Below are 144179 nucleotides of genomic sequence, written 5' to 3'. Positions count from 1 at the left end.
AAACAGACTTGAGGCTCCAGATGAGCAGATCAGTAGACAATAAACTATAACAGGCTTTAACACATGCTGTATTATTTTCAGATATTTATCTGCTGTGCATCAACTTTTAGCATTTGTCCACACATATAGATAGGATTTTTTTTGTCTTCTTTTGTGTGTTTTACCTCTTAGAAGATGTTTTTTTTTTTTTTAAATTAAAAATAGACTATGTAATTTCATAAACCCCTTAACTTCTGGTCATGTTTAAAACTTGTTGCACATCCAAAACATAATACACACATGAGTTTAGGAATACTGTGGTAGACTGAAGTTCAACAACATATTTTAACCATAACTGACTAAAATATTGATCCAATCTATTAGAGAATGAAGTAAAAATCCTCACCTATTTCATGTGTTTTACTGAAGGCGATAAATGCACATGTTGTAAATATCTAAGGGGATGAATCCTATGCATGTCTTCTCATCTGTTTTCCTGTAATTTGTGACAGATCTGGTGGAGCAGAGTCACAGACACAAACCCAACAATGTACTCCAGCTGTGAATTTTAGACTACAAACAAATGAAATAAAAAAACGTGCACCAAGTAAAAAACACAGAACATTAAAAAAATATGTCAGGAAAACTAACTTCAAGAGTAGCAACTGAATATGGCAGTGAGGTTATTGTAAGCAACATAGTTGAATTTGATTGTTTACTGCTCTGACAACATTTAGCTTTATATCCTGTTTGATTCAACAGCAGAATTAAACAACAGGAAAACAGGATGGAAGTATCTTGTTTGTCAATATAATATATGTATTTGGTCCTGTAGTTAAGTCTGTATATAATAAGTCTGTACAAAATGTCTAAAAAATGCTGCGACTCGTCATCTGTATATTAGCTGAAATGCACTTTCTTTGTTGTTATTTAATTTGTGTCATATCTTGTATCAGATTATAAATTATGCTACTGTATGAGGAATTATTTATGCAGGTAATTCCACTTTATGAATAATCAATATTTACTTTAATTAAAAAACAACATTATATACAATAATAATATGGCAATGTCTACTGCCACAGTACTGTGGCACAAAATATGGGTTTGTCTATTGCCACAGATCAATCAAATGTTAGCATTTGTACAGGAGCCAATCAGGGATACAGTTACATGAACTCATTCACCTCTTGTTTTTTTTTTTTTTTTTTTTTTCCGTATTCTCCTCTTGTTGCCACAGTACTGTGGTGATGTATGGCGTATACTCCAGTGCATTCTTTTGTGGATTTTGCTACCACAGTGTTGTGGCAACTAATGGAAGAAATGACAAATTAGCAATAATATATAGTATAGAATAGGAATTAAAGTTCTAAATACTCAATATGTTGTTTCATGGTGTTCTTTGCTCTGGAGGCTGGAGAAGGGGGGTGGAGCTACATGTTAGATAGACGCAGTAGTGTGCAGTGTGACTTCTCAGTTCTATTTGAAAATCTTTAGAAAAAAAAAAAAAAAAGAAAAGTTATTCCAAACAGGAACTGAACCCAGGTCTTCCACACTGTAGTCCCGTACATTACCATGTGAGCTGAACAGCCGCCACATCTTGGGCAGACCTATCCACCATATGACTGCCTTGGTACTTTCTGGGACGTACGTGACAGTCTAGACATGATATAACGAGGGCGCTAACTGGCTCTGTGGTAATAGACACACTGATATTTCGTGCCACAGTACTGTGTCAATAGCCACTTTGTAATAATCTAGCTGTATATGATTATAAATAAAATATCATGTTTGTGTGTGAGTGTGTAAGAGTATTTATTAGACTCTTTACCTGTTAGGATTGTAATAGAATCCAAACTAAAGGTGGTGAAGCAGCGTTGAACAGTCCTGTTTCATGACACCGTTCAAACATCACTCTTTTCTTTTAACAGTGACTGAACCATAAAACTTGCGGTCTCTTCTTTCCTATTTTCATTTTGGATCATTAATTGAGTGTTTGACTCACTTTTACTTACGTTATATGAATGTTTGTACTTTAAATAAACTGTAAGCATTATTGTATTTTATTGTTAGCAAATTATACAAATAAACTTGCCCTGCTTTTCTTTCTTTCTTCCTTTCTTCCTTCCTTTCTTTCTTTCTTTCTTTCTTTTGTACAAGTACTGTCTGGACATGTAGAGACAACTTCTGTTAAATCTGCTTTACTGGAAGTTTTATCAGGGTTAGTCATGCTGACATTTTCTATCCACCGCTTTCTTGGTTGGACTGGTTCGGGCTCCTCTGCCAGAAGCTGGCCAGATAAGGGGGACATTTCAGAGCGCTGTCCCCCAGAGAGTCCTGTTGACTGACAACCTGTATGCAGAAGGACGTCCCTGAGCTCCCTGAGCTGAAATGCTGGGTGACTTCATAACGGAGGCCGCAGTTATCTGCGATGGTGGAAGGAAAGCTGTGCTGATGCAGTGCGCTGGTAGTCGGGGTGGTGGATTTGACTTCCAGGAGTCCTGCTGCAGACAGATCCACAGGCACCACCACAAAAGCATGTTCAAACCTTTCTCCCACGTTGCATTTAATGTCAGTAGACCAGCAGTATTCCCCAAGGTCTCCTGGAGAGAGGGATTGACACAACCAAATTGAATTCACTGGAAATACCTGCTTCAAACTGTCAGTATCTATATTATATCTAAACATATTTAAAGGCAAACAAATGTTAATCAACTCATACAAATGCAGTATTCAGTCCAGTTTCATGTTTTGCTTTGTGAAATGGGAGAAACTGGTTTATATGTAGTTTGGGGCGTTCATATTATATCCTGTGTAGTTTAGTCTCTATTTGTTTATGTTTATTTCTGGCAGAATGGTTGCACAGTGGTGATACAACCAATGAAAAAGTGCTCTAACTGGTTATTCCTTGTTCTCTAATTTAATGTGATAAATAGCCAATGAAGGAATTATATTTGGTTATGAATTTGACACTGAAAGTAAGGACGGGGCAGGACTAGATAAGCCTTTGCTTCTTTCTGTCTCTTCTCAAACTGTGTTTATGCATTGATTCATGCTCACTTATGTTACATTTATCGTATTTCGTTACTTTTTCTGTGATTAATGGCCATTGAGGGGTGCATATATAATTGACTTCTCGATTTTATTGTTTTTTCTTTTTTCTTTCAAAGTTTGAGACAGATAAAGAAATTAAATAAATAAAAGCCAAGTGACCTCTGTGTGTGTGCATGTATGTGTGTCTGCTTCAAAACTGAAAAACTGGACAGATCTAGCCTTTGCCTTTTGGAGTACGAAAGCATTTTGGGCAAAGGAACACACAGGTGAAAAGTGCTTATTGATACCACCAATACTTTTGGAATTATTAGTTGTTTTTAAAATTACAGTGGTATTACAGGCGGCCTGTGGACGAGTCCATGGTCCATGTTGGTGTCAATGCAAAACAAAATGAGGGTGGTGCTATCTCTCCCTAATCCACTGGTTCCCAACCTTTTTTTGGCTCCTGACCCCATTTTAGCATCGCAAATTTCTAGCGACCCCAGACATTCAAAATAGAGACATCTTTCTCTTAGATGTCTTAGCGGGACCAGGCAGGCGAAGAACTCTGTCCATTCTCTGTTGGGTTCAGTTTTCTGACTGCGACTGTTTCCACGCAGGTTGAAGCGAAGCAACGCATACGGTCACATGATCAGGTCAATCCAGACATGTCCTCTCACTTATTATATCCTGTATTTTATATGAACTGGATTTTTAGTAGGAAAAATGTGTGGTATTTTAATTATAATGAAAAATATATTCAGGTGACCCCATTTGAATTCCAGGCGACCCCACGTGGGGTCCCGACCCCAAGGTTGAAAAACACTGCCCTAATCTGTGTGTTCCACCAGTAAGATTAGTTAAGTCAAGTAATGTGATGTGATGAAGTCATACAGTAATGATGTAAAGCCCTTCCAAACACACACATATGTAAGGTAACTATGAATACATTCATTTCTGTTCCTTTTCATTTCAATACAAAACAAAATGAGGGCCGTTGTGTTTTTCCTCATCTGTGTGTTCCACCAGTAAGCTTAGCTCAGCTCCACATTTGATCAACTCTTCTGCTTCTAGAACCTGTGGATTCCCACGGGTCAACGCACCAGTTACCTCCACCAAGGAGCTTCTGTTTTCATCGAGGTTTGTCTGAGTGTTTGTTTGTTTGTTTGTTTGTTTGTTTCTGTGCAAGATAACTGAAAAAGTTATGGCCGGATTTTAATGAAATTTTCAGGAAATGTTGATACTAGTACAAGGAACAAATGATTAAATTTTAGTGGTGATCGGGGGGGGGGGGGACAACTGATCTGCGTGCTTTTCCAGTTTTATATATTACCATATATTTGCTCTCTTATTTGCACACAATATTGCACACAACTGCGTCCTAACAGCACGTACTGTTTACTGCACTGGACTGTACATATGTTTACATTTCTTTTCTATATATAATGTATATAGTCTTGATATACGTATTCTGTAGTGTTTTTATATTGATGTACATATTCTTGAGTGTTTTTATATTTTATTTTTTTAATCTAGCTGAGGACTACTTCTAAAAAAATCTTGTTATGTGCACATAATGACAATAAACATTCTTAAATCTTGAATTATTTTTACAAAAGCAACACAAAGTCATAGCCTTACCTTCTGTGGAGTCTTGAAACCGTATATTCCGCCGGTCCTGCAGTTGCATTTTGTTGATATATGTCATTGCAGTGCACTCCATTAAACAGTCTGTCTGTTGTCTGCCAGTGTTGGGGATCGGCCTCACCACTGCCTCCTTCTCTGTGCATTCATATGCCCCTACAGCCAGCAACAGGGGGGACCAGGACAACATACCAAAACAGATCCACACAGTGAAAAATCCTGACATCTTTCCAGAATCAATGAAGCTTCAAATTGCCAGCAGTGTTGAACTCTAAGGACAGATCTTCGTATCTCGTTCTGTTCTTCTTGTCGTAGCCCAGGATTAATATCTTCCTTGCACAGCTTTAAAATCATAAGTTAAAGAAAAATTCACAAATCTCCAGGTAAAATGCATGTGAAAGTACAATGAAAATGTTCAAGCCTCTGAAGTGCGCAACATGTTGCTCTTCCCCTAGAGCTGTACCAGGTTTCTGAAAAACAGTGCCAACTTTTCTTCCCCTGCTATTTTCCTCCCCCTAAAAGAATTATGTCTCACACGCTGGACTTCCTAAAAGGCTGGCACAAGACGCAGCTTTAAAGGAATACAGAGGAAAAGAGAGGGTGCTTACAATCAACTTTATTCATACATTTATCAGCAACAAATCAAAGTAATGGTACAAATGATCAGAATGGAATGGCAAGAGTTGCATTAGATATTTGATATTAGTCATTGATCAGTCACATATTAATATAATAAGCAGTGGTCTGTTTGTGGAAAAAATTATCAAAAAGTGAAATGTGAGGTAACTTTAACATCAAACTTTAAAGTGTGTAAAAAAAATGAACTATTACCCAGCATGAGAAATGGACATTTAAAGGAAACAAACACACATTGACTGTCTATATGTTACTAATTGAATAAAATGAGCTCCATTTCCATAAGAGGAGAAGGTTGTAATAGAGAGGAGACAGCTGGCCTGGAGAGCCTTTGGCTCTGGACACCGACACATTTTTGTGGAGGAACACTCAGTAACAGTTCGTAACCTAAAATAGCACTCTGACATAAGATTTATTTCAAGATAACCTAGCAGCAAGAGTGTCAGCTGCACTTGTTTACTACAGCACATTCACATGTTATTTAGAGAAATGCATCATCTACGCAATGAAAAAAGAAAACACAGAGGAACCCGGATTAGAGAAGAATCGGAAAAGAACAACTGATCAGTTTTTTGACTCAAAAATTTGTCGTGGTTCCCACAGTCTGTGTTGGCTACACAGTGTAATGAGCAAAGACAGGGGTGTCAAACATTTGGTCCGGGGGCCAAATTCGGCCCACCAAAGGTTCCAATCCAGCCCACAGCATGAATTTGCAAAATGGAAAAATTACATTGCAAATATTAACAGTCAAGGGTGTCAAATTGCATTATGAAAACAATTACTATTCTCACAATAAAATATGAATAACCTGAAATGTTTTAAGAAAAAAAAAAAAGTTAAATTTTAACAAAATACAGTCATAGAAAATAATTATTAGACCACCCCTTGTTTTCTTCATTTTCTTGTTAATTTTAATGCCTGGTCCACTGCAAAAATCTAAACCTTACCAAGTGAATTTTTCTCATTTCTAGTCCAAATCTCTCATCACACTTAAAATCACACATAATCACTGAAAGAGGAACTTTTCAGTGAGATAGAAGAACTGATTTATAGACAACAGATCTGGAAAATCTGATTTCAACAAATCTGAACATTTGTTCCATTGGCAGATTTATGTTGCTTGAATTAAGCAAAAAATAAAAAAAAAAATAAAAAAATCTTGAATTAAGTTTAAAAAAATCTGATATAAGACCTGATATTTAGCCTTTTTTTTTTTTTTTGGATAATAACCAAAATCACTTAGTTATGTCATTGTACTGACAAAAACAGTGCTTTTATTCATTCCATGTTTTCTTTTCTGTCTGTTTTAGTCACATGATGCACACAGGAGTTAGGACTGGATTGCAGAACCATTGTCTTTGATGACTTTTGATGGTTTAATAATTTTGTCAGTGACTATAATAGATTCACTGCGATCTTTAAGTTGTGTTAATAACAAGCTGAGACATAATATTCTTGAAATTGCACTTATTTTTCTTAATAAAAGTCAGGTTTACATGGTTGTTGAGGTTATTCATATTTTCATAATGCAATCGGACTTTATTCACACCAAAATGAAGTGAAAATGTGGATTGTTAGGTTTGTAAAAGTTATTAGGGCTATTATTTTATTTGAGATCACGTGATGCTGTATGTGGACTCCTGAACTAAAATGAGTTTAACACCCATGATCTGAGATAAGACCCACAATGACAAACAGTGTGTAAAAGCAGGAGTAGTGGCGGTGCAGTTTCAGCGTGTACCAGGTGCTTCACAGACGCTTCATCCACAGGACTGGACTGTCTTTACTGCTGGGGGGGGGGCGGCTCACAGCCACAGCTCTGGGTCATCTGCACCGACGACATGACAACGGTGCCCAGTTCATCCATGTAGACGATGGGCACGGTGGTCTGAGAGGTGGGCTGACAACACAGCGCCTGGGGGGGGGGAGGAGCAGTGACGTGACATGGATGTTGTTGTGTTTAAGTGGAATTTCCCACAATCACCTCATCACATGTTCTAACCCATAAAAACCCAAACCACTAAAACCATCTACTGATCGAAACTGTTTAATACCTGCTGATCCGTTCATCCTGTCAATACATGTCAATAACTGCTGTCAAATACAGTTTGTCATCCTTTCATGGTCATCAGATATGACCCATTTGGACGTTCAGAGGCTCCGCAGTTTGATTGACTGATGTATTTATTTTGAATATGAACGCCAAAACAGAAGAAAATAAATAAACAAAACCCTTCAACATCAGACACATAATACAGATTCAAAAAGCAGTGAGAGGAAGCACAGTTTATAAACTCCAGCCCTTCTGCTTATAGAATTCAGAACAGTAATAATCCTCCTGGTCTGAGCAGGTCTAGACTATATACTGTAATATGACTGATACTTATTATCAGATCATTTGGTTTCTGGCTTTATATTATAATGAACAAATATAATGGGATTTACATAAACAGAATACAATTACACATATATGTAAATACATATTCGTACACAGATCTATGCACACACACACACACACACACACCTACACACACACCTACACACACACACACACCTACACACACACACACACACCTACACACACACACACACACACACACACACACACACACACACACACACACACACACACACACACACACACACACACACACATACTTGTCCATCCTTTTAATACTCAGTGATACCCAACACCTCCCTCATCCCTGTACCTCTGAAACATTGTGTCTTTGTAGTTACCATGGAAACACCGTCATCTTCTACAACATTGATTCTCCAGTCAAACCCATGGAGTTGGATCAATGACAGTGGATGGACACACTGGGGTTATGTTCAGTTAATGAGAGATTTTGCTAAAAAAAAGTCACCTTTTCTTCAATTTTCTCTGTTTCTCATATAATATCCCTCAGTTTTATTCTGAGTTTTATGGACATCTACATGGTCAGTGAATGAAATATAGACAAATACCTGATTTTTACTGTTAAAAATACAAAATACAGAGGATAATATTATAAAAAAAATGGTGATAAATCATTTAAGAAAAGTTAAACATAGAGAAAAAAATATTTTGACACTGCCGCATAAGTAGGACCAGGTTTTTATGGGTTAATTTAAATTAGTTTCAAACATTTATTTTCACTTATGTTTTGGTTCATAAACCCCAAAATGTCAGCCAGTGCAACTGTCCATGGAAATAAAAAAAAAAAAAAATGAAAGAAAAATGTTAAAAACTGTATTTTAGTTACATTAATTTGAACCAATATTAATATTTACACATGCAAATAATTTTAACTCTCTTGAGGCATTGAACCAAATGAAGCCCAACCCCAGTAAACTGTAATGACCAAGTGACAAAGGCTGTAGAGCTCCCTCAGATATTCATAAAAATAGGTGGATTCATTGGCCACATTCCTAGGTCAGGCAGTAAAACCAACATTAAAGTAGAAAATGTTTATTTTGACATAAAAGTCTTTATTTTATTTTAAAGTTATTTGTATGAACTTGCAAAGGCAAAAACTAATTTACTGGCTTTTGCATGTGTCTGTTTAAATTGAAATTAATTCCAAAAGTCAAAAAGTTCATAGTTATTAAAGGTGCAAAAACAAACCAAATGTATTTCAGTTTCTGTCAAAAGATATGTTGCATGATGTACTTGGAAAGCACTATAAAATGTGCAAAAAATTGCTTATTAATAATGTTTTAAAGTATTTAAGAATCCTCAGTGAACTATGAATCGTCTCAGTGTTAATAGATTGTATATGAATTCCACAAGGATTTTGGTTCTGTGTTATCGACGCTACTTTAGCTGCATTTAAAGCAGGATAGTCTGCTGTTTCCATCATTTGTTGCTGTCGGCTACAGATTTCTGACACCAGAATGCATTCCTTCCTGACTTAATTTGGGGAGAGTTTTGGCTCATGTGGTAAGGCACATTTATGTTGGCGCTGTTGTGCTGAAACAGGCTTATCTATTGGCAGCTGCTTCCTTTCATAGCACACTGATGGCTTTGTTTGGAGCACCAACACATGAAACAAACTCACAAATTCTCACCAACCCAGTGGAATTTTCCATCTAAACTCAGGGACATGTCATAGACACGCACACATTTTTTTTTAAATGAAAGGATCAGCAGTAAATATGAATGAATGAAAATAAATCAGTGCTAAAATATAAATAGGTTTTGGAGACATGTAATCAGTAAGCGGAGTGCGTTGGACCTTGTACCTGCGTTGCGTCCTGGGTGTTGGTGTGGCTCCGTGGACACTGCACAGCGTTCCCCACAGAGCTGCACCCTGCACACTGGACCAGGGTCAGACTGTCAGGATGGATCACCCAGGTGTCCCAGCCCAGATCTGTCCAACCCACAACGGACACAGAGTGACTTACTGCCAGCACTGGGAGTAACAAGTTACAAAAGTAATCTATTACAGTAATGGATTACCCTTTGCTGTAACGCAGTAGTGTAAAGCATTACTAATCAATATTCAGTAATATTTTACTCAGTACATGTTCAATAGCACTTATGTTACAACACACTTTTTGCCCTTAAGTTAACCGCTCAAATGAAAAAACAAAAACAGCAAAACCGTCAGACCGTAAACCAGGGCTGTCAAACTGTTCTTCCACATTCAGCCCAATTTAATCTGAAGTGATCCAGACCAGCACAAAAATAACCAAAAAATAATGACAAGTGCACATTGTTTTAGAGCAAAGAATAACATTCAATTATGGCAATATTTACATTTACAAACTATCCAAACAAAAAGGATGTGAATAACCTGAAAAAATGAATACTATTTTATCAATATTCTGCCTTGATTTAATATTTCTACATATGCATTACAGATCAGATCTACAAAGGCACAAAACATTTAGTAACAGGCAGAATATTGTTCAAATTGAGCTTAATTTTCTTTAGACATTTCAGGTTGTTCATATTTGTTCAGGTTATTCACATTTTATTGTTAAAGGATAGTTTGTTAATGTAAATATTTTCATATTGTGGTGTCAAACGCATGTTTGGGACTTAAGGAATCATAAATGCATGTGTACAGTTCTATTTCCTGTTGGTGTTCATCCAGTGGGTGCAGACGGCAGAGGACAGTCCACTGTCCACATGGACGTATGTTCAGTACCAACACTAACCCTGCTTTAAGAAGACAGTTAGCATGTTAGCAGGATCCCTGTGATCAGCAAAGACAAGCTAAGCTAACGTTTCTGTGACTGGTTAGAATTTTCTACCCTTGTCCTCGGAGCCACGCCCCCTGTTTGAACATGTCAAATGTTGAAAAAAAAAACAAAAACAAATAAATCAGTACAGTGTTACATATTGAGCTGTCCATCCACATGTACTACAGCGCGCAAATTTCTCCTATCTCTTGTATGGGGGGGGGGGGTCTGTTTGAAACACATTACAATTCTGAAACAGTAATATTGTAAGGTAAGGAATTACTTTTAAATAACAGTAACTAGTAATCTGTAATGGGTTACAGTTTGGAAGTAACTTGTACAACACTAGTTACTGTTCATTATCTTCCAAAAACAAGTCTACAAACACACAGTCGTAGTTGAGTACCTGTCATGAAGACCTCAGAGTTCATGGAGCAGCACTGGAGCTGGTTTCCATCATCAGAGGAGCTGGAGTGACCAGAGGAGCCGGAGTGACCAGTGGAGCTGGAGTGACCAGTAGAGCTGGAGTGACCAGTGGAGCTGGAGTGACCAGTGGAGCTGGAGTGACCAGAGGCTGTTCCAGGAACATCTGGAACATCTGGAACGGTCACAACATGGACAACAGGGATGTGAGCAGGGGCTGACATTTGGACATCAGACTGGATCATGAACCGGGCCCATTTGAAATGATGGCTCGGACTTGTCACTTGTACCTGCAGCGTCGTGGCTCTGTTCGACCGCAGCCCTGAAGGCGCTCTTCCACTGCTTCCTGACACCGTCCAGTGCACCGCTGGGCAGCTGGGGCTCAGTCTGTAAGCTGAGGTCCCTGAGGAGGCGCTTTCTGACGGACTGCAAAGACTCCCCCTGGCACCTGGAGCACAGGACTCAGGTCACTTCAAAATATCCAAGTCATAATGACATCAGCACACACTTAGAATAGAATAGAATAGAATAGAACAGAACAGAACAGAACAGAATGGAATAGAATAGAATAGAAGAGAATAGTATAGAATAAAATAGAATAGAATGTGCTTTGTTGTTATTGCTAAATACCATTGTACAGTGCAACAAAATTTGGTTTTACGTTCTGTAAGGTGCTCAAATAAAATACACACATCAATTATACAGTCAAGAATAAATATATAAGTATAAAACAGTCAAATACAGAACAGCACACACACACACACACACACACAAAAGTGTCAAATATGCAGAATATGCAGGTGGCAGTAATGACTTTTTATGTGAAGTCTTTTTAATTAAAGTGGGTGGTGCAATACCCTGAGTGTGGGCAGTAGATGAGAAAGCTGCATTTGAGTAGAGTTTGTATTCAGAAGTTCAGATCTGCACTGTTTCTTTTAAGCTTTTTTGACTGTTTCTGTTTGTCTAATTATCTGCTGTTTTTGTTTTTCTCATGCCTATACTTTTTATTGCCTCCCTGCTGTAATGTTTTTAATGTTTTATGTAAAGCAGTTTGAATGGTCTTGTACATGAAATGTGCTGTAGAAATAAATCTGCCTTGCTTTGCCTAAAGTGACGTAAGTGGCGTGTCCACATTTACTGAAATCTGGCTTGGCCGTGGTAGTGTTTGGTTGCACTTGTAATGATTTAATGACTAAAACAGAAAGCTGTGTTCCGTGTATGCACGCTGACGGCCACAGGTCAACATGACCAGTGTCCGTTTCAGTTTTCGCCCCCTCGTCCATGTGCTAAGGCCCCACACACGTTAACCGAAGCACCCAAATCCAAAAGCACGCTGAGACTCAACAAACTTAAGATAACTGAAGACAGTTTGTTCTAAATGTCTCGTAATTACAAAAAAAAGGCAATAGTTACAGAATAAGAACATTGCATTATAACATTTAAGGCAAAAATTCCCACACATTCTGTCCGTACAGGCTTTTGCATGTGCAATACTAACCTGTGATGGGACACAGCAGAGATAACAGACGCTGCAGATTCTTGTTTGGGTGGCTGCAGCACAAAAGCAATCACCGCTGAAGAGCCCAGAAGCATCATAGTGACCACGAATGCACAGGACATGGTGGATCTATAGGTGTGCGCCGAGTCCGGTCAGGTAGCAGACGAAGGCTTGGGTGGGCGCCGTGGGTCTGGGCTGGAGCAACAGCGACCACAGACGCTGATGTTGTGGTGGGTATTGTTTGTCAGGGCCTGGGAACCTGAGTTTTTATCTTGGCGTACCCCAGCGTGGCCTTGAGATACTTCACATTGTTGTCTTGTCCCCTGTTCTGTGTGAAAGAGAACAAGGAGGATGTTCCAGTGGAGAAAGAGAGAGAGAGAGAGAGAGAGAGAGAGAGAGAGAGAGAGAGAGAGAGAGAGAGAGAGAGAGAGAGATGGAAAGACAGAGGACAAATGTATATGAGTTATGGACTGAAATAAAACCATAAAACACCAAGAGGACAAATGTACACAAACATATAAACTGTACCTTGTACAGCTTTACTGCACACGCTCAGATAACTGACAGAGAAATTATAATAGTAGCAAGTAAAACACTGAAAGTATGATACTTTCTTATAAGATGTGTTGGAGTAGAAATACACAAGTGCAGGAAATGGAAACCCATAAGTACAAGAAATGTGTACGTGAGGACAGTATGAAGGGATTCCCTTCTATTCCAACACTGTCCTCTGCAGTTTTTCATTTCCTTATTTAAAGGGGTTGGTTCAACAAAGACAGAAGTTCCCATTTTGAACGCCCCTAAACTCTAGCTCAGGCCTGTCTCTATAGCATCTGTCTATAGCTCCTCTGCTCAGAAAACAAAAGGAACATTTTGAAATCAACTGAACTAATCATTAATTTTTTAACATTTCTATAGGCCTAAATCTATTCTAACTGTGTCCATCTGTAGAAATGCACAGGCTTTACACGGAATAAAATAATTTCTTTGACAGCATAAAAACTAAAAAGGATTATTTTCTTGCCAAATTCAATTCAAGATGCTCAGTTTGCATTTGTTCATAGTTTGTAAGTAAGCCACTATACATGAAAGTTGCACCTTTTCTCCATTACACAACATAATTATATTTTGGAAATAGTCTCCATCATTAAAAAAAATTTACAATTGTTGAATGTTTTCTTTCTTGTAGTTGTATAATTTCACAAATGCACCACACATTGCATTATTGTAATGGAAATACAAAGTTAAATAGTAAACCAATCAGAAATAGGCTACAGCAGAGCAGCCACCTCAGACTAAAATGAAAATGAGTTTAAAAAAAATTTCATGGCTCCAGACAGATTTCTTTCTTTTCTTCCAGACGAAAATGGCTCTTTAGATTGTAAAGGTTGCTGATCCCTGCTCTAGCTATTATTGCATAACAATAAAAACATTAATAACTATTAATATCCATATATCTATTTTCTGAATTTTATTTTTATTACATAGTTAGTGTCCCAAAAAACTAAAAATTTCTAAAACTAAAAACAAACAAAACCCAAAATGCAAGTGATTTTTTTTTTCAGAACAGTGGCCTTCATTTCCACAAAAATGTTAGAAGTGCATGATTTCCCATGAGTGAAAATACACTGAACAAATATATAAACACAGAACTGTTGGTTTCAGGCTGAAATCAAATATATGAAACTTCTTCTCTTCCTACCACAGTCTTATTCCACTCAAATTCTGTTAAAAACATTTGTTTACATTTGTTCCTGAGTACTTCTGCTTTGCTGAGATAAATGACAGTATCATTATTGCACAGGTGTGCCTAGGCTGATGATAATAAAAGGACACTCTAGGTTGGACAGATGTTACCTTGAGTAAAACATTCATGTTGAAGTGTGCGATAGTTTTTGAGGGACAGATGCAGACAGACCTGATTACAGAACCTCGGAGGGTGAGGGTGGTCAGAGCAGCTGTGAGGTCTAGTCTGGAACTGGTAAACACAGGTGTCAAACCTGCGTCCCAGGGTCCAAAACCGCTCCGCCAAAGGGTCCAATCTGACCCACCACATGAATTTACAAAGTGCCGGTTAGGGCATCAAAGTCAAAAATAATATCATAATAACCTATAAAAAATGACAACACCATTTTTTTCTCTTTGATTTAATGCAAAAAACATTAAATTATGAAAATGTTTATCTTAACAAACTATCCTTTAACAATAAAATGTGAATAACCGGAACAAATATGAACAACCTGAAATGTCTAAAGAAAATTCAGTGCAATTTGAACAATATTCTTCCTTTTACTAAATGTTTAGTGCCTTTGTAGATCTGATCTGTAATGCATATGTAGAAATGATACGTCCAGGCAGAATATTGATAAAAATGTACTTATATTTGTTAACAAATGGCATTTTTTTCAGGTTATTCTCATCCTTTTTGTTTGGATAGTTTTTAAACGTAAGTATTGGCAGAATTGAATGTTATTTTTTTTGCACTAAAACAGTTTGTAGTTGTCATTATTTACTGGCTGTCATGTTATTCTTGTACTGGTCCGGCCCACTGCAGATGAAATTGGGCTGAATGTGGCCCCAGAAGAAAATGAGTTGGACAGCCCAGTTGTAGCTGAAGCTGAGGCCCAGGCCCAGGCCCAGGCCCAGGCCCAGGCCCAGGCCCAGGCCCAGGCCCAGGCCCAGCAAATATTACAGGCCAACATGATCCTGGAGCCTGTTCAGCTGGGTTTAGGCTTAGGTTTAGGCTTAGGTTTAGTGTTAGGCTTAGGTTTAGGTTTAGGCTTAGGCTTAGGTTTAGGCTTAGGCTTAGGTTTAGGCTTAGGCTTAGGTTTAGGTTTAGGGTTAGGCTTAGGTTTAGGCTTAGGCTTAGGCTTAGGCTTAGGTTTAGGCTTAGGTTTAGGTTTAGGTTTAGGCTTAGGTTTAGGTTTAGGTTTAGGTTTAGGCTTAGGGTTAGGCTTAGGTTTAGGCTTAGGGTTAGGGTTAGGGCAGGTCTAAGAGGCCTTTAGGGTTAGGGTAAGGGTTAGGTTTAGGCTTAGGCTTAGGGCAGGTCTAAGAGGCCTTTAGGGTTAGGCTTAGGCTTAGGTTTAGGCTTAGGTTTAGGGCAGGTCTAAGAGGCCTTTAGGGTTAGGCTTAGGTTTAGGTTTAGGCTTAGGGCAGGTCTAAGAGGCCTTTAGGGTTAGGCTTAGGTTTAGGCTTAGGTTTAGGGCAGGTCTAAGAGGCCTTTAGGGTTAGGCTTAGGTTTAGGCTTAGGGCAGGTCTAAGAGGCCTTTAGGGTTAGGCTTAGGTTTAGGCTTAGGCTTAGGGCAGGTCTAAGAGGCCTTTAGGGTTAGGCTTAGGTTTAGGCTTAGGTTTAGGGCAGGTCTAAGAGGCCTTTAGGGTTAGGCTTAGGTTTAGGCTTAGGCTTAGGGCAGGTCTAAGAGGCCTTTAGGGTTCACTGATGGGTCTGAACAGAGAGGAGGAGGCAGAGGCTGAACACTTCGACTCTAGTCTAGACCACAGGTGTCAAACATTTGGCCCGGGGGCCAAATCCGGCCCACCCAAGGGTCCAGTCTGGGTCTAGTTGGGATGAATTTGTGAAATGCAACAATTACACTAAGATAATAACAATCCTTTTAGTTCAGGTTCCACATTCAGACCAATTCAATCTGAAGTAGGTCAAACCAGTCCAATACTATCAGAATAATCTAGAAATACTCACAACTCCAAATTTTTCTCTTTGTAAATGTAAATGTTTTCATGCATTTACACTAAAAACAAAGTATAATTTCATAAAAAATGTGAATAACCTGAACAAATATGAACAACTTGAAATGTTTTAAGAGAAGTCAGTGCAATTTTAACAATATTCTGTCTGTTATTAAATGTTTTGTGTGTTTGTAGATCCACTGTGATCTGTACATTCTAATGTACATGTGGAAATGAGAAACTAAAGCAGAATAGTGTTCAAATTACACAGATTTTTTCAGTTTGTTCGTGTTATTCACATCTTTTGAAAGGATAGTTTGTAGATGGAAACATTTTCATTGTTTAATTTGACTTTTTTTACTCTAAAACATAGAGAAAAGTTTGGAGTTGACATTATCTGAACTAACAGGAGTCTGACAGCCCTGGTCTGGGGGGTTAAGGTAAGGCAAGTTTATTTATATAGCACAGTTCAGCAACAAGGCAATTCCAGGTGCTTCACACAGGACATTAAAATACAACGACAAGGAAAAAGAAACACATTTAAAACATTATAAAAGAAACATGTAAAAGGTGATTAAAAACAGCAGTAAGAAAACAACACATAAAACCCACAAACATAAACACACACATATTAAAGTTAGAGTCAGTGCAGAGTTTGGAAGGAGAATATAAAATGTAAAAAGTAGAAATCCTTTTAGTCAAAGGCAGCAGTGAACAGGGGAGTCTGGAACCTGGACTGAGAAGAACTCAGACTGTCAGCAGACCTGATGCTTAAGGATGTTGACCTTTGACCCTTTATCAGCCAAGTGACTATTTTTGATCATCTCCACATACATTACAAGGTCATGACAGCAACAGTTCCAGTGAGAACAGTAAGTCACCAACCTCAGGTCCGATGTGGTCTCCAGGGTCTGTCAGGTCCAGTGTGGTCTCCAGGGTCTGTCAGGTCCGATGTGGTCTCCAGGGTCTGTTAGGTCCGATGTGGTCTCCAGGGTCTGTCAGGTCCAATGTGGTCTCCAGGGTCTGTCAGGTCCAATGTGGTCTCCAGGGTCTGTCAGGTCCAATGTGGTCTCCAGGGTCTGTCAGGTCCAATGTGGTCTCCAGGGTCTGTCAGGTCCAATGTGGTCTCCAGGGTCTGTCAGGTCCACCTGTGCATGAACAGTGAGTGTAACTACGGTAAGATAAGAAATGTAACAGTTTACAACAGCAATATGCAACACCCCAGTGCAAAAGAAAAGGCAGGTAGAAACAAACGTTCTTAAAAGTATAAAAATTAAAGTATAAGATTTTAAACTGCTTTAATAAGTACCATGAAGTAATGGTATTAATGTAAGTAAGTAAGACAGGGGTCTGGATCGGTTGTAATGTTCTAAAAATGATGTTCTAATGTTCTGAAATACATGTTCCTTTCACCTTATATGTGTTTTTCTTGGATTTTTTTTTTAAATTTTCTTATTTATTTTTTGCCACTTACAGGTAAGGAACCCAATGTGGCAACTTCATTGATCTTGATTTTCTACATAATAATGACACGCTCCAATGACACACATAGGTTAAAATTTAGAATTCCAATGTATTTCCGCATATTTCAGAGTATATATGAGTGCCCTATAAAGCAGGGTTCTCAAACTCCTGTTCTTTCAGGTTCCATGTTCAGCCTGATTCAATCTGTAGTGGGCCGGACCAGTCAAAGAAGAACAGAAGAACCTAGAAATAATGACAACTACACATTTTTGTTTTCTTGTTTGAGTGCAAAAACCCCCATTAAATTATGAAAATACTGACTTTTATAAACTATCCAAACAAAAAAGATGTGAATGACCTGAAAAAACGGACATTTCTTCAGATAAATCAATGTAATTTTCTCAGTCTTCTTCCTCCACTTCTCATTAGTCAATGTGCATTCTGGATCAGATCTACAAAGACACTAAACACTGAGGAACAGAAGAAAAGAGTTCAAACTGGACTGAATTTAATACAGACATTTCAGGTTGGACACATTTGTTCAGGTTAGTCACATTTTATTGGTACAGGAGAGTTTGGAAATGGAAAGAGTTTCACAATTTAATGGGATTTTTTTCACTAAAACAAAGACAAACATTGGCAGTTGTCATTATTTACAGACATAATGTCATATTATTTGTTCCATCAAACCCAGTAGTAAATCTGCAGTGGTTCTTCTGTGTGGGTTCTTCTGCTGTTATTATTGGACTGTAGATCAGATTGGTCTGGATGTGGAACCCACACAAACATGAGTTCCACAGCCTGGACTGTGGAGTTTATGCACTTTGGAAATTCATCCCAGGAGTCGGACTGGAACCTTTTGGGGGGGGGGGCACGCATTTGGGCCCCGGGACGCATGTTTGACAGCCCTGCTATAAAGGGTTAATCCGATCTCTCTCTTTCCTCCTGTTTGTCAGTGAAATAATTTTATTATGGAACCTACTGGAAAAATCTCCAAAAGACAGATTGTGTTTGAAAGCAGAGCTGCTGATGTGCATGGATACTGTAAGAACCTTTACTTCACAGTGATCCTGTCATGTGTAGTGTGCATCTCCAGCTTCGAGTAAAAGCAAAAGAAGAGATTGCAAATATGTATCAGCTTGTGCTCGGCATTCCTGTGTCACTGGTGATGATTTGTGGTTTGAAAAAGGCTGCAGCGGATCAACAGACTGACGGCTTCATGGGAAAGTTTGGCTTAGTGGAGGCCTCGTGAGCAGAGGGTATTTCAGGACACCCATTTGCCATTCCACACATGTCTCCGACTCCCGCTGGCGCACACAACTGTCAAAGCTGCCAAGCTTTTCCCTCTGTGCTTTCACATATCACCTGCACTCTGCTCTGTGTTACAATACTGCTCTGCACATCCTGTCCTTGAATGACAACCGCAGGGGAATAATATTGTTATTATGTTTATCAGCTGAAATTTCTGTCTTTCATTTTAGGCCAAAAAATGGGAGATGTACGAGAGACACATGTACAAGAATGAATGAATGGGTGGTTTGTGTTTTGTAGCAAACAGTAGTCCTGTGATCCACTATTGCAACGGTGCATTGTGCTAATACGTTTTACCTGTTGGTTTGTTTATACCGAACCAGCAGTGGTGTCAGTTAGGATGACTATAATTCATGAATTATTTGTGTTAACCCATAAAAACCCAAACAGCCACTGGTGACCAAAATCATCTCCTGATCTGAAGTGAACCGCTAAACCTATGAATCCATGGAAATAACTGGTGTAAAATACGGTTCTTCATCTTTTCACAGTCATCAGATATGACCCATTTGGATGTTCAGAGGCTCCGTAGTTACCATGGAAACACCGTCATCTTCTTCAACAGGGCTATCAAACATTGGGCCTGGGGGCCAAATGCGGCCCACCAAAGGTTCCAGTCTGGCCTGTGGCATGAATTTGTGAAATACAAAAATTACACTTAAGATATTTACAAAAATTTTAGTTCAGGTTCCACATACAGACCAGGAAAAATATTATTATAATAACACTGGGTTACAAAAACATGTTTTTTGTAAGTTGTCTTGGATTTTTCAACTGAATTCGGACCATTTTGCACCACTAAATCCAAAAATGACATCTGTTTTTCTCAATCAGGTCAGATTTTTTTGCTAATTTGATTTTGAAAAATTTGATCTTCTCACAAAATTTATTACATTTTTGTGACTTTATCAGTTGATTTTTTTTATATAGTTCTCACCCAAAATAGGTTTTAAGAGAAAAAAAAATCATTTTCTAACAGGATTCCTGTTAGGTACAATGGTGTACTCACCGCAGATGTAGCAGAATACGTCAGGCTTATTTTTGCAAGATCTTCTAGTTGAAGCCATTTCATTCACCTGTAATATTAAAAAAAACATTAATCATAAATTGGCAAAAGTAAAATCTTCAGAACTCGTTTATTGCAAAAAATATGAACGAATTTTGTATCATATGATGTGAAAATGCCCATAAATGTAAGCAAAAATGTTCAAAAGCCAATATGTAGCATAGTTCAGAAAGTTGACCTGATTGAGCAAAATTAATGTGATTTTTGGATTCAGCACCAAAATGATCCTAAATCAGCTCAAAAAACTGAAACAATACATTTGTTGTTGACCAGTGTAATCTATGAATACTTACAACCCCAAATTTTTCTCTTGTAAATGTAAATATTTTCATGTAATGTTTCTGTATTCACACTAAAACAAACTATCATTTCACAAAAAATTAAATATCCTGAACATATATGAATAACCTGAAATGTCAAGAGAAGTAAGTGTAATTTTACCAATATTCTGTCTGTTATTAAATGTTTTGTGTATTTGTAGATCCACTGTGATCTGTAAGTAGTAATGAACATGTGGAAATGATAAACTGAGACAGAATATTGGTAAAAAAAAAAAAAAAAAAGCTAATTTTAGGTTGTTCATGTTCTTCACATTATTTTAAAGGATAGTTTGTAGATGTAAACATTTTCATCATGTAAGGAAAGTTTGGAGCTGACATTATTTATATATATTTATGTTATTATTTTACTGGGCCGGCCCACTTCACACCAAATTTGGCTGAATTTGGCCCTTGAACTAAAGTGAGTTTGACACCCATGTTCTGCAACATTGATTCCCCAGTCAAACCCATGGAGTTGGATCAGTGACAGTGGATGGACACACTGGGGTTATGTTCAGTTAATGGTAGATTTGACTGAAAAAGTCACTTTTTCATCTTTTTTTTTTTTTTGTTTCTGACATAATAACCCACAACTTCAATCAGACTTTTATGAACATCTACGTGATCAGTAAGTCAAATATAGAAAAATACTTGATTTTCACTGAAGAAATGCAAAAAAAAAGAGGACAATACTACAACAAACTGATAAATCACTTAAGAAAGGGGTCATATAGATATAGATATCCCTTGGTGCAGTAATCTACACCTGGATTTACCACCTCTGTCCACAATAATAGACATTATATAGACTAAATGTCCTCTAAAATTAATGTTTATTGCAACATAGTATAGCAAACTATTACATGATCAAAAACAAATTAATTTTAGCAAAAAAAAAAAAAAAAAAGTCTCTGTTTTGAATGTCTGGGGTCACCAGAAATGTGTGATGTTAAAATGGGGTCAGGAGTAAAAAAAGGTTGGAAACCACTGCACTGATTGCATTGTGGGAAATGTAGGACTGATGTCTGTCGTTCAAAGTGTCCTTAAATGAACATATCAAATATATCCTGATAGTGTTTGTCTTCATTCAGTTCATTCATAAACTTAATGCACTGGGTCCTCAGTAACAACTTTTTTCGCTTCCACAACACAAACAGACAAATGATGTAGGAGCCTCTGCAAGTCTCAACAACGCAGTTCAGAACTCAGTCTGAGGTTTTACATCCACTGTCAGGTCTGTACTGCTCAGAGCTGGAAGAAACACAAATGATGAAAGATCACAACCCAACACACAGGTGACAAGTACAAACAGTCTTCACTCAAAAAGAAATACGGACATACCTGCTTGGAACAAAGTTCAACTTCTTTAGTGCAGTAAAACTAAGACCAGGACCTGAAACATTCGTGTAAAGCAGTTCTGTCAAACTCATTTTAGTTCAGTTCCATATTCAGCCCAGTTTGATCTGCAGTGGGCCAGACCACTAAAATAATGACTTAATAATCTATAAATAATGACAAATCACCGTTTTTCATTTTGTTTTAGTACAAAAAAACCTCAGTTAAATTATGAAAATATTTACATTTTACAAAAAAGATGTGAATAACCTGAAAAAAAACACAGAAGTTTCATTTGAAAAATTAGTGCAAGTTGAACACTATTCTGCCTGGACTTCTTATTTCTACATGTCCATTTACACACAGTGTTCCATAAACATCTGGGAACAGGCAGAATATTGTTCAAATGTTGGAGTTTGAACTAAAATGTGAACAGTTTCTCCAATATTCCATCTGTTATTCTGAACACAACTGCAGATCCCAGTGGATCCATAAATGCACCAAACATTTAGGAACAGACAGAATATTGTTCAAACTGCAATTTCAGGTTGTTCATCTGTGTTTATATTTATGTATTTATTTGCATTTTATTGTAAAGAATAGTTTTGTAAATGTTAATATTTTCAGAGTGTCATGTGATTTTTTGCACTTAAATTTTTTTCCAAGAAAATCTGCAGTTGTCATTATTTCTGGGTTATTGTGTTGTTCTTTTGACTGTAGATCACATTGGTCTGTATGTGGAACCTGAACCAAAAGGATTTGTTCAACCAGGACTGTTCAGGTTCATTTATGCACTTTCATTCTGCAGGGCCGGAATGGAACCTTTTGGGGGAGGGGGGGTGGGGGGGCGCATATTTGGCCCCCAGGACGCATGTTTGACACCTGTGATATAAAGCATAAAAAAGGCTGTTCAAGAATATTACTATATATAATATATTAACCCATAAGGACTCAGTGTGACATTTGTGGCAGTTCCCAAATGATTTTTTCTCTATATTTAAGTGTCCTTAAGTGATTTAGTTTATAGTTTATTAGTTTATTGTATCGTGGACAATCCTATTTAATTAAGTGTATCAATAACAGTAAAAAGGGGCAGCTTTAGCCAATAGGCACCCTAAAAAACAATATATTACAGCATTAAAAAGGGAGAGTTAAGACAGCTAAGAGACAAGATAAACCAATAAAGATAAAAAAGATATGAGAACAGTGAAACATCAGTCCAATCATACAGAGACAGCACATATAATCCAAACCGTCCAAAGCAGCACATACAATAGAATCACACAGAAAACATCAGCACAGAATGACAGACAGGGATGTAAACAGACATCACATATGGACACACTGCATCCACCATCATGACACATTTATTACCATTTATTGCAATACTATCTTCAGTATTTTGTTTTTCGGTGAAAATCTGGTATTTTCCTGTATTTAATTCACTGATCATGTAGATGTTCATAAAAGCTCAGATTGAAGTTGAGGGTTATTCTATCAGAAACAGAGAACACCTAAGGACAAGTTAGTTTTTCAGTCAAATCTGTCATTAACTGAACATAACCCCAGTGTGTCCATCCACTGGCACTGATCCAACTCCATGAGTTTGACTGGAGAATCAATGTTGTAGAAGATGACGGTGTTTCCATGGTAACTATGGAACCTGTGAACGTCCAAATGGGTCATATCTGATGACCATGAAAAGATGAAGAACTGTATTTGACACCAGTTATTGACATGGATTAGAGGATCATGAGTTCAGGAGTCTTTTTGGAAAACACAAGACATTACAGGTATTTGTGTTAAAATGAAGGAAGTAAAAGAACTAATGAAATATTCGCACCTTGTTACTTCCACCTGTTTTCCATTTATGTTTGACTGGGATATGCACAGAGACTGAGCAGAGGTCATTGTGACACACTGTCGTTTTCTGCCTCCTGAAACACTGAAGGAAAAGAGTGAAGTCCTTGAGTGTCAGACATGTCTACAGAGAAGCCGATGGGAGTCACACTACCGGCAGCTGCTGCTGGATGAGATCACAAAGACGCTTTATATGCACATGACAGACGGCAGAGGGGGAATGATAGTCTTGTCTTGAGATAGGTTTCAGCGGGTAAAAGATAAAAAGTTTTTTAAAAATGGAATGGGAAAATGTGTGGGATTATTAAAAATGTAACTTTTTTACAACACTGACAGAGCCTTGGCTGTGGGATATTATTGATATGAACAGAATTAGTAACGTTTAGAGGGAAATATAGTAAGAAAACCTGTAACAAAGTAAAACAAGACAAAAGCATTCACTGTTGTGAATGTGAGGAGGTTTAATCGTCTCCCTCAACAGAAAATGCTGTTTTCACACACACGCTGCCAGCTGCCAGTGTGGGGTGGTAATACCAGCCTGAAGCACCCACAGGTTCATCACATATAGAAGAAACACTCATCTGTCAGATTCCACAATGGTCACATTCATTAGATTAGATTAGATTAGATTAGATTAGATTAGTTTGGATTAGATTAGATGGAACTTTATTGATCCTTGGACAAAACCCTCAGGAAATTGAGATTCCAAATAGCAAAAGGCAACTGCACATTGTAAAGTACTATATATGAATAATAATAATAATTAAAGCCACAAGCGGCATTGAAAGGCCCTCGCCAAGGGCATGTCCAGTACAAGTATGTCCATCATCCAGCAGGTGGCACTCTAGCGCCAAATTTTATCGTCTTCTGATGAATGGGTGTAGGCCTGGGAGATTAACAACAGATTCAAATTTATGCCAAATCGGTGTTCATATGTCTGAACTGATGCAATTTTCCTAAAGGTAAATTTGTAGGAGGTGCTATAGTGCAAAATTTAAATTTTTCCAATGAAAGGATGTAGACCTGGGAGACAGACGTCAGAGGGAAATTTGAGCCAAATCAGTGTTTTAATGTCTGAGGTGAAGCAATTTTTGTAAAGGTAAAACTTCTAAAAAAAAACTCCGAAAAATTTGCTGAGTTTTCGTAAATGTTCAGGGGGTCAAATTTGAGCTCAAAGGGTAGGAGAAAGAAAAAAAACATATATTTTTTTAAAGTTATAAAAATATTGATAATCTGAGCAGGAACAATATATCCATTTCCATGGTAACCACGTATTTGGCTTTATTTGAAAGCTCTCAAGCTCCCCCACATGTCTGTGGGGTCAGAGGTCACATGTCGTGCACTTACACACACATGACTGACCCCGAGTGGGCGTGTCCCATTGACTCCCATTCATTCCAAGCAGGTGTAAATATGTGGGCGTGTCCATGTCCTGTACATGTTCTTAAATATGTGGGCGTGTCCATGTCCTGTACATGTTCTTAAATATGTGGGCGTGTCCATGTCCTGTACATGTTCTTAAATATGTGGGCGTGTCCATGTCCTGTACATGTTCTTAAACAATAATAATAATAATAATTAAAGCTGCAAGCAGCATTGGTCGGGACCTCGCGCTCTGGCTGGGTTCCCCCTCCCATGCTACCACCTGTTACCGGTCACACCTCATTCTTGTTTTTTTTGGCAGATTTATGTTTTTTTTCCCGATTTATAATAAGACTTTTATTCTGAAAGACCTTACTGTGTGTGTGTGTGTGTGTAAGAGAGAGAGACAGAGACAGAGAGACAGAGAGAAGCAGTTATAATCTTTTTTTTTTTTAATTATGCAAGTTAGATCAGTAATACTAGTAGTAGTAATAGCAGTAGTAATAGAAGTATAATAGCAGTAGTTGTAGTAGTACTAGTAGTAATAGCAGTACTAGTTTTAGTAATAGCAGTAGTAGTATTAGTATAAATAGCAGTAGTAGTATTAGTATAAATAGCAGTAGTAGTAGTAATCTCAGACACATGGTTGCTATGGACTCTACAGTGTGTGTGTGTGTGTGTGTGTGTGTGTGTGTGTGTGTGTGTGTGTGTGTGTGAGAATGAGAGGGAGAGAATCAGTCATAATCAGTTTTTAATATTCTCCAGGTTGGATCAGTAATAGTAGTAGCAGTAGTCTCTCTCTCTCTCTCTCACTCACTCACTCACTCACTCACTCAGTTGCTATGGACTCTCCATGGTTGCTATGGGAGCATAAACATGGCAGGTGCACCTGATCAACACTAATGACTTAGAGGAGACACTGGAGTTTCAGAGAAATGAACTAAAAACCACCTGTCAGACAAACTGACGTCAGTCCAGAACAGTAGCTCCTATCTGAAAAATTCTGTCATGTCAGACTTCTGGAAGGTTGGAGCAACATTTGAATGTATAATGTGATGAAACAAAGTCAGAAGTGAATCAGCAGTGAGTGTACGAAGGTGGAGTTAGTCAAACATGTGAGTGAGACAAATGGAACACAGGAGGGAAGGAGGGAAAAAGCAGCAGTTGTTGTGTTTGGAGGCCCACAGATCCAAAACTAAACACTTTAACATTCAAATGTCAACAGTCTGGGAAAGAAAAGACATTTTCCTACATTTGGATGTAGAATTTGTTCCTGTAACCCCAGAAATATGAGAGTTATGATGAGTTGTTTCTAGACTTTCAAACCAAAACAGCCTCTGCACTGTTTGAGCAGCAAGATTTCAGCCAATCAGCTGTCAGCATGTGTGTGCATGCGCACGTTCACCTCACATGGCTCCTGTAGATCAGACATGTGACTCAATACAGTTAATACTGCAGTTCACTCACACACCATTTCTCACATAAATTGTTGTAATTCGAAAACCGTATGTTATATCGCAAAAATTTTTTCACAGGAGTCTTCTGCTGTCTTTTGTGGTCGCTTCAATAATATGTGGGGGAAAAGTCCAAATTGAATTTTCAGTTTCAGACTTCGCAACTTTCAGGGCTTCTAAAAAAAACCCCCCACAGTTATCACAAAAGCGCGAGATCACTTTTTTGAAAAGGGTTCACTCTATCTTCTGGCACTATGTAGAAGACGATACGACAAATGGTGTGATCGGAGTTAGTTTTAGAAATTTTATTTTGAAATGCAAATTGCGAACTTCCTGTTGGAGCTAGCTCATAGGTGTCAGCATGTGATTTGTTGGGCTCTATTAAACGAAAGTTTTGGCGTTGGTTTCGTGTCTCTACGACATTCCTACTAAAAGTTTGCATTTTAGCATTTTTTTTTTAAATGCATATTGCGAACTTCCTGTTGGAGTTAGGTCATGAGTGTCAGCACGTGATTTGTCGGGCTCAATGAGACAAAAATTTTGGCGTTTGTTTCATGTTTCTACGACATTCCTACTGGCTGCTAGGGCTTTTTTGTGATTCTAGGGGGCGCTAGAGAGCTCATTTTGGTTAATTTTTACATTTTATCAAATTTTTCGCCAGACCTGACATGCGTGCCAAATTTGGTGAGTTTTTGAGCATGTTTAGGGGGTCAAATTCCAGGTTAAAGTGGCGAGAGAATAATAATATAAAAACCAACGAAAAACAAAAACAGCAAAGGCCCTCTCCCTCATTGTGTGAGAGAGAGGGCCTCTCCCCGTCAGGGCTCGGTTCCTAATAATAATAATAATAATAATAATAATAATAATAATAATCTTTATTTATGTAACACTTTTCATACATTAAAAACTGTAGCACAAAGTGCTTTACACAAAAATATGTGGGCGTGTCCACGTCCTGTACATGTTCTTAAATATGTGGGCGTGTCCACGTCCTGTACTTGTTCTTAAAGGTCTCAGTGTTGTGAATGTGAATATGTGTGAGAGTGGCGTCAGTGGCGAAAGGCGACCGCGTCACAGGTGATTTCGTCCTCATGCGCCCACTGCAGACTCAATAGGCCCTGCGCCGGCTTCACTCGGCTCGGGCCTAATTAACAAAAATGAACAAAAGTGAATAGAAAATGTATAAAATAAGAAATAATGAGAAAATAAGCAATGAAATGAATAAACCATGTAAAACATTTATTGAAACCCATGCAGTTGGATCAGTGACAGTGGATGGACACACTGGGTTCATGTTCAGTTAATGAGAGATTTGTCTGAAAAAGTCCCTTTTTCTTCAGTTTTCTATTTTAATGTAATAACCTTTGAATTTAGTCTGAGCTTTAATGAACATTTACATGATCAGTGAATTAAATAAAGGAAAATACAGGATTTACACTTAAAAATGAAAAATACAGAGGACAAACATGATGATAAATCATTTATGAAAGGTTAAACAGAAGTCGCTTTTCCGTTGACCCTCAAATTGCACAAAAATATAACTTGCACATAAAAATTTCCCTAATGGAAAAATGACCATTTCACCAAAACTCTTGTTTTTTGATGAAAACTTTTTGCACTTGCATGAGGTGTTTTTTTTGGGCAAAGAGGAATTGGTATATTATGCAAAACTGCAACGGAAAGACCTTTTTGTGTAACTACAGTCGCATGAACAAAAAAAACAAAAAAAAACAAAAAAACGCATGTTGATGGATGTTACAACAACTGAAGAAGAAGAGTTTTAAAACAAACGTGTGGACACATGAGGAAACTGAATCATTTTAGTGGTAACAAGCATTCTAGATTCAAGACAACTGAGATTTGCGAGCATTTTCCCAGATTTAGAGGGTGGTCTGAGAGAAATATGAATATGTCTATAAATCAACATGATATTTATGTTTGTCGCCATGTTTATGGAATGACTTCATATTTGTGATTGAATTTGTGATGTAATGAAAAAACTGACATTACTCACCTCTTTTTAAATTAGTGATACAGTTAAAGTGACAGTGGAAAGAAAAATACAAATAAACCAAAGACAAATCAAACAAATAAACAAAGAAAAATAATGACAAACAACAACAATGACAGTATCATATTAGAATGAAAAAGATATTAAACCTAAAGAGCAACTAAGCAATATAGACTGATTAGGAACAATAGGGAAAAGGTAAGGGGGGGGGGGGGGGGGGGGGGGGAGTGAGAAAAGAAGACAGAGGAGGGAGAGAGAAAAAGTGAGAGAGCTAATAATTATTATAATAATGATAATAATAACAATATATAGTGATAATGCTAATAGTGTTGTTGTTAGTATTACTGTGGTGGCAGCAACAATAATAGTGAAATGGGTTAAATAATTACATATTTATATCAATATACATTTTTTTCATCTTATATCAATTTGAATTTATATCATTTAATTTAAATTAATATGGCTATGGGGTGGGGGTGGGGGGGCAGACACATTACGCACTTCTGATTTTCTAACATTTAGTAAATACTGGTAAAGTTTTGTGCATATGGAAAAGTGACTGGAGAGAACTATTCCTATGTGCAGTGACACAGAAGTATCTGTGGGTATTATTGGGTTAATTCCTCTTTCAGCTCTTCGTAGAAAATATTTAATCTTGTCCATATGGGAAATGCCTCTGAGAATCATACACGTGTTTCATATGTAGACTGATCCTGAAACAACCAGGTGGTGCGTAAGGGATCATTCCAGTCATCCACTGAATCATGTTTATGAAGGAAGTGTTGAGCCGCAGTCAACACAACCTACTTTCCGAACCCTTGCTGCCCTTTATCAGAGCCCTCATCCGTTTATTCAGCGTAGATATCAGCCGTAGTAAGGTTTAATCCTAATCCACTTGTATCTTGTTTTGTGTAAGTGGTCACAGTGCCTCGTCTGAGAAGCTCTGCTATGCCCAGAGTGAGAGTGTGTGACGGCTCAAACTATAACCTGGGAATGAAACAGCCTGAGATAACACATAACTTTTATTTTTTATTTTTGGCTGGAAATTGTAACAGCGGCTATTAAGGTTGAAGGAAAAATCTTTTTTTTTTTTTTTTTTAAATACCAAAGAAGTGAAGGGACTAATGAAAGAGAGGTAACACAGCCAGGTAAGGATCATTTTGCATCAATTAATGTTCATTCTAACAGTATTAACCTATTAGTAATTAACCCTTTAACCCCTGATGTGTCTGTGCTGAGTGTTCTGAATGTATGATTTATTTTAAATATTCAGAAAACTTTAACTGTTTGCTCAATAGGAAACATTTCTAAATGTGCTGATAGAATACATCTTGTCTGTTCTGTCAGACATCTGAGCATGCTCAGTGCACCCACTGCCGCCTGTGGAATGGGGGGGCTTGTTCTTTCCCCCTCCCACCTCAAAGTGAAAATAGACTGTTGGGCTTTTATTGTTACCTCCACCAGGAGGTACTGTGATCACTTTGCTTTGTGTTTGTGTGTTTGTTTGTTTGTTTGTTTGTTTGTTTGTTCTCATCTTTAGTGTAAAACTCTTCCACCCATCTTTCCCAGATCTTCCCCACAGATAGGCCTAGGCCCTGGGACCAACCCAGTCCATTTTGGTCCCAGTAGGACAAAGTTCAAGGTCACAGCAAGGTCACAACATCTACAGTTTTCCATCTGTCATCATTGAGACATTTTCCAAAATTCATCCAAAATTCCAAACGACTCCGATTCTCCTCCAGTTGGATCCACCTGTAGCTTAGAACAGTCTCTTGTATGTGGAACTAAATTGTCCACATCCACTGTGGAATGTGGACTCTGTGGACATTTACACTGAACACTGAAAATCCCATTTCCCACACATTTAAAATTAGAACTCAACTAATATTGATGTGAATTGAATCTAATTGGACAGACACATGACTGGGACCAGATTCAACTGTTTCTGTGTATGGAACAACCTGGAAACTGTTGGATTTACACAGACAGAGTGGATCCACACATGCACAGCGTTCAGGGTGAAGGAGGAGCTCTGAGTTCTGAACACTGGGTTTTTATTTATTTACACCGTTTACTGGTCATTTTTTCTTTTTACTGTTGTTTACAGTGTTGGAGGGATTTTCCTTTATTTATTTATTTATTTATTTTTACTGTGTTTTTACTGAGTTCTGTCTGTGTAACTGCTTTGTGGAGTTCAACCAGGTGCCAAAAAGCAGCTGGACTGATTTAGAAAAAAAACAAAAAAAACAAAGAGCCCCGAAACTAAAACTGCTGGGCCAAAATTCAAATCCTTGTTGTTGAGTCCGTTCCAGTTCACAGTTCATGTTCAACATCTTAAAGGGCTCATATTTGTCTAAACCCACTGTTATTAGTCTGTGCTTCATTTCTTTGTGTATTTGGACCCTAATAGTTCAGTTTGAATTTGAACCCTCCAGCTGCTGCAAAACTATCTTTATATTCATTCCAGCAAAAATCCAGTGGATTTCTACAACCTGTTTGAATTCCTGCTTAATTTTTTTTTGAAGTGTCTCCTGTGCATTTAAAGGGCCAGCGCTCCAAACCCCCTTTGTGGTGTCATTAGTCAGAAATAGTGTTGCAGATGGACCTGTGGAGTTGAATGAATGAAGAATTCAGAGCCAAGCAGAGCATTTACAGTTTATGGAGACCACAGGGGAATGAGGGAAAAGGAAGAATTCCATTTAAAAAAAAAGAAAAAATAAAAATTACTCCTTTAAATCTCTTATTGATGTACATTCTGAGTGTCTTATTTAGTAAAAACATGTCAAACTTGAATTCCTCTCTTTGTCCGTTTCTGTTATTACCCCTTACCCCCCAAAAGGGAGGCAAGGGCTATTGTTTTCAGTTTGGTTTGTTTCTTTGTTTGTTTGTTTACACGTTTGCAGCAAAACTATTATTTGAATTCAGACCTAATTGGGTTTCTAGACTGTCAGTGACCCAGAATAGATGTGGTTACATTTTGGGAAAAATGGGTCAAAGTTCAGATTTTTTATGAATTTTTAAATCTTTTTTCCCCCCGTTAACTTATAATATAATTGTCTATGTTGACATCAACACACGCACAGACATGACGACATCAGACATTTGGATCGATGCCAAAATAAGCTAAATTATGTGTGAGGGGCGGGGCTTATTGTACCTGGAACCACTTGTTCCACCTGTTTTGAGCCTAAAACACACAGTAAAGCAGGGCTGTCAAACGCATGTTAGTTCAGTTCCACATTTAGCTGAATCTGATCTGCAGTGGACCAGACCAGTCCAATAATAACAGAATAATATAGAAATAATGTCAACTCCAAACTTTCCTCTATGTTTTACAGTGAAAAAAAGTAAATTTACATTATGAACAGGTTTCCATCTACAAACTATCATTTCAAAAGATGTGAATAACATGAACAAACTGAAAAAATCAGTGTAATTTGAACACTATTCTGCCTCAGTTTCTCATTTCCACATGTACATTAGAACTGACAGATCACAGTGGATCTACAAACACACAAAACATTTAATAACAGACAGAATATTGTTCAAATTGCACTTACTTCTCTTAAGACATTTCAGGTTGTTCATATTTGTTCAGGTTATTCACTTTTTTTTTTTTGCAAAATTATACTTTGTTTGAGTGTAAATACATGAAAATATTTACATTTACAAGGAGAAAAAATTGCATTTGTCATTATTTCTCAGTTATTCTGATAGTATTTGACTGGTCCTGTCCACTGCAGATTGAATTGGTCTGAATGTGGAACCTGAACTAAGAGGATTGTTATTATCAGTGTAATTTTTGCATTTCACAAATTCATCGCAGAGGCCGGACTGGACCCTTTGGTGGGCCGGGTTTGGCCCCTGGGCCGCATGTTTGACACCTATGTAGTAAAACAAAACCACTGAAGAAAAGGAACACGAACACATGCTCACAGCAGCTTTAATGATCCTGAAACAGACGCAGTTTCACAGCAGCACGTTTTCCTGGAATAATGTGTCAGGGGTTAAAGGGTTAAATGTGCTCAAATTTCCTTATGACAAGATTTATTTTACTGTATTAATGCAGTAGATAATACAATACTGCCTCCAACTGCTATTTTGTGATCATTTTGTGTCTACATCTCACCAGTAAAAGTGTATTTGTCTTTGACAGGAAAAACAGCAAAGAGTCATGGGATGTGGCATGAGAAAATCAGAACCGAAGCTGAAGAAATGTGACAGAGGTGCAACCTTTAGCAGCACCATTTAATCCAACAGTCACAGTATTATTCTCCTTTCAAACGTATGACTCTAACATGTCATTTTGTGTCATTTCTAGTGAGCATCTCAGTTCCAGGTAAACATGAATATTAATAATGATTAGGGCTGTGTATTGGCAAGAATCTGGTGATACAATACTAGTATCACGATACGATATATCACGATATATCATAATACCGTTAAAAAGGCAATTTTTTGTTTGTTTCTTTTTTAAAATGATTATTTTCTTGAAGAATTGAATTCCAGCAGAAATCTGCCCAAATCCTAAACACATTTGTATTTGATCCCAACAGGATCTAATGTTCTATCACCAAATGTTCAAACTGTGTTCAAACTGAAATTGTGTTTTCCAGACATTCCAGTTTCAGATCCTGTTCAAATGTTCAGATTCTATTAGTTCACAACTAACATCAGAACAGGATTTGAGTTCAATCCAAACAAAGGAACCAACATTATTGAATAAAAGAGTGTGAAATAAAATATAAACAAAAAAGAAAACCAAAAAGCTAAAATGAACCTCCACAATATCTGCATTTGAATAAATACCTACAAATATCCATACAGTACTTTTTAATATCGATACAGTACTGTGAAATGATATATCGTGCTATATTGCAGAACCGATATTTCCTTACAGCCCTAATAATGATAGTTTCTTTACACAGTTTGAGTTCAAAAGCATCTGTGTTTAACTATTTCCATCCCATCTACTCTAACTTTATGGAACCTGAAGCTGCAACAGGTAATTCCGTCTACCTGTGACACAGTGGTTGAATGTACTGGAGGTGTCGGGCAGAGGGGTTACTGACTACTGTGGTCTGTTTGGTTTGGTTCCGCAGCCATTCGAGCTGCTCTGCTGATCCAGCGCTGGTACCGTCAGTATGTGGCCAGGCTGGAGATGAGGCGCAGGTGCACCTGGAACATCTTCCAGTCCATCGAATACGCAGGACAACAAGACCAGATCAAGGTAGACAGAGAGAGAGAGGGGGAGAGAGAGAGAGAGAGAGAGTGAGAGAATTTTAATGAAGAAATTAAATTGTATTAAATACTTCTGTATTGAGTAAAGCAAAATATGTGTTGGATTATAAAGCAATGAGGATGTGATATAGTTGACTTATTCTGCCATATTTGAGTTCTTGTATTGAAGTTTGGACCAACACATACATGAGGAACACAAAGCCATTGTTTTTATGACAGAACAGAGCAAAAAGAATCATGTCTAATGTTAATTTTAGGGAACATACAAATGAGTTGTTTATTAAATCAGGATTGTTTCAGTTTACAGAGTTAGCTGAGTTAAGGACATTGTTGATTGTGTTTAGAGCGAGAAACAGATTTTTGCAAATCTGCAGAGATGATTTGTTTTAGTATGACAGGATGAAGAACACAGAAGGAGGTTTAATTTCAAACAGTAAAGGGTTCAAACTAATGTGAAGAAAATGTGTTTGTGTTGTGGGTGTCAGAGTGTGGAAGAGAAGAGCTGTACAAGTATTTTATAGCTTAAGAAGTTGAATAAGGAAAGAATAGAGGAGATTTATCAAAACATGTAATGAAATAATTTTACTTATGGATTTTGGATTTGTTTTATTTGCATTGACAATCATGTAATCTTTTGTTTACTGTAATAACTGTAATCAATCAATCAATCAATCAATCAATCAACCAACCTTTATTTATAAAGCGCTTTTCATGCACAGATGCAACACAAAGTGCTTTACAGAATTAAAACAATTACACAATAAAAACAGAAAAACAATTACAAAGAAAACCCCTCCCTCCCACCCTCCATACTAGACACACACACACACACACACACACACACACACACACACACACACACACACACACCCACACACTTACACACACACACGCACACACACACGCCCACACACTTACACACGCACACACATGCACACACACACACACGCACACACACACGCCCACACACTTACACATGCACACACACGCACACAACAGGGAGACATGGGATGGCACTGAGGATCAAGGAAACGCCCCCTTTGGGGCCGTCCACACTGGGAGGAGCCACAGGCCGTGCCATCGGGGGGACCGGCGGCCGGGCCAAAGGGACCCGAGGACAGTACCCCCACTAGCAGAGCAGACACAGCTCCCAGTGTGGAGGACCCCCCTGAGGAAACACTGGTGTTAAAAGCTAAAGACTAAAAGCAGAACATAGGACTAAGAATAAATAGAATAAATACAGTACCAAGAGTAAAATACGTACGATTATAAATAGAATAGAATAGATAAAATATCAGTGATAAATAAAACAAAATAAGAACAAGAAGAGTTTAAAAAATTAGTTAAAAGCCTTATTAAAAGGTGTGTCTTTAATCTCCTTTTAAAAATACCAACAGTCTGTGCAGTCCTGAGGCTCTCCGGCAGGCTGTTCCACAGGTGGGGGCCATAGTGGCTAAATGCTGCCTCACCCTGGGTTTTTGTTCTGGGTTTTGGTATGGTTAAAAGGCCAGTGCCGGAGGACCCCAGGGTCCGTGAGGGTTGATATGGTAAAAGCAGATCAGATAAACAGGAGGGCGCAAGGCCGTTAAGACATTTAAAAACCAGCAAGAGAACCTTAAAATCGATCCTGAAGCGTACGGGGAGCCAATGCAGCGACTCTAAAACCGGTGTAATGTGCTCCCGCCCTCTGGTCCTTGTCAGCACGCGTGCGCTGAGTTTTGTAGTAATTGGAGTTTTAAAATACTCTTTTTGGGAAGACCAGAGAGCAGGGCATTACAGTAATCTAAGCGACAAGAAATAAAAGCATGCATTAGCACCTCTGTACTGGCCTGAGAGAGAAACGGGCGGACTCTGGCTATGTTCTTAAGGTGATAAAAACCTGTTTTTGTTATATTTTTGATATGTGGGATAAAATTCAGCTCAGAGTCAAAACTCACACCCAGATTTTTTACTAATTGTGTTGGTTTAAGATCTTTTAGTTTTGGTAAAAGTTTCTCTCTCTGGCCTTCAGGACCTATAACTAAAACCTCAGTTTTGTCCTGGTTGAGCTGTAGGAAATTCTCTGCCATCCATGACTTGATGTCTACAATGCAGTTAAAAAGGGCATCAACTGGCCCTGTGTCATCAGGAGACACGGCGATGTATAGCTGTGTATCATCAGCATAACTATGGAAGCTGATGCCGTGTCTCCTGATGACGTCCCCAAGGGGAAGCATGTACAGATTAAAAAGAAGTGGACCTAAAATTGAACCTTGGGGAACCCCACATCCAATTTCATGTGTTCTTGAGGAACATGTATCCATACTTACATAAAAGCATCGGTCTGTGAGATAAGAACAAAACCAGTTAAAAACAGTACCGGAGAAGCCGACTAGGTGTCTGAGTCTATTTAATAAAACGAGATGGTCTACCGTATCAAAAGCGGCGCTTAGATCCAGTAGAACCAACACTGTGAGCTTTTTATTATCAAAATTCCACCTGATGTTATTTAAAATCTTTAAAAGTGCTGTCTCGGTACTGTGGTTCCTCCTAAAACCAGACTGATGTTTCTCTAAAATGTTATTTCTGATTAAAAAGTCGTTAACTTGGTTAAAAACCAGTTTTTCTAAAATTGTACTTAAAAACGGTAAGTTGGATACAGGTCGGTAATTATTAAGAATGTTGGGGTCTGAGTTGCTCTTCTTCAGAAGGGGCTTCACCACCGCCGTTTTAAAGGCGGTGGGGAAGACACCCGTCTGAAGAGAGCAATTCATGATGTTTAAAATGTGTTCCTCAAAGAAGCCATAAAATGTCTTTAAAAGTGATGTAGGAATTGGATCTAAAAGGCAGGTTGTTGGGTTTACTTGGGAGAAAACTCGACCAAGTGTCCTCGCATCAACCAGGGCAAAACTCTCCAGTGTTTCCTCAGGCAAGGACAACAGTCCAGGTGTGTTAACAGACAAAACTTTCTGGGATAAAAGGCTGGATCTGATGTCCTTGATTTTAGTTCTGAAGTGGTCTGCAAAGTTTTCACAAATATCATCTGTTGGTGTCTTAATATCTTTATTAAAATCAGTGCCTGTTAAAATATTAAAAGTGGAGAAGAGGAACCGGGGGTTGTCTCTATGGTTGGTGATGAGTTGTGAGAAATGGGAAATTCGTGCCCAAATTCGTGGAAATTCGTAATGGCAACATATCTGATGGAAGCAGATGTTTGAAGAAAGGGGCAGGTAGTAGAAGTGTTCTTCATCCTGCTCCTTTCCAATCATTTAGACTGGAGTAAATGAATAAAATGAAAAAATAAAGTTAAAGTAAAGAAATTAAAATAGAGAAAAAAATCATTTGGGAAGTGCTACAAAAAAGAAATTAAAGAAAAAGACAACAATTGATGACATCCCATCAGTAACTTATTACTGTCGTACTCTCGTTCATTGGTTCTATGTCTCTGGAAAATGAGGTTTTCCTAAATCTTTTTAAATTTGAATTGAACTTAAACAGAATGTGCTCTTTCTTTGTGACATACATATATGTGCTGTGACACTGTTGTTTTTCGATCTACTCAGCTCTACAGTTTCTTTGGCCACTTGATGGACCACTTCACTCCTGCATGCAGTGAAAGTAAGACGTGTTTGATTTACTGACTTGTAGTTTTTACTGCAGTGCTGTGGAAAGTCCTCCTACTGTGTTAGCTTTATTGTTTCTGCAAGGAGTTCTACAAGGAGTGTAAATATTTACTTCTCGGTCACTTTATAAAGACACAATAAGATAAAAACTATAGAAGATAGAATAACAGGACAAGATCTAATGTTCTGTCACAAAATGTTTCTAATTCTCCTAGTTTCCAAAGGAACTCCCATCTGCCTCAGACAGAAAAAAGTGATTTTAGGAGGATTCAAAGAACCATTATTTAATAAAACAGTGTTCAATAATGATAAATAAAATATAAACAATTAAGAAAAACAAAAAAACAAAAAGGAACCTCCGCCATATCTGCATTTGAATAAATACCTAAAAATATCGATACAGCACTTTTTAATATCGATACAGTATTGTGAAATGAAATATTGCAATATATTGGAGAACCAATATTTTCGAACACCCCTACTTGTAATGTGTGCTGAAATGACCAAAAATAGTCACTTGCCCGATAAAGGGTTCATCTTTCCTGATCTGCTTCCGTCTGTAGGAAATCTAATATCTCACATCTTCCGTGAGAATGAAATATGCCGTGACATTGAATGGGAGAGATACTTCTGCTACAAAAGTGTGGAGGTAGCGGACAGCTACAGCGGTCCTCATCTGACCTTCCCCATGACCTTCTGCGGGGTGTCCAAGCTGGTGGAGGCTTTCAAGCACAAGCAAGTAGGTTCTCAGGCACCTCCATCACATCAGTGACACCAAAGGTACACATCTGACACGAAAATGCAAGGGATGATCCATTTCTCCTCACATTTGTTTTTTCCCAGTAGCAGCTCCATGCTCGATATGTTCTGCAGCTTCTTGGAGAAACTTGGAGACTTCTACGAATTCTTCCCAACATTAACCATGTCTCCACCTGTCATACCAAAGAGATTACCATATGCGGTATAAAACACCAGGCTTTGTCACATCTCCCTGTCGTGTGTCTCAATAAAACCTTAAGATATTATTTGTGTCTTTTATAGGAGATTTACACGGGCACCTGGAGGATCTGCTGTTGATATTCTATAAGGTACAAACAATACGCAAATTCAACATCACATCACAAATAGTCACTCAGGGGCATTTACTGTGTACAGCAGGGGTGTCAAACTCATTTTCTTTAAGGGGCCACATTCACCCCAATTTGATCTCAAGTAAAATAATAACATAATATCTTATAAATAATGATAACTACAAATTTTTTCTCTTTGTTGTCATGCAAAAAAGGTTATTAAATTACGAAAATATTAACAAACTATCTGAAGAAAAAAGATGTGAATAACTGTAAAAAAAAAAAAAAAAAAAAAAAAGTGCAATGTTATCTTATCATTTATACATTTATAGATTATGGATCGGATCTACAAAAGTGAAAAACATTTAGTAAAAGGCAGAATATTGTAAAATCGCACTTAATTTTCTTTAGACGTTTCTAGTTGTTCATATTTGTTCAAGTTATTTACATTTTATTGTTAAAGGACAGTTTGATAATGTAAATATTTTCATAATTTAATATTATTTTTTGCAATAAAACAGAGAAAAATTTGGAGTTGTCATTATTTATAGGAATAGTCTATATTTTTTTTCACATTAAGCAACAAGTACATTTGGAGTCATTATTTATAGGTTGTTATTCAATTATTTGACTGTAGATCATATTGGTCCGTGTGTGGAACTTGAACTAAAACCAGTTCAACACCCTTGAATGTTAATATCTTCAGTGTCATTTTTACACTTTGCAAATTCATCCCATGGGTCGGACTGGACCCGTTAGAGGGCTGCTTTTGGCCCATGGGCCACGTGTTTGACACCTGTAATGTATACTAATTCTAACCTGTTTAGAATGGACTGCCATCGTTGGAGAAACCGTATGTCTTTAACGGAGACTACGTGGATCGTGGGAAAAACTCCCTAGAGATCCTCCTCATCCTGTTTGGCTTCCTGCTCTTATACCCCAACGACATCCTCCTGAACAGAGGAAACCATGAAGATCACATTGTTAACTTGAGGTAGGCACAACAAAATGACATCATGATCACATTTAGACTTAGACCTAGACTAAGGCTACGTTCAGACTGCAGGCAAATGTGGCCCAAATCTGATTTTTTTGCCCATATGTGACCTGTATCTGATCTGTTAAAGACAGTTTGAACAGCACTAATCTGATTTTTTTAAAAACCGACCCAGTCCACTTTCATACGTGCTCCTAAATCTGATACGTATCTGATAGCTTACAATGCGACTTCAGTCTGAACGCCCAGGTCGCATTTATACAACCTCTACGTCATTGAAATACGACAAATGTCACAATTCTGCATCCCAGGAGGAGGAGCGGCGAGAAGAACATACTTATACTAGCTACTAAATACTAGTAATAAAGCAAAAAAAAAAAAAGAAAAAAGGGAAGTGAAACTACATTCAGACAGCAGGTCTTAATGCAAAATTCAGATTTTTTGGTGAAATCTGATTTTTTTGTGTGCTCGTTCATATTCCACATTAAATGCGACTTCTATCCGTTTTGAGTCTGAACTGAATGTGACCCTGAAGTGACCCACATGGACTAAAGCGGTCCTGAAGTGACCCACATGCACTAAAGAGGTCCTGAAGTGACCCACATGCACTAAAGAGGTCCTGAAGTGACCCACATGCAATAAAGAGGTCCTGAAGTGACCCACATGCACTAAAGAGGTCCTGATGTGTCTGATGTATCCTGTACATATCCACTCACTGTATAAATACTTCAATTTACACTTTCTGTACATATTACAATGTAAATCCCACTGTAAATAATATAAACATATATTTTTAATAGACCTGATCCACACATCCACTCACTGTATAAGAACTCCAGTTTACACTTTCTGTACATGTTATAAATCCACTGTAACTCTGAACCCATTGTTGTGTCTGTCTCCAGTGGACTGGTTGTCTATATTGTGTCCAGGTCCGTAAAGGTCGGATAAATGCGACCTGGCTGTTCAGACTGAAGTCACATTATAAAATATCAGAAAGACATCAAATTTAGGACCACATATGAAAGTGGTCTAGGTCACATTTAGGACCACATATGAAAGTGGTCTGGGTCACATTTAGGACCACATATGAAAGTGGTCTGGGTCACATTTAGGACCACATATGAAAGTGGTCTGGGTCGGGTTTGAAAAAATCAGATTAGTGCTGTTCAAACGGTCTTTAACAGATCAGATACAGGTCACATATGGACAAAAAAATCGGATTTGGGCCACATTTGTCTGCAGTCTGAACGAAGCCTAGGTGTGAAAAGATAAAGTAATAAATAATATAAACAGAATACAGTAATAAAGCAGAAAAATACAAGATTTGTACATGTACAAATCTATAGGAAATGGAATTAAAATATACACTCTATACATACACTAATGAAGCAGAAAAAAAAAAAAAAAAAAAACAAGATTTGGGCACTTTACATTCTGGAAAAGTCAGGATTGTGTTTTTTGTTGTCATTTTTACACTTCCATCACAGTAAACCCATGTATGACATGTATGTACAATAACATCGTATCTCATAAATAATGATAACTACAAATATTTCTCTTTGTTTCAGTGCAAAAAAGCCTGTTAAATTATGAAAATATTAACAAACTATCTGAAGAAAAAAGATGTGAATAACTGTTAAAAAAAAAAGGGGAATTTCTCAGGATTGTGTTTTTTGTTGTTGTCATTTTTTCCACTCCCATCCCAGTAAACCCACGTGTATGTCCAGTTCAGGTGTGACTGCATTCATTCCTCATGTTGTGTCCACTTAACGGCATATTCATTGTCTGTTTATTGCAGATATGGTTTCACTAAAGAAGTTCTGGGAAAATACAGGGTAGGTGTATCACTACTAATATTAGTTTGTGAAAATACCGCTCTGTGATTACATTTTTGCCATGCCTGAGACACCCTGCTATTTTGTATCACCTCATGGGTAAAAGTAACCTTCAGATAGTAACGGTTTCAGCTCCAGAACCTCGGGTGTTTACACTGTGGGCTTTCATAAAAATACTTTCCTTTCTTCCTGAGAGCAGAACATTGATACACCATGTCTGACTCCCAGGACAGAAGAATGGTCCTAGTCCAAGTCAACTGCTGCAAAACATTTTGAAGCGGAAAAACTTCCTTTGAGAGACAGACCATGACCTGATCTTACACTGAGCAGAAATACATTTTTAATAGCATTAAGTGTTGCATAATATTTTAACCCATATAGACCCAAACAGACACTGGTGATTAAAACCGACCAGAATAAATGTATTAATATAGAGTGGGAACTGTAGAACTGCATGGACTGAATGTTAAATATCTTTGAGTTGCCACAGAAAACATAAAGTTGTCAAACATGACATTTTATCTTACAATTACATTTATGCATTTGGCAGATGCTTTTTTCCAAAGCAACTTACACTGAAAAACTCAAAATGAAAGACAAATACAAGAATAGATTAAACACATAAAACAGCTGGGGGGGGCAGTTGTCAGTCAGGGAATTCCCTGGACTGGACCTGGAACTGCTGCAGGGGATCGGTCAAACAGGTCATTTACTTTACGTTCATTAAAATGTAATCAGAGTAAAACAAAAATCACATATATTCTACAGAAAGGATAAGTGAACAGCTGCTTTAATACAGTCTTTGCTTAGGAATCAAATTTTTGCCAATAATCCATGCGCAAATATATTGTGTATTTTTTCACCCACTAGGCTAAAGGAAACTTTACATTTATTTATTCCAAACATAGTTCTTCTATCAAAGGAAGCCATGCATATTAGACCTTCTGGAATATTTGTTCATCAGTGCTAAATGACCTGTTTGACCAATCTTGTGCTGAATGCTTCTATGACAGGATGGATGGTTGTTTGCTTCAAAATATTTTAATTAATAAAAGTTATAATGTGAAAGAATACAATGAATGTGCACTTATCGCTACTGTTCATGTGAATATATTCAGCCTGTTCGTTTCCTCCGCTTCGTACTAGCTGCCATTCTGACAGATACACAATGCGTAGATGAGATCTAGAACATGACGACCATATTCAGTACGTGCAGCTGACGTCACTGGTCATGTGATTATTGTTTACACCGCCTTATTGGTAGGCACGCTATCTGGATCCAGAAAGTCACAACTGTTGCTTTATCTGGTGTTTTTCTTTGGACTGATGTTTGCATGTTTTGTCATTTGTGAGTATGTCTGCTTGTGATAAAGGCACCAGAGATGAGTTTACATGTTTATGAACAACAGTGATGCATTCAACTGGAAGGTAAAACCAGTGTTCCCAGTTCCAACCGGCTCACATCAGCCATACACCTGCAGGCTCTGAACTGGAACTGGTGAACGAGCCCATATGTTAGCAGTAAAATGGTCCCATATGTTAGCTGTAAAACGGTCCCATATAATAATAGTAATAATAATAATAAACTTTATTTGTATAGCACCTTTCATACAGAAATTGTAGCCCAAAGTGCTTCACATTGATTGAAAAAATACAATATTAAAATACATTAAGATTTGATTATACATCAAGAAATAAAATGAAATTTGAGAGAAATACAATTAAATAAAAATAAAAACAGCGCACATTAAAATATTTGATTATGCAAAGAATTTTTGAAGAGCAAGAAATAAGATGAAATTTGAGAGAAATACAATAAAATAAAAATAAAAACAGCGCACATTAAAATATTTGATTATGCATAGAATTTTTGAAGTGCAAGAAATAAGATGAAATTTGAAATACAATAAAATAAAAAATAAAAACAGAAATACAATAAAATAAAATAAAAATAAAAACCGCACATTCCTGGTTCCTGAATTGTGACCCCATTTTTATCTCCTTTCAAAGGCTAATGAGAATAAAAATGTTTTTAATTTGGTTTTAAATATATTCAGTGAACTGGCTTCTCTAATGTCTTTTGGAATTGTATTCCATAACTTTGGTGCATAGTTAGTAAAGGCTGCGTCCCCCATTTTCTTTGTAATATTTCTGGGAGTTGCTAGTAACCCTGCGTTTGATGACCTCAGTGTTCTAGTTTGTACATAACTGATCAGTGAGTTTGCAATGTAACTTGGTCCGGTTCCATTTAGAGCTTTATACGTGAGGAGTAGTATCTTAAAATCAGTTCTGTAGGTTACCGGTAGCCAGTGCAGGGAAACCAACACTGGAGTAATGTGCTCTCTCTTCTTGGTTTTGGTTCATAACCTAGCTGCAGAGTTCTGAATCAGCTGAAGTCTGTCTGTGGTGCTTTTTGGGAGACCTGTAAGGAGTGCATTACAGTAGTCCAGTCTGCTGGAGATAAAAGCATGGACCAGTTTTTCAGCATCCTTTCCATTTATAACCGGCATTACTTTGGCTATGTTTCTGAGGTGGAAGAATGACGTTTTACTGACTTTCTTTATGTGGGACTTAAAGTTTAAGTCTGAGTCTATAATGACTCCCAGACTTGTCACTTCTGGTTTGATCCAGGAAGTGAGTTTGCCCATCCTACTCATCAGCATTTCCCTTTTTGCTTTTGGGCCAACAAGCAGGATTTCAGTTTTTTCCTCATTCAGTCTCAGAAAGTTCCTGCACATCCATTGATTCATTGCTGTGAGGCAGTTTGTAATGGAATGGATGGCTGTCACGTCATTGGGTTCTGCGGAGATGTATATTTGTGTGTCGTCCGCGTAGCTATGGAAGCTAACATTATGTTTTCTGATGATATCTCCAAGTGGTAGCATATATAAGGAGAACAGTAGTGGACCCAGGCAGCTCCCTTGTGGAACCCCATAGCATGTATCATGTGTGTTTGACACGTGATCTCCAAGCCTGACGTAGTACTGTCTTCCCTTAATATACGTTTTGAACCACTGTAGTACACTGTCAGAAAAACCTACGAGCTTTTCCAGCCGATTAATCAGGATGTCATGATCAATTGTATCAAATGCAGCACTTAGGTCAAGGAGGACCAGGACTGAGACCTTGTTGGCATCAGAGTTGAGCCTGAGGTCACTGATTATTTTGGTGAGGGCGGTCTCAGTGCTATGACCAGCCCTGAAGCCTGATTGGAATTCCTCTAAGATGTTATTCTCTTTGAGATAGTGATTTATTTGAGCAGAGACTATCTTTTCCAGTACTTTGCCTATGAACGGGAGATTAGATATAGGACGAAAACTGGTCATAGCGTTACTGTCAAGGTTAGGTTTCTTTAGTAAGGGTTTGATAACAGCTGTTTTGAAGGCATCTGGAAAGATACCAGTATGAAGAGATGCATATGTTAGCAGTAAAATGGTCCCATATGTTAGCTGTAAACGGTCCCATATGTTAGCAGTAAAACGGTCCCATATGTTAGCTGTAAACGGTCCCATATGTTAGCTGTAAAACGGTCCCATATGTTAGCAGTAAAACGGTCCCATATGTTAGCTGTAAACGGTCCCATATGTTAGCAGTAAAACGGTCCCATATGTTCACTGTAAAACAGTCCCATATGTTAGCTGTAAAACGGTCCCATATGTTAGCTGTAAAACGGTCCCATATGTTAGCTGTAAAACAGTCCGATATGTTAGCTGTAAAACGGTCCCATATGTTAGCAGTAAAACGGTCCCATATGTTCACTGTAAAACAGTCCGATATGTTAGCTGTAAAACGGTCCCATATGTTAGCTGTAAAACGGTCCCATATGTTAGCTGTAAAACAGTCCGATATGTTAGCTGTAAAACGGTCCCATATGTTAGCAGTAAAACGGTCCCATATGTTCGCTGTAAAACAGTCCCATATGTTAGCTGTAAAACGGTCCCATATGTTAGCTGTAAAACGGTCCCATATGTTAGCAGTAAAACTGTCCCATATGTTCGCTGTAAAACAGTCCGATATGTTAGCTGTAAAACGGTTCCATATGTTAGCAGTAAAACAGTCCCATATGTTAGCAGTAAGACAGTCCGATATGTTAGCTGTAAAACGGTCCCATATATTAGCAGTAAAACTGTTCCATATGTTAGCTGTAAACGGTCCCATATGTTCGCTGTGAAACGGTCCCACATGTTAGCTGTAAACGGTCCCATATGTTTGCTGTAAACGGTCCCATATGTTCGCTGTGAACGGTCCCATATGTTCGCTGTAAACGGTCCCATATGTTAGCTGTAAACGGTCCCATATGTTAGCTGTAAAACGGTCCCATATGTTAGCTGTAAAACGGTCCCATATGTTCACTGTAAAACGGTCCCACATGTTCGCTGTAAAACGGTCCCACATGTTCGCTGTAAAACGGTCCCATATGTTCACTGTAAAACGGTCCCATATGTTCGCTGTAAAACGGTCCCACATGTTCGCTGTAAAACGGTCCCATATGTTTGCTGTAAAACGGTCCCACATGTTCACTGTAAAACGGTCCCACATGTTCGCTGTAAAACGGTCCCATATGTTCGCTGTAAAACGGTCCCATATGTTAGCTGTAAACGGCCCCACATGTTCGCTGTAAACGGTCCCATATGTTCGCTGTAAAACGGTCCCATATGTTAGCTGTAAGCGGTCCCACATGTTCGCTGTAAACGGTCCCATATGTTAGCTGTAAAACGGTCCCATATGTTCACTGTAAAACGGTCCCACATGTTCGCTGTAAAACGGTCCCATATGTTCACTGTAAAACGGTCCCACATGTTCGCTGTAAAACGGTCCCATATGTTCACTGTAAAACGGTCCCACATGTTCGCTGTAAAACGGTCCCATATGTTCACTGTAAAACGGTCCCATATGTTCGCTGTAAAACGGTCCCATATGTTAGCTGTAAGCGGTCCCACATGTTCGCTGTAAACGGTCCCATATGTTAGCTGTAAAACGGTCCCATATGTTCACTGTAAAACGGTCCTACATGTTCGCTGTAAAACAGTCCCATATGTTCACTGTAAAACGGTCCCACATGTTCGCTGTAAACGGTCCCATATGTTCGCTGTAAAACGGTCCCATATGTTAGCTGTAAAACGGTCCCATATGTTCGCTGTAAAACGGTCCCATATGTTCGCTGTAAAACGGTCCCATATGTTCGCTGTAAAACGGTCCCATATGTTCGCTGTAAAACGGTCCCATATGTTAGCTGTAAGCGGTCCCACATGTTCGCTGTAAACGGTCCCATATGTTCGCTGTAAAACGGTCCCATATGTTAGCTGTAAAACGGTCCCATATGTTCACTGTAAAACGGTCCCATATGTTCGCTGTAAAACGGTCCCATATGTTCACTGTAAAACGGTCCCATATGTTCACTGTAAAACGGTCTCATATGTTAGTTTTAAAACAGTCCCATATGTTAGCTGTAAAACGGTCCCATATGTTCACTGTAAAACGGTCCCATATGTTCGCTGTAAAACAGTCTCATATGTTCGCTGTAAAACGGTCCCATATGTTCACTGTAAAACGGTCCCATATGTTCACTGTAAAACGGTCCCACATGTTTGCTGTAAAACAGTCCCATATGTTCGCTGTAAAACGGTCTCATATGTTAGTTTTAAAACAGTTCCATATGTTAAACGGTCCCATATGTTAAATGGTCCCACATGTTCGCTGTAAAACGGTCTTATATGTTCACTGTAAACGCTCCATGAACTGTCTGTGTCCTAAAGCCCCTCCCATCTTCATCATGTGACTGGACCTCATGTGGAAGGCTGTCCCATAGTTAAAGCAGACCGGCACAGACGGGGGGGCAGTATTGTCTGCAGCTCCAGCTGAACTCAGCGGTGTCGCCCGCTGTAGCTCCGCCCACTTCCATCTGCCTCACCCGGCTGAGGAAACTCAAAGGGAGCAGGTAGATCCACAGCCACTGTGTCTGTAGGTGATGGTCCAGGGGAAGTCCTCTTGGAGGTTTAAAGGGTCTGCAGCACCGGACCACATGAGGACTATTCTGTTTTTACACACCGCTAAGGCAACAGGCACACAGGCTAACTATACTGAGAAGCTAGGCTAACTATACTGAGAAGCTAGGCTAACTATACTGAGGAGCTAGGCTAACCGCGGTAATAACTCTAAACAGAACCAGCGCTGCCACCAGTGGAACCCAGCGGTCTGTATGCAGAACTGATACTGGTGAAAAAGAAGGAATAAATGGCACACAGGAGTTTAGCAGGTCCATCCTTTAACAGGAGTTTAGCAGGTCCATCCTTTAACAGGAGTTTAGCGGGTCCATCCTTTAACAGGAGTTTAGCGGGTCCATCCTTTAACAGGGGTTTAGCGGGTCCATCCTTTAACAGGAGTTTAGCGGGTCCGTCCTTTAACAGGGGTTTAGAGGGTCCATCCTTTAACAGGAGTTTAGCGGGTCCATCCTTTAACAGGGGTTTAGCGGGTCCATCCTTTAACAGGAGTTTAGCGGGTCCATCCTTTAACAGGAGTTTAGCGGGTCCATCCTTTAACAGGAGTTTAGCGGGTCCATCCTTTAACAGGAGTTTAGCGGGTCCATCCTTTAACAGGAGTTTAGCGGGTCCATCCTTTAACAGGAGTTTAGCGGGTCCATCCTTTAACAGGAGTTTAGCAGGTCCATCCTTTAACAGGAGTTTAGCAGGTCCATCCTTTAACAGGAATTTAGCAGGTCCATCCTTTAACAGGGGTTTAGCAGGTCCATCCTTTAACAGGGGTTTAGCAGGTCCATCCTTTAACAGGAGTTTAGCAGGTCCATCCTTTAACAGGAGTTTAGCGGGTCCATCCTTTAACAGGAGTTTAGCGGGTCCATCCTTTAACAGGAGTTTAGCGGGTCCATCCTTTAACAGGAGTTTAGCGGGTCCATCCTTTAACAGGAGTTTAGCAGGTCCATCCTTTAACAGGAGTTTAGCAGGTCCATCCTTTAACAGGAGTTTAGCAGGTCCATCCTTTAACACGCTACAAACTCGGCGTGACTTCCTCCTCCCAGACTGAATGTGTGCATACGTCACATGAAACTCATCTATTGCAACCAACTGCAACACATGTGGTTACCATGGTAACCCTGCTTCAAGCGTTATGTTATTGTAGATCTACACAGGAGAAAAAGAAACATCACCAACAATGGACAACTGGACGATCCAAGGAAAGCTTTCCTACCAATATGGCGTCGTAAACAGAAAACCACATGATCATGTGACGTATGTGCAGAACCTCAATAGGAAAGGGCCAGCTGAGGCTCCAACCCTAGACCCCCTCCCCCACTCCCCCACCCTCACCCTCCTTTTCCATTTCTTCTAAATCCCCCTCTGTGTCCACATGAATAAGCTCAAGGCTCCATATGTAAGGCTACAGTTCTGAACTTGTCTGCAGGTGCATGGTAAGAAGATCCTCAAGCTTTTGCAGAAGATTTTCAGCTGGCTGCCTCTGGCCACCGTGATCGATCAGAAGGTGCTGGTTGTGCACGGAGGGATTTCTGACACCACAGATCTGGACGTCATCTCCAGAGTGGACAGACACAGAGTAAGAAGATACATCTGAGAGTTCCTGACATATTTCAAACATCTTAAATATATATATATACATGGGTATTTTCTGTGTGCTCATCTTTTTGTATCCTATGTGTGCAGTATGTGTCAGCCCTCAGGCCTCCAAAGCGAAGTCTGACAGTCAACGGTGACAAAAACCAGACAATAAATGAGGAGGTTTTTGGACAAATGGAGGGCCGGCGCCGAGTGTGTTCACTGACCTACCAGAGTCCAGTTCAGAAGTTCAACATCCCACAGCGGCGCTCGCTGCACAACCTGCCCATCAGCAGTCAGCTGAACTGGACAGTAGAAGAAGAGCTGAAGAGGAGGCGCAGACAGGCCGGGTTCAACCAGTCCTACGGGGAACCCAAGAAGTCCGACTCCGATTCAGACCCCGAGTCTGGAGAACCCACAGAGACAGATGAGAACGAGTGGAAACAAGTAAGAAGCACAGGAGGGAATATGGGCTCTGTTTGGAGTATTTAACCTCCTAGGACCCACTGTCCACATTTGTGGACAAGAGTTTCACAACTTTACACAAAAAAAAAAGAAAACTGTCCACCACAAAGGACATTCCATACAAATGTTCAAAACTGCATCTGAAAAAACTGTTGCATCCTGATGTTTCCAATACAGGCACTGATTGAATAAAAAACAAAAAAAGCTGATACTTTGATGACATTTCCTGGGTCTGCGGAGGTTAAGAGAAGGGAAGGAAAGATAAGATAAGATAAGATAAGTTTTCATTTATTCCACTGTGGGGTAATTTCACAGTTAACAGCAGCAAACACAACAAGCAAGTGCAGAGAAAAGAAAAAACAACAACAACAAATGAGTGAAAACTGAAATTATATAAAGTCAAAAATAAGAAATTTGGTATTTACATAAATATTTACATACATTTAGAATTAGATTTAAAATGAAATCGTATTTACATATTTACATAGTGGTTGCAGATGTAGTGAACTAATTAGGACTGCTGTGGTCCTGCAGATCGTGGATGTGTTGTGGAGCGACCCCATGCCCCAGAACGGATGTATGCCCAACGAGGTCCGAGGAGGGGGCTGCTACTGGGGACCTGACGTTACCCAGGAGGTGCTGGAAAAACACAACCTGCAGCTCCTCATCCGATCCCACGAGTGCAAACAGGAGGGCTACGAGTTCTGCCACGACCGCAGGGTGAGCGTCATGAGCGCCACTTTACAAACAGACACCAGTTAAAGGTGAAAGCCACAGCGTTCACCCAAAAGGGTTAAGGTACCAGCAGTCAGGGAGAAGTACCTCATCTGAGTGTTTTTACAGCATAAAGTATGAAGAGTATGAATAGTATGAATAGTTGGAAGAGTATGAAGAGTTTGAAGAGTATGAAGAGTATGAAGAGTTGGAAGAGTATGAAGAGTTTGAAGAGTTGGCAGAGTTGGAAGAGTATGAATAGTATGAAGAGTATGAAGAGTTGGAAGAGTATGAAGAGTTGGAAGAGTATGAAGAGTTTGAAGAGTATGAAGAGTTTGAAGAGTATGAATAGTATGAAGAGTATGAAGAGTTTGAAGAGTATGAAGAGTATGAAGAGTTGGAAGAGTATGAAGAGTTTGAAGAGTATGAATAGTATGAAGAGTATGAATAGTATGAAGAGTATGAATAGTATGAAGAGTATGAAGAGTTGGAAGAGTATGAAGAGTTGGAAGAGTATGAAGAGTTTGAAGAGTATGAATAGTATGAAGAGTATGAAGAGTTTGAAGAGTATGAAGAGTATGAAGAGTATGAAGAGTTGGAAGAGTATGAAGAGTATGAAGAGTTGGAAGAGTATGAAGAGTTTGAAGAGTATGAAGAGTTGGAAGAGTTGGAAGAGTATGAATAGTATGAAGAGTATGAAGAGTTGGAAGAGTTGGAAGAGTATGAAGAGTTTGAAGAGTATGAAGAGTTGGAAGAGTATGAAGAGTTTGAAGAGTATGAATAGTATTAAGAGTATGAAGAGTTTGAAGAGTATGAAGAGTATGAAGAGTTGGAAGAGTTGGAAGAGTATGAAGAGTTTGAAGTGTATGAATAGTATGAAGAGTTTGAAGAGTATGAAGAGTATGAAGAGTTTGAAGAGTGTGAAGAGTTTGAAGAGTATGAAGAGTATGAAGAGTATGAAGAGTTTGAAGAGTTTGAAGAGTATGAAGAGTATGAAGAGTTTGAAGAGTATGAAGAGTATGAAGAGTTTGAAGAGTATGAAGAGTATGAAGAGTATGAAGAGTTTGAAGAGTTTGAAGAGTATGAAGAGTTTGAAGAGTATGAAGAGTTTGAAGAGTTTGAAGAGTATGAAGAGTTTGAAGAGTCCACCAGTTCTGTGTTCAACACTTCATCCCAAATAACTGCAACCACCTTTACATTGTTTTTGTAATTTAAGGACAGTAGACCTCATTTATAAACAGGTATACACAGGTATACACAGGTATGTACAGGTATACACAGGTATGTACAGGTATACACTGGTATACACAGGTATATACAGGTATACACAGGTATGTACAGGTATACACTGGTATACACAGGTATACACAGGTATAAACAGGTATACACAGGTATAAACAGGTATACACAGGTATATACAGGCATACACAGGTATACACTGGTATACACAGGTATATACAGGTATACACAGGTATGTACAGGTATACACTGGTATACACAGGTATAAACAGGTATACACAGGTATATACAGGTATACACAGGTATATACAGGCATACACAGGTATATACAGGTATACACAGGTATATACATGTATACACAGGTATACACAGGTATATAGGGATGAAACGATATGAAAATTTCATATCACGGTTATTGTGACCAAAATTATCACGGTTATCATTATTATCACGGAATTGTTGAAATGTGCTCAAAATGTTCAAAAAGTACTAATACACACACTGAAATAATTCAACCAAGTTATATTTTGGAAAAAAAACAACCAAGCAAACAAACAAAAAAACAAAAAAACAAATAAAATAACAGCACAATGTACTTTCTGTTGCAGAAACATTCAAATATTAACGTGTAAACATCAAACACACAAATGTGCATTAAAGATGGAACCTCATGGACACTGTTTGAGCATTTTACAGATCAAGTTTGAATTGAAAGTATGGTAATCAAACATGGTTTTCATGATAATTAGAATTTAAACGGTACTAGTAACTGTCAGGAATTTTACCACAGTTTATCATTATACCGGTAATCATTACATCCATACAGGTACACAGGTATACTTTTTGTGTTTCAGGCTAAATTACAAAAAAATACATGTTGATGGATTATCAAACTGATAAGCTCAGCTGTGATACTGTTTGAAACCATTTATTTTTGTTTTTGTTACAGAAGAAAATGACACTTTCTCTACATGGATCCAATTTCAACACGTTATTAAACCAAAACAGAATGAAGTAAAAATAAATGATAATGATAAACTCTATTTCAAACATAAGTAGGAAAAAAATATAAAGGTGAACAAATGGCAAAAAAAAAGTACAAATACATTAAACTCACAAATTGAAACGGAACCCTTGAAAATATTGAAAATAAGTTAACCAAAAAAGAAAAAAAAAAGTCACACAATGTGCAGCTATTTCATCGTGGCTCTTTAATTAATAGGTTATAGTGAGTCGGTCTCACTCACTGTTCTGTGATTTACCTCCCATTCTACAGGTGATGGGGGGTGCACTGAGCATGCTCAGATGTCTATAGAAAGCACAAGGTCTATTCTATCAGCACATTTTGAAATTTTTCTTATTGAGCAAACAGTTGAATATTAACAAATATTTAACCCATAAAGACCCAAATATCCATCATCGACCAAAACCATCTACTGATCTAAACTGTGTCATTCGTGTTGATCCATTAATCCTATCATTACATGTCAATAATTGGTGTAAATACAGTTCTTCATCTTTTCATGGTCATCAGATATGACCCATTTGGATGTTCAGAGGCTCCGTAGTTACCATGGAAACACCGTCATCTTCTATAACATTGATTCACCAGTAAAACCCATGGAGTTGGATCAATGACAGTGGATGGACACACTGAGATTAATTTCAATTAATGAGAGATTTTACTGAAAAAGTCACTTTTTCTTCAGTTTTCTTTGGTTTTGATATAATAGCCCTCGACTTCAATCTGAGCTTTTATGAACATATTTATGATCAGTAAATTAAATATAGGAAAATACCTGGTTTATAGGGATAACACACTAAAGACAGAGGATAGTATTATAATAAAGGGTAATAAATAACTTAAGAAAGGTTATATATAAAGAAAATGTCATTTGGGAACTGACACAAAAGTAGCAGTGGGTCTTTATGGGTTAAAATAAATCATAAATTCAGAACGCTCACCACAGACACGTTAGGGGTTAAAGGGTAAACAACACTTTAAATGACAACGCTGTAAAACTGGAATGGGTGATTCTATACTTTGAATAATGAACAATCAGATGAAGATCACAGCAGCTATGAATCTGAATACGTCCACATATAAGTGCACTAAGCGCTTGTCTTGTGTTCTTCCAGGTTCTTACGATATTTTCTGCGTCTAACTACTATGACCTGGGCAGTAACAGAGGAGCCTACATCCGAATGGGTCCTGATCTGGTCCCTCATTTTGTCCAGTACCAGGCCAGTCGGACCGGTATAGAGCTTTCACTGAGACAAAGGTACACATGTGGAAAGGGTTCCATTTAGCCACAGTAGTATTTGACATTTCACTTAAACTATTTACCAAGACAAGAATGGACTTAAGGGGAGAAAAATGTTGCAACTGGCCCTAAATAAATCTGAGATGTTTTTACTTGTAGACTTTTAAGATGTTCAAAGCAAGTGACCTGTGATATAAGCAGTGGTATGTAATCTGTCTATGGTGCTTTATGTTTTTTTTGTTTTTTTTTGTCAGTGTTGGACATACGGAGAGATCAGCCCTGAGATCTCTGAGGCAACAGCTGTTCGCGCACAAGTCCGATCTCATCAGTGCCTTTCAGGAGTACGATTCTGAAAACACAGGTACTGAAAAGTTCTGACACTAATACACTTAGCCATAAAGACCCAAACATCCACCGGCGACCAACAGCATCTACTGATGTGGAATGTTTAATACCTGTTGATCCACTAATCCAGTGGTTCTCAAACTTTTTACAGTGGAGTACCCCCTGAAATATACGTTTTTAGCCAAGTACCCCCAACTTGCCCTTCAGCATTTTTGATTGAAAAAAATTTGCCAAAATTTGTTCCTGTGCCAAAAGTGTCTGTTTAGATTTTCAAAACTTTGTAAACAAACAACATGTATTTAACTTAAGTAATATGTAAAAATAAGACATTTTTTATAGAAAATTTTGTGTGCAAAATGTAAACTGAAAAGTGCCCTCTTTTACTGATAAGAAAAATAAATAAATTGGTCATTAATTAATAAATGGACCTTTTATCAACAAAAAATAATTACTTTAATTAATTAAAGTAAATAATTAATTAATTACAAATAAACTCATTTTACATAATATAAAATAGAAACATTTTTAAAATGTTACCAAAACTTGACAATGAAACTATTATATTAATGTATTTATTGTGTTTTATATTTCAGCATTAATTCACATTATTTATTTTGTATTCAGTACATGATGACTTATTTAATGTATTTTTCCCAAAAAATGTCAAGTACCCCCTGGACTTCTTCCAAGTACCCCTGGGGGTATGCATACCCCACTTTGGGAACCCCTGCACTAATTCTATCAATCCATGTCAGTAACTGGTGTCAAATACAGTTCTTCATCTTTTCATGGTCATCAGATATGACCCATTTGGACGTTCAGAGGCTCCATAGTTACCATGGAAACACCATCATCTTCTATAACATTGATTCTCCAGTCAAACCCATGGAGTTGGATCAGTGACAGTGGATGGACACACTGAGTTTATGTTCAATTAATGAGATTTGACTGAAAACGTCACTTTTTCTCTATTTCTGATATAATAACCTTTGAATTTACTCTGAGCTTTTATGAACATCTGCAAGATCAAATTAAATATAGGAAAAAAAAAACAGACTTTTGCTGAATGAAACACACAAAATACAGAGGATAATATTACACTGGTCTACAATTTTTTTTTTTTAAATTATCTGGTTCATAGATTAAATGTGCTAAATGCAATGTATTGTAACAAATGACCAAAGTGCTGTTAGTTAGATGTTAGTTCAGACCACCTACAGCCCCGTATGATCTGAAACGGGTCAGGCCATTACAATATTAACATAATAACCGATAAATAATGACAAGTCCAAACGTTTCTCTGTTTTAGAGTGAAAAAAGTAAAATTACATGATGAAAATGTTTACATCTACGAACTATTCTTTAAAAAAAATGTGAACAACCTGAAATTTTTTAAGAAAAATAAATGAAATTTTTTATCAATATTATGTTTCAGTTTATCATTTCCAACGTACAGATCACAGTGGATCTACAAATGCACCAAACATTTAATAACAGACAGAATACTGAGACATTTTGAAATATTAAGACATTTCATGTTGTTCATATTTGTTCGGGTTATTCACTTGTAAACATTTTCATGTAATTTAATTTTTTTTTTACACTAAAACAAAGAGAACAATTTGGAGTTGTCATTATTTATAGGTTATCATGATAGCACTTTACTGGTTTTAATTTCTTCAGTGTAATTTCTGCATTTCAAAATTTCATTCCAAGGGTAGTAGTAGTAGTAGTAGTAGTAGTAGTAGTAGTAGTAGTTTTATTTGGAGCACATACAGGGGTTGGACAAAATAATGGAAACACCTTAAAAAATCAACAAAATATAATTTAATATGGTGTAGGTCCGCCTTTTGCAGCAATTACAGCCTCAATTCTCCGAGGTATTGATTCATACAACTTGTGAATTGTTTCCAAAGGAATTTTAAGCCATTCTTCAGTTAGAATACCCTCCAACTCTTTTAGAGACGATGGCGGTGGAAATCCACGTCTTACTTGAATCTCTAAAACTGACCATAAATGCTCAATAATGTTGAGGTCTGGGGACTGTGCCGGCCATACGAGATGCTCAACTTCATTAGAATGTTCCTCATGCCATTCTTTAACAGTTCTAGCTGTATGGATTGGGGCATTATCATCTTGAGGTGAAGGTGTTTCCATTATTTTGTCCAACCCCTGTAGAATCATCAGATAACAAAGAATCATATAACATGGTAAAAACTAGAAGCACTCGGAGAGCGCAAACCTCCGCCAAGGCTGATCAGTGCCCCCCCCCCCCCCCCCCCCGGGCCCCCCCACCCCCGATCACCACCAAAATTTAATCATTTCTTCCTTATCCCATTTCCAACAAACCCTGAAAATTTCATCCAAATCTGTCCATAACTTTTTGAGTTATGTTGCACACTAACGGACAGACAAACAAACAAACAAACAAACAAACAAACAGACAAACAAACAAACAAACAAACAAACAAACCCTGGCAAAAACATAACCTCCTTGGCGGAGGTAATAAATAAATAAATAAATAAATACATTTTCTGCTCTCAAAAAGGAGTGTGCAGGACTATAACTTATTGACTCTGCCCCCTTTTTACAAACTAATATTCAAACTAGATCCACTTCCTTTGCTTTGTTAACACACATTTTCCTCTGTATATTTTTACAATAACACAAACCATTCACATCCACTTTTTTAGTCACCTCATACACAATCAGATTTACATAATCAACCATCTTTAATATAAACTAAAATATTGTAGCGAGCCACACTGATTGGTTTGTGCCGAGTCATGTGACTCATGTGGGTTGCAGTGTTACTGTGTCATGTGATGGTGTGGTGCGTTGCATGTTGAAAATATGCGTTCAAAGTTAGTTCATGTTATGTGTTGTACAGTCATGTTGTACCTATGGGGGGAGAGCAGCTGAGTTGAGTGGTGAAGGCAATGTTTTACTTGGACACCATAACTGAAAGTTCTGTGCTGTGTAATAGAGTATGTGCTGTAAAACACATGAGTTGTTATATAAAGTCAGTAGAACTGACTTCTTGTAGACATACGGTGTCTTGGGGCCTGGAAAGTACAATCCAAGTTCCCTCTGCTGTGATTTAATCCTGCTGAAATGTCACAGTATTTATATGCACTTTAAATATTTACTCCAAATACAATGATTAGTAAATGTGACTATATCTTCTTACCATGATAACCAATTAACTACAATAATATCTTATTTTAGTTGTACCTCTATAATGTTCTATAATTTGTTATTATTGTGGATTTATTCGTCCTTTTAAATTCATAAATTGAAGAAGACATTTTTCAGTTCTGCTCCAGATTATTCCACAGATGAACCCTCTGACACAGATACACTGGATTTACATGTTTGTTCTACACTTAGAGTTGGACAGGTTGGACCCTGTGGTGGGCCGGTTCTGGTCCAGGGGCCGGTTCTGGTCCACAGGTTGGTTCTGGTCCAGGGGCCGTATGTTTGAGGTCATTAACAGGTCTTCCTCACTGCTGTTCGTGGTTCAGGGGCTGGTTCTAGTCCAGAGGCTGGTTCTGGTCCAGGGGCTGGTTCTAGTCCACAGGCTGGTTCTGGTCCAGGGGCTGGTTCTGGTCCAAGGGCCGTATGTTTGAGGTCATTAACAGGTCTTCCTCTCTGCTGTTCGTGGTTCAGGGCTGATCTCTCAGAGTCAGTGGGCCAGCGCCACAGAGAAAGTCCTGAACCTGGGTCTGCCCTGGAGGGTTCTACGGCCTCAGCTGGTCAGCAGTATGAAGGACGGCATGGTGGACTACCACAAGTGGATCCAGGAGCTGTCCATCACCGAACCCAAACTAGAGGTCAGGACCAGCTGGTGTGACCACGGCTTTGAGTTCATTTAATGCACGAGTGTTGAAGTCATTTTAGTTCAGGTTCAACATCCAGCCCACTATGACCCGCAGTGGACCGGACCAGTACAATACTAACGATAACCTATAAACCAGTGTTCAGAACTCAGAGCTCCTCCTTCAGCCTGAACTCTGTGCATGTGTGGATCCACTCTGTCTGTTTAAATCCAACAGTTTCCAGGTTGTTCCATACACAGAAACAGTTGAATCTGGTCCCAGTCATGTGTCTGTCCAATTAGATTCAATTCACATCAATATTAGTTGAGTTCTAATTTTAAATGTGTGGGAAATGGGATTTTCAGTGTTCAGTGTAAATGTCCACAGAGTCCACATTCCACTGTGGATGTGGACACTTTAGTTCCACATACAAGAGACTGTTCTAAGCTACAGGTGGATCCAACTGGAGGAGAATCGGAGTCGATTGGAATTTGGGATGAATTTTGGAAAATGTCTCAGTGATGACAGATGGAAAACTGTAGATGTTGTGACCTTGCTGTGACCTTGAACTTTGTCCTACTGGGACCAAAATGGACTGGGTTGGTCCCAGGGCCTAGGCCTATCTGTGGGGAAGATCTGGGAAAGATGGGTGGAAGAGTTTTACACTAAAGATGAAAACAAACAAACAAACACACAAACAAACACACAAAGCAAAGTGATCACAGTACCTCCTGTTGGAGGGAATAATGTCAACTCCAAACTAGGGATGTAACGATATGAACATTTCACATCAAGGTCAAGGTTACTTTATTTATACCTGTAGGTAGATTTGTTAATCACGGTTATTGTGACTAAAAATTATCACAATTATCATTATTATTATTGTTGAAATGTGCTCAAAATGTTCAAAAAGTACTGATACACACACTGAAATAATTTAACCACGTTATATTTTGAAAAAACAAAAAAAAACCAACAAAACAACAAAAAAAAAACCTAATAAAATCACAGCACAATGTACTTTCTGTTGCAGAAACATTCAAATATTACCATGTAAACATTAAACATACAAATGTGCATTAAAGATGGAACCTTATGGACACTGTTTGACCATTTTACAGATCAAGTTTGAGTTGAGTTTTTTTTCATAGATAGATAGTCTCTCTGTCTCTGTCTTTCAAAGTGCGATAATCAAACACTTATAATGATAATTAGAATTTACACGGGGATACTAACCATCAGGAATTTTACCGCAGTTTATCCTTCTACCGGTAATTGTTACATCCCTACTCCAAACTTTTTTCTCTGTTTTAGAGTGGAAAAAAGTAGAATTACAGGATGGAAATGTTTACATCTACAAAGTATCCTTTAAAAAAATGTGAATAATGTGATCAACCATGAACATCCTGAAATGTCTTAAGAAAAATAAGTGCAATTTTAACACTATTCTGCCTCAGTTTATCATTTCCACATGTGCATTCCAACTTATAGATGACAGTGGATCTACAAATTCACAAAACATTTAATAACAGGCAGAATATTGATTAAAAAGGGCATTTTTCTTCATATTTCAGGTTGTTCATATTTGTTCAGGTTATTCACGTTTTGTTACAGGATAGTTTGTAAATGTAAACATTTTAATATAATTTTCCTTTTTTACCCTAAAACAAAGTGAAAACTTGGGGTTGTCATTTTTTATAGGTTATTATGACAGTATTTTACTTGCACTAGCACTTTATATTATTGATCCATTCTTCATTCACTCTCACATTCACACTCTGGTGGTGGTAAACTACATATGTATCTACAGCTGCCCTGGGGGGAGGCTGACAGAAGTGTGGTCCCTCCCACCACCACCGAACATTCATAAGCATTCATACTAGGACAGAGTGGGATTCAAACTGCCAACCCTTTGGCTATTGGATGACCCGCTCTACCTCCTGAGCCATGGACGCCCTGTACCAGGTAGAATATTGGTAAAACTGCACTTATTTTTCTTAAGACATTTCAGGTTGTTCATGTTTAAGTCATTCACATTTTTTGCAAATGCAAACATTTTCATGTAATTTTCCTTCTTTTTTTTTTTTTTTTTTTTACACTAAAACAAAGAGAAAAAATTTGGAGTTTTCAGTATTTATCCATTATTATGAATAGGGCTGTGTATTGGCAAGAATGTGGTGATACGATACAAATCACAATACTAGGATCATGATATATCATGATATATCATGATACTGTAAAAAAAAAAAGGCAATTTTGTTTGTTTTGCTTCTTTCTTAAAAGATTATTTCCTTGAAGATTTGAATTCCATCATAAATCTGCACAAATACTAAACACATTTGCATTTGATCCCAACAGGATCTAATGTTCTATCACCAAATGTTCCAACTGTGTTCAAACTGAAATTCTGTTTTCCAGACATTCCAGTTTCAGATCCTGTTCAAATGTTCAGATTCTATTAGTTCACAACTAACATCAGAACAGGATTTGAGTTCAATCCAAACAAAGGAACCAACATTATTGAATAAAAGAGTGTGAAATAAGAATAAAATAGAAACAAAAAAGAAAAACAAACAACTAAAATGAACCTCCATAATATCTACATTTGAATAGATACCTACAAATATCCATACAGTACTTGTTAATATCGATACAGTATTGTGAAATGAAATATTGGAATATATTACAGAACTGATATTTTCTTACAGCCCTAATTACCTCCGCCAAGGAGGTTATGTTTTTGCCAGGGTTTGTCTGTCCGTTAGTGTGCAACATAACTCAAAAAGTTATGGACAGATTTGGATGAAATTTTCAGGGTTTGTTGGAAATGGGATAAGGAAGAAATGATTAAATTTTGGTGGTGATCGGGGGGGGGGGGCCCACGGGGGGGGGGGGGGGGGGGCACTGATAAGCCTTGGCGGAGGTCTGCGCTCTCCGAGTGCTTCTAGTTATGATAGTATTTTACTGGTCGGACCCACTTGAGATCATATATGACTATCTTTAGTGTAATTTTTGCATTTCACATATTCATCTTGTGGGCTGGATTGGACTTTTTGGCGGCTCAGTTTTGGCTCACATGTTTGACTCCCCTGAGTTAATCCATACAGTTTTCAGTACAGCGGATTAAATAACATGTCCTTTGTCTAACAGATTTCAGATACCAGTATCCTGGAGACTATGTACAAAAACCACTCGAACCTGGAGACAATCTTCCGAATCATTGACACAGATCATTCAGGTCAGTGAGGAGGTCCTCCTGTTGTGTCCAGTCCTTTTGTACCTTCTCATTCTGAATGTTACAACGTGTTTTAGACCTTACAGTTCTATTTTAGCACATTACACTTATTATCCAGGTTCTACACAGCAAGGTTCTAATAGTTTTGGATTTTTCATTCCAGTTTAGTTTTATTTAGTTTGGACTTTTTTTCTCTAATTCAGTTCATTTTAATTAGTTTTTAAAGCAGGTTTGATAGTTTTTATTAGTTTTAAATTACTTTCTAAATGCTTAGTTTTAGCTTAGTTGTATCTTTTATCTACAAAGTATGCATTTTTTAAATCTCTATCTGTTGGTCTTTTCTGTTTCCTTTCAGGTCTCATCTCTTTGGAGGAGTTCCGTCAGACCTGGAAACTCCTCAGCTCTCACCTTAAGATGGACATCAGTGATAAGGCCATCACAGATCTGGCCCACAGCATCGATTTCAACAAAGACGGGAGCATCGACATCAACGAGTTCATGGAGGCGTTCCGATTGGTCGACCTCTCAGCACACACAGAGTAGTACCACGAATCTGCTAAAGACAAACGTAGAAAACAGGCAGTACTGTTGACGGTAGAGCGACACATGGCCTGGCTCCGTTTACTCTGTGTACTTTTATTCACACGAATGCAAAATAGTTCTTTTCTACCTCTTAGATGTTGGGATCTTAGCAGTTTTTGTTTTTTATGTTCTGTATTTTTAAGTATTTTAAAGAATTCAGATGATCATTTATTGAACAATTAATAAAAACAAACGTAACAGAGGTGTTTTTTGTCTTTCACTGTTCACAAAAAAACTGACATACTGTGCTGAAAGTTTCATACATTTTCATTTCAAGTTTAAAGGCTGGTTTTTGTTCCTGAATGAATCTTGAAGAAGCCAGATGATTATTTATAGTTGTAAAGGTTTTGTAAGAGACATAACAAGACCATATGGTATAAAATAAAAATATATAAAACAAAAGACAAAAATGTTGTGGTAAAAAAAAATCCCAGAACAATTGTAAAAGACACAAGATAAGAATAAACAGGGTTCATACACATTTTTCAAGGTCAAATTCAAGCACTTTTAATGGTCATTTTCAATTTTTTCCAATCCAGCACCTTATCACCGGAGTAAAATACATATCTACAGAAATACATATACTCATGATTATTTATTTAACTTTTTATCACAATGATGTACATTGCATTATGCTATAAACAACTAAAATTATATTCCATTATAACAAAAAGTTTAGAAATTAAAGGAGAACACAAAGTTTTATCCAAAACATTGAAGCCACATGGTGTTCTTCGAGCACACTCACATCGAAACAAAGATTAAATAAACTAGACTTCCATACATTTCCTGAAGGAAATGTAACCCATGTGCTTGCCTCTTGCCGAATCAGTGGACTTGTGCGACGTTAAAGCAAGAAATATGTCCCATTCACTTCCTATGTGAATGTGTGTGTCAGTGTTTGTGGACTGCCGTCACCACAGACTGTCTGTAGACCTGTATTCAGATGAGAAGCCCCTCCCACAGTCTGTGTCAGTCCTGTTAAAGCAGTGTTTCAATCGGCTCCTTTAACTGAACAGTTCCGTGTGTGTGTGTGTGTGTGTGTGTGTGTGTGTGATCCCAGGTGAGCTCATTCATTTCATAGAGAATTTATGGGAAGTTTTTCAGCTTTATTATATTTCTGTGTTTTTATATTTATTCTTATTGCATTCATCATTTATTATTTAGATTTATTCATAATTGTACTGTATCTGTATTAGTGTGTTTTTTTGTGGAGCCTTAATTATGTTAATTGTCTGCAGCTGTGACACACAGACCACATGTGCCGTTACCATGACAACGAGCAGCACAGCCACTGAGGACACAGACACAAACACGCTCATCTATGACTGAAACAGCTCCCGAACAGTGGCTAACTATGGGAAAACCGTAAATGACAGGTGAAAACTAACATAATCGTGAGCAGCAGACAGACCTGGGGAACACACAGATGTGTTTTTTTTTGTCTGTACTGTGAGAAATGACGGAATTCTGTGAGTGTAAAAACAGTCATCTCAGCAGGAGCACAGCCATCCGTTCAACACTGATTTGTATTGATTTGAATAGGAGCTGAGGAGGGATATGCCCTGAAACTACTGGCTGCCATTTCACTTTAGAAAGAGCTAGGTCTTCAAACATGGGTTAATTGGAAGCCCAGGAACCATGGCTACATTTGTGGAAAAGATCATTCACCTCCTATTTATTGTCTGGCCAGGAGGGCAAGTTGTCCAGAAAATTTTCAGGTGAATTTTGGCTGCTCCTCCACTCTAGGTGATGACATCACCCACTCTAGCAGATCAGATTTTCACTAAACCCAGGGGTTTTTGAAGACTCACCTATTGAAAACCGTCAACTCCATCCCCATACCACAGACATTTTTGGAGAGATGACAAAAATGCCTGCGTTTTAAAGTTTAAATTAAGTCTGTAGGTGAAAGTATGGCGAAGCAGTAGTGGTCAGAAAACAGACAACTTTTTTGTCGCTCCCATTGAAAATGAATGGAGTTTTTTTTCGCATTTTTGTGCAAAAACCATAAGTGATATCGTTACCACGTGACCACACAGATAATCTTTGGGCCAAGCTGAGCATTTCTGCATTGACAGAATAATTTTAGCACGGATCGTTTGGGAATGGTAGCCACTTGAAAATGGCCCAATTCATTTCGGATGGAGAAATTTGACCGGTTTTTCACAATTGTAACGAAATCCGTGCATCGGAATGTCAAGCCAATAAAATAGCACAGCTTTCGAGACCAGGTTGCACATTTTTGTAATAACATGTTTGGGTCTATTTCCAACGGTCTGGGCCGCATTTTTTTTTCAAAGTTTTTGTATAAAACGTCCATCCTCCTCAGTCTGGCTCTGCTCCAGGTTTCTGCTGTTAAAGCTACTTTTTCCTTCCACTGTCACCATCACATGTGTTTGCTCCTGGAGGATTCTGTTGGGTTTCTGTAAAGTGGCTTCAGTCTGGTTTGGACCAACTCTATATATAAAGTGTCATGAGAGAACTTTTTGTGATCTGGCGCTATATAAATAAAACTTGATTGAGTGATTTGATTGGTTTTCCCCTGTAAGTCGCTTTGGAAAAAAGCGTCTGCCAAATGCAGAAACATAAAAATAATAATAACAATAATAATAATAATAAACGCGCAGAAGAACAATAGGTGGTCATACCTTTCTCCCATTGCTTTGGAATGGGGGAAAGGTGCTCGTGTCGATGCCCGAGCCCCTAATAATAAATATGATGAACAATAGTCCCCTGTGCATTGCATTGCAAGCACACGGGGAAAAAGTATCTGGAGTCCACCTGAGAACACCTGGCAATTTTCTTTTTTAACATAAAGTTTTATTTTTCTAAATGTATCACCTCTCTGTAAGTAGCTTTGGCTCGGCATGTAACCTGGTAGAGCTAATGTGAAAAACAGATAAATAAATCACATCACAGTTATAATTACAAGCACTTTCAAGCACTTAAACTAAAATTCAAGCACTTTTCAAACCTTGAAAACACATTTGTAAAAAAAAGTCTGTAAAAACATCGATTTTGTTTTAATTTACATCAAACTTGGTACATATATAGAGGTAACTGATATGCCGACATCAGCACATGCATAGACATGATGACATCAGCTGGATCGATGCCAAAAAATGATACAACATGTGAGAGGGGCGGGGCTTGTTGTGCCTGGAACTACTTGTTTGTTTGTTCACACTCTAGCAGTAAAACTCTTGGTTGAATTCATACTAAATTTGATTTATAGATTGCCAGTGACCCAGAACAGATGTGATTACAATTTGGGAAAAGTAGGTCAAAGTTCAAATGTTTTCAAATCTTCCCATTTACTTAGAATGGATGAAATATGTGTGAGGGGTGGGGCTTGTTTTGTCTGACACCACTTGTTTAAAAATATTTCATCCCTGTCGTAAATGCAAATAAGCTAAGTGTCATGTGCTTTGGTTTTTCACGCAGTGCTGTTTTGTGCTAAACGTGACCACATCATCGGTCACTGCGTCCTCGCAGGTAGAGGTGCGTTGCCGTGGTGACAGGCGTCCTCCTGTTCTGCTCAGACCCCTGGGATATGGGTGACCGTTGTGCATGAGGGGATAGAATCTGCCAGAGAGCTGCTTAATCTGATCAACTGCCAATCAGTCTTTCATCCTTGTGGGGGTTTTGAATCCAGGACATGAATCCTATCAACTCAAGCCCTACTTTGATGAGATGTTGGAAAAGGCCCATCTGAGGAGGTAAACACCGGGATCCAGACACGCCCCATATCTGTGTGGTGACAAAAGAAAGTCTACGCACCTTTGAGTCAGAAACACATAACACTGCTCTACAATATCTGCTTCACTCAATAAATGTGATCAGTCTTACATTCTTTAATAAGATGATTCAGAAAACAAATTACAAAAGTGCTGGTTAGCTCCTGTTTTCAATATATATGATGGTGTTCTTCCACATATATGTTGGTTTATGTACATTTATACAATAAATTTATAAATGTTCCACTAGATAGAACCTGTAAAGTGAATGTATTGTCATGTGCAGACACTGTTTTGAGGTAGATCTGTAGCTCTGAGACAAACATTCCTTTTGAATTAAACCCATTCTCTCATTAATTCTCAAAATTCCAAATTTTGGCCCAAGACTGTGTTTTAGAAAATACAACGAATGAGCCCTAAACCAACCGAGTGGAAGTGCTGCTGGGTCTTCTTGGTGATTATCCACAGGTGCTCTTTGGAAACTTTTGGTGTGTCTTACTATTTAGTCAAAAAAATCCACATAAGCATGCAAGATTTCAAAACATATTCCAAAGCACACTGTAGGACTTGTGCAAAAATAATATGCCTTTATTACTCCATGGAAATCTTTAAAATAAAATCTTTAAAAAATGTTAAAGATTACCATGGAGTAATAAAGGCATTTTATTTTTACACAAATCCTACAGTGTGCCTTGGAACATTTTTTGAAATCTTGCATGCTTATGTGGATTTTTTTGACTCTAAATACAACTAATGAGTACTTTTGACTTAATTTCTCTTTATTAGTGACTAAAATTTGGTAAAGTTCAACTACTTTTCTTCTGGAAGCTTTTTACTTGTAGACCAGTGTAAATATTATGGATGTGAGGGTTATGGAGGAACATCACACCACATACATGTGCAGCCACGATGATGTAAATATTTAATTTTTAATTCAAATCTTTATTTATATAAATACTAAATTTCTTATTTTTACCTTCACCGAGGAGGTTATGTTTTTGCCGGCGTTGGTTTGTCTGTCTGTCTGTGTGCAAGATAACTCAAAAAGTTATGGACAGATTTGGATGAAATTTTCAGTAAATGTTGATACTGGTACGAGGACGAAATGATTCAATTTTGGTGGTGATCGGGGGGGGGGGGGGCGGCACACAACTGGTCATGCCTTTGTGAAGGTCTGTGCTCTCTGAGTGCTTTTCTAGTTCTCTTTATATCTTTATTTTCACCCATTTATGATTTTTCTTCCTGTCCTTTTCTCTGCACTTGCTTGTTGTATTTTTGCTGCTGTTAACTGTGAAATTTCCCCACAGTGGGACAAATAAAGGCTTATCTTATGAGAAACTGATGCAGAAATAAAAATACTGAAGAATTAAGATGCATTTACAGTATGTTTAACCCACAAAGGCCAAAAAAGCCACCGATGACACAAACCATCTACTGATCTAAACTGTTTAACACCTGCTGATCCATTAATTCTATCAATACATGTCAATAATTGGTGTAAAATACAGTTCTTCATCTTTTCATTGACATCAGATATGACACATTTGGACGTTCAGAGGCTCTGTAGTTACCATGGAAACAGTCATCTTCTACAACATTGATTCACCAGTTAAACCCATGGAGTTGGATCAATGAGAGTGGATGGACACACTGGGGTTATCGCCTAAATAGTCACTTTTTCTTGAGTTTCCTCTGTTTCTAATAGAAAACCCTCAACTTTAATCTGAGTTTCTGTGAACATCTACATGATCAGTGAATTAAACAAAGAAAAATACCTGATTTTCACTGAAAAAATGTGAAATATGGAGGGTAACTTTATAATAAATGGTGATAAATCACTTTAAAAAGGTATAGTATGTAGGTATAATATAGAGAAAAATTTATTTGGAAATTGCCATGAAAGTAGAACTGGGTCTTTATGGGTTAAAAAAAAAGGAGATCCATCAAAGTAATTTTTTTTTTTTAATTTAAATGAATTTTTAATCAGATTCTAACACCATCATAAAAAGAAATACAAAAGATGTATTTACAAAGTGTTCAGGTTCACGTGTTGTTTACATGCCAGTCACAGTCATAGTCTCATAGCCTTAATCTGATTTGACATAAGGCAAGCCAGCTATTATTAGACAATATTGATCCTTTCCATTACCCACTCTATATCAGCCCAGGGAGCACAGATGAGTCTTTGTTTTTCTGATGATGCTGGTTCAGAGTGTGACAGACCTGATAAACCAAAACAGGCCCGTGATAATCAAAGAACTTCTGGAAAATTATCTTGTTTACAAATGTGTTTGTGCCTTAAGGCAGAGGTGTCAAACTCATTTTAGTTCAGTTCCACGTTCAGCCCAATATGATCTGAAGTGGGCCGGACCAGGAAAATAAGAACAGTGATAAAATGTTTACGTCTACAAGGTTTCAGTAAAAAATGTGAATAACATGAACAACCTGAAATGTCTTAAGAAAAATAAGAGGAATTTTAACAATATTATGCCTCAGTTTACAAATGTGAAATTAGAACTACAACTACAAATAAAACATTTAGTAACAGGCAGGATATTGGGAAATATATTTCAGGTTGTTCATATTTCTTCAGATTATTTACATTTTTGTGAAAAGAGTTTCGAAATGTAAATATTTTCATGTAATTTAGCTTTTTTACACTGGAAAAAAAAAGAAGAAAAATGTGGAGTTGTCATTATTTATAGGTTATTACAATAGTTTTTTTTAACTGGTCTAATGCACTTGAGATCATATTGGGCTGAATGTGGAAGCTGAACTAGAATGATTTTAACATCCTTGATTGTTAATATCTTCAGTGTAATTTTTGTATTTCACAAATTCATCCCATAGGCCAGAGTAGACCCTTTGGTGGGCTGGTTTTGGCCCACGGGCCGTATGTTTGACACCTGAGCCTTAAAGCAACAGATTACTTTGAGAAGTCCTGTTTCTGCTGAGCATAATCCAGTCCATGTTGAGTGTTGTGGGTGTCCCCTGTACCCCTGCTGGGTGTGTTTGCAGGTGTCTCTGTTGTGGGTGTCTCTGTTGTGGGTGTCCCCTGTACCCCTGCTGGGTGTGTTTGCAGGTGTCTCTGTTGTGGGTGTCCCCTGTACCCCTGCTGGGTGTGTTTGCAGGTGTCTCTGTTGTGGGTGTCTCTGTTGTGGGTGTCCCCTGTACCCCTGCTGGGTGTGTTTGCAGGTGTCTCTGTTGTGGGTGTCCCCTGTACCCCTGCTGGGTGTGTTTGCAGGTGCCTCAGCTCAGGATGCCTCCTCTCATGTGTCCACTGTCGCTCAGTCCATGCTCTATGAGTTTGATGTCTTCCAAGTCGTCTTTGATGACGCTGATTAAATGACTTAAACCTTCTTGTTGTTGTTTCAAGTGCTGAAAGTAAGAAAAGCATGTCAATCACTCACTGCTTGTATCTTTACAGAACAGTCCCTTAGACCACAACATTTCTTTTTTCTGTTTTATCTGCCTTTATGCTGCCACTTGACCAGTTCATCACTAAATAGAACTGGTCCTCAATAGGGCTGTGTATTGGCAAGAATCTGGTGATACAATACAAGTCACAATACTAGGATCATGATACCATATATCACGATATATCATGATACTGTTAAAAAGGCAATTTTTTGTTTGTTTCTTTTTTAAAATGATTATTTCCTGGAAGAATTGAATTCCATCATAAATCTGCACAAATCCTAAACACATTTGTATTCGATCCCAACAGGATCTAATGTTCTATCACCAAATGTTCCAACTGTGTTCAAACTGAAATTCTGTTTTCCAGACATTCCAGTTTCAGATCCTGTTCAAATGTTCAGATTCTATTAGTTCACAACTAACATCAGAACAGGATTTGAGTTCAATCCAAACAAAGGAACCAACATTATTGAATAAAAGAGTGTGAAATAAGAATGAATAAAATATAAACAAAAAAGAAAAACAAAAACGAACCTCCACAATATCTGCATTTGAACAAATACCTAAAAATATCGATACAGTACTTGTTAATATCGATACAGTACTGTGAAGTGAAATATTGCAATATATTGCAGAACTGATATTTTCTAACAGCCTTAGTCCTCAACTGACCTACCTGGTAAAATAAAAGTTACAGGGTGTTTGCTCTTTATCCAAATAAAAATTTCACACTTTTTCAAAACTGTTATTTTTTTCCCCCAGACCTTGACTTTTTGTACTTTTACACTTGCGTTCCTACTTTTTTGGTTGAGATTGGACCTGTTGCGTGTTGTAGAAAAGTTCACTTTACTGAGACTTACACTGTCAGGGGCAGACAGCGCGAGTATATCCGTGAAATCTCCCCAGTCCTCTGCTATATATAAATAAATAAATAAATAAATGTAAAAATCAATCCACGATAATTGTTAGACAATCGATATGAACTCAGTTTGAGCTCCATGGACCTGATAGTGTCAGAATAATGGTCAGAGAAACAATTTTTCCCACAAAACTCCACCTAGTGAATGAAAATGACACCATATGAACTGTGGATGGAAATGAAAGATCAATATGAACCAAATTTGATCTCAATTGGCCTATTATTGCTTGATTTATGTCTTTAACAAAGACTTTAACTAAATCGCCCCCATGTGGATGACTTATAATACTGATAGAGAAGCTGAAATCCATAGGTTCTTCCACTAGGGGTCCACTATGTTGGTTATCAACGGATAAGAAATCCAACTAAATCTGTCTGAGTTATCACATTCACACAAACAATATCTGGCAATGGATTCGGTTCAGGATAAAACTATTATATAAAATAAATTTATAAATGAATGAATGCATAATTATAATTATATGCAAGTTAAACTTCCTCCCACTCGCTTTCAAATATATGAATCTGTTTAATTTCTAAGGACTACAGTAGGATTACTTTGTTTTGTTGCATATTTGAAATAAACTGAAACTAACTAAGGCTACGTTCAGACTGCAGGCAAATGTGGCCCAAACCTGATTTTTTTTGTCCATATGTGACCTGTATCTGATCTGTTAAAGACAGTTTGAACAGCACAAATCGATTTGTTTTTTTTTTGTTTTTTTTTAAAATCTGACCCAGGTCACTTTCATATGTGGTCCTAAATCCGAAATGTATCTGATATTTTCCAATGTGACTTCAGTCTGAACGGCCAGGTCACCTTTATCCGACCTTTACATCATTGAAATGCGACAAACATCACAATTCTGTGTCCCAGGAGTGTCACTTCTGTAAACACAGTGCGTGTCTGCGTTGCCACGTATTACGTCAGGACCTCTTTTGTGCATGTGGGTCACTTCAGGACCGCTTTATTGCATGTGGGTCACTTCAGGACCTCTTTAGTGCATGTGGGTCACTTCAGGACCGCTTTAGTCCATGTGGGTAACTTGAGGGTCACATTCAGTTCATACTCAAAACTGATAAAGGTCATATTTAATGTGGAACATGAACGAGCACAAAAAAAAAAAAAAAAAAAAAAAATCAGATTTCACCAGAAGTTCAAATTGTGCTTTAAGACCTGCTGTCTGAACGTAGCCTAACATGCTTTCCTCATGTATTTCTGATCTTATAAGATTATGTGCCTTTGAACATTCTCTAAAATTTAACTATGAGAGAAACTTTTTTTCATACTTTATTAAGACTTTCACATAAAGAAAATAAAAACTATAATATCTGAGGTGTTGGACTGAGATGTAAGTATAAGGAAGAGAAATAAAACTCATTTAATAGTGCATTCTCTCACTTGTTTGATTTCTCTGAGAAGGTCTGCGTCCACGTTGTAGCGCTCTTCAGATCTCACCGCTCCAAAGTGGTTTTGCATCCGGATTTGGGACATTAATTCATTTAACCGGCCCTGGTGGATAAGATAAGACACTGTGAAATATCCAACAAGACGAGAAACCAGCACTTTAATAAAACAGACAGGCTAGAACACAAAAGATACTGATACCAATGAGACTAATTAATTTAATATCACTGGATGAGATTCATGCAGCATTTACAGCCCCAATGAAAACTATAACTACAGCCAACATTTAAAAAGAAACTTAATCTGCATTACAGATGCACTTTAACCTCCTAGGATCCACTGTCCACATTTGTGGACAAGAGTTTAGCAACTTTATACAAAAAAAAAAAAAAAAAGAAAAAAAGAAAAAACTGTCCACCACAAAGGACATTCCATAAAAATGTTCAAAACTGCATCTGAAAAAACTGTTGTATCATGATGTTTCCAATATAGGCACTTATTTAATAAAAAACAAAAAAGCTGGTACATTGCTGACATTTCCTGGGTCTCAGGAGGTTAAGGCTGATAATCATGCTTGGCTGCAGCACAGACATGCACTCACCTTGAACTGGGTGGGGGCATTGAGTTCAGACTGAATGGTGTCCAGTTGCACTCGGAGGTGCTCCTCATCCACCTGAATGGCATAACCACTTTTTCTCTGGATCTCCTGCTTGATCAAAACCTTCCAGGAAAACATGAATACATTTAAAAATAAATAAAAAAGTGGTGGTGAAATGATGAAGTAGGGAAAGACACAGACAGCGCCAAGTTATCCTTCCAAATGTTTCAAGCGTACACATAGTGCTCATGACATTTCACTGTTCGTGGAAGAAGAGAACATCCAAAATCTGACTTGACACTTGGAAGAAACGGTTTGGCATCTACCTGGAGAACTCTATGAGACAGATCCATTAGTTTCCTCTTGTACTGAGCGATCTTCGCCACCGTCGTCGCCTGGTTCTTCTGTAGTTCACTGATGTCGTTGGAGATAATCTGCGAATTCATACGTGTGGAAATAAACAGAAACATGAGGAAAGGAATCTTCACTCCATTATGTTATTAGTAATTTAGTTCTTTTACCAATGCTTATTATTACTATTATCTATTATTATTATTATTATTATTATTATTATTATTATATCATCATGACTACTATTACTGTCATCCCTTTATTGTAACTTTTATCCTGTGATTATTAAACTATACATATATGTAAACACACACACACACACACACATACATGATATACATACATACATATACACAACATAATTAGCTAATTATTATTACTTTATCATTACCACCTTGCTACTTGTGCTTTATAATGTGCAATTACCTGTTTATTTTTTCAATAATGTTTTTTTTTTTAATAGTTATTGTTTTGCTATTTTCTTTCTTTTTTGGGGGTGGTGGTGGTTGTTTTTTGTTTATGTTTATTTATTTATTTATTTAAGAGTTTATTAATATCTGGTAGGATAAGTTGTAAATGGGTATTATCATATTACTGTGTAAAGGAAAAAGGTTGTTGGTGTTACTATTATATTCATACAAAATAATAATTGCCATATAGTGATCATAAGCAATAGAAATTGGAGGTAGGAGTATAGGAGTATTTTTACTTCTTCCTACTCCTTTTCGAGCATGTATAATTTCATTTCATTTGTTTTATTGATATTATTATAATTATTTACTATAACTATTATTATTTATTTATTCATTTTGTTGTTTGTTTGCTTATCAATCATTTCTGTACCAGTACTTATATTTTGTGGGTTGATTTTTGTTTTGATTTCACTGTTGACATGTTCAAACTAAAGATTTCATTCATTCATTCATTCATTCATTGTGGTATTTCTTGTGTGTATATCCAGTGTTGTGCTGCTACTGGAACCTCAATTTCCTGAGGGCTCTGCCCAAAGGATCAATAAATTTCTATCTAATCTAATCTAATCTAACCACAGTGAACTTCACTTGATGACCATCAAAAACACAATGACCCATAAAACTGCTGTCAATAGGGAGAGGACTTTGTTTTATTTATATTCTAAGACAGATAAAAATGCAATTTATTTTTAAAAGTCTATCTATAAACATTCCCTACTGCCTTCAGCTGAATTTAGAAAAGCCTTTCAGCTAATAACAACCTGTTGGCAAAGGGCATAAATTGAACACCTGTGTACTCCGTCCTTGACACGGCATAATCTGTTTCAGAATTCTTGGGATGATATGAAGGTGCTCTGCCCATTCCCCTGTGAGGGTTTTTCAAACAGCCGACAGCGATCATACTTACGTCCACTCTGGTCTGGTGCTGTTTGGTCATCTGCTCTTGGATCTGCAGTCTACGAAGCAGCTCTTTGAAACCCACCATGGGGACTGGTATTAATCTGAAGAAAAAATATGATGAACTGTCACAACATCAGGAATTCACTGAAAAGCTGAGCTGCACTTTTTGTTAGGATGAACAAATGGTAAAGGAACTGTCAGGGGCTGGAAGACATGAGTGAAGGTTGAAGAAACCAGAGGGTTTATTTGAGCTTTTTAACTATTCTTTATGATCCAAACATGAAACACAACCTGAGCAGCAGGAGATGCAACACTAAAAAGAATAAATGTTTGGTCAACATCAAAATATATTGAACCCACAAATGATTGCCTTAAAGTGTTTAAGTTGACAATATAAACCAAATAAAGCTAAAAGACAAAAAGGCTTATTTCCATATTGAACTAGCATGATATAAAATACCCATAGTCCTTTGTCACAGCAATCATTATGCATTTACTGCAATAAATGCATAATACAAAATAAATTTTTAATTTTGTTGTACATATGTATAATGGCAATAAAGGCATTCTATTCTATCTGTTCTATTCTAAATGTTTTGTGTGAGGCTTCAAGGCTGGTTCTGAAACAGAGACGTAATAAACTTAAATTTAATCTTAATCCTTTTGGCTTTGGGTCAGTATCTTTGTTCAGTTAAAGTGGAGCAAAGGAGAACCAACTCTCTCCAAGCAAACATATAGCACGTAGCATGGACATCTATACTAAACAAGGCAAATAATTTCCTGATATATCTCATTATCTTATTTTACATTTGCATTGCTGTTCTTTTGTGGAAACATATGCCTCCTAAAGATTCCCCTTGTTCTAACAGTATTGATAAATGACTGGATGTGGCCATGTCTTGAGTCTAATGTAACTAAACTGTTCTCCAACAGTGATGTTTTCTGACCAACTTACTTCTCTGGGTCAGGGTTGTCCACTTTTGCCTGTTCCCATATAATAGGGTCCACACCTGGTGAAGGAAAAAAAAACATCACTCACATCTGGAGACACGTTATTTTTTTTTACAGCAATGGATTTATAGAGTGGCAGACATAAACAGATGGACAAACAAATTCCAGCACATTTGTACCTGCAGGTGCATTCTGCAGCAGCTGTTTGAGCTGGGCTGGAGAGAGCTCTGTGCGCGTGATGGACATGGCCACACCCAGCTGTGTGAGCTGGACCTTAATGTTGGCCTGCTCCAGGTAACCGAACAGTGTGGTGGCAGGGATCCGCTTGGACGTGCCATTAGGAGAACGCTCCACCACATAAACGATCACCTCTGTCCTGAAACGAGGCAAACGTTATGAAGACCACTCCTCATCATTGATCATTACAGCAGTGGTTCTCAACCTTTTTTAGCTCATGACCCCATTTTAACATCACAAATTTCTGGCGACCCCAGAATTTTTTTTTTTGTTTTTTTTTTGTTTTTGCTAAAATGAATTTGTTTTGATTATGCAATAGTTTGCTATACTATGTTGCAAATAAACTTTAATGTTAGAGGACATTTAGTCTATATAATGTATATTATTGTGGACAGAGGCAGTAAATCCAGGTATAGATTACTGCACAAAGAGAGAATGTGATTTTCCTTGGTCAGGATATGTACAGTCAGTCCAGCTAGGATTTACAAGGAGGACAATTAATACTGAACAAACAAGAACTTAAACTATGAATTATGAAAGAGCTGCAGCATCTGAAACTGTCCACAATGAACATTGGAAAGACGCACAGTCACATGATCAGGTCAATCAAGATATGCCCTCTCAGATATTATCCCTTGCATTTTATTTGAACTTGATTTTTATTACACAAAGTGTGTGGTGTTTTAATCATTATGAAATATATATTGAATCAGTAAAAAAAATATTTATGGTAATTCATTTTTTTTTTTATCAATTAATAGAAATTTCAGGTGACCCCATGTGGGGTCACGACCCCAAGGTTGAAAAACACTGCATTACAGCAGCAGTTTCGAACATGTAACTTCGTTTTAAGATACATCCAGGGTGTTTGCTCTTCATCCAGCTAAATATGCCAGACTTTTTCAAAACAGCTATTTTTTTTCCCCCAAAACCTTGACTTTATGTACTTTTATACTTGTGTGCCTACTTTTTTGGTTGAGATTGTACCTATTGTGTATAGTAGAAAAGTAAAAAGGTTACGCCTGGTCTGTACTTTTGAGTATATTTACATTTAAGTATTGAGTTAATTAATAAAATAAAATTAATGACACTGGTCATTCACTGTTGTCTAAATAATGCCAAAGGTAGTGATCTAGGTCTCCAAATGAACTCTATCTCTCCTGCTGGTGTCTTTGCAGAATGATTAAGAACCAAGGAATTAACTGATGGTAACAACTGAAACAGAAATTCTTGCTCAATGTGACACACTAACTGCAGCCACGCTAGATCTATAGTACAGTAACACATTTAACCAATCCATAATAATATTACCATATACAGGTCTGTGTAAACTGCTGTAATTACACATCACCGTCATGGGCGGGCAGGCATGGCCGTTGCATTTTGCATCGACGTAGCCTAACATGCTTTCCTCATGTATTTCTTATATTATTAGATTATGTGCCTTTGAACATACTCTAAAATTCAACTATGAGAGAAACTATTTTCCATACTTTATCAAGACTTTCACATAAAATTCCAGACTTTTCAAGGTCTGGAAAACAGTGTTTCAAAATTCTACACTTTTTAAGACTTTCAAGACCTGCGCAAGCACTCTGTACATCAAAACAAACTATGTGTGCATGAGGTCGGGCTGGGTGACCTGCCTAAAAGATCACACACTGATCTTCAACTCACATCATAACTGAACAGTAACTCTGAATTTAACATTCAGAATTTTTTTTTTACTGACAACAGCAGAGAGAGACTGCTTAGAAAAGTGGACTCAGTCTGCTGGTAAGTGTTTAATTATTGCCCATGGCTCAACTGTTAGCCACATTTATAAATAATAGTAGTATACATCCTTTACTTAAATATAAATAAATCTGGGGCACAAATGTTAGAAATGATGGATCTGATTTCATCCAACTGTATCAGATGTGCAGTTGGAACATCTGCATCTTGAACTGTTCTGCTCATGGACTAATATGACAGTGATTCTTCCAAAGCCTGATGAAGCAGCCACAGTGTGATGCCTTAAAACTTACTGATCATTAGGCAGGGCTTTCACACCCTCCACATTGACAGTGAGCGTCTGGTTGCTTCCCAGGACCTTATGGATGGACTCCACAAGCTGCTGCTGCTGGGTTCGCACGTCGGCTTCCTTTTTATTGAGAACCAACGCTACTAATCCATCCTCATCTTTACTAACTGGGATGCAGCTGTAGCCAACGGCCTAGAAAATACAAAACACAGAGGGCTGACATTTGAAGATCTATTGAAAAAAACAACAACAACAAATACTTTAAATGACCTTATGTCAGAGTTTACCTTGAACCTGCAGAAGGGGTTCTCCAGTGTGAAGTCAACAGGAGGGTTGTTGTTGCCATAGTAGCCCTTCCCTGTGCCCCAGTAAGCCTGCAGCTGATTCCATTTGGCTAAGATGGAGTCACGTTCATCTCCTAACAGGGTGGGGGCTGACAGAGCAGTGACCTGCTGGTAAAGCTGGGTGGGCTGAGTCTGACCCGGCTGCTGCGTCTGCTGGCCGAACAAACCTCCTGAAACATGAGACAGTAAAGTTAAGTGACAGGTCATACAGTGTTTCAGGACTAAAACTAATTAACTAAATGAGCTGATGCTATGCTATACAAAAGTATGATGATTATTTGTAACCTTTCCAGCAATTAGCATCCTGGAAGTGCTTCAGCCTTATTAGTGCTGTCAAAAATGAAAATGTGAATCCTCTTGGTTGTTGTCGCCCTCTACAGTTGTGAAAGTTGTAGCACAATTGATGCTGTCACTATGAGAGGGCATGTACACTGTGGGAATTGGACTAAAAGTGCACAATCTCTAATGCAGTGTTTTTCAGCCTTGGGGTCGGGACCCCATATGGGGTCACCTGAAATTTATAGTAATTGATAAAAAAACCCAAAACAAAACAAAACAACAAAAAAAAAACGTACCAATAAAAATATCTATGGTGAGTTGACAGAGACAATCCCAATCCATAGCAGACAAACTGTGGTTGTGAAACTGCAGCACTGTGGTTCTGTTTGTGTCACATGTTCACTGTGGTCAGTTTCAGATACCGCAGCTCTTTCATAATTCATAGTTTCAGTTCTTGTTTGTTCAGTATTAATTGTCCTCCTTGTAAATCACAGCTGGACTGACTGTACAGATCCGGACCCTTTGTGCAGTAATCTACACCTGGATATACTGCCTCTGTTCACAATAATAGACATTATATAGACTAAATGTCCTATAAAATTAATGTTTATTTGTAACATAGTATAGTAAACTATAACATGATCAAAAACAAAAATAATTTTAGCAAAAAAAAAAAAAAAAAAAGAAATTCTCCATTATGAAAGTCTGGGGTCGCCAGAAATTTGTGATGTTAAAGGTGCGTGACACTTTCGTGACCAATTTTTCATCAAATCTGTCAAACTTCAGTCATATCCTCAGTATCACGAATCTGTAAGTCTTTCTGTGATTACTCACCCGAATCTCTTGAAAATCATCATAAATGAAAACTTGGTGACAAAAAGAAAAGCGACGTCAGTTATCTGGAATTATTTCAGCTACAATAAGGATGAAATTTAAACATGTGTTCGATAGTGCCTTGCACCTGTTGCCACAACAAGCGGTAACACAAATAATTAGTTTGACCATTTACGTCGGCACCACACAACTATTATATTCTCCTGAGTATTTTTTCATATTGCAATATGTATACATAGAATCGCAGAATTTTAAAAAAATCACAATGTTAGTTTTTTACAATATTTTGCAGCCCTAATGCAGAGTATACTGAATATATTTGATCTCTGACAGATGATTTCCAAAAACATTGTAGACCTGTGTTATTTGGACATATGGGCTCTTACCTTGTTGTTGCTGAGTTTGTGGGACATTAAAGCCTCCAAACCCACCGAGACCGGTTGTTCCTAATCCAGTCCCAAATCCTGATGCCCCTGCAGCAGTCCCTGTGCCAAGCCCAGAGGAAAACCCAAAGCCTTTGTTTTGTGTGTTACCAAACAGGCTGCCTGAAAGACAATACCAACAAAGAAAAAGAAACCATGAACAAAGTAACTACATTAATGCTACTAAAGAAAATTCAAGACTACAGTACACGTGAAGTATGTTTTCTTTCATTTACAAAAATATTAATTTGTGATAATGAATCAATCACATCTTTTAAAAGACTCAAACAGTCTAAAACAATTACAACTTATAAAAAGATGTACAAAAGAACTATTATTCAAAAATATAGAGCTCAGGAGTGACTAAAGAAAATACTTGTAGAAAAGACTAGGATCAATATTTGTAGTTGAGATAAGGACACGATTTACCTGAATTAAATTAAATATATATTCTCTTCTGTTGTATATTTAGCAATGATTGTATTGAAAATTTTTATTGTTTGTTTGTTTTCTTGCAGAAACATTATGTTAACTGTAAATAGGGTTAGACAAGATAAGCCTGAACTTCAGCCTAAACCCTTTCGATCCCATTGTATATGGAACAATGGTGTTTTTGTTTGGGGTTTAAAGTAATTAACAACCGAATAAACTACTACTACTACTGTGTTGTACTTAATGGGGTCACCTGCATCTCCTCACTTGTCTCTTCTTTTTAATTACATGAACATTAGTGAACCTCAGTTTGCTACATATCAGTTGAGAAAACTTATCAGCAATCCTTGTCATTCTCTAAATGTCAATTATTTTCATATTAACCAATAAAGACCCAGTGCTATTTTTGTGGCAGTTCCCAAATGATTTTTTTCTCCTCAATTTTTAACCTTTATTAAGTAATTTATCACCATTTACTCTAATATTATGCTCAGTATTTTGCATTCTTAAGTGAAAATCTGGTATTTTCCTATATTTAATTCACTGATCATGTAGATGTTCATAAAAGCGCAAATTAAAGTTAAGGTTTATTCTATCAAAGACAGAGAAAAGAGAAGAAAAAGTGACTTTTTCTCAGTCAAATCTATCATTAACTGAAGATAAAACCCAGTGTGTCCATCCACTGGCATTGATCCAACTCCGTGGGTTTTACTGGTGAATCAATGTTGGAGAAGATGACGGTGTTTCCACGGCAACTACGGAGCCTCTGAACGTCCAGATGGGTCATATCTGATGACCATGAAAAGATGAAGAACTTATTTTACACCAATTATTGACATGTATTGACAGGATTGGTGGATCAACGGATATTTAACTTCTTATATCAGTAAATGATTTTGGTTGCCAGTGGATGTTTGAGTCTGTATGGGTTAATTTTAAATACTCAAAAAGAAAAATGTAACTAATAATTTGAAGAACTGTAACAACACAGACCCAACACTGTGCAAAAATGCTGTTTTATTAGACAAACAGCATCATAAAGACAGAAATGCACATAAACCTCCACAAATCTAAATAAACCCTGAGGTCTGCTCCATTTTTTTTCTTTTTCTTCTGTGTCCTTGACTAAAACCTTTCAAGATAACGCTCTCTTGTTTCCTGAATATCGTAATAGGTAGAACACATAGCAGTAGAGGTCAAAATGGCGACAAAGATGGAAACCCTCTAGGGACGCCTGGGTACAAAACCTTTTAAAACATTATCTTAAAATATGAATTTGCAGTTGAAGGAACAGACTGTGACCTTTGCTTTGCTGCTTCAAATGTAATGCATTTTAATTCACTTAAACATTTTACTATGAAATCCACATTTCTAACATTTCATTTTCCTGATTTTTACAATGTTTTAAAGACATTCTGTGGCATAATCTGAGTAGCCACACTTATTTAAAATCTTAAATTTTTTTTTAAAGTCTTCCCCCTTCTTATTAAATATATTTTGCTAAACATACCTTAGAACAAAAAGACGTCACATTTTTCCATTATTTTCATTATTCTTATTCCAAAATCCATACAAGTTCCAGGTCCAGTATATTCAACCAGTTCAATTATAACTTGTCATTTCCAGTTAAATTAAATCGGGCCTCAATGGGTTGATATAGTATATAGTCCATTTGACCGCATTTCCATAAATTTATCCTGCTTTACTTTAATGAAAAGGACAGTTTCTCCATTACATATAGGGCTGTAAGAAAATATCGGTTCTGCAATATATCGCAATATTTCATTTCACAATACTGTATCGATATTGAAAAGTACTGTATCAATATTTTTAGGTATTTATTCAAATGTAGATTTTGTGGAGGTTCATTTTAGTTTTTTTGTTTTTATTTCATTTATTCTCATTTCACACTCTTTTATTCAATAATGTTGGTTCCTTTGTTGGGATTGAACTCAAATCCTGTTCTGATGTTAGTTGTGAACTAATAGAATCTGAACATTTGAACAGGATCTGAAACTGGAATGTCTGTAAAACAGAATTTCAGTTTGAACACAGGAACATTTTGGGATATAGCATTAGATCCTGTTGGGATCAAATAAAAATATGTTTAGTATTTGGGCAGATTTCTGCTGTAATTCAATTCTTCAAGGATATAATCAATTAAAAAACAAACAAAACCAATAAAAAATTGCCTTTTTAACAATATCATGATATATTGCATCATGATCCTAGTATTGTGATTTGTATCGTATCGCCAGATTCTTGCCAGTACACAGCCCTAATTACATAGATTGTTTTAATCTTAAATTTAATATTTGTATTTGTAGTTCATCATATTTGATTATTTTGTTGACAGACTTGCACTGAGAACCTTTAAAAATATCTGTGAATATGGCTCCAGATTCTTGGATCATAGACTTTATAAGGACCTGCAAAAATCCCCTTAAGCATTACACTTCTACAAAAACCACTGACCTGTGGTGTTAGAAGGAGTAGCGAAACTAAATGTGGACCCAGGTGCAACAGCAGATGTTGTAGTTGTCCCAAAGCCACCAAAAGTGCCTGAGAAACACATCATGCCATAATACTTGAAATACTTGTAACACAAACCATATTAGATGCATAAAAATGAATGGAAAAAGAGGAGGGGAATGAATTTGTGGTCAGAATGTAACTCAGGAAAATGAAAGAGACATAATTGACAGAGCCATTGACAAATAGGAATATTTATGGATTTACATTAAACATCTGTCTCACAAAGAAATGGAAACATATAGGCCTGCTGCGGGCATAAATCAAACAGGTGCATTACTTTACATTTTGTCTCCTCATGCAAATGGAAACAGCAAGGCAAGAACTGTGAGGCTAATCGACATGTGAAATGAGAAAGCACCGCACCACACAGATGTGAAAATGAAAGAAAATGTGTTTGTAGACACAGACTAGACTTATTAATCAATCAATCACGAAGGTCATCTACCTGTGCTAGCCAGGCTATTACCAAAATTGAAAACAGTGCCAGTGGTGGTTGCTGTACCAAAGCACCCCACATTAAAGCTGACTGCTGCTGGGTTGGCATTTAAACCAAACCCCCCAAAACTAAACCCACCAGCCGTGGTGTTTCCAGCTCCCAGCCCCCCAAATCCTACAGCCAGCGGAGGCAGGCAGCAAGAAAGAGAAAATAACATTGTAGGGTTAAATGAAACAAAGTTGGGTCTGGTAGGGGATCATAAACTGCAAAAACAGACTTTTAGTGGAATACCAGAAAAAACAATAATACAATCTAAAGACGCATGTTTGCCAAGATAATGTGTGTTTCTTACCAGTGTTGGTGGAGCCAAAACTAAATCCTGTGGCTGGTGCAGCAGCAGTGGTGGTGGCTGCTCCAAAACCAGGCGCTGTAAGAGCTACAAGACAATAAGAACAGAAAAACGAACTGGTCATCGGTATCTGCTCGTCGACTCAGTCGTTGGTATATTTTATTTTATAAAGCTATTTGAGGAGACTTCCTTCTTATTTATGTTCACTGTTAACTTGGAATCGTGGCAGTTACAATATCTGCTCAATGAACACTTTGAAACAGTTTGTTCCAAAGATAAAGACTGAATTAGGAAAAAAAATCTTTTAGGTTTTCATCTCCTGACACCTGGAACAAGCTTCAGTCTGAGCTCGAATCTACAAACAGATTCCTTTGACTGATTTTAAAGAGAGTTAAAACTCCAGAATCAAGACTGTTGGTCTGTAAATGTTATAACTGATTGTATTAGAGCTGCAACCGATTAATCGACTCAAAGAGATAAAAAAAAAAATCATTCAACCACAATTCTCCTAAATCTTCAGTTTTGTTTCCTTCATTTCTCTGCTGTTAAACATTGGTTCCACTGTTGTGTTTCACACGGGCGCTTATTGTGACACACAAAGAAGCTTCAGTTCAGGAAAACTACAATGGAATATTTCCCTTCAATCAATTGGAGTTGATTAATCGAATCAGAAAATTTTGCATTCACTTCAAGCACCTAATCAATTAATTGGTTGCAGCTCTACATTGTCTATGTTTTTTCTATGTTTACAAATGCTTTCAGTATTATAAAACTGTAATGATGTGACTGTATCACTGCTGTCTTAGCGAAGTCTCCCTTGAAATAGAGATCCCCCATCTCACTGGGAAAAACCTGGTTAAATAAATAAAATAAAGAATACACTTCAGAGAATCCTTTTGGCAATTATAATTCACAATAGATCAACTGTAATCAACAATTCCAAGCCATGTTTTCCAGATCAAATGCACTGACACCTAGGTAGCTTTTCTGGTCCCAGTTTTGGTCCTATTTTTGGCCCCAATATTTTACTATAAATTCATTAATTATGGGATGGCTCAGAGCAAGAGTATATATTTTTTTGCATTTATCTAGGGTCATCATTAGGTCCATCCTGGGGGGAAATATGTCTACATTTACCTTTAATTATTGGGTCTAAAAAGCTGGAAAAGTCCCAGGTGTGTCGAATTCTGCTCCCTGCCGAAAACTGTATCCCCATCATGTTGTTTTTGGCAGTATCTGTTAAATTTATATTTTGTGTGTTATGTATCTAAGATTTGACTTTTGAAAGTTTTATATACCTTACAGTTTGCACATTCTTTAATGTTAAACAGATTAAAATAAACGTAACTTCAATATCTTACAATATTATTCATTACTTGCTACACGGCTATGATAACGTTAAGAGGTTGAATAGTTCACAATTAATTTTGTACCCTACAGTCAGAAAGGAGGAAAAATAATGAGCCAGGGTGAGCAGGGAGCATTTCTCAGCATATTGTAACAGGGTGAATTTGGTGCACATTGCCCTCTTTATGGCCGACTTAAGATGGGGGAGCAGTTTTCGGCAGGGAGTAGAATTCGGCACAACACCAGGTACCAAAAGGAACCCAGTTTCATAGATGCACCCGTATAAAATAGGTTTCATGATGTCTGGTTGTTGTTGGTTCCCAGTTTTCCGTCTCATCCTGCTGATCCATAGGCGTCTCCTTGAGTTTTCTTCAGGAAAACGGTGACCGCTTTCCCTTCATGTTGTAGTTTGTGCCGCCAAATGGTGCACAACGTTTGGGCGTTCAGTGCAAATGTGCTCAAAGTGAGGTCTTCCTGCTGATTTACAACAGGACCACGTGGGTTTGTTTTTACCGGCCGAACCGAAAACATCCAGTCTAACCCAGAGCAGAAGCAGTTTTTCCCATTACCTTATGCAAACCAGACGAAATCACCAGATCCCACACAAACGCTGATGCATATCTTTTAACCCTGGGCTGTGGGTTGTACAGCATATGCAGGAGTAGTTGACACAATGATTATATATTCTCTTCTATTGTGTCTATGACAGACTTACTGCTGAATCCGGAGGAGGCGGTGGTGGTGGTGGCGGCTGGAGCACCGAAGCCAAAGGCTGTGGATGCCGTGGTTTTGGCACCAAACGAACCAAATGGAAACCCAGAGGTGCCTTCACAGAAACAAAATCAGTTTTGCCTGTAAGTATTGGGTGTCATGACAGCGGACAGGGTGAACACACATATCATATTTAGCCATGAAAAGTTCACTTACATTTAAAGGAGACTGTGAACGTTACACATTAGCTATAGGGGCTAGCTAAGAAGATACAGCAGAACTTTACTCAGAAAAGACACCGACTGAGTCAGCAAGTTTTATTATTATGGTGAAGCCTAATGTGGACGTGAACTGTGTCACTATGTTTCACTAAAACATAATATTCGTCTCTGGTATAAAGCTGTGTAGCATTTCTCGTAGATACCGCTAAATGTTAGCCGTGATGCCTTCACCGCCTGACAGTGCGTTTGTACAATTTAACAGCCGACCATGTTTCTCTCTAATGTACACGCATCGCGGTGACGTTCTTCTGGTCTACATGTTCATGGCATGTTTATTGGATTATAAAAATATTCCCGTAGTGATAATAAATACTTACTTGCCGCTGTATTACTCGTGGCGCCGCCAAAACTAAACGCCATGTTGACTGTCTGTTCCCGGAAGTGCTTCTTCTTCGGTTTCTATGTGACAGTTCATAACGAGGCGTTGGCGCCACCTGACGTCAGCAGCGGAGACTGCATCACGTTCAACTGGAGTGGTTTTCAGACTGGAAAACACTGGGATCCTGGCAGAGACATTTAGTATTCCTAAGGTAAGGGAAGTTACTGTTAAACTGATCCATAGATGTATCTGGTAAAATATAAAAAAATACTGATTGTTTCTTCTGCAAAAAGAACAAAGACAATCTGTCATTTATTTTGGGATTGCACCTACACACATATATTTTGGATTGATTTAAATAATTTTATAAACACAAAAATGGACTCTTCATGTAAATTGAACTTTCAACACATTTTATTTGGCCTATCACAAATTGATAAAATAACTCCAGAAAAAAATTGTATCCGACCTTTTGATTATTTTTGCCAAATTTCACATTCATTGCTCCAAATTTGCACATCAACGTCCAAACATGACTGTTTTCAAAGCCCTTTTTTCCAATTATGTCGACAATTTGAGGAACAGCATGAATTCTAAAGCAAATAAAACAAAAAATATGTCAAGTGTATAATCTTATTTAATTTGTATAATTTCTATTTATACCTCAAGCAATTTTTGTTTTTATTATGTATTATTTATTTATTCCTAATGTTTTTACTTACATGTATTTCTATATATTTGTAATGTAAAATATTCTGTGAATTACGAAACTTTCTACCCTTGTTTGGTGTATACTATTCTGTATATATACTGTTCAATGTTCATTGTTCAAAAATAAATAAATAAATAAAATAAAATAAAAACTAGAGTGTTTTTTTCCCTGAAAGATGTCATTATGAAAATAATAAGTGTTTGCTTTAGTTTTGTTTTTTTCCATTTTATTGGGAAAATATTTCATTCATAAGCAAAACATTTCAGCCTCCAAACCAACCTTTCCTAATTTTTTAATTGAATTTAACTCATTTTATATATCATTAGCCCTTGTTAATAATAAAAAGAATAAAACATTTTTTGATAGCTATGATAAGATATTTAATGCGTCATCTTACATTTAATGAAAGTTTGGTTGAGAAATTATTATTTTTTATTTAATTTTTTGTATATGAATTTTTGAACATGTATTCTGTACATACTGTATATTCATTCTATTATAGTATTCTATTTTTGTATCTGTATCACCTCTCATGTATTGTATGTATTGTGTTATGTGTTTGACAGTATCTGTAAACTGATCTCTAAAGTTAAAAAAAAAAAAAAAAAAAAAAAAAAAAATATATATATATATATATATATATATATATATATATATATATATATATATATGACGATGTGTTCAGGTGCATCAGTAGATGTATGCAAGAACTAATATATATATATATATATATATATATATATATATGTGTGTGTGTGTGTGTGTGTGTGTGTGTGTGTGTGTGTGTGTGTATGTATGTATATATATATATATATATATATATATATATATATATATATATATATATATATATATATATATATATATATATAAAAAAGTGGTTCTTCTTCTTTATAACTTTTATTGAAAGAAACATCAATATTGTAACAATACTTTTCGCTTTTCCTTGAATAATTTGTTGTGCAAATTAAAAAATATCTTAGGTTTTTGCTTGAACAATACAAATAAATTCAACAAGACTGCTCCAAGACAACATTTTTCCAAATAAAAATAGGAAATGTCCAATTATCTTACAATTATGACAATAAAGTGACTTTTTTTTTAGAACGACAAACACATTTTGGTAACAAAGATGAACATTTTAACAATATCAGAGGCTCCAATGAGCCCTTTTAAATGCACATCTCAGAACATTCAAGTGTAAACTGTGCAAAAACAGAAACATTGCACATTTTTCTTTTCCAGTAAAATCCTTGTCTATTCTCCACACCTTAACTCTAAACTCACATTGTTATCATTTTGTTTAGTTGATTGCGATGGATGTTGGACAGTGAACCAAACCAGGCTGATCCTAAAAGGTACTTTTTTCCTTCCTCTGTCACCAGTCACTAGTGTTTGCTCCTGGAGAATTCTGTCGGCTTTCTGTAAATTGGCTTAGAGTCTGGTTTTGACCAGCTCTATATGCAAAGTGTCATGACATAACTTCTGTTATGATTTGGCGCAATATAAATAAAATTTGATTGATTTATATGTTGAAGGTAATGACTGGTTTAATTAAACACTTGTACTGATGGTAAACCTGGAGTCTGAGGTTTCCTGAAAAAACAGGCGCTGCTGACACTTGGAAAAGATGACTTCACTGTTTGTATGAAAGGCAAGTTTATGGTCTGATTATGGGTTAAAATGCATCATCGGAAGCTGAAACAGGCCTGTTTTTCTCACCTCCTGAGAAGGACACAGGACAGTAATGCTACAACCTTCTGATAATTTATGATTAAGAGTATGTAAGAACTCAGATGAGCTCACCTTAAACATCAAGTGAAAAGATCATATATATATATATATATATATATATATATATATATATATAGTCATTATTTTAGTGACTGATCTCAATACTCGTTCCACCAGATTTCACTACTATCACACAAACCATTCAACCAGTTGAAGCTACAAGCAAGGATGAAAAAGATGAATGGAAACTACTTTTATTTGTGTATTCAGTAAAAACAGTATTAACAGTCAACATGTCAACAAACTGGCAATTAGAAGTTGTTATTATAGCAATATGAGCATGTCAAATCAAAGTATGGCACGAAGAAACACAGTGAAGAGTCCGCATGAGGATTTCTGCTGTTTGGTTTTGGTTTTATTAACCTGGAGAACAAATGCTTTCCTCTACACTTGCATTTTCTAATACTGTGTTTTTGCATCAAAAAAGCACTGAGTTTACACTAGCCTGTCTAAATCAACAATACTACTTTGTACAATTCGCAAAAAATAACTATTTTTATTAATTTCCTAGTATTTTAGAACACAGAACTATAAAAATGAAGGAAAAAAAAAAATTCTCTAAAGGACACATTACAACACAGGTGTCAAACATGCGGCCTGGGGGCCAAATCCGGCCTGCCAAAGGGTCCAATCTGGCCCGTAGGATGAATTTATGAAATGCAAAAATTACACTGAAGATATTAACAATCAATGGTGTAGAAATTATTTTAATTCAGGTTCCACATACAAACCAATTAGATCTCAATTGGGTCAGAGCAGTAAAATAGTATCATAATAACCTATAAATAATGACAACTGCAGATTTTATCTTTGTTTTAGTGTAAAAAAAGTAAAATTACAAGAAAATGTTTATATTAACAAACTATCCTTTTACAAAAAATGTGGATAACCTGAACAAATATGAACCGGAAATGTCTGAAGAAAAGTAAATGCAATTTTACCAATATTATACCTGTTATTGTTTTGTGTATTTGTAATTGTAAAGTAAGTTGTAACGCACATGTGTACATGATAAACTGAGGCTTGCACTTGTTTTTCTGAAGACATTTCAAGTTGTTCATGTTATTCAGATTTTTAAGGAAACGTTGTAGATGTAAACACTATCATAATGTAATTTTACTTTTATTTTACTGGTCCAGCCCACTTATTGGGGTGAATGTGGAACTGAACTAAAATGAGTTTGAAAGCCCTGCATTACAACTTCACCTCATATATCCGATGATGTTACAACTTTTAGTGTATGTGATGAAGAGGTGAAGTGACGGAGCTCAAAGTGTATGACGCTCTGACGGTTTGGTAGTGGTGAGACAAGAATAGGCACTTTGGAGACTAGGTCTGTTGGTGTGAAAACTGCACGGTAAAAAGCAGAAGAAAAAGAAAACACCAGTAACAATGATTCCTGTAAAAGCGTTACGACAGCATATTGTAACACAGTCTCACTTTGCTGTTGAATCAACGTGAACATTTTGATCTTCAGCGAACGCAGGTTGACATCCGACATAAAAATCTATGCAGTATTCAAAGACATTCAAAAAACACACAAGGCCTCCCTAGTTTTAAGGCATTTAACGCTGAAACAAAAAGGCTCAATGCGAACAATAAAACAATCAAGTAACAGTTACAATTTGAAGGATACTTTGTGAAATGATAATCGATAGAGAAATATCAGTGTTTCGTATAAGCATGTGACACATGAAAAAGTGAAGAACTACATATCTTTTGCCACCTAACAATTCTGCAATACATTTACAAACAAAATACTTTTATTTCACAAAAATTAAAAGTATCCAAAATATACAGCGTTTGACTGATATTCATTCCCTTCACACACTGAGAGGAATGTAAGCAGTTCAACTCTTTCAAGGGTGCATCATTTCCCTCCAGGTTTTACTACTAATCTGTCCCAGGTCCAATTTTGTTCCAACGATCAAAGTCAAGAACGATGCAAAAATTATTTAAAGGGTAGATCCCCGAGTCTGAGTATGTAGCAAGAACAGAGCTGTCTGAGAAACAGGGTGTGGTATTTATGATATGTGGTGTAATAATCCTTTTTCACAGCAGAGTTTCTGACACAGAGGAGGGAACACACACACACACACACACACACACACACACACGTAACTGGCTGAACTCCATCTCCTCGTATCAGCTGGAACTGTACACAGCGCTTCACAGGAAAGGCCTCCTACGGCATTTAGATGGAAATGGAAATTAGTAACACATGTTGATGTGCTGTTGCAGTCAATGCGGTGGCTCAGTGTTTAGCTTTGGCACCTGTTCTGGGCGTTCCAGAGGAGGCCCTGGATGTGGCCCTCAGGCATTCTACAGTGTCCCTACTAGGACACGTTTCTACAGCAAGAAATAAAGGCTACATTATCTTACAAGGCGAAAGTCTATTGGGATTGTTCCAACAATCCAACAATCCTGATTCTACACTGCAAAAAAGGGGTCTAAAAACAAGATAAAAACACTAAATCTGAGGAAAAAGGTTCTCAAAACAAGTGAAACTGGAACTCGATCAAACTGGAAGAAAAATCCAAGGCACCATGGGGTCTAGATATGACCGTGCCATGTTAATAAAGGCATTTTAATGTTTAAAGAGAGTGCCTTGGATTTGTCTTCCAGTTTGGTATCTACTTTATGAATCCCTTTTTCCAAAGAGCACCTCAAACAAACTCTTTTTTTGGTCCGAGAAACATTCCTTCCAATCAATTTTTTGAACAAGTGAAATATCTGTCCATGCAGCAAGATAATTCCACTTGACAAGATTTCTTGAATTAAGGTTGTTACATCTAGAAATAAGTATGTCTACAGATGTATGAACACTTACAATAAGAAATTAACTCTTAAAACAAGATAAATTATCTAACACTTCTAAATCTATGGTTTTTGTTTTTTATCTTGGTAAGAACCAAATAATTTGCAGTGTAAGGATTTCCCATTGCAAGTGCAGGTCATATAACAACCAGTCCAGGTTTTAGAGACAAAATCTCATGTGCATAAGTAGTGTGGCCCTGGAAATACTCAGATGGATTAAGGGAATATTTCCATCACACAGGAGCAGGATTGTGTTTCTGTGTGTTATTGCTTTGAAAGTTCCTCTCACTATGTGACAGAACATTAACTTCCGACCTGCGACTCTATCGTGAAAATTCTAAGTTTTGACAATGATGTAAAACTTTATATTTTTGATGTTTGCTTTTGGAGGAATTTAGTCATTGTAATACTACAACGCGCTACCTAATGGACACATGTTCCACCCAAACAGATTCTTTTCCAACATTATTTTCCACAAGCACAAATGAAGCAGCATCCTGCACTCAGCACCATTAAAGAACTACTAGCACAAACCCAGAGAACTTCTACCTGTATTCAGAATGACAGATGGTGAGCAGACCAATCTACAGCGCTGACACAGAGCGTATGAAGGTGGAGAAAGATCTGGATATGGGAGGTTACTTCAGTATTTGAATGGATTTCAACCTCAGGTTTTGATTTTGCACATTTCAATCCTGAAAATATACTACTTATACTGTATATATTACACATATACTATATCTATTTTATTCTGTATAAGAGACAATGGTGATTTTGTGATTTTTGTTTATGCAAAACTGATGTAAATTGAAAACAGTCCATTTCATTTGCTGATGTTTTTTTGTAACAGATTGATTGTAAACTGATTGCTTTTTTTGTTTCTGAATGATTGGACCACACAAATATGATCCAAATAATCCAGTATTCAGCCTTAATATTTAATTTTTGTAACAAAAAAAAAGATTAGGGACAGATTGATATTAAAAGTGTATTTTTTTGTTGTTGTTTTTTTTAGAAAATGATGCACCCTGCTTTCACTGTATGTACGTATGTATGTACAAACATGTGCCATATCACACCTTATAATTTGTCAGGTATATAGCGATTATGATGTGCACGTCCATTCCTCTTACTACAGTGCAGGAACAGAATTAACAGTGAGTTGTGGAAATGTTTTGTAACATTTAGTTTTGGATTAAAGACCATTTAAACACAGTAATACTGAAGTGATTCTTCAATAATGACACAAAGCTTTGTGGTTCCTCTCTCGCGCTTTGACATCTAAACCGAGGCCCCCTGAGAGTGATGTATGATATGAAAAAAACCTCACAGTTTATGACCCTGGCCTCAAATAACCCACTGCATGCTGTTACATAGTAGTCTGTCTCTCTTCTCTAAGGTCAAAACAAGCAAAACTACGGACGGAAATAGAGAATGACTATGTTTACATGCACTACATATTAAATTTTTCTTCCAAAAAAAGACAAAATTCCTGCAAAGATTAATATGACTAATGAAATTAATATTGCCATTTGTACCTCAATTATATGTAGGTAACAAATGTTCCAGCTTTTGAACACAATCTCCCTCTTTCAGCCTCAGGTTGATATTTGCTTATATCCAAAAAACTATAATATCCTGTCAAAATTTTTAATAGTTGTTTTTGCTCCCGATGATGACAAACATAGATTTTCTCTCTTTTTTTCTCCAGCTGACTGTAAACATGAAGCTGGGTCTCAACCTGTGGTACAACACACAAATGAGACGCATATTCCAAATGTGCTGTATATGTATCAAAAATAATAATAATTCTCATAAAATCAGAATAACACCTACATATGTCACATGTTCTTGGAAAATTCTTGATTCAGAAAAAGGCCTTGTTCAGATTATGCTATCTGTCAAATGTAGGATATTCTGTCAGATTTGGAACTAGGGTATATTAGTGTGCATGTAAACATACTCAAGGGGGTGACCATACAGCATTAATATTTCTTTCATCCAACCCTCTTTTGAATATCACGTTTTGTTTGTTTAGGACCACAACTAAAACCTGTTGCCTAATGATTATTTATCTTTTTACACTATCTACAAGATAAAAACCAAAGTAGCTCTTGACACATACATTTCACAGTGTCAGCCCATTATTAGACCTGGATCATGATCCTTAGGTAGTTCATACTGATTAGAGTGGAGTCAATTTGAGTGTTTTACACTAAAATCACTGCCCCACCCTATTCCCCACCCCTATTCCCCTCTACCAAGCATAATATTGGAAAAGGATTCCAAGTATAACCGTGATATTGTTTTTTCTGTCCTGAAAACCTGGTTTGTGGATCTACAAAACGTCAAGCTTATTGATCGACTTTTGGTGTCAAACCAATGTAGGTGCCGTTTTGTGGATCGTCCTTATCCTTGTCTTTGACTGGAGTGTAAGAAGTGTCCTCTTCACCAGCGGTCTACAATGAATGAAAAAACAATATCAATACATAGTCCATTTTTAATTATGAGCATCAATGAAACACAGTGTTTTATTAGTCAATTAGTATTAGTAAAATATATTAATGTGTCTTCCTTAAATGGGTCAATATCACTATAAGGTGCCTTTCATACTTCAAAATGTCCACAAAAAAAAACAAAAAACAAAAAAAAAAAACTTGAGATTTTCTACTTAACTATTTGTTCAATGTGTTAAGTCAACTGTAGACTGTCAGAAATGCATGGTGGTTGAACTCTTACATTTTTATTAATTCATTTTTGCAAGCAGACAAAGTAATATGAACCAAATATGTCCACCCTGTTACCAACAAATACAGTCGTGGAAAAAATTATTAGACCATGAAAAGTCATCAAAAACATTGGTTATGTAATCCAGTCCTAACTCCTGTGTGTGTCATGTGACTGAAACAGACAGAAAAGAAAACATGGAATGAATAAAAGCACTGTTTTTCTCAGTACAACGACATAGATACTGTTGGGAGAACTGAAGTGATTTTGGTTTTTATCAAGAAAACATGTTAAATGGATAGATATCAGCTGTGAAATTTAACTACTATGAGCTGTTTTTATTGGTATCATTATATTTGCCCAAACAAATGGACCTTTAGTTGAACCAGGCATTAAAATGAACAAGAAACTGAAGAAAACAAGGGTGGTCTAATAATTTTTTCCATGACTGTACATGTAAATATAAGTGACGGGGTGGACAGTTTTACTAAAGTTAGTATTTAATGTCCACATGTTGAGCCTGGAGTTGGTAAAGTAGGTCATCTTTGAACAGGACTGTGTTACGTTCGACAAATATATTTAGAATTTCAGAAAATTTTATATCAAATTATATTTTGTGGTGACAGGGTAGACATGCTAAGTTTAACCACATCTACGTATGAACACAAAATAATTAAAATGTTGAAATGTAAATACTAAATGCTCTCGTAGACTATGTTTCTACTGAAGACACTCAAAATGATGATGATGATGTCATCTGTGACGTCATCAACCAGATTATTAAAGGGGAGGTTCCCCTGAAGTGACAGGGTGGACATGTGTAGAATGTTAAATATTATTATGAAAATAAAATGTAAATTACCAAAATGACTTATTTTATTGAAACACTTGTTGAATATAATGACAACATCTAAAAAGTATTTAATTTTTTACATTTAACTCTCTAAAGTTAGAAGGTCAGTGTGAGGGACATGCACAAATCATGTACATTCCCTCAAAGAAAATTGTATAAAATAATAAAATCACATTTCAAGAGCCTTAAAATTGAACTGATATATGTGTAAGTGTTTGCCCATTCATAATAAAACCCCACAATTTCATAATTTTGCAGTGTGTTCATGGTCATGGTCACAAAGGCACCTTATAGTGATATTGGCCCAAATATGAAATAAAAGGTGTATAGAGATGTTCAGAAATAAAAACCCACAGTGAGACAGAAGGATGAATAAGGCAGACAAAGCAAAAACAGCAGCAAAGTAAACTTACAGCATAGAGAGCCTTGGTAAACACAATGCGCTTAACTTCATTCTGCATAGAGACAGAGTGATACACACATGCACCGTGCTTTAGTGTGTCGTTAAGCAACCCAGTTAATTACACAGAATTAATGTATGTTGCACCGTAGGCCGAAGCAAGGAAACTGCAAGCTGTTAGCATGAAATAGGTCAACAGCCGGTCTCATACCTGCTGCCTACGGGCACGCACGAGGAGGACGAGGAACACGGCCAGCATAATGGCGCCCAGAGCCACAATAATGAGTGGGAAGTTGGACACCAGAGTGACGATCAGGAGCAGCTTCTGTACTCTGGCAGCAGAGGCATCATCAATGACAACACTCTGTGCAGAAAGGAAGAAAAACATCAATGCATTAACATGTGCTCACAGAGAAGAGAGAGAGAATCCAAGACTGAAAACCCCATTATTAGGTCTATAGTGTGGTCGACCTCAAGCGGTGGCGTTGACTAATAGAGAATTTAAACGAGTGAAAAGAGTGGAATAATTGGAGAATTGCTTCAATGTTCAGAATGGTGTTTAAACAGTGGAAGAGCTCTGAAAAGTCTTCCTTTAACTGGTAAAATTTCTTTATAAAGAAAAAGACACTTTATGAAATAATGCTTGGAAAAATGTAGAGAAAAAGTAAAGACATCAATTAACCCTTAAAAACCCACAACTGTTTGATTTTTCTGTCTTTCCCGAATAATTTATCACCATTTATTATAATATTATCGTCTGCATTTGGGATTTTTCAGTGAATATCTTATATTTTCTTATATTTTCAATTTACTTAGTGGCGGAAAAAAATATTAGACCACCCTTGTTTTCTTCAGTTTCTTGTTAATTTTAATGCCTGGTCCAACTAAAGGTCCATTTGTTTGGACAAATATAATGAGAACAACAACAATAGCTCATAGTAGTTTAATTTCACAGCTGATATCTATCCATTTAACATGTTTTCTGGATAAAAATCAAAATCACTTCGGTTCTTCCATCAGTATCTGTGTCATTGTTCTGTGAAAAACAGTGCTTTTATTCATTCCGTGTTTTCTTTTCTGTCTGTTTCAGTCACATGATACACACAGGAGTTAGGACTGGATTGCAGAACCATTGTTTTAATGACTTTTGATGGTCATAAAAGTTCAGAGTAAATTCAAAGGTTGAAGAAAAAAATGAGGAAAAAAATGACTTTTTCAACAAAATCTGTCATTAACTGAACATAACCCCAGTGTGTCCATCCACTGTCATTGATCCAACTCCATGGGTTTGACTGGTGAATCAATGTTGTAGAAGATGACGATGTTTCCATGGTAACTACGGACTCCCTGAACGTCCAAATGGGTCATATCTGATGACCATGACAAGATGACAAATTGTATTTTACACCAATTATTTACATGTATTGATAGGATTAGTGGATCAACAGGTATTAAAACAGTTTTTATCTGTAGATGGTTTTGGTCATTGGTCATTTGCATGTATTATAATTATAATAATTTATTCTGAGTTATTATGAACATCTTCATGATCAGTGAATTAAATATAGGAAAATACATGATTTACACTGAAAAAACTAAAATAAAGAGGATAATATTACAATAAATCGTCATAAGTCACTTAAGAAATGCTAAATATCAAGAAAAAAGTCATTTGGGAACTGCCAGAAAAGTAACACTGGGTCTTCATGAGATAAAGAATAAAGATACAGTATACTCCCCCTTGAACTGCCACCTTACCGTGGTGGGGGAGTTTGAGTGCTCGAATGATCCTAGGAGCTATGTTGACGGGGGCTTTATGCCCCTGGTAGGGTCTCCCAAGGCAAACAGGTCCTGGGTGACGAGCCAGACTAAGAGCAGTTCAGAAGCCACTATGGAAAAGAAAACAACAAGGACCGTGACGTTGCCCGGTATGGCGCAGCCGGGGCCCCACCCTGGAGCCAGGCCTGAGGTTGGGGCTCGAAAGTGAGCGCCTGGTGGCCAGGCCTTTGCCCATGGGGCCCGGCTGGGCACAGCCCAAAAGAGCGACGTGGGCCCATCCTTCGGTGGACCCACCACCTGCCGAGGGAACCATAGGGGCCGGGTGCATTGTGGATTGGGTGACAGTCGACGGCAGGGGGCTCGACGACCTGATCCCCGGACACAGAGTCTAGCTCTTGGGAAATGGAATGTCACTTCGCTGGGGGGAAGGAGCCAGAGCTTGTGAGGGAGGTTGAGCGATACCGTCTAGATATAGTCGGGCTCACCTCCACCCACAGCTTGGGCTCTGGAACCCAACCCCTCGAGAGGGGCTGGACTCTCCACTTCACTGGCATTGCCCATGGTGAGAGGTGGCGGGCTGGCGTGGGCTTGCTCATAGCCCCTCAGCTCAGCCGCCATGTGTTGGAGTTCACCCCGGTGAACGAGAGGGTCGCGTCCCTGTGCCTTCGGGTCGGGGACAGGTGCCTCACTGTTGTCTTGGCCTACGGGCCGAACAGCAGTGCAGAGTACCCGGCCTTCTTGGAATCCTTGGGAGGGGTGCTGGATGGTGCTCCGACTGGGGACTCCATTGTTCTCCTGGGTGACTTCAACGCTCACGTGGGCAACGACAGTGAGACCTGGAGGGGGGTGATGGGGAAGAACAGCCTCCCCGATCTGAACCCGAGTGGTGTTCTGTTATTGGACTTCTGTGTTAGTCACAGTTTGTCCATAACAAACACCATGTTCGAACACAGGGATGTCCATAAGTGCACTTGGCACCAGGACACCCTAGGTTGGAGGTCGATGATCGACTTCGTTGTCGTGTCATCAGACCTCCGGCCGCGTGTTTTGGATACTCGGGTGAAGAGAGGGATGGAGCTGTCAACCGATCACCACCTGGTGGTGAGTTGTATCCACTGGCAAAGGAGGAAACCGGACAGACTTGGCAGGCCCAAATGTGTTGTGAGGGTCTGCTGGGAACGTCTGGCAGAGTCAGATGTCAGTGTGGTCTTTAACTCTCACCTCCGGGAGAGCTTCTCCCAGATCCCGGGGGAGGTTGGGGACATTGAGTCTGAATGGACCATGTTCTCCACCTCCATTGTCGAAGCGGCTGCTCGGAGCTGTGGCCGCAGGGTCTCCGGTGCCTGTCGTGGCGGCAATCCCCGAACCCGGTGGTGGACCCCAGAAGTAAGGGATGCCGTCAAGCTGAAGAAGGAGTCTTATCGAGCCTTGTTGCCTCGTGGGACTCCGGAGGCAGCTGATGGGTACCGGAAGGCCAAGCGTGCTGCAGCCCGAGCGGTTGTGGAGGCAAAAACTTGGGTCTGGGTGGAGTCTGGGGAGGCCATGGAGAAGGACTATCAGTCGGCCTCGAGGAAATTCTGGCAAACCGTTCGGCGCCTCAGGAGGGGAAAGCAGTTCCCCACCAACACTGTTTACAGTGGAAGTGGGGAGCTGCTGACCTCGACTGGGGATGTTGTCGGACGGTGGAAGGAATACTTCAAGGATCTCCTCAATCCCACTGTCACGTCTTCCATGGAGGAAGCAGAGGCTGAGGTCTCAGAGATGGACTCGTCCATCACCCAAGCTGAAGTCACCGAGGTGGTTGACAAGCTCCTCAGTGGCAGGGCACCGGGGGTGGATGAGATTCACCCTGAGTACCTTAAGTCTCTGGATGTGCAGGGACTGTCTTGGCTGACACATCTCTGTAACATCGCGTGGCCGTCGGGGACAGTATCTCTGGATTGGCAGACCGGGGTGGTGGTCCCCCTTTTTAAGAAGGGGGACCGGAGGATGTGCTCCAACTACAGGGGGATCACACTCCTCAGCCTCCCGGGAAAAGTCTATTCCAGGGTACTGGAGAGGAGGATCCGACCGATAGTCGAACCTCGGATCCAGGAGGAACAATGCGGTTTTCGTCCTGGTCGCGGAACACTGGACCAGCTCTATACCCTCCATCGGGTACTCGAGGGTTCATGGGAGTTCACCCAACCAGTCCACATGTGTTTTGCGGATTTGGAGAAGGCGTTTGACCGTGTCCCTCGTGGTGTCCTGTGGAGGGTGCTTCAGGAGTATGGGGTCCGGGGCCCTTTACTAAGGGCAGTCCGGTCCTTGTATGACCGAAGCAGGAGCCTGGTTCGCATTGCCGGCCGTAAGTCAGACCTGTTCCAGGTGCATGTTGGACGCCGGCAGGGCTGTCCTTTGTCACCGGTTCTGTTCATAATTTTTATGGACAGAATTTCTAGGTGCAGCCAGGGGCTGGAGGGGGTCCAGTTTGGGGACCACAGGATTTCATCTCTGCTTTTTGCAGATGACGTTGTCCTTTTGGCCTCATCGAACCTGGACCTTCAGCGTGCCCTGGGGCGGTTTGCAGCCGAGTGTGAAGCAGTGGGATGAGGATCAGCACCTCCAAATCCGAGGCCATGGTTCTCAACTGGAAAAAGGTGGTCTGCCCTCTCTGGGTTGGTGGGGAGCCCCTGCCCCAAGTGGAGGAGTTCAAGTATCTTGGGGTCTTGTTTACGAGTGAGGGAAGGATGGAGCGTGAGATTGACAGACAGATCGGTGCAGCGTCTGCAGTGATGCGGTCGCTGTATCGGTCTGTCGTGGTGAAGAAGGAGCTGAGCCGAGAGGCGAAGCTCTGGATTTACCGGTCAATCTACGTTCCTACCCTCACCTATGGTCATGAGCTTTGGGTCAGGACCGAAAGGACAAGATCCTGGATACAAGCAGTCGAAATGAGTTTCCTTCGTAAGGTGGCTGGGCGCACCCTTAGGGATAGGGTGAGGAGCTCAGTCACCAGGGAGGAGCTCGGAGTAGAACCGCTGCTCCTCCACATCCAGAGGGGCCAGCTGAGGTGGCTTCAGGAGGCATCTGTTTCAGATGCCTCCTGGACGCCTCCCTGGGGAGGTGTTCCGGGCATGTCCCGCCGGGAGGAGGCCTCGGGGAAGACCCAGGACACGCTGGAGGGACTATGTCTCTCGGCTGGCCTGGGAACACCTCGGGATCCCCCCGGAAGAGCTGGAGGAGGAGTCTGGGGAGAGGGAAGTCTGGGCATCCCTGCTTAGACTGTTACCCCCACGACCCGGCCCCGGATAAAGCGGAAGATAATGGATAATGGAATGGATACAGTATGCAGAAAAACAGGATACATTAAAGTGTAACTTCATTCCATTCTATCTCCATCAAAGGAATTTTTCCCAAAAGGGCTAAAAAGTTAGTAGAGGCTGAAAGCAGGGTGACCAGGGGCTATAAGGAGGTGTGAATAGGCCCTTTTCCACCGCAGGAACTTTGTGCATTACCCTGAACTTTCAAAGTTCCTGGTGCATTTCCACCGAAAATTACCCAGGTAAATGACTTTCCTTTCCCCCGGCCCCGAATTTAAGTTCCTGGTAGGGAGGTAGTACTTTCCAGATTACCAGAAACTTTAAGGGGCGGGGCTGTGTGCTAGAGAACACTGAGTGGTGGATTACACTGGCAGCGTTTCCTCATTCTGTTCACCGCCAATATTTAATTCACACATTTAATTTCCACAAGCTTTGTATTTTGATAATTCGGAAAATGGACCAAACGAGAAGCTACAAGTGGACAGACGACAAAGAAATTCAGACGGACTTTGAATCGCCGACATGAAACGAACGAGGTCCGAGTAAAAGCTGTCGGAGCCAAATGTAAGACATGTGACAGACAGAGGTAGTTCAGGGACATCCTTAAGAAAGAAAATCACATGACACCTATGCAGAACCATTTGAGGGTCTCTTGGGTTTTTGTGCTGCTTTACACCTTAAAGGTGTAAAAGTATATGCAATAGTTATAATGTTCTTGCTACTTTTTCCTGCAGTCGTACAGTCTTTCTCATGAGGAACTGAAACCCAGAATCCTCTTAAACCTATCAGACTTTAGTGACAAAAAGGCCCATTCTGCACCAAGTGGTCTAAGTGCGACTGTTTTAATACATTATTTAGGGTTCAGTCTGATTTACAAATTAACAGACACAGAAGTTTTACATACAGGCAAAAACCATCGATGCAGAGAATACTGATCAATAAATGAGGTTAGATAGACTCCTGCAGAAGAAAGAGTCGACTCTTTATCAGCATCAAGGTGACAATGTGAATTTAAAGCAGAAGTAGTGTGCTGAGCCACTGTCACTAATAAAATGCAGATTTTTATACATTGGTGTATGTTCATGTGTATCATCACCAGCACTGATGTGTTTCATCATATATTTAGTATCATCTTAAATAATTTGTACAACATAACAGTGTCACCCCGTCCTGTCTGTGTCTCATCTGTCTGACATTTTACAAGTCCACTCTGTTGTCTAATCTAAGAGAAAATCCAAGAGAAAATTCAGAAAGACAGCCTCAGTTGCTTTTTGATGGTGATGAAATTAGGTTTGATACAAGTAGAAGGAAGAATAAATATTCAATTCTTAAAGCGTATTTCTCCTGAAACATAACAAGCAAAGTTAAATCACTTTAAAAAGCACCAATGAATGACACTGGAAGTCATTTCTGCCTGTGGTCACACAACAATATTTTTGCACGCTTATGTATGTATATATACATGTATATTTCTTTAATTATCATATTGATAATATATTGTTTAGTAGAGCTGCACAATATATCGTTCGAGCATTGTCATCGCAATGTACATGTGCGCAATAGTCACGTCACAGGTCCTGCAATGTATGAGGGAAATGAATTCAACGTGTTCTCATCTAATTTAAACCTGGGTACCTGACACACACACAATCACAATCGTTCTTAATCAGTTTGCCGAAGCAGACCACGCCCCTGCACATGGAGTGAGTTGCTGGTAACAATATGGAAAAATGAGCAACGAACAAGAGAAAATCACCGAAAACGGAGACTTGGTGCCAAAAAGAAAAGCATCATCAGTTATCTGGAATTATTTCAGCTACAGAAGGATGAAACTGAAACACATGCTCTGTGTCGACTGTGCCTTGCACCTGTTGCACCAACGAGAGGTGACACAAGTGATTTGTTTGACTATTTACGTCGGCACCAAACAGCTATTACATCCTCCTGAGTATTTTTTCATATCGCAATATATATCGCAGGGTTAAAAAAATTGCAATGTCAGTTTTTTCCAATATCGTGCGGCCCTATTGTCAAGACCAGGGTTCTCAAACTCCTGTTCTTTCAGGTTCCACATTCAGCCTGATTTAATCTCCAGTGGGCCGAACCAGTAAAATAATAACAGAATAACCGATAAATAATGACAACTCCAAATTTTTGTCTTTGTTTTAGTGCAAAAAACCCCATTAAATTATGAAAATACTTACTTTTATAAACTATCCAAACAAAAACAATGTGAATAACCTGAAAAAACTGAAATTTCTTCAGAAAAATCAGTGTAATTTTCTCAGTCTTCTTCTTCCACTTCTCATTAGTCCATGTGCATTCTGGATCAGATCTACAAAGACACTAAACACTGAGGAACAGGAAGAAAAGAGTTCAAACTGGACTGAATTTAATACAGACATTTCAGGTTGGGCACATTTGTTCAGGTTATTCACATTTTATTATTACAGGATAATTTGTAAATGTAAATATTTCCATAATTTCATGTTATTTTGTGCACTTAAACAAAGACAAAAATTTGCAGATGTCATTATTTACAGACATAATGTAATATTATTTTTTTCCATCAAACCCAGTAGTAAATCTGCAGTCATTCTTTTTTGTGGGTTCTTCTGCTGTTATTATTTGACTGTAGATCAGATTGGTCTGTATGTGGAACAGACACTAAAATGAGTTCCACAGCCTGGACTGTGGAATTTATACACTTTGTAAATTCATGGACCCTTTGGCGGGCCACATTTGGCCCCCGGGACGCATGTTTGACAGCCTTGGTCTAGAACATACTGTACAAACTGCTGTTCTATTGGTGTTTTAATAGAGTGTTTTAATATGCATATTTGGCATGTATATGTTCATTTATTTTATTTGTTTATTTTTTCATTTTGTTATATAGATAATTTCTTTCCTGCTACTTTTAATTTACTTGAATGAAGCAACTGTAAAACACAATAATTTCCTCCTGGCATTAACAAAATATTCTGATTTTTAAAAATCTGATCATTGAAAACCCAGAACTGTTATAATAGCTCCTAAAACCATCCTAATCCTCCCACATATCATCATATGTTGGTACTGTACATGTGCTACTATAAGTCAACACTGGTCTTTAATGTTGAGTATTTTATTACCTCATTGAGGAACATGACAGGGAAAACGGTTTCATTCAGGGTTCTAGTTTTCCTGTCACGAAAAAGAATAAAAAAAAGCAATTTTGTACAAACAAAACTTAGCACCACAGAAAATAGTGTTAATCTCAGGTTTAATGGCAGATACTCACGGGAATCCACTGATCTTCTCAATCAGGATGTTAATCTGTGCTCTCTTGTTTGCACGAACAATCACTCCGGTGGTCTGAAACCATCAAACATATTTAGACGAACATAAGTTAGTGTACCATAAAATCAAGCACCATTTTTTTAGTAAAACAAACACAGTGAGATAAGATCCAGATCCCAAATGCAGGTGATAAAGTCATGTAGTACTAATTAAATACCTCTAGGTGGGGTCCTAGTGCATCTTAATGAAAAACTGGGCTCTTTGACATACTTGGTTAGATCTGAACGTGCAGTGTGTAAAGAGAAAAGGGGCCACTTCATTACTGTTACAGACTAATTCAAGTTAAACAATGCCATTTAAGGCTGATTAGCTGTGACTTGGTTACGTACCGGGTTAAGGTCAAGGAAGGTCTGGTGGTGAATTCTCTCAGGAGACATTCCTTCAATGGCATCCACATATTTATTTTCAGCCAAATAGAAATGAGGAAAAGAAGCAACCACTGGGGCTCCTGTGTGAAAGACGACAGATGCAATAAGGGACTAGAATTAAACCTGAAAATTAGAACATTTTAATGTTTTTTCATATTTTTTCTCTTGGAGTCGAATGTAGGCGTCTCCTTCCTTAGAGCCTCTTGACGCTGTTGTTACACTATGTTCGCATCCTCTTTCATACTCTGCTATGACTCCAAATATGATAATAGGCTGAATTTGATAGGCATCATGGAAATAGCATGTTCAGTTTGGATATTATGAATTAATCTTATTTTTAAATGCAGTGCTCACCAAGAACTGGTACTACAGAGTGTCCATATCGTCTCTTCACAGTATAAAACATTTATTACAAAAACAATTGATGAAATCTGTTCATCAGATTTGTTCTATGTACTCAGTGGTTATCAAAGTGTTTCATCACATTGTGGGATCATGTTAAACTGTTAAACTCCTGAACTCTTATTCATCTGTACATTCAATACTTAATATAACCATCTCATTTGCACTAGTTGTATATAACTGCACTCATCTGTACATATTGCTTATCTGTACATACGGTATTTAACTTTATTATACTGCACTTCTGCTATTTGCACTTCTGATTGGACGCTAACTGCTTTTCGTTACCCTGTATTTATACTGAGTAATGACAATAAAGTTGAATCTAATCTAATCTAAAAAAAAATCTTAATAACACCAACACCAAATACTCTGCATTGTCACTGTTTCCACCTGCTGAATAAGACTGCACTGTTAATTACTTACACTATTTGCACAGAACCATAACTGGTACCATTACACCTCACTCAAACCCATTGGTTTTGTCCACATTGTATATTGTATATTTTGCAAAATTTGATAGTCCACTATAACTCTATCTTACTTGTTTATTTTATTCTATTATATTTCATTTTTTACTGCATGCTTCTTACCTTCTCCATGTTCTATGTATGCACCAAACCACTGAACCAAATTCCTGATAATGTGGTAGAGCTGGGTGATATGGAAAAAAATCATATCACAATAATTTTTTTCATATCAGACAATATCGATATATATCTCGATATAAATCAAATCACTATTTTTGAAAAAGCTTAAATTTTCAGTTACTCAAACTAGTTGTGTAAGCATCAGAAGGCTATTTTTGATGTAAAAATGATTTATTTTCTGTCAGAGGCTGTACAATGACAGATGTGCTGAAGAACATTATACAGCTGTTTCAGATAAATAAAACAGGTACATTTATTTAAAACTAAACTAAAAGTCTGACCAGCAGGCACAAGCTTTCAAGTTTTAAAAGAGAACACAAACAAAACAGACTGTCTTTGTGAACAATACCAGGGTACATACGTGGGGGTGCGTTCCCTACCTGCCATAACTACCATAACTGGTGTAAACCAAAAATTAAACTTAACATGCTTTGAATGTCCAACTCTCAGCTCCTATGCCACACCTTATTTTTCAGTAACCCAGTCGCCCCAGTTCTCAGTCACATTTTCTCTTGAGGGAACACTCATTACCTCCCGCTGCAGCTCAAACACTAGCGTGTGTGCTGCGGCTGCTCTTACGCCTGTACTGTGTGTGTCAACCTAACTTGTCGTGGCTCTAGCGTGATTGGTTCAGTGTGGCGCTACTTAAATATGATTGGATGTTCTTACATCTGTTAAAACATGGACCAATGAATTCTATCAAAATTGTATCAAGCATGTCTCATATTTCTATCGAGGAAAAGTTACTTTGTGATACATATCATTATTGCTTTATCACCCCGCCCTATAATGTGAATACTGTTTACTTACATAGCAAAAAACATGATTCTGATGTGCAATTGAGTCATTGGTCCATTTTTCTTCAACGTGAAATCAATTAGTGCAAATGTTGACCTTTGACCTTTTGACTGAATATGTGTCACCAAAACTGGATGACCTTCACCCAACCATCATTTTCCAGGTAGATGATGCACCACCACATTAAGGACTGCATGTTGGTGGGTTCTAAATCAAACATTTACAGACCGGTGGATTGGAAGGGATGGTCCAATTCCCTGGACACCTCGTTCACCAGATGTCACTGCTCTGGATTTCTTTCTTTGGGGCTATGTTAAAGATATTGTGTATCAAACAACTAAAGGTCACTGATGCCATTGACACTATTGATGAGTCTATGATACAGCCAACATGAAACAAATCCAGTACTGTCTGGATGTTTTTCATATACAGGGTGGGGAAGCAAAATTTACAATGAACATTTAGTTGTTTTTTCTCAGCAGGCACTACGTCAATTGTTTTGAAACCAAACATATACTGATGTCATAATCACACCTAACACTATTATCCATACCTTTTCAGAAACTTTTGCCCATATGAGTAATCAGGAAAGCAAACGTCAAAGAGTGTGTGATTTGCTGAATGCACTCGTCACACCAAAGGAGATTTCAAAAATAGTTGGAGTGTCCATAAAGACTGTTTATAATGGAAAGAAGAGAATGACTATGAGCAAAACTATTACCAGAAAGTCTGGAAGATACTATTAAAGAAGAATGGGAGAAGTTGTCACCCCAATATTTGAGGAACACTTGCACAAGTTTCAGGAAGCGTGTGAAGGCAGTTATTGAGAAAGAAGGAGGACACATAGAATAAAAACATTTTCTATTATGGACATTTTCTTGTGGCAAATAAATTCTCATGACTTTCAATAAACTAATTGGTCATACACTGTCTTTCAACCCCTGCCTCAAAATATTGTACATTTTGCTTCCCCACCCTGTAACTAATGGCGCCCATATAGAGGTGGATTAAATGAGGCAAAAAACTTCAATATCTACTTTTCATTTTGTAATAATTTCCACAGATTTGTCTATCTACTTGTTTTTGTAATAAATTTGTTAAATTGTAAAGACACTTTATGAACACCTTGTATAATGATAGCTTTGATTTAATAGCTAATAAAATCTGTCCAACTCAACTTTCTGACCCATTACACACCACAACTACAACAATAACAGCAGATGAACAAATATGATTCAATGAGGGATAAAAATGCTGACAGCCAATAGAAATACATCTGAACTGACATCAAATCACACTCACTGATTAATGCTTGATTTAACATTCATTAGTCTTCCTTTTGTTCAGAAGAATACGGCTAATGAGGTAAACAGCTGCACCACACAGCTGCCGAGTGGAACAATTAGATTAATGACTAATTAAATGTAGTCAGCCACAGTGAAGGCAGTTGAGAATATGATTTTTTTTTTTTACCCTGTTGTAGATTATAATGTCCGGTGAGGATAATCTTTTCTGGAGCTAATGAGATAAATGGGAGGACTTAGTGTTGAAATACATAGAAGAACACATTTATTTTCCTATGAGAGTAACAGGATTAAGAAACCCTTGTCTGTCTTTTCTATGCACATTAACTTTAAGTTTGCATCTGCACATAGTTTGTATCCAAAAACAGATGATCAGTAGGTATTTTGGTGCACAGCTCAGAATGATATCAGCGAATAGCCCTAAGATATGTAGGATTTACCAAAATTATTCTGATTCTAGGAGGATTCTTTGAACATCAACACAGCACAATTAAAATTAACCCTTTATCAGGCAAATGACTATTTTTGGTAATTTCCACATGCATTAGAAAGAGAGTGACAGAACAGTTCCAGTGAGGACAGTGAGTCCACAATCTCAGGTCCAATGTGGTCTTCAGGGTCTCTCAGGTCCAATGTGGTCTCCAGGGTCTATCAGGTCCAATGTGGTCTCCAGGGTCTGTCAGGTCCACCTGTGCTTTGTTCAGTTCCATGCAGTAATGGAACTAATGTAAGGAATGATGTTCAAAGGGATCATGTGAATGTGGACAGAGGTCTGGATCTGCACTTATCTATATTATAAAAGCCAACTGGCCTCTGTGTGCATGTGCGTGTGTCCAGGGATTCACACTAAATCCGTACAGAGCTGACTGCTGCAGTTTGTCACACTTCTGTATTTTTAGTCAAGGAAGAGACTCGCCAAAACAGCAAGTTGATAGGACAAATATTTTGGGAGTTATTAGTCATTTTGGAATACAATAACCTTACAATCATGTTACCAGAATGCTTTGGCGGTGACTGCTGGACAAATGCATTAAAGCACGCACGAATACACCACAGCATAAAAACTACCACATCTAGAACCCGTGGATCCCTATGGGTTAACGCGCTAGTGTTCTTGTGATGTTCTATAAGTGACGTTCTAATGCTCAAAAATACATGTTCCATTCACCTTATGTTTTTTTTTCTTTTTTTTTTTTTTTTTTTTTTATTAGTTTTTTTTACTTTTTGCATTTTTTTGCTCCTTATGGGTAAGGAACCAAATATGGTAATTTCATTGACCTTGATTTTTTACATAATAAAAACTTTAGAAAAATTCTACAAATGTAATAAAGTCTGGTTTTGTCCTCCAATAACACACTAAGGTTGAAATTTTGACTTTGATAGAATTTCTACGACTGCCCTATAAAGGGTTAATAAGGTATAGTCCAAATAGTCCCAAACACAGCACACAGCAGAGCAGTTTGGAAAGGTTTTAGATAGGGTCACAGAACATAATCTGACCTCTGTCAAAGACACTCAGTTTGTTTGCATGAATTGAACATCCAGAAAAATAGAAAAAGAGGGACACAGGAAGCAGCTTTATTATTTATCTGACAAGTAAAGCACTGTGTCCCTCCTGTGAAGCTGTTCTTCAAACTGTCAAAATGAGACAGACCTGTAATTCATCTGTGTTCAGTTCCACCCCGTCCATTTGTGTGGTTCACAAACAGATGTACAAGGACTGTGACGCATCTCAGCAACAACAACAAAGTCAGATGAGGCCACGATTATTCAAGTGGGACAGAGGTGAGAATTTTCCCTGCACTTGTGTTTGGCAACAGTCATGACAAAAACATTAGACACCTGCCGTCACCTGAGAGGCTGTTCCCGTGACAACCCTCCAAGGTCACAGTACCATAACCACACATAAAACACACAGCTGAACTGGTGCACTCATGAAAGCCACGACGGTAGTACTTCACCACACCTGATCCAAAACATTTGATAAAAACCTTCTCTATGTCGCACAACAATAAGTGAAAATACTTTATAAGACGACCTTTATTACCTGACATACAAATATATATTAAATGTGTGTATTAAACATGTAACTTTTCTGAAATAAATTATAAAAGTAATTATAGTATATTATACATCTTGTTGGATTTGGTCATCAACATGAAACCTATTTTAAAGACTTTCAGAAAGCTAACATATAACCCATACTTGAACTCCACATTTTCCAAAATCATAAGATATTTGTAATTTCAGTGTCATAATACTATGTTGTCCAAACACTGCATTGATTAATGGTAAGAAAACTTCAGTCAAATGACTTTATATCTGTTCAAATATATTTCCTTGTTACACATGTTCATTGCATGCTAGATTTTTTTTGACAATTTAACAGTTTTATGTGATTGAAAGAAAAAAATAAGTCTACATTTAAACACTGACTGGTTCTCCATCTCCAGTGGCGTTCGCCAGGGCTGTGTGGCTGCTCCTGACCTCTTCAACTGCATCATTGACCATCTAATGACCAGGGTTTGTGAGAGGTAGGGCTGGGTAAAAAAATCGACTTAATCGATCTTAGATCGATCTCATTTTAATTTTGCGTAATCGATTAATAGTGGATGAGATCGATTTTTCAGAGCAGGACCGGGAGTACGCGGAACCACGGACAGCTCTGTCTTGTGAACCCATGGGGAAGACTTGGTCTCGGTTGCGGAAAAGACGCGGTGGGGAAACCTCCTCTGCTGGAGGTCCTCTGGCCTCAAACTCGAACCCGCAGTGTGACGGAACTGGCCGCCCGGCGAGTCGCGGAAGCTGGTTGTTCTTGGAATATTAACTTGGATCCATACTATCACCTATGGCAGAGTATGGAGTTAGAGGAAGAGGAAAGCGACAATGTCCGACCGCTACCCCCCCCCCGACCAACATTCATGGAGTGCGTGTACCCCCCAGTCCCACTCTGCTCCGACCAACAATCACGGAGCGCAACCCCCCCCCCCGCCCACACTCACACATCCAGTGAGTAGTAGCCTCCAGCCAACAAAACAGAATAAAGATGACGAAGTCCATTCTGATCTACTGTAAGAACATGGCAACGTTTCTGTCCTGTTCATTATTTCAGAGCACATTCAGCAATTTACTGCTGAAATGCCATATTTATTTCCTTTCTAATGTCAATATTGATACCAGTATTGATCTGTTGCATGACTGCGGTACTCAAATAATCAGGTCACAACTCAGAATTGTACTTTGGTATCACTAAATTACTCTCAATCAATCAATTAATACTGAATCGAATCGATATTGAATCAAATCGAATCGTGATTAATTGATTCAGAACCTTATGAATCGAAATCGAATCGATTATGGAAATTGGCCATGATACCCAGGCCTAGTGAGAGGGTCCCCGGAGTGTCCCTCGGCAGCTACCACCTGACTGACCTGGAGTACGCTGATGACACCATCCTGCTCAGCACATCCTACAGTCAGCTGACAGATGCTCTGGGCAGATACAGTGAGGGGGCAGAGAAGCTTGGCCTCCAAGTGAACTAGACAAAAACCAAGTTCATGCATGTCGGTGATGGGTTGGATCCACCTCCCTTGCAGCTTGGTAATGACATTGTAGAGCCTGTCAAGAGTTTTGTGTATCTGGGGTCCATGGTGACAGACAACGGGGACCTAAAACCAGAGAGTACCCACAGAAGAGCCCTGGCAGCATCAGCTCTGCAGTCTCTCTGGAAACCACTCTGGCGACACCAGATCATCTCACGCAGGACAAAGCTCTGGATCTACAACTCTGCTGTTCTCTCCATCCTGCTCTATGGCTCAGAAACATGGCCCTTAAACCAGACTCTGGCTGCCAGAATAGATGGCTCTGATAGCAGGGCTCTCAGAACCATCGAAAACATCAGGTGGCCCCAGCAGGTTTCCAATGAGGTGCTTCAAGCCCGCACATGCCAGCCCAAAGCATCCAGCCTGGCCGTGCAACGTCGCACGCGCTGATTCGGTCATGTCCTCCACCTCCCTCCTGACCATCCAACAAGAGCCATCCTTCAGTTTGACCCTACAGGCCGCGGACTGGAAACGACCACGAGGTGAGCCCCGCACCCGGTGGCTCGACGTCATTGCGGGCGACCTCAAACAACACGGAGTTACCATGAAGGACACAGAGCAGCTGGCACAAGACCGCCAGCAATGGAAAACACTGGTTCACCTGGTCGGCTCAACGCACCGGGACGGGACACCTGCCCCATCGCAGGAGCCCTAGTAGTAGTACATTTAAAAAGGTCACTGTGACCTTACAGAACAGAAAAAAGCTAAAGAAATGTGAATATTTAGCTGCCATATACTTTAAATTACCTTATTATCATTAAGCAGGCAAAGGAGATTCACTGTAAGGTAAATCATAGTTGTACTGTGACATTTTTAAAATCACTGCCTGAGTGTTTGTCCAGTCTATAACTACTACATCTTTTGTTATTGTTTTGATTGGAGGGACCCGTAGCAGCACACATGGCCTATTATGGCATACTCTGTCATGCAGGGTTCCTACGACTTAAATTTAAGACCTTTCAAGACATTTTTAAGACTACTTAGAACAGAATTTAATGCCTATTTCACAGCCTATTTCACAGCCATACTGGCAAAAATTTGTGACTCCTACAATTTAGGAAAATTTATTTATTACTCCTTGATTCCTATCATTCTGAGTTGAACTGATTTCTTGCACATGTTGCAGCGAACATAAAACATGTTCCCCTTCAGTTGTGTCAACCAGGTGGAGAATGATCTTTTCTCCATCCAGGCATTGTTTAATATGCACTTCCTCATGCTTACTTTTTGTTTGCTAGCCATCCCTTTAAGTTCCCAAAGTCAGCTTTCTCAGGTGACTAATGGCTGCACGTGTGTTGGGCTGAATGTCCTGTGATCATTTCTGCAAAGTTCGCCATAATTGGTTCCTAATTTCAATATAAATTGTTGGGTGGGAACAGGTGTAACTGAATAGACTAATGTTCCTTTCTTTGCAGCTTGGACATTTCCCAGACACATTTAAACATAAAACAGTGAACAAGTTTAGACCTTCGAAAGACTTTTTTAAGGTATTAAATGCAGATTTATAAATTCAAGACTTTTAAGACTTTTTAACACCCTGCAGGAACCCAGTTATGGCAAAGAGTAACTGCTAAACCATGGAGTAAAAATAATACCTTACATCCTCATAGTTCCAACAACCTAAAAATGAGCTTTCAAAATGCACAAGAAATGTGAAAACAGATTAAAAAACTAAAAACACACCATCTCCGAGACACACGAGGGACAATGTTACTGTGAACACTGGCACTAAGGTAATGCCTGGCAACATTCAAGGCCAGAGTCAGGTGACAGGGCTTACCGCCCCTCAGCTACTGAGCCAGTCATGGTCAGATGGCGTCTGAGGTGTGTCGAGGCCTGGAGAGCTGTGTCACATGGGTCATTTAGAGGGTATTAGTAATACTGTTGACAGCAAGGTGGAAATAATGGCCCAAACAGAACAGCTTCACTCTGATTTCTGCTCTGCTCTAATCTATTCTTTATCTCGTGTTATTACAGTAGTAACAGTTTTCAGTCTACTGTATTTTCTGACCAAAGGATAAAGCAACAAAGTCCATATCAAACTAGCTTTTAAAAGGGTGTGATTGTTAGAAACCGCCCCCCCACACACACATAACAAACATACTTTGTTATGTGTGTGTGTATGTGAATGTGTGTGTGTGTGGGGGGGTGTCTAACAATCACATAGCTAGTTTAAACATAACAAACATACTTTGTTATGAGTGTAAAAAAGCAGAAACAGAAAAGACCTTTGAGGCTAAAAACATAAAAAATGTGGTTGGGAAAATCTGTTAAGTCTGCACAAGATGACATTTACCTTTTCGACAGGGACTGACTTTCAGGAGGCCGGTTCCCAGGCACTCCTTTGGGCTGACGCAGAACCCTGTATTGGCCTCATTCTCCTCTTTGCTAGCCAAAACGGAACGTGGTGGTGTGAAGCGGTAGGCTGGGATTCCTTTTACCTCAACATCTTTTTCAAACTCCATGTAAATTGACCTGGAAACAAAAAACAAGCTCCCTGTAAGAAGGAATAAATTCATTTTTTTCATTTACAGCATCCTCTTCCACTAAAGCAACACTATAGTTTTCTGGTCATTTACAGCCTAGCAGTGGAACCATTTGAAACAGTGCATTAAACAGGAAGTTATCTACAGAGAATACAAGGGTCAATCCCTCAATCGTTTTTTGTGAGTTTCTCCTGTGGTTTTTAAGCCTATGAATTCTGTTGGGTCACTAATATCACATCTCTTTAACAATGGTTTCCTTCACAGCTACCAATCATTATTGCCTACTCAGTGGTGTAGTCCAGGGTATAGGCTGGTATGCAGCGTATACCTACTTATTGTTCAGTCACCATTGCGTATACCACTTCTAAATCCCCCTGATGTGCACCATTCAGCAGTATCTGCAAGCAAAACTGCCCCTTTCTTCCCACTAGGATGGTGAAGCCATGACCTGCCTTACTCTGCCTCTAATTGGCTAGTACTTGGTGTCTTCACTGATTGGATTGGTTAACTTTAGGCATGAGGACTGATGAGCCAATCAGAGGCAGAGTAGGGTGGGTCATGCTGAGAAAATATAGCTAACTAGTGCCAGCCACCTCTGGAACCTGATTGGACACCTCAGGTGCCAGTGCCACCCCAGCTGATTGACAGGACACTGCAACTCTTGTTGAACGATTATAGAGGGTCTACACATCCGTCACTTTCCCCCCAGGCCACGCCCCTCTCAGTCAGACTGAGTGTCTTAAACCAACCTGCTCAACATAACGGAGTATAGCAGTAAACACAGCCAGAGAAAAGGGAAAATGTGAAATCTGAAATTAAATGAAGGACAGTTGGACTGGACATGGATCTGTACGAGCTACCAAAGAACAAGTGGTCCATGAACACTGACATGTGGACACAAATGGAGGATCCTGACCTGATCCAGGGTGGAGGGGATCAGCGCTGTTTGGACCTTAAACAAATATACATGGTTTCATCAGGACTGACAACCAGGGTCCAAAACTAGGGCCCAGAACCAGCTGATCCAAAGGCTCCAAAACTAGGGCCCAGAACCAGCTGATCCAAAGGCTCCAAAACTAGGGCCCAGAACCAGCTGATCCAAAGGGTCTAAAACTAGGGCCCAGAACCAGCTGATCCAAAGGCTCCAAAACTAGGGCCCAGAACCAGCTGATCCAAAGGGTCTAAAACTAGGGCCCAGAACCAGCTGATCCAAAGGGTCCAAAACTAGGGCCCAGAACCAGCTGATCCAAAGGCTCCAAAACTAGGGCCTAGAACCAGCTGATCCAAAGGCTCCAAAACTAGGGCCCAGAACCAGCTGATCCAAAGGGTCTAAAACTAGGGCCCAGAACCAGCTGATCCAAAGGGTCCAAAACTAGGGCCCAGAACCAGCTGATCCAAAGGGTGGACTGACCCCAGTGAATATATGCATGATCTACTGGGACTGAGCAGATTTACTGAGTCTAGTTCAGATCCAGTCCTTTATCCAACACAGATACTACTGCTGTGGACCAGCAGGGCACCACTGCATTCTGGGAAATTAGCAGATTTACACCACCTGGTTTAAATTAACACATTATTCTGATAATATTATGGCTTTATTGTCAGAATATGACGACTTTAATCTCATAAACCAATGACATTTTTGTTAAATTATGAGGTTTTTTTTTATAACTATGACTTTATTCTCATAACATTGTGATTCTTTTTGTATTCGACTTTATTCTCATAGAATTACAGGTTTTATCTCCATATTTTATGACTTTCTTCTGGTAGTGCCCAGTGTTTTTCTTTTCTTCTTTGGTCCTAATACTCCGTCGTAGCTTTATTCTCCAGTTCCCCTTATTTGAAAAACTAGGTTGGCCTCAGTTTCAGTTAGTTTACTAATCATGTAGGAGCACAAGGTTCACAATCACAAAATGAAGACAAAAACCATGAAAGATCTGATCATGAAACCAAGAGCTGCACTAAGAAGGAACGTTAGCCAAAACAATAGGTCATTTCAGGTCTGATTGGACCCAAAAATACAGCAGAAATGAATGTTGGCTGACACCAAACAGGATCCACAGATCTAGGTTTGGTTTCCTGGATTTGTGGATCCATCTGCTTCTCTTTTCTTTGTCTTTGGGTGTCTGTAAAACAATAGCTCCCACTGCTTTAAGAACCTGAAAATACAATCAATCTCACAACAGCTCTGCCCCATTTTTTATTAAATATTGTTCTTCAGTTCAGACAGTATTGAAGCCAACGCTGTCAATCATCTTTCTCTTTCTGACAGTCAGTGGGCGTAACCGCCATGACTTCCACTAGTGGTAACATCATGTGCAGACCCTCTATTGGAAATACGAACGGGAAAGGCAAAATAAACGTCTTTCAAGTGAGTGACACATATCAAGAGAACCTACTTAATACATAATTCTGAGGTAAGTTTTAAGGTGGTTTCCAAATGAGTCACTGTTTTAAATTACTTTACATATGACTGCATATTTAGAGGAGAGATGTTGTCGCCAACAGTTAAACTGTGTGAGTAGGCTAACATTATGAAAGGCTAATGTTATGAAAGGCTAACGTAATGAAAGGCTAATGTTATCCTATGTTTGCCTCCTGTTGAATCCATGTCCATTCATGCAGCTGCTTGTGTGTCCAGTAAAACCTACAAACTGCTCCTGATCAAGTCATGATAATTTTATAATAGTGAGCAAATACTACTGACAAATTTTTGGGTAAAATAAATAGAGTAGTCTTACATGTTACTGTTTCTAAAACAGTGTTTTTCTGCACTACTTTATATTTAAAAAAAAAAAAAAAAAAAAAAAGGCAAAAATTAAGAGTATACCCACTTCTCCAGGGACAATTACACCACTGTGCCTACTCTTCCAAAGCTGAGATTACAGTAAATCAAGCAATCATGACAAGAAGCATTTCTTTTTTTTTTTTTAGATGAATATTTCTTTAATGGGACAGTGACTGTCCCTTTTAGCAAAGCATTCGTTTCACAGAGTCATTCAGTTTCCACAAACTCTTTAGTATGTAATAGTTTGAACATCCTGGGCCTCCAGCCACGGCTGTCTGGCATGTAGTAGCCCCCAAACACTAGTTTCTCATTTGCAGGCACTACCTCAAATCACTGCAGTCTTCTCACTGTTAAGAGAGAAGATCCAGCTGAATGTGTGGATGTAAGTTTTATGTATGGTTTGATGAAAATTGTGAGTAAGATGGTGATGTAAAAAAAAAAAAAAACGGAGTTTGTCTCTTGGAAAGTCACTGGGCTTTTGGAGTTGTGTTGTATTTACCACATTTGTGTAAATATGGTGACCTGGTTGGAACCGGTCTCAGAGTAACAGCATTTTCTCTTCACAGTACATCCACTCTAAAGGCCTTTATGCTGCAACTTTCACATAGACTGCGAATATTCGGGTGAAAAATCTGCCTTTTTTTCTTTTTGGAACGATGTTGCTTCACCACAAATAAGGGCTTCAATCAGTCCAGTTGTGTGAATCAGACGTCATGTAAACAACCACTGTGATAGAGCTGTTGATGTCCAGCCATTCCCAGACTGTTTTTCATGAAAAAACTTATGAGTAGCATAATAGCTTATAAATTATGAAAATATTTACCTTAAAAAACTATCCTTTCACAAAAAAGATGCGAATAACCCGAAAAAAAAGAAAAATAAGTGCAATTTTAACAATATTACGCCTTAACTTTAATACATGTGCATTACGGATCGAATCTACAAAGGCACAAAACATTTAGTAACAGGTAGAATATCGTTAAAATTGCACTTTATTTTCTTTAAACATTCCATGGTCTTCATACTTCTTCAGGTTATTCACATTTTACTGTTAAAGAATAGTTTGTAAATGTAAATATTTTCTAAATGTAATGTTATATTTTTCACATTAAAATAAGAAGAAAATCTGGGGTCATTACTTATAGGTTATTCTATACTGTTATTTTACTTGAGATCAAATTGGTCTGTATGTGGAACCTGAACTAAACTAGTTCAACACCCTTGACTGTTTGAATATTCAGTGTAATTTTTACACTTTGCAATTACTGTTGCAGGCTGGACCGGAACCTTTCGAAGGTCAGTTTTGGCCCACACGCTACATGTTTGACTCCCCTGAACTAGACAAGCAGAACAGTGATTCGTTTCTATAACTTCAGCGTCATATGAATGACATTCAGTTTGCAGCATATGTGTATTTACCTGAGCAGCACAGACAGACAGACCCAAATAAACAGATAAAACTGGATCAGATACACTGAAGTGTGATGTTGCAAATTTGCACAGCCACTCATACGAGGGGCGTTCATTAAGTAATGCCCCTGACCCACTTCCCATAGCAGTAGAGCAATGAAACTTGGCACAGTTATTAGTCTTTCTCTACATAGGAACCACCCAGAGTTATGCATTTCTCCCATCGTTTGATGCAGCTCTGGAGACCGTTTTTGTAGAACACCCCAGGTTGGTCCTCCAACCACGACGTGACTTCAGAAATCAAGGCTGCATCATCTGGGAAACAATTTCCTTTCAAAAACAACTTCATGGCTGGGAAGAGGTGAAAGTCAGAGGGTGCAAGGTCAGGAGAGTAGGGAGGATGGGGGAGGATTTCATAGCCACACACCCGTGCTTCTGATCTGGCGACATGTGAGTTGTGGACCGGAGCATTGTCCTGCAGGAGGAGGATACCTTTGCTGATCTTGCCCCGCCTCTTGATTTTGATAGCTTCTCTTAATTTCCTCAAAAGTGGAGCATAATAGGCTCCTGTAATTGTGGTACCCTTTGCCAGGAAATCTGTCATCACTACTCCGTCCTGATCCCAGAAGACTGTGAGCATGACCTTGCCAGCGGAGGGCTGCACCCTTGCCTTCTTTGGAGGTGGTGAGTCCAAGTGCTTCCACTGCATTGACTGGGCTTTGGTCTCTGGATCATAGTGATAGACCCAGGTTTCATCCTGTGTAATCAGTCTTTTGAAAAACTTTGACTCATCTTCTTGGCACATCTCCAAATTCATCCTCGAGCACTCGACGCGTTCTTGCTTCTGGAAAGGTGTGAGCAACCTGGGAATCCATGTGGCAGACACCTTATTCATATGCAAATGGTCATGAATGATAGTTTCCACAGACCCTGTACTAATCTTGACCTCTTGGGCTATTTGGCGAATAGTAATGCGCCGATCTTCCAAAATGGCAGCCTCAACTTGACGGACAGATGCCTCATCAATGGCAGAAGGGGGGCGACCAGGTCTGGGAGCTGTTTACACAGACTTCCGGCCATGTTTGAATTCACGATGCCAGCGTTTTACAAGGTCATATGATGGGGCATCATCACCATAAGTTTCTTTCATTTCATCAAAAGTCTCCTGTGGTGTGTGTCCTTTCAAATACAAAAACCGGATCACTGCGCGACACTCAACAGGCTCCATTTCACACCTGACTCAGTTCAAACACTTGTAAATCAGAAACCACAATTAGTTCAGAGCTGTAATTTGCCACATAACCCATAGAGATATAAATCATTGCACATGCAAAATTTCAGCTATATCAGACAACTGGAAGTGGGTCTGGGGCATTACTTATTGAACGCCCCTTGTATGAATAGTTTTGATGCTAAACTTTTGTGGGTGAGTACTTTTGGGTAGTATAAGTAGTTGTAGACATCAAGATACTGATTCAGCCGATAGAGTAAAGTCTTGAGCCTTGTTTAACACTTCAATCATGGTTGTGAGAAAAACATGTAGAAGAAGATGAAGAGGAAGAATAAACTTTCTGAATATTAATGTCTGTACAACTGCAGAAATGAAATGAAATTTTGAACACATACCTAACTAAAAATGCCTTTGAATGTCATGAAAGAAAACATGCTGACTTTACTAATATGCTAAAATCTTCTTCAGCATGGCCTTCAAGTTGTGGATTGGGAAGGGGAAATATTCAAACTTTCATTCTAATGTATTTTTTCGGGGTGTTTTAACAACATGCCAAGAGATTTGCATGATTGTGATGAGCGCTGTTTGTCCGCAATTCTGCTCAGTCCAGGGAATCCTGATGCTTCTCATTTAGAACAAAGGAGCCTATATAGTGTCTGCCAAATTGCTGGGAGGATGTGGCCCTTGGCTACGCAGCCCACCAATTGTGCAACAATACTGTACAGACCTTTCCCTTGACCTTTGTGAGAACAGCTAAGTAAGAGTCTTCCCTGTGAGTGTTCCCTAAAACTGCCTTATAATGATCCCTATTGAAGCTAACTAATACAAAGTAATACATGGAAGGTTCTCTATGTTAGAATGGAGCAAGAAAAGGCCAATCTACTGCAGCAAATCTATTGTTATTATAGTGGCATTTAAAAAGCCACTACTGGTAGATGTAGGCCGATGTTAACTTACCAACAGTTAGCTAATGTCAACAACCAACCAGCTCCCAGTAGGAAACATATTTCCAACAGAAACTTATTGTTGTAAGCACATAAGCACGAGCAAATCATACATAGAGGACACTTTAAAGGTGAAAAATGTAATTTACTTCAGTATTTTCCTTAGGTTTACAGCCGTGTTCTATTCATAACAGCAACAAATAAATAAAAACTGTAAAAACCAAACAATTATTCTACAATGAATGAAACATGGGAACATTTGTTTTATGGCAATTATCCACAAAGAGTGCATTTTTCGTCTGTCTGTCTATCTATCTATTACATTTTTCTACATGTTTCTGCGGTACATTGAAGAAGTTTAATCAATAAATCACGTTCATGCAAAAACTCAATTTGTGTCACTGCCAACTGCCTGCCATCCATCCATCCATCCATCCATCCATCCATCCATCCATCCATCCATCCATCCACTTACTTACCAAAATCTTTTACAGCCAAACACTACTGCACCTCTAAAACTGTATGTTTTATTTAATCTATACTGTCACCTCCTCATAACTGCTCTTATGACATGTGCTGCTGACCCCTTGGCCAGGTCACCCTTGTGAAAGAGATCCTGATATCAATGGGTTTTATCTGGTTAAATAAAGGTTAAATTAAGTAAAACAGCCATGGGGAGTTTATCCCCTCTGACAGTCAATCTGAGTCCAAACTTCTCATCCAGTGATGACTGAACCTTTGCTACTTGTCGGGGCCAAGGCGTGCAGCACTTGGGCTTTTTTTCTATACTTGGACCCGCAGCAGGAGAGCTACTCCGGCTGCTACTGCCAGGAGAGCTAGTGTTGCAATCTTTGCCATCCTGGGAGCATTTAAAAAGTGCAGATATCTTGGTCTGGATCTCACTTGGCCGATGTGACATATTTTCCTACACACTCTTTCTGCTGAACGTATGTGTGCTATCCTGAATGTGCGTACGTGTGTGTGCACGATACAGAGTACAAGAAGAAGAGACAGAAATGACCTGCCATCATGTAAATAAGATAAATAACATAAGGGTGTTTAGTTTGCTTAATAAAAGGACAAGGTATACACCTGTTCTATAGGAAAGGTATCTTTAAATGACTTCTGTTGTGATCTGACGTACATAATATAACAGTAGGAAAAACACTGCAGTTGAAAGGTTATCGTGTTATACATTTCCACTGTACACACAACACTTCCTTTCAATTACAGTAAAGGAAATAGGGTTGGTGGCATTACCTTTGTCACAATAACACAGACAGTCATCAGTTAGTCACAAGGGAATAAATACAAGTAGGTGAAAGTGTGCTGTAAACATTTGGGAGAGGGCTTTTTGACACACATCCAAACAGTGTCAAAGGTACAGCCAAAGCACTCCAACAGATTCTTTCCATGCTCAACAAAAAGGGGAAGAGGTCGGCTAGTGCTTTTTCAGTCCAAGACCATCATCAAAACTACAAGAGTCATCACTACCGGGAGTCTTTACTTTGCAACAAGCCTGAACATCCGCAAATTTAGACAATAAGGAATCATTAGTCACAGTGTAGAAACCAAATCTGTTCAAAGTTCAGCATCTATTCTGAACTTGTCATGTTCTTACAAACATTATCAGGTATACTGTAACAGTTGAGATGAAAAACATAGTGGAAAGTCAACAAAGTGGCCAAAAACATAACCCTCCACCACTTTTTTTCTCTGGACAAATCAACACTTGACAACAACACAAACTTTAAAAAAGTTCCATTATAGGAACAGAACCTGTACTTCTTTATTTTTGTTACACATGGCATAACCTTCCAATCACATCTCTCCAGCCTCTTGCCTTATATTTGTATTTATCCTTTTTTTTTTTTAATTGTTTTTGTTACATGAAAAACTCAATGAGGATACCAGAGAAAAAGAAGTTCCATTATGCTTTAAACCATGAACATTGTTGATTTAGTGTTTCCTGGAAACTGGCGTGTTACTCTTTCAGACGGCCTCACACTATAGGCGATAAGGCTCCGGTAAGAAAACGGAGGTCACCTGTTGCGCTGCTTGTAAGTGATCAGGATGTTATGATAACAAACCATGGGACTCAAGGCCAGTGAATGTTACGTCCATACTCAAAACAAAAGCCCACACCTGTCTCTTTAGGTCTTTGAGGCAAACATTATCAATGTAGGTCATGTATCCAAAACAGATTTTTTTCCAACTATTGTAATCACACCTGCTTCTGGTGAATGTCATATTACAGACCGTAGATTACACTTGCACTTATGCAAAAGATTTTAACAACCAAATTGACTGGATCTATGCTTAACTGTATGGCTCCTTAGGTGAAAATACACTTTGTGAAATGTTTGCAAAACTTTCTGCAATAGGTTTCATCCATCCATCCATCCATCCATTATCTTCCGCTTCATCCGGGGCTGAGTCATGGGGGTAACAGTCTGAAGAGGGATGCCCAGACTTCCCTCTCCCCAGACTCCTCCTCCAGCTCTTCCGGGGGGACCCCGAAGCGTTCCCAGTCCAGCCCACAGACATAGTCTCTCCAACGTATCCTGGGTCTTCCCCGAGGTCTCCTCCCGGTGGGACATGCCCGGAACACCTCCCCAGGGAGGCATCCAGGAGGAATCCAAAAGAGATGCCCGAGCCACCTCAGCTGGCCCCTCTCGACGCGGAGGAGCAGTGGCTCTACTCCGAGCTCCTCCCTGGTGGCTGAGCTCCTCCCCCTATACCTAAGGGTGCGCCCAGCCACCTTACGGAGGAAACTCATTTCGACCGCTTGTATCCGGGATCTTGTCCTTTCGGTCCTAACCCAAAGCTCATGACCATAGGTGAGGGTAGGAACATAGATTGACCGGTAAATCGAGAGCTTCGCCTCTCGGCTCAGCTCCTTCTTCACCACAACCGACCGGTACAACGACTGCATCACTGCAGACGCTGCACCGATCCGTATAATAGGTTTCACTATTTGCATTAACAGTTGGGACCAATTATTACTGCTCTGAATATTCATTAATATCTTTTTACTGACATAAACCAATATTGTGATTCAGGCTCTGTATTAATAAAAGATCCTAGTGCAAAGAGAAGAAAAAACTGTAGAACTGTTATTTACTGAGAAATAATAATCAATCAATAATCAAACATTTTAACACACTTCAAATGCCTAACACATAATGAGGGGAGCTGAAAACACTTCTTTAAGGTTTCTCTCCAATATTAACAATTCATAGTGTGCAAGAAAATGCCTTTGCGCTAGAGATGTGGAAATTTCTCGATTCTAAGACACATCATGATGTTGACTTCTGCAGTGTTGCGGTAAATCAGTTTTCAAGAGTCTGTATCCTACATAAAAGCTAAACAATACTGAAGCTCATTAATGATTGTTCAGCCTTGGCCGGACAATAAAGTTCTAAAGTTACGCTACGTTGCTGTCATGCAGTGAATTGTGGGTTAACTTCATGCTGAGGGAGGTAGAATCTCCCAGGTGATAAACACATGACTGATAAATGCACCATCTTGACAGCAGATCAGGGCATAGTATGGATTCTATGAACTTACTGGGAAGCATAAATTGGACAAAATCACACCATTTGTAAAATCTGCTTCACTAAAAGTAAATACGTTCAGGAATACAGTGAATCTGAGGACCCACATTAACCATTTTCACCCTGAGCTAAGGTCTGCAACCATAGATGCACCAAACCAACTACATAAAAAGACCTGAAGAGGCACTGTGAACTTTTCCAACCATCAGTGAGGGATTGTTGAGTAAACATGTAAGTTTTCCAATCAAAACATGCAGATGGCAGGAGGAGTGTGGTGCTGAACTTGACCATACCTGCAAAGGTCTGGAGTGAAGATATAAATGCGTTCATTCTTCTGGAGTAGGGGGTGGAAGGCGCTTCCATCTGATCCATTGATGCTGTTGCTTTGGTCAGATGTCCAAAAGGTCAGCTGGCTGCAAAATGAAAAAATGGTAAATTAAATGAGCTCTTAATGTCTTTTGGCAACTGCATCTTTGACCCTTTATAGGGTACTCACAGAAATACTCTGAAATTTAAAATTTCAACCTTAGTGTGTTATTGTAGGACATAACAAGACTGTATTACTTTGTGAAATTTTTCCAATTTTCTCTCCGTCATGCAGAAAATCAAGGCCAATGAAGTTACCATATTTGATTTCTTGCTTGTAAATGGCAAAAAAACAAAAAAATACAAGAAGTATATATAAAAAATACAAGAAAAACACATGTAAAGCGAAAGGAACATGTATTTTAGAACATTAAAACATCACTTCTAGACCATTAGACCCCCATGTGTGCTGGTCCAGACCCCTGTCCACATCCACATGATCCCTTTGAACATCATTCCTTTTATTCGTTCCATTGGAGGTGGACCTGACAGACCCTGGAGACCACATTGGACCTGACAGACCCTGGAGACCACATTGGACCTCAGATTGTTGCTTCACTGTCCTCACTGGAACTGTTGTTGTCACTGTCTTGCAATGTGTTCAGAAATTACCAAAAAAAAAGTCACTTGCCTGATAAAGAGTTAAAGTACTTTCCTTGATTTTATAAATAATGACGTAAAGACGTTCTTTTGCTGTTGTTTGTTTTTTCTTGTTATCTGAACTCTTTCTTGTACAGAGAACTGTTTTATCATCTCTATCTAAATAGTAGTAGATTAAAAAAAAAAAAACTTTGATGATCAAATGCATTTTATCTGGAATTCCGAGTTGAAAATAAGGCTCCCATGGGATACAAGTGTAATTAGAATCTTTAGGGAAACTAAAAACAATTAAAAGGAGGTGAACCCAGGTCACTAAAAGCCATTATTAAGGCATTCAAAGTATCAGGATGTCCTGCTCCGTGTCCTGAGCCGAGGACAGCAGCCCAGACCGACAAGCAAACAGATCAGAATCTGCATACAGCCAGACTGAATGTACCAACAACACCTTTTATAATCCGTGAGTTTCACAACAGTGAAACCCTGTGTGATGAAAGCATGTGTGTGTGTGTGTGTGTGTGTGTGTGTGTGTGTGTATATATGTGTGGTGCACTAGCAGTACCTTTGGCCTTTCCATGTTTCAACCCGGCCGTAATCCATGTAGTTCTGCTCCCCAGTATGGTAGACAAATTCTCCGTTGTTACTTCCATTTTTCTAAACCACAAACAAATTTAAACATGTTGTCATGCTTGACCTGTAGAAGGTTGTTAAAGCTGCACATACATGTATACAGGGTGGGGAAGCAAAATTTACAATGAACATTTAGTTGTTTTTTCTCAGCAGGCACTACGTCAATTGTTTTGAAACCAAACATATATTGATGTTATAATCATACCTAACACTATTATCCATACCTTTTCAGAAACTTTTGCCCATATGAGTAATCAGGAAAGCAAACGTCAAAGAGTGTGTGATTTGCTGAATGCACTCGTCACACCAAAGGAGATTTCAAAAATAGTTGGAGTGTCCATAAAGACTGTTTATAATGGAAAGAAGAGAATGACTATGAGCAAAACTATTACCAGAAAGTCTGGAAGATACTATTAAAGAAGAATGGGAGAAGTTGTCACCCCAATATTTGAGGAACACTTGCGCAAGTTTCAGGAAGCGTGTGAAGGCAGTTATTGAGAAAGAAGGACACATAGAATAAAAACATTTTCTATTATGGAAATTTTCTTGTGGCAAATAAATTCTCATGACTTTCAATAAACTAATTGGCCATACACTGTCTTTCAATCCCTGCCTCAAAATATTGTAAATTTTGCTTCCCCACCCTGTATTAGACATTAACACTGACATTGTAGTATTATTTCTTGTGATAACTATTGCAATATTAGCAGAAAGAGCCCATTAGCACCTAGGTGTCCAAAATAAACTGTGTTATTTACAACTCAACCTACTGTCAGATGATGTGTGCTAAATCATGGTAATACAGTAAAAAGATCTATTTTGTCCCACAATATGGACCACAAACAGGAAACAAAACTGTGACCGAAAACTGGAGAGAAAAAAAGAGAACTCTTATTTGTGCAGAAAAGAAAAATCTTGTTTCCTGCATAAAAGTCTTGGTACAGATCCATTTACTCATGATCCAAATGAACTTGTAGACACCTAAAATATGACAGTAAACATCATTTTATATGCATACCTGGGTGTAAATAGCTGATGTACAGTATGTGTATTTGTTCCAAAAAGTAAACTGGAAAAACAAGAATTTTCGCTAGATACTCTTTTTATTTAAAAGTAAAAGTAAATCATCCTTGTAGAAGGACTAGGACTTTGTGATAATTCTTCTGAAGTGATTTTGGTGAAAAATTGAGTCATTTAACCCATACAGATCCAAACATCCACTGGTGGTCAAAACTATCTAGTCATGTAAAATGTTTAATACGTGTTGATTGGAATTTGATCAATGACAGTGGATGGACACACTTGTTTAATGTTCAGTTTATGATACATTTTACTGAAAAAGTTGCTTTTTCTTCAGTTTTCTGTTTCTGATATAACCCTCAGCTTTAATCTGAGGTTGAATGAACATGTATATGATCAGTGAATTAAATATAAGGAAAAAAAACGGAATTTTATTGAAGAAAACCTCCACCAAAATACAGAGGATAATATTACAATAAATGGTGATAAATCACTTATGAAAGGATCAATACAGAGAAAAATTTATTTGGGAATGACCTCAAAAGTAGCACTGGGTCCTTTTGTTTGAAACCAAATTTCCCTTTTGATTTCTTTTTCTGTTCCCTGATCATTTTTACGTTGTGGTACCGCATATTCATTCTGTAACACATTTTGCAATTTAAACAATGCTGAAATTACATATAGAGCTGCCCCTTCTTCTGTTCAGGTATACATGCCTTGTACATGAGGCCAAAGACCTTCTCCACATCAGGGCTGGTGGTGGCGATGCGGGCCAGCAATGGGTCTTCGTAGCCCCACAGAAGTTCTTCCACAGTGCGGGTAGTGAAGAAACCACTCCCAAGAGAGCTCATCCATAGAGAAACCATAGGGGCTTTGAAAAAACTCCCTTTTAACTTGTTCATTACAGCCTAATAACAGGAAGTAGAGGGTGAGTAGCGGTGACAGGAACAAATACAAAAAGAGGTAGAAGGTGCTCAGCAAAAAAAAAGGGACTGAAGAAACAATAAACAAAGTCTAACAAATACAACCCACGTTCCCTTGCTTCAACGCTCCCTCGCCCTCCCCTCATGTATTAAGACTCACCCAAGCAGGGATGTTGACTGTGGTGATGCTGTCTTCAGTTGGGTCGCCCACAGACTTGTCTCTCAGAAACACAAAGCTTTTGTGTTGTATGCCGACACCTTTGTGCCATTTTCCACCATGCTGACATTGTCCTTATACCTGTACTCCCTGCACAAACACAATGACACCAAAAGTCACAAAGTGCCACCCCATAACACAGCTGTAAACTCAGGTTTAGTCACACCACTCTTCCTCTTTCAACACAACTGCCATGTTGGGTTGAACAACCAGTTAAACATAAGCTCAGTCGAAGGACATTTTTGATAGTTTAACAGTTACCTTAGTTATTTATTTAAAAGTTTCTATTTGTGCTTCCGGAGTGATTAATGGTGGCTAATGGAGAGAAAACAACGATCTTGACAGAACAAAACAGGAAGTGGAGAGTGTAAGAAACTGAAATACCATTTTCTAAGTATAAATGACACAAACTTGTTAATTTCAGCAGTTTTTTTTTTGTTTTTTTTTTAGATCTTCTTAGTAAAAAGGAAAAAGAATATATAACTAAAGAGGATTTAATAGCTTTTTTATATTCCGTAGGTGTCTGTTTGTTTGCTTACAGGATCACCACTTACCTCCATCAACAGAAACAGCTCATATATTTGCTGAAGTGACAGATTGTAAATTTGACAAGCCTTGCCTGACACAGGCATAGCTTTCTTTTCTTTCTTCAACCGTTGTGTCCTACCTGTATGTGTAGGGTCCAACCTGGGTGACCTTTGGCTTGGCTCCGTTCTCAAATTCTTTTGCATTGGTCACATTGAAGAAGAAAAACTCCATGTAGACAGGAGGAGGGGGTTTCTTCCATGACTCAAACACACGGCTGCCCTCCACCAAAACAATCTCCTGTGGAGACATTAAAGATTCATTGTGTGATATTCAGTCACATATAGTGAAGTCCACCACTTAGTCATATATAAAGGTGAAGTTGGGCGGCACAGTGGTGTAGTGGTTAGCAAAGTCACCTCACATCAAGAAGGTCCTGGGTTTGATTCCAGCACCAAGTTTGAATGTTCTCCCCGTGTTTGTGTGGGATGTCTCTGGGTACCTCAACTTCTTCCCACCATTCAAAGATATGCACTAATAGCTACTAGAATTGGCCATATTTGTGAATGTGAGAGTGATTGGTTGTTCATCTCTATGCACTGGACATATCCAGGATGTACTGCGCCTTTGTAAATAGGTAGCTGGGACAGGCTCCAGCACCCCCACAATCCTCTCGAGGATAAAGCGGTTCAGAGGATGACTAGTGGTGAAGTCACATACCAACCAAATGAATACTCCCATCCCATTCCTGCACACTTTGACCTCATTCAGGCATCCCTAATTACAATACCAGCCAGTGTTTATTTTATCTGGTCCGGGCTATTCAGTTCAGAGGACAATAATTAATACATGTAGACTGGATAACACCTAATATAAAAAATAAAGAAAGCAACAGAATATAACCCACTCCCTCTGTAGATGTAAACAACTCAGTCTAAGGTAAGAAAACCACAATGACTGCCACTGGTATGTGCTTATAAACTGGTGATTAAATTTTATATTCCATTTATGTAATTAGGTCCTCCTAAATCCCACTAAATCTTACACACTGGGTCTTTATGTGGCTCAGTACTGATGGAAAACAGGTTAGGGTTGGAAACATTCTTTTTTTCATCTATGACAAGAATAAAACAAGCAATATGTTAAATTATCTTTCAGAATTGCCACTCAACCTCAGCCTCCTAAATGAAGAATTTATGTGAGACTATTTTATGTCATGGATGTATAGATATTAATAGAAAATATAGGACTCTGTCACCTACTGCAATACTGTGGCACATACTTTAAACAGTGTCTTAATTTCAGCAAATATGTTGACAATATTCTGAATGTGATAGGTGTACCCACTTCCTCTGAATGGAACATTTTCTGACTAAAATGAGCGGGATAAACTGATACTATTGTGGCTTCAGGAGGATTCATGTATATGTATAGAACAAATTTGGAAAACAGGAGAAACAATTTTAAACACTGCAAAAGCCAGTATCAGCAGGTTTTTGAATATGCACAAATATCAAATACAGAGGATGTGTTCACACATTGGCGCATCTGTCGCCAGAAGTTAATCGATACAGCTGTATGGAAACACAGACTGGAAATGTGCACCTTCAAGAACAAGGTCAAATGTTCTGAAGTACTAACTGACTTAGTGTTATCATGCAAGTCAAAACCTGCAGCCCACTGAGCACTTTCACACAAAACTGGATGTCGTTTTACTATCTTCAGAACAAACTACTGTCTTTCCTGACTTGAAAAGTTGTATCTTAAATAGATAATCATCCTTTGTGCTTGATAGTGTAATTCAAACAAGGTCAAAATTATGTCCCAGAGTTCACTGGAACCGACTGGACTTCATCTCTCTGTGGAATTTAGTCTTTTTCAGAAAAAAAAAAAAGACACAAACTGAAATATTTTATGCATGCGAACATAGTCAATGGTGGACTATGGCACAAGGAAATAAGCCACATCTGGCTTTGGATACGCAGTAATATTTCTAATTAGAATAAAATGATTGTTGGCTTTGGTGTTTTATTTGGATTTGTGCATGAGAAAAAATTATCTTGGCAGCCTTACTTTTCAAGTGGGCTCTGATGACTATGCAAAGGCCTTGCACAACCAAACCCATGTTTTGAACTTGTAGCTTCCCAGTCTGTTCTTGATAAAAACAACCCAGAGAACAAAAACAACCCTGGGGGGTCGGGAGGGGAGCTGCTGTCTGGGCGTCAGACTGAAGCGCTGGCTACGCACATGAATAGTATTAGGGGAGACCCTTCCACAGTCCCATTGTCAGCGGTTGCCAATGACAACGGGCACTCGGGGAGAGTCTCTGTTGGATCATGTGATGAGGAGAGCTGGATGCTCGATGGTAGTGCAGGACTGCGACCTTAATGATCCTGAGCCACATTCCTCAGGACTGAGCCTCAGGAGGCCTTGGCAATGCAGTGCAGGCACAAACATAGACCATCGTCCTGCTTCATTACATGGTGAGATACAAAGTTTCACTCCAGATGCCATTGCCTCTGGATAAGGATACCCTGATTCACGGTAGGGATCCTTTGAGGAATTGGAAAACATAAGGACCGAGGGAAGAAAAAAGGGGGAAACAGGATTAGTATTTCTCTGAAGAACACATCAGAGAAAACTTACTTTGGCCTAATTATGTCAGATTGGTGTTGCACATAAAAGCTTTACCTCATCATAGAATAAGTCCAAACAAGCTGAAAACATCAACATGTCCTATTATTTTAGGGGAGGCTAGGCCCCCCTCCTACTTTGGGGTCCCCTCCGCTTGGTCAAAGACAAATGTTTCGCTGAGCAGCCAAGGACAATAACGCTGTCATCTTAGATTGGGGAAGGGAACGCATAGTTTTTCTATGTCATCCTTTCATGCTTCACACAATCAATATGGTGACTCTCCCAGCTACACGTCACACTGAACAGAAAACAGGAACACAGAAGCCTTCTTATCTCAGCGTTAACCACAGCAACTCGAACACCACTCCCTATATGAAAACATGCAACAGGTGGATACACAAGTACACATACTGCTAGTGCTTTGATGTTGAGCGAGGCAAACGCATAGACATGAATAACACTGAAGACCGCATGAGGCCATGTGGTGGGTAAGTTTTGCATGCTGTAAATGGGTTTGCCTCAGCAGAAGCCAAACATTCAACAAAGACCTACCAGCTGAAATACAGCCCAACCCCACTGCTACTAAACTCATCAAAGTCATGTTGAGGTCCATAAAACACAATGATTATCCATTAGAAGCAGTTTGAACTAAACATTTAAAGCATGTCAAAGGAAAATCTAATGTGACACAAAGAATGAAAAGGTGTCCATCAGAATAGAGGACTTTTCTTAGTAGAGTGTATTTTGGAATCACATAGTAGAGGTCAGTAGTGGAGTTTTAAAGGCATATATAATAATTACAGTCAGCATCAAAACAAACACTGGCTCTAATGAGGAACTTTTGTGAATTTTACGGACACCCAAGGACTGACGGATGTTCAGTGACATCTGCAACTTTAGAAAACTTAAAAAGGACTTCTTATGTGTTTAATGGTATTTATATGCAGTATAATGTGATGCTACATGTCTTAAATGTGTTCAGAGTTTCATACTGTTAAATAAAAATCTCCAGCTGTGGTCAGATACTTCTCATTCCAGCTTGTCACAGATGTCCACAAATAATCATCCCTTCCCATCACAAGTTATGAATTCTGTGTAAAATATCAGCCAGTTTTAACAGTAGTGGCGGTGGGAACCTTAGAGAAGAAGCACAGAAATTATTTTGATGATCCTGCAAACCTGTGGTCAAGGTCATTTCTGCCAGATCAGTGCTGTGACTCAAAACAATGGACAAAACTAGGAACTTAGCTTGCAGTTTGGAGGAATGAACTGCTGAATGAGCTACACTCCATTTTTTTCACATTTATAGCAGTCACAATAATGAAATAATAATGGATGTGAAACTGTCTAAACTGAATTCCAATTAATAAGTTTTAATGCCACAATTTCTAAACGTACAGTACATCTAGTCAAATGAATAAGAAAATCAAAATTACATTTCTGCTAAGAGTTTAATCTCAAACTGTGGAAAATGGCATGGGGATAGTGGTGAAAAAGGACAGTTCTGACTATGAGGTGAATGTGAAGAAAATAACTGCGATAAAAGTGATTATGTAATAACTGTGACTGGACAAACCACAGTCACTTTCATTTATCACTGGTTCAATTTGTAGAGCCAATACAAACACTGATATCATGTCACCTGATAACAAAAAACAGTCAGAAAAAGATTAATAACTTAACGAACACTGCTTGAGCTTTAGAGAAAATCTTTGATTGTTACACCTTTAATATTCATATTTTAATGACCTTCCATACTCTTATATATAGGAATATAGAAAAAATTATTTATCCTATATGTTGTATGAACATCACAAATCATACGAGAGATAGATTATTTATTAACCTTTATTTAATCAGGAAAGAAAGATGCTACAAGAGTGTCGTGGGATAGACCAATTAACCAGCAGTTTATAAGTAATATTAGGATTCTAATGGGGAAAGGCTGACTCCAATCTGGATTTTTTACTGTTATGATTTTTTTAAAAACTTTTTTAATTATGTTGATGTTCAATCCCACATTCGTTAGATTTATTTACATAGTTATTACTTTGACTTGTTAAACTCAACAATTTGTAATAAAGTGATTACAGTTCATTTCACATATGAATATTGGATTTTCACCAACAAAATATTTGGGGGAGGACATGGATGATATTGTATGATTATTTGGTTATTGTATATTTCCTGCTTGAAACTATCAATATTAGATTGATCTTTAAAAATCAGTCAAGTTAAATAAAAAAGTGTCTGAAAAGACTAACAACAAAGGGCTTCAGCTTCAGAGTGTTGTCTCCTCTACACACATTCACCACATTCCTGTGTTGGGCCTGCTCATTTTTCACCATCACCTCATGTGCAGATTGCTGCATACTGACCTTGCTTGACTCAAATGGAGGCTGAGGTGGTGCCAACCCACCCACCCCACCCCAGCCAAGACAGTTTCCCAATAAACCTTGCAGTGAGAAAGAGGCTTAACATACAAAGAGAGCTCACTGCTGGGAATGTATCCATGGAATGAAATCCTTCCCACTGGTGCAACTCGGGTGAAGGGGTAACTTGATATGCTTAACATGAATCATACTGCACAGTCAGTAGACAGGCCTGTGTCTGTATGCAACTGTTATGGATGTGTGTCACTAACCCACATGTTTGGCTAAAGCTAGTTCTTTAAAACTGTAATCAACTTCAGTAGTGAGTCTAAAAATGTTTGTTAAATAAGTAGTTTGATAGAGGAAGGATATGAAAAATTTCTGCCAGTTAAAGAAGTTTTCTTTAAAAAAAGTGCAAAAAAGCTACTTATATTTGAAAATATTTTAAACAGAGTAGCAGTATCACATTTTTTGGTGGATTTTATTACTTATGTTTAGACATTAAAGTCATGAAAATCTCTTTCATTCCAGAGATGATTGTTGTCTCTACACCTTGCTGGAGAAAGTAATAAATTCAACCTACACAGTGTGAAAAAGTCTTGGTTTGTTGCTTTAACAACATTACAATGACCACACCTAACAATTTATCAGTCTTTGAATCAAGATACAACTTTAACAGATAGGAAATATGTAAACAGCATTAAAAAACATTCATGTGAAAAAATGTCACAGACCAAAGAGGCAAGTATTTAGTGTCACCGTGTTTTATGCAGACAATATTAGCTTTACAGATCTAATCTGCTGACTGTTTTACACCACATTTCTTTCAACACATGTATATGTTTCTTATTGTTTGGACTACCCTCTGTCATGAGAACAGAGGACACACTAAACACTGACCCATGCCAGGTGATGCCATTTAGTTCTGACTTATTTAACATCCACACTTTTCATACAAGGTTAGATTTAGGCTTTTAACAGAGGGAGTCTAAGGCCAATATGCATTAGATTTCATTTGTATGGACACATCTTTTAGTATCTGTGTGTGGCTACAATGTAACATGCAGCTAAAATGTAACCCTTCCCCCAACTCACCCTTAACCCTAAAATGGGTCAAAGGTGACATGGTGGATTTTAAGGGGTTAAGTTAATTTGGTCTTTTTAAATTGTTCATTAGCAGACATGCTCATTACAACCCTACAAAAACAACAAAGCTCAGTAGTGTGACGGTAGAGATAGTTTTACGCAGTACAATACAGTTCTCTGAATAAATGTCAACAAGTAGCATAATTCACTTTTTAAACGTTGCTAAAATAATCCTCTAAATTTAAAGATTACACTTATTTATTCTCTTAATTATTCTCTGGGCCAAAACTCACAACAACGTTTATCCTAAACACTTTGCACTGCAAAAGCACAGCCTTTATAAGCTGCTTTTAATGACCGTCAGGTATCCTCATTAGAAATAAAATAAACAAAATAAAATTAGACGAGGGAAAGCAGCAGTAACCTTCTATCCTATTATAGACCAACGCTCTCTTAACCCTTTATAGTTCATTCAAAAGAAATACTCTGAAATTTAAAATTCAACCTTAGTGTGTTATTGGAGGACATAACAATGTATTTACTTTTGTGAAATTTTACACATTTTTTTATGGCTATGTAGAAAATCAAGGTCAGTGAAGTGAAGTTACCATATTTGGTTCCTTAACCGTAAGTGGCAAAAAACAAAACAAAAAAATCCGAGAAGTACATATAAAAATACAAGAAAAACACTTGTAGGGTGAAAAGACCATCACTGATAGAACATTAGTCCAACATGCGTGCTGGTCCAGACCCCTGTCCACATCCACATGATCCCTTTGAATATCATTGTTAGGCCCGAGCCGAGTAAAGCCGGCGCAGGGCCTATTGAGTCTGCTGTGGGCGCATGGGGACGAAATCGCCAGTGACGCGGTCGCCTTTCGCCACTGTCGCCACTCTCACACATATTCACATTCACGGAACTGAGACAGACATGTGGGGGAGCTCGAGAGCTTTCAAATAAGGCCAAATATGTGGTTGCCATAGAAACGGCTATATTGTTCTTGTGCTCAGATTCTTATTATTTTTCTCCTGCTCTTTGAGCTCAATTTTGACCCTCTGAACATTTACGAAAACTCACCAAATTTTGCCTAAAATTCAGAAGTGCGAGAAATTGAATTTACATATAGGTTTCGTAGAGGTCAGTAAAGAAATGTTGCCGCAGCGCCCCCTTGAACAGTGGAAATGCATTGCGCCAATGGGAGCTTGTCCAACATAAAGTTTGTCGTAGAGCCACGAAAATCGGTACACAGATTCATCATGAGGAGACAAACAAAAAATATTATTACGGCCACGCCCCTAAACCAACCCTTAGTCGGCCATATTGGATTGAAATTTCAAAAATGCTGAGTCAGCGTTTTCGCTGACGTTGTATTTTAGCTATCTCCTACTAAGCCGTTTGGCCGAATGAGCTCAAAATCGGTGTACAGTATCTAGAGAAGTGGGACATCAAAAGTTACCCGAATTTTTTGAATCGGTGTCACCGTTTTTGTGCGACGAGGTTACAAACGTTGCAAAGTTTTTTCGAAAATTTGCCATCACAAAAATTGCTTCAGCTCAGACATACAAACACTGATTTGGCTGAAATTTGACTCAGACGTCTATCTCCCAGGCCTACACCCATTTATTGAAAGAAATTGAAATTTCGCACTGTAGCGCCCCCTACAAATGTACATTTACAAAAATGACATCAGTTCGGACATACGAACACCGATTTGGCTCAAATTTGACTCAGACGTCTATCTCTCAGGCCTACACCCATTTAACAGAAAAATTTGAAATTTGGAGCAATAGCGCCCCCTAAAATTTTACCTTTATGAAAATTACTTCACTTCAGACATACGAACACCAATTTGGCTCAAACGTGAATCAGTTTTCAATCTCCCAGGCCTACACCCATTTATCAAAAGAAATTGCCATTTCGCTCACTAGCGCCCCCCACAAATTCACCTTCACGAAAACTGCATCACCTCGGACATATGAACACCGATTTGGCTCAAATTTGACTCAGTGGTACATCTTGCAGGCCTACACCCATTCAGTTGAAGAAATTTAATTTTAGCTGCATAGCGCCCCCTACAGATTTACTTATACAAAAATTTCCTTAGTTCGGACATACAAGCAATGATTTCCCTCAAATTTGAATCAGTTGTCAATCTCCCAGACCTACACCCATTCATCAGAAGAAACTGAAATTTGGTGCTAGAGCGCCACCTGCTGAACGATGGGCATACTTCTACTGGACGTGCCCTTGGCGAGGGCCTTTAGATGCCGCTTGCGGCTTTAATTATTTTTAGGCCCGAGCCGAGTAAAGCCGGCGCAGAGCCTATTGAGTCTGCAGTGGACGCATGGGGACGAAATCGCCAGTGACGCGGTCACCTTTCTCCACTGTCGCCACTCTCACACATATTCACATTCACGGCACTGAGACCTTTCCGACGATGTACATGACGTGCACAAATCGCATATTTACATCTGCTCTGAATGAATGGGAGTCAATGGGACACGCCCACTCGGGGTCAGTCACTTGTGTGTAAGTGCACGACACGTGACATCTGACCCCACAGACATGTGGGGGAGCTCGAGAGCTTTCAAATAAGGCCAAATATGTGGTTGCTGTGGTTGCCATAGAAACAGCTATATTGTTCTTGCTCAGATTCTTATTTTTCTCCTGCGCTTTGAGCTCAATTTTGACCCTCTGAACATTTACAAAAACTCACCAAATTTTGCCTAAAATTCAGAAGTCCGAGACATTGAATTTACATGTAGGTTTCATAGAGGTCGGTAAAGAAATGTTGCGGCAGCGCCCCCTTGAAAAGTGGAAATGCATTGCGCCAATGGGAGCTCATCCAACATAAAGTTTGTCGTAGAGCCACGAAAATCGGTACACAGATTCATCATGAGGAGACAAACAAAAAATATTATTATGGCCACGCCCCTAAACCAACCCTTAGTCGGCCATATTGGATTGAAATTTCCAAAATGCTGAGTCAGCGTTTTCGCTGATGTTGTATTTTAACTATCTCCTCCTTGGCCGTTTGGCCGAATGAGCTCAAAATTGGTGTACAGTATCTAGACAAGTGGGACATCAAAAGTTATCTGAATTTTTTGAATCGGTGTCACTGTTTTTGTGCGACGAGGTTACAAACTTTGTGAAGTTTTTTTCGAAAATTTGCCATCACAAAAATTGCTTCAGCTCCGACATACAAACACCGATTTGGCTGAAATTTGACTCAGACGTCTATCTCCCAGGCCTACACCCATTTATTGAAAGAAATTGAAATTTCGCACTATAGCGCCCCCTACAAATGTACATTTACAAAAATGACATCAGTTCGGACATACAAACACCGATTTGGCTTAAATTTGACTCAGACATCTGTCTCCCAGGCCTACACCTATTTGTCAAAAGAAACTGGAATTTTGCACTACAGAGCCCCCTACAAAATTTTTTAAATATTTTTTTATTAAAATTGCATCAGTTTGGACATACGAACACCAATTTGGCTCAAATTTGACTCAGACGTCTATCTCTCAGGCCTACACCCATTTATCAGAAAAATTTGAAATTCGGTGCCATAGCGCCCCCTATAATTTTACCTTTACGAAAATTACTTCACGTTAGACATATGAACACCAATTTGGCTCAAATTTGAATCAGTTGTCAATCTCCCAGGCCTACACCCATTTATCAAAAGAAAATGACTTTTCGCTAAATAGCACCCCCTACAAATTTACCTTCACGAAAACTGCATTAATTCAAACATACGAACACCGATTTGGCTCAAATTTGACTCAGTGGTAAATCTCGCAGGTCTACACACATTCAAAGGAAGAAATTCAATTTTAGCTGCATAGCACCCCCTACAGATTTACTTGTACTAAAATTTCTTTAGTTTGGACATAAAACCAAAGATCTGCCTCAAATTTGAATCAGTTGTCAATCTCCCAGGCCTACACCCATTCATCAGAAGACACTGAAATTTGGTGAAAGAGCGCCACCTGCTGAACGATGGACATACTTCTACTGGACGTGCCCGTGGCGAGGGCCTTTAGATGCCGCTTTAATTTACATTAGTACCAGTACTTTATGGTACCTAACAAAGCAGGTACACTCACTGTTCATGCACAGGTGGACCTTGTAGACCACACTGGACCTGACTGTTGCCTCACTGTCCTCACTGTAACTATTGCTGTCACTGTGGAAATGACCAAAAATAGTCACTTGCCCGATAAAGGGTTAAGTCACTTGACCCTCCTGTCCTGATTACACCCCTGCACACTGCTGCTGATAGGCCATGCACTGCAAATAGACATATAGTTAGGTCCATAAAAATATATTTTTGAAAACTCACCAAGAGCTTGTAATACAGACTAAACACTCACAGCAAATCACCTGTCAAAACGATTGCTTCTTTTCTTACTGCTGGTGTTTTCCTAAAAACATCTATGAAGGAACAAATATTTTAGGACCAGCTCCCTTTACAAAGGGCATGTGAACATGTCCCATGACCTCTCAAACCACCTGTAACATCAGATAAAATCCATCTAATACCTGTTATGAAAACGCAGGCTGTGGTGTCAAAGTAAGGATGAAAGTGTGCGGCTGGACACCAAATGTGGGCCAACAGTACTTTCATGCACATACTGTTATCAAAGTAAAATGAACCTTCTGGGAAAGCTTTGAACTTTACTGACAAATAGAGCCTGAAACGATGGAAAAAAAGAAAAAAAAATTGGATTTGAAGTAATAATGTTTCAAAGTGGTGTGACTAAAACAATACGATTATACGAAGGTTTAAAGCATGCTTACCAATGCCAAACAAATGTTTCCACTCATGCCCATTACAGATGTTTAGTTCTTTTTTTTGGTGTACTAAATTCCTCAGCTCTGCACTGACGAACATATAAGGGCTCAGTGAGCTTCAGAATCAAAAGGGGAAAGTCATGAGCATAATATTGATGTTTGCACAAGTTTAGCAGCAGGGGGAAATGAGGCTTTGAAAGCTGCTTTTAACATCACCGACAAAAACACACTTGAGTGGTCTATCAGCTCTTTGCATTGCTGGGTTTGTGCAAAAATGTGACACATCAGTAACAGAGCACTAAACTGTTGACAGAGTTTTACCATATCAGGTTATTTTCATTTTTATCAGCTAAATGTGCAAACTGTCATATTCAAATCACACTGCGCACGTGCATGTGTCGGTGGTTTTTGTGAAGACTGGGATGACTTTTCTCATGACACAGATGAGCCAAAGTTAAAAATACAGACAAGACCAAGAAACACTGACCACGCCGGAGAATTTGACCTCTTGCTGACATAAGGGCTGTGTGAGGGCAGAATCCTAAATTAAGGGGCCACTGGGAATGCCTTCAGATCCTTAATCTGCACAGAAAAGAATGATCTTTATATATGATTGTCTTTGATGAAAACTGGTGAGAACATCATGTGCTCGAATAATTTGGACAGACAAATTATTGGCCACGACCGATTACCAGAGCGGATTTTTTTTTCTTCTGATTTTCAGTATTGTGTTTTTTTTCTTCCAATAACATTTTCAAAATCTGATAAAATGGCTGCTTTGCATCTCCACCCTGTGGTCTGAGAACTGTCCCACCCAGACCACTATCTGATTGGCTACCTGTCAACATTTATTGACTTCTGTACTGGTATTAATTCTTTATAATTCCTTTACAACACAAAAATTCAGTTCTTTTTTTTTAAAGGAATGATATTTTGCTTTTTTGAAAATGGAATTCTTCATTTTCCCTCATTTCCCTGTGGTCTCCATAAACTGTAAATGCTCTGCTTGGGTCTGAATTCTTCATTCATTCAACTCCACAGGTCCATCTTCAACCCTATTTCTGACTAATGACACCAGAAAGGTGGTTTGGAGCGCTGGCCCTTTAAATGCACAGGAGACACTTCAGGCCCTGCCCCCTCCAGGTTATTAGCTGTGCTGCTCTGTCCTGTTCAACAAACAACTGAACATTTGAGGTAATGGGCTCCAAGTTTGGACATATTTTCAGTTTTTACTGCAACCGCTGATGACGACAAACAATTATGTCGTACTCTGAGAAATGTACTCTGGAAGTCTTGACCTTATATGTGCAAACGTCGTGACATAACTAGTTATAGACGTAACAAATTAAGAAGGAACTAAAAAGCAATATTTGCCAAAATAAGTCTAAAGATAGTTTTGCAGCAGCTGGAGGGTTCAAATTCAAACTGTCTGAACTATTAGGGTCCAAACACAAATAAATGAACCAAAGACTAATAAAAGTGGGTTTAGATAAATATGACCCCTTTAAGTTTTACACTTTATTATAGATAGATAGATAGATAGATAGATAGATAGATAGATAGATAGATAGATAGATAGATAGACTTTATTTCTAGCATAACTGAGCAAAAAAAAATTCCAGATTTAATAGGACACTCCAATATATGGAAATAAATCAACCAAAAAAGAAAACAAATATCACACAAATGTAGAACAATTTCATTTTGGCTCTTTAAGAATACTTTATGTCCGAAAAGGAGCAGGAAGAAGCCAAGCTTATATTGTCCCACCCTAATTTTTCATGGCTTGGCTAATCAGCTAATGCATACAGTCCATAACAATGAATAGGTCAGTCATTAAAAAATATTTTATTTTATTTTATTTATTTTTTTTTTTACAAACTTCTCTTAACCTCCTCAGACCCAGGAAATGTCAGCAAAGTACCAGCTTTTTTGTTTTTTTATTAAATCAGTGCCTATATTGGAAACATCATGATGTAACAGTTTTTTTCAGATGCAGTTTTTAACATTTTTAAGGAATGTCCTTTGTGGTGGACAGTTTTCTTTTTTTTTGTATAAAGTTGTGAAACTCTTGTCCATAAATGTGGACAGAAAACCCACAGCTGGGTCTGAGGAGGATAAAGTTGACAGAAGGCTTTTATTTTCCCTGCATATGTAAGTTCCAAGTAATATTTGTTGGTCATGTGTATCACTTACAATAATCATTAATATTAGCCTGAAAAACCTATATTGTGCAACCGCAGTGAACAGCTTCTGTGCAAAGAAACATGAGCTGCTCATTCACACCACTCCTCAGAAGAGTTAAAAGCAATCACTGTTAACTACTCCACTTGAAGATCCATGTAATTAACATCTATTTACACTGTCATTTGAGGGCAGGATCAGGAGGAAGTCTGCTGATGGGATGGGCTTCTAGAAAATATGCTGCTAGGAAATCATAAGATCATTTCAGTTCAATATTAAAGTAATTAAACTACGTGGAGAAAAAAAAGTCCTTGGGAGTTCTCTCCTGGTCTGTACTGTATTCACCCCAGCAGATGCAAACAGTGGGAGGATCTGTAATGCGCATCCATCCATCCAGTACAATCCCACCATTGTCATAACAGTCATCTGTATCATACTGGTACACAGCTGGCCGTGAAATTCCCATTTGAAAGAGTTGAAGAAATGATAGAAGTGTGTGTTATTTACCTTTTTCAGCCGGTTGTGCATCAGCGTGCGGAAGACTTGAGCCACCACCAAACCAATGCCCACTATGAGCAGGTGAGCGCAGATGATTCCCACCACATAAATGGCACAGGACCTTCGGGTCATGTTTGCAGGTGCAGGAAAACAGCCACACACCGACAAAAGTCCCTTCGAGTCCGTTAACGGTACTTCTCAGCTCCGGTAAATGGACGAAGTGCGGCGCACGCGCTAAGCTGCTACTGCTGTTTGGAAAGTTGAGCACAAGTTAGTCTGTTTTTGAGGCACGAGCGGGTAACGGTTCACTCTACCGCTTTTACGTCACTGCACGTAAAGATACGCGACAGAAGGTCTGTGGAGTCCGTAGCCGTTGTCTTTCCGTGTCTTTTCGCCGTGTCGGCCTCACACTCGCCTACATTAAAATCATGAACTATTTGATCGCGGTTTCACTGAAGACTCCCTCCCGTCACACGAGCTGCTCGCTGATTGGTCAAGAGTCGAAGCCTGAGGGGGCGCGTGGTGTGCGTTGACTCACCCACTCCACCGATCCTCCGCGTGCGGCTTCAAGGACACTTAACAACTGTTGAAAGGGTTTTAATTCTGTAGAAGAAACGCTTTTAATTCTGTAGAAGAAAGTGAGCAGAGTCTGTTAGTCTCACACAGGAACAGGAAGAAAGTCAATGAATGGACTATTTGTTTAACCCTTCGTAGAAATAGTCTGAAATTCAATATTTCAGCCTTAGAGTGTTAGTGGAGCACATGACATGGCTTTAGTACTTGGGTGATTTTTTTCAAAATATTTATTGTTATGTAGAAAATCAAGGTCAATTAATTTACCATATATGGTTTCTTACCCATAAGTGGTGAAAATTTGAAAAAACCCAAGACATATATAAAAAAAACATGTAAAGTGAATGGAACATTAGAACATAATTTTTAGAACATTACAACAACATGCGTGCTGATCCAGACACCTGTCAACATACACAGTAATGTATTTACAGCTAAATACATGCAGAGGTGGACCTTACAGACCCTGTAGACCACATTGGACCTGAGATTGTTGGCTCACTGGAGCTGTTACTGTCACTGTCGTGTAATGTGTGTGGAAATTACCAAAAATAGTCACTTGCCCAATAAAGGGTTAATATTACATTTAAACTTGATTATTACCTGTCAGTGGTTTGATAATAACAGGCTTCTAGTGCTTGCAGCAAACCCTGTTTCATAGACTCATAATGGACTCTAAGCCCCGCCCCACTACTTCCTGAACTTCAGGTGGGTCCTTCATTTCCTGTCCTTCATTATTGGACACACTGATTAACCCAGGTGTGCCTACTACTTCTTGTTATGACTACTGATTAATTAGACACACCTGGATTAATCAGTGTGTCCAATAATGAAGGACAGGAAATAAAGGAACCACCTGAAGTTCAGGAAGTAGAGGGGCGGGGCTTAGAGCCCATTGTATGTGTTTATAGTGACAGTAGCTAAACCTCCAGCAAGTCGTAAAAGGAACTGAAGATAGAAGTAGAATCAGAAACCGCTGATTCAGATCAAGTTTCATATCAGTCTGGTATATTCAAGGTAAAACCTCACACAGTGCAGCGGCTGAGGGTTCAAAAGTGAGTGGGTGACTTAACCTTAACTTAACCTCAGTTTAACTTCCTAACTCACACAAGGCTCCAAACCAGGGCTGTCAAACTTATTTTAGTTCGGTTCCACATTCAGCCCAGTATGATCTGAAGTGGTCCAGACCAGGAAAATAATAACAGAGAAAAAAGTTAAATTACATAGTGAAAATATTCACATCTAGAATATTTCCTTAAAAATCTGAATAACGTGAACAACCTGAAATGTTTCATATGCACATTACAACTGACAGACCACAGTGGATCTACAAACACACAAAACTTTTACTAACAGACAGATTACTGCTAAAATTGCATTTACTTCACATAAGACATTTCAGGTTGTTCATATTTTTTCAGGTTATTCACATTTTTTGTAAAAGGGTGGTTTGTACATGTAAACATTTTCATGTAAGTTTACCATTTTACAATAAAACAGAGAAATATTTGCCCTTGTTATTATTTATATGATATTATGATAGTGTTTTACTGGTCTGACTCACTTTAGATCATATCAAACTGGAAGGAAAATCCAAGGCACTAACTTTAAACATTAAAATGCCCTTATTAACATGACAAGGTCATATATGGGTCTAGATATGACCATGCCATGTTAATAAAGGCATTTTAATGTTTACAGAGAGTGCTTTGGATTTTTCTTCCAGTTTGATATCTACTTTATGAATCCCTTTTTCTAAAGAGCACCTTGAACAAATCTTTTTTGGTCTGAGAAGCATTCCTTCCCATGAATTATTTTTGAAGTCACTTTAGATCATATTGGTCTGTATGTGGAACCTGCAGTAAAATGATTTTGACACCTTTGATTGTTAATATCTTCTGTATAATTTTTGTATTTCACAAATTCATCCCATAGGCCGGATTGGACCCTTTGGTGGGCTGGTTTTGGCCTGTATGTTGGACACCTGTGCTCTAAAGAGACATGCAGATTGTTACGAAAAAAATAAATAAAAATCAAAGAACCAAAGTAAATCGCTGCCCAAGGCTATATTTTGTTATAGGATTGCAGACATGTTTAACATAAGATTAAACTGTACCTTTGGCAAAATGATACTATGACTTTGATTCTCAAACTTCTCAATCACAACTGAATTTCTATCTGTTAAAATGCAGTGCTTTCCATGGATTTTCACTTTTCATCTTTCATGTTTTGCAGTTTTTTTAATGTTTGTTTATATACACCTTTTCCATCATTTTTGACATTTTTGTGTTGTCACTGTTTTCCAATTAAGTCTGTCCTCTGCATTTCTCATGATAAATCATTTTAATATGTCAGATTATTATTATGCTTTTTACTCAATAGCCCATTTTTGGTCATGATTGTAATTTTGGGAAAGGTCACATTGTGCTAACACAGAACAATTTCTGACAGATGTTGGGTCTTTAACATGTTACAACCATTCCCTTAAGCAGAACTAAGAATATTTTCATACCTATAATAATTTTACAGAATGTCTACGCACAGTAGACACTCAAGCAAACACACATATTCATATTGTGCAGACTTAAATGTACTTGTACAAAGAATAGGGCCCAATCTCAATTCACCCCTTGCCCCCCCCCCACCCTTGGCCCTTGCATTTGACACTACCCCTTGAAGGGTAGGGGTCGACACATTCCCCTGTGAAATGACACAACCCTTCGAGACCTTATGTCATCAGCAGTCATGATGGCACTATAAAAAGATGCGACAACTTTGTTTCTGAAAGAATTCTCCATGCCATCAGCAGCTGTAAATGTCTCTGTTGATGGGCTTTGGGCATCTTTTTATGGCTATCAACTAGGGCTGTGCAATTAATCGAAATTCAATTACGATTTCGATTATTACACGCAACAATTACAAAAATTATGTAATCGAGAAAAAACGATTATTAATTTTGAGTCGTTTTAATTCATGCGCACGCAAGCTCCCATGAGCTGCTCTGCCCCGCCCCTCTCTAAGCTACTGCTGCCTGCTAGCCGGCAGGTCCACCCCAAGAGGACAGTTGGACCTAGCGGTCTGGAAAAACGGCAGGAGAATCACAGCAGAAGTGCTTGGTAAACAAAAAAGGCAAGTCCAATTCAATTGTATGGAATCACTTTGGGTTTGATGAAGAAGACGAAGAGCAAAAACACATCACGTGCTAAAAGTGTTTGGTAGTTGTGTCCACACCGACCACTAACACAACAAACCTTTGTGACCATCTGAAGTTTAACCACCGCCACCTTTATCATAATCTTTATCTTATGAAAAACTAAAACGCATAAAAACTTCGTCCGCAATGCAATCTTCAGCCTCCGAATCTCTTTACGCTGCAACTCCCATATTAACCTAACCCTAACCCGTATAACCCTAACGTGCGTATTCTATAGGGTGTCCCATAAGTCTGCATACATAGGAAAAAGAAACGTTTCTTGACATAAACCATTTTTATTTATATAATATGCTCTATATGACTGCCATTTTGTCGGGAACACATTTCAATGTGTGTCCTCCACTGCTGAAGAACTATAAAGAAGAAATATAAAGAAATAGATGTTAGAACCATATGTATTATGTCTCCTATGTATGGAGACTTATGGGACACCCTGTAGATGGCTGATGTATACAGACGGCCTGAACTGAAACCTCACAGCATGCCACTGAATTTACTATGTTTCATACTACATTGAACATACTTGAATTTATAATTTGCACTTTACATGAGTTTTTTTTTTTTTATTGCTACAGTTCTATGGCAAGTCTATAGCAGTTTAATTCCAGTGCACTATTTGTTTACAAAAGGAAACATACTTGAATTTACAGTACACTTATTTGATTTCAAAGATTTTTTTGTTTCGTACAAAAGTGAAAATACTTTGTTTTAGTGGTTAAAAGCTTTATTTATGTTTAA

At 38.4% G+C, this 144179-nt stretch overlaps 3 protein-coding genes and 1 pseudogene across 5 annotated transcripts; 1 reads left to right on the top strand and 3 right to left on the bottom strand.

The window, feature by feature from the left end:
* Positions 1 to 7075: 7075 nt before the first annotated feature.
* Positions 7076 to 12674, bottom strand: LOC115430137 (bone morphogenetic protein 7-like). The gene is made up of 5 exons (XM_030150034.1): positions 12383 to 12674; positions 11166 to 11332; positions 10868 to 10945; positions 9517 to 9644; positions 7076 to 7207 (listed from the first exon to the last, which is right to left on the bottom strand). Exons 1-5 carry the CDS (start codon positions 12502 to 12504, stop codon positions 7076 to 7078), a joined length of 627 nt encoding a protein of 208 aa, XP_030005894.1. The 5' UTR covers positions 12505 to 12674.
* Positions 12675 to 29088: 16414 nt separating this feature from the next.
* Positions 29089 to 61427, top strand: ppef2b (protein phosphatase with EF-hand domain 2b). The gene is made up of 19 exons (XM_030148301.1): positions 29089 to 29397; positions 32406 to 32475; positions 32571 to 32588; positions 33246 to 33254; positions 33352 to 33479; positions 37033 to 37087; positions 37656 to 37831; positions 37939 to 38053; positions 38134 to 38180; positions 38990 to 39156; positions 40961 to 40997; positions 48414 to 48563; positions 48671 to 49009; positions 49562 to 49747; positions 53120 to 53262; positions 53499 to 53605; positions 57260 to 57423; positions 60559 to 60646; positions 60999 to 61427. The coding sequence occupies exons 2-19, from the start codon at positions 32424 to 32426 to the stop codon at positions 61184 to 61186; spliced, it is 2169 nt and encodes a 722-aa protein (XP_030004161.1). The 5' UTR covers positions 29089 to 29397; positions 32406 to 32423; the 3' UTR covers positions 61187 to 61427.
* Positions 61428 to 67936: 6509 nt separating this feature from the next.
* nup54 (nucleoporin 54) lies at positions 67937 to 84603 on the bottom strand. Of its 3 annotated transcripts, none has more exons than XM_030148302.1 (15): positions 84533 to 84603; positions 83939 to 84049; positions 81880 to 81963; positions 81537 to 81701; positions 81032 to 81118; positions 78089 to 78247; positions 76533 to 76759; positions 76250 to 76437; positions 74165 to 74361; positions 73990 to 74044; positions 73042 to 73135; positions 71637 to 71744; positions 71314 to 71433; positions 70707 to 70817; positions 67937 to 68343 (listed from the first exon to the last, which is right to left on the bottom strand). In XM_030148302.1, the coding sequence occupies exons 1-15, from the start codon at positions 84573 to 84575 to the stop codon at positions 68215 to 68217; spliced, it is 1878 nt and encodes a 625-aa protein (XP_030004162.1). In that variant the 5' UTR covers positions 84576 to 84603; the 3' UTR covers positions 67937 to 68214. The 3 variants fall into 3 exon arrangements, with proteins under 3 accessions (XP_030004162.1, XP_030004163.1, XP_030004164.1); XM_030148303.1 differs by having other exon boundaries at positions 81666 to 81701; XM_030148304.1 differs by lacking the exon at positions 81537 to 81701.
* Positions 84604 to 91331: 6728 nt separating this feature from the next.
* Positions 91332 to 140074, bottom strand: LOC115429059 (lysosome membrane protein 2-like; annotated as a pseudogene).
* Positions 140075 to 144179: the final 4105 nt, after the last annotated feature.

The sequence above is a fragment of the Sphaeramia orbicularis genome, chromosome 12, assembly GCF_902148855.1.
Source record: "Sphaeramia orbicularis chromosome 12, fSphaOr1.1, whole genome shotgun sequence".
NCBI classification, from domain to species: Eukaryota; Metazoa; Chordata; class Actinopteri; order Kurtiformes; family Apogonidae; genus Sphaeramia; species Sphaeramia orbicularis.
Note: the sequence above shows the minus strand (reverse complement) of the source record. Positions and strands in the feature narration are given on the sequence as shown.

Excerpts from the sequence above, each read along its gene's own strand:
- LOC115430137 (XM_030150034.1), bottom strand. The coding sequence starts at position 12,504 with ATGTCCTGTGCATTCGTGGTCACTATGATGCTTCTGGGCTCTTCAGCG. Across the intron at positions 10,946-11,165 it reads CGACGCTGCAGGTACAAGTG|CCTCTGGTCACTCCAGCTCC; the intron begins ACAAGTCCGAGC and ends GTCACTCCGGCT. Across the intron at positions 7,208-9,516 it reads ACACCCAGGACGCAACGCAG|GCGCTGTGTTGTCAGCCCAC; the intron begins GTACAAGGTCCA and ends CCCCCCCCCCAG.
- ppef2b (XM_030148301.1), top strand. The coding sequence starts at position 32,424 with ATGGGATGTGGCATGAGAAAATCAGAACCGAAGCTGAAGAAATGTGAC. Across the intron at positions 49,748-53,119 it reads AGTTCTGCCACGACCGCAGG|GTTCTTACGATATTTTCTGC; the intron begins GTGAGCGTCATG and ends GTGTTCTTCCAG. Across the intron at positions 57,424-60,558 it reads TCACCGAACCCAAACTAGAG|ATTTCAGATACCAGTATCCT; the intron begins GTCAGGACCAGC and ends TTTGTCTAACAG.
- nup54 (XM_030148302.1), bottom strand. The coding sequence starts at position 84,575 with ATGGCGTTTAGTTTTGGCGGCGCCACGAGTAATACAGCGGCAA. Across the intron at positions 74,362-76,249 it reads AAAGCCCTGCCTAATGATCA|GACAGAGGTGATCGTTTATG; the intron begins GTAAGTTTTAAG and ends GCCTCGTTTCAG. Across the intron at positions 73,136-73,989 it reads GACAACCCTGACCCAGAGAA|ATTAATACCAGTCCCCATGG; the intron begins GTAAGTTGGTCA and ends TTTTTTCTTCAG.